The sequence below is a fragment of the Taurulus bubalis genome (genome assembly GCF_910589615.1).
Source record: "Taurulus bubalis genome assembly, chromosome: 19".
Classification (NCBI taxonomy): Eukaryota; Metazoa; Chordata; class Actinopteri; order Perciformes; family Cottidae; genus Taurulus; species Taurulus bubalis.
This window is the reverse complement of record NC_136607.1, coordinates 15,519,550-15,631,944: the sequence shown is the minus strand read 5'-3', so window position 1 is coordinate 15,631,944 and position 112,395 is coordinate 15,519,550. Positions and strand designations below refer to the sequence as shown.

General features: G+C 40.5%; 7 protein-coding genes across 7 annotated transcripts; 4 read left to right on the top strand and 3 right to left on the bottom strand.

Moving 5' to 3' along the window:
* Window positions 1-6,213: 6,213 nt before the first annotated feature.
* Window positions 6,214-12,636, bottom strand: amacr (alpha-methylacyl-CoA racemase; the record flags this gene model as incomplete). Its single annotated transcript, XM_079235710.1, has 5 exons — window positions 6,214-7,414; window positions 8,361-8,547; window positions 11,321-11,481; window positions 12,116-12,259; window positions 12,390-12,636. 5 exons carry the CDS (start codon window positions 12,634-12,636, stop codon window positions 7,005-7,007), a joined length of 1,149 nt encoding a protein of 382 aa, XP_079091836.1. The 3' UTR covers window positions 6,214-7,004.
* A 19,221-nt stretch (window positions 12,637-31,857) lies between these two features.
* LOC306751599 (lysosome membrane protein 2-like) lies at window positions 31,858-48,037 on the top strand (the record flags this gene model as incomplete). Its single annotated transcript, XM_079235196.1, has 13 exons — window positions 31,858-31,980; window positions 38,533-38,690; window positions 39,731-39,878; window positions 40,067-40,258; window positions 40,445-40,536; window positions 41,124-41,243; window positions 44,161-44,339; window positions 46,356-46,474; window positions 46,734-46,807; window positions 46,911-46,962; window positions 47,259-47,411; window positions 47,573-47,614; window positions 47,933-48,037. 13 exons carry the CDS (start codon window positions 31,858-31,860, stop codon window positions 48,035-48,037), a joined length of 1,557 nt encoding a protein of 518 aa, XP_079091322.1.
* Window positions 48,038-50,957: 2,920 nt separating this feature from the next.
* nup54 (nucleoporin 54) lies at window positions 50,958-59,355 on the top strand (the record flags this gene model as incomplete). The annotated part of the gene is made up of 14 exons (XM_079234688.1): window positions 50,958-51,000; window positions 51,426-51,536; window positions 52,339-52,422; window positions 53,149-53,235; window positions 53,861-54,019; window positions 54,587-54,807; window positions 54,902-55,089; window positions 55,223-55,419; window positions 55,520-55,574; window positions 56,021-56,114; window positions 56,674-56,781; window positions 56,975-57,094; window positions 58,093-58,203; window positions 58,790-59,355. 14 exons carry the CDS (start codon window positions 50,958-50,960, stop codon window positions 58,916-58,918), a joined length of 1,707 nt encoding a protein of 568 aa, XP_079090814.1. The 3' UTR covers window positions 58,919-59,355.
* A 1,684-nt stretch (window positions 59,356-61,039) lies between these two features.
* Window positions 61,040-66,938, bottom strand: ppef2b (protein phosphatase with EF-hand domain 2b; the record flags this gene model as incomplete). Its single annotated transcript, XM_079235628.1, has 17 exons — window positions 61,040-61,224; window positions 61,347-61,434; window positions 61,595-61,758; window positions 61,847-61,953; window positions 62,053-62,195; window positions 62,401-62,586; window positions 62,708-63,049; window positions 63,177-63,326; window positions 64,284-64,320; window positions 64,517-64,683; window positions 64,758-64,804; window positions 64,938-65,052; window positions 65,162-65,337; window positions 65,458-65,512; window positions 66,378-66,505; window positions 66,746-66,763; window positions 66,887-66,938. 17 exons carry the CDS (start codon window positions 66,936-66,938, stop codon window positions 61,040-61,042), a joined length of 2,160 nt encoding a protein of 719 aa, XP_079091754.1.
* A 4,520-nt stretch (window positions 66,939-71,458) lies between these two features.
* LOC306751426 (growth/differentiation factor 6-B-like) lies at window positions 71,459-73,318 on the top strand (the record flags this gene model as incomplete). Its single annotated transcript, XM_079234992.1, has 5 exons — window positions 71,459-71,580; window positions 72,058-72,215; window positions 72,309-72,401; window positions 72,485-72,615; window positions 73,181-73,318. 5 exons carry the CDS (start codon window positions 71,459-71,461, stop codon window positions 73,316-73,318), a joined length of 642 nt encoding a protein of 213 aa, XP_079091118.1.
* Window positions 73,319-75,028: 1,710 nt separating this feature from the next.
* Window positions 75,029-96,433, top strand: LOC306751425 (AF4/FMR2 family member 4-like; the record flags this gene model as incomplete). Its single annotated transcript, XM_079234991.1, has 21 exons — window positions 75,029-75,260; window positions 75,427-75,783; window positions 79,905-79,959; window positions 83,113-83,233; window positions 83,332-83,916; window positions 85,965-86,006; window positions 86,991-87,077; window positions 87,871-87,904; window positions 88,679-88,733; window positions 89,047-89,194; window positions 89,325-90,356; window positions 90,437-90,525; window positions 90,664-90,892; window positions 91,071-91,165; window positions 91,524-91,587; window positions 91,695-91,831; window positions 91,949-92,020; window positions 92,768-92,861; window positions 93,007-93,044; window positions 93,130-93,368; window positions 94,090-96,433. 21 exons carry the CDS (start codon window positions 75,029-75,031, stop codon window positions 94,212-94,214), a joined length of 3,930 nt encoding a protein of 1,309 aa, XP_079091117.1. The 3' UTR covers window positions 94,215-96,433.
* Window positions 96,434-100,895: 4,462 nt separating this feature from the next.
* On the bottom strand, window positions 100,896-110,867 carry LOC306751424 (macrophage mannose receptor 1; the record flags this gene model as incomplete). Its single annotated transcript, XM_079234990.1, has 31 exons — window positions 100,896-100,908; window positions 101,026-101,100; window positions 101,264-101,334; window positions 101,418-101,587; window positions 102,025-102,249; window positions 102,329-102,506; window positions 102,586-102,791; window positions 102,871-103,025; window positions 103,896-104,011; window positions 104,122-104,235; window positions 104,346-104,500; window positions 104,713-104,886; window positions 105,014-105,019; window positions 105,730-105,874; window positions 105,974-106,131; window positions 106,269-106,403; window positions 106,486-106,632; window positions 106,733-106,870; window positions 106,987-107,019; window positions 107,127-107,237; window positions 107,352-107,471; window positions 107,722-107,889; window positions 107,993-108,040; window positions 108,130-108,274; window positions 108,456-108,538; window positions 108,675-108,833; window positions 108,915-109,016; window positions 109,110-109,229; window positions 109,603-109,685; window positions 110,381-110,516; window positions 110,855-110,867. The coding sequence occupies 31 exons, from the start codon at window positions 110,865-110,867 to the stop codon at window positions 100,896-100,898; spliced, it is 3,702 nt and encodes a 1,233-aa protein (XP_079091116.1).
* Window positions 110,868-112,395: the final 1,528 nt, after the last annotated feature.

Here is a 112,395-nt window from a genome sequence, read left to right as displayed (position 1 = left end):
ACATGTGAAGGTCTGCCTCCTGGTCTGAGAACAGCAGAGTGTCATTGAACAACACAGGGAGAGGGGAGGAGAGAAAGAAGTGGGTGTATTTAGGGGATTACTGAATGTTTCAAGTTCTGTAGTAAAGATCCGGAGCAGTTCATGTGAGTTTGTGTGTGGAATGACATGGGAGCGCGTGTGTGTGTGTGTGTGTGTGTGTGTGTGTGTGTGTGTGTGTGTGTGTGTGTGTGTGTGTGTGTGTGTGGTAAAGAGGGTCCTTTACTCTGTTGTTTTCACAGTCAGATCAGAGAGTGGTAATTATTTATGGTTTCATCCACAATTAAATTAAATGTTAAAGCCATGCGAGATGTGCGGCTGATGAAAATGATCTGCCAGCCCACAACTTTGATCCACACTGACTAATCTCATTAACTATTGGATGGATTACTTATGCATGCTAATTACCTTTTCTATAGGGCCTCTATGATGTTGACATTTGTGGCTTTGAGTGAAATATCTTGACAACTAGCACCAATATCAGGTCAAAACACCTACAAAACGGATGAGATTTCCATCAGCCTCGGCTTTACTGTGTGTTTAGTCCTAATTAGCTAAAGCTAGCATGCTAACACAGGGACGGTGCACATGGTAGACATTATAGCTGTGAAACATCAGCACGTTTGCATTGTTGATGTGATTAACAATTACAAATTTGAAAAACTGAAAATGATGGAGATGGCCCACTCCAGTCTTCGTGATCAAAAAGATTCTATTAAAATGGGAAAGTGACTAGAGATGAAAAAGACAAGAACTAATTTTCATTATAGATTGAATAGTGGCATTTGGAAGAAATTATAAAAGGGTATTTCATAATGTGTGTGACGGCCTTTATGTGTGTTTGAATACCTTTTCTTCATTCTCATGGGGTTTGTTAAAGGGATCTCAGTCTTGCACAGATCCGACTCCTCAGGCTGCCAGGCAACCCACATCAATAAATTACATTTCTTTGGAATCAGAGAAGAGAGATGATACAAAGAAACAAACTAAATAAGAACTAAATCACATCTTGTACAATAAAATATTGCCACGCTTGCTGGAGCTGTGTTCATAATTCCTCTCAAAGTCGGCGTGCTGATCTGTGACTAACTTGCTGCTCTCAAGCTGAGGTGAAGCCATCGGGATGACATGATGCTTTGACCTTGAATTTCCTCCCCTGTTCAAACTGCTCGTCCCTCTAAATCACAAGAATATTATTAGGACTCAAACCGGTACGCCGCAGTCTGTGATTAATAAGCGACTTGGAACCCTTTTGACTCACATCTTTGTCATGTTTCAATAATGAAACATCTTTCTTTCCAGTGTGGTGACCTGTTCTTCTTGCAGGGGTTTGGTCCCACTGTGCTGAATGATAATTGTTCTTAATCAGTATTCCTATAAAACCACTGCATTCATCTTGGAGTACAAATCAGCGCTAAGCAGCATGACAGGACCGCCTGGAGTGAGGTGCCGCTTCACACTGGTCCAACTTGCAACGTGTGATTGGCTGTAAACCATCAAATCACAAGTGAGCTAGAGGAAAAACCACCATGTACAGACATATACAGGCAGATACAGAAAACCCACTGACGTACTCCAGCATGTAGTATAAGTACATTGGTTATTATACAATTATGAGGTGTGTGTACTTTACTTTGATTTCATGCTTTATATGTTTTACCACACTACATTTCTGTGGGAAATATTGTACTTTTTACTCCAATATATTTATTTGACAGCTGGAGTTACTTCTTAGTTTAAGATATAACATCAAAAAACAAAACAACAACATATAAAATCGCCTTAAATTCAACACAGTTTTAAAGATTAAACCAGCAATTTCCAACCTTATAGACTTGTGATCTTGTACGAAACAGCAGTGAAAAGACCAAATGAATTGATCTGACTAACAATATTGCTCTGTGTCATAGACCTCCATTGTTAGTTTGTTTTAGTGTGGCCTGGGGCCTTATTCATAAAGCTTCCTCGTACAATTGTTGCATCTCATGATGACATTCTAAGAAAAATCTTTGAATTATGACATTCAAAGAACATTTCCTTCCGGTTAGGAAAAGATCCTGCTAACTATAAAAAAATATTCACAAAGCATTTTAGCAAGAGAGCACCTCGGGTGAATTGTTAAGAGGAGGAAGAGGAGGAGGACTTCTAAGAGGCTGAAGAGTTTCTTAAGCAGAGGAGCAAATGGTGGAAAGTCAAAGGGGTTGGACAAATATTCTCCATAGGCTGATTGACAGGGAGTTAATGAGTTTGTGGTCCATCTCATTAGAGATGCACTCACATCTCCCAACCAATTTTATAATGAAAATAATCAAAATTTGGCACCTGGAAAAGGGTTCGCTGGTTTATTGATTTAAATGCCGACCATGCCGAAATGCTGAGCCATTTCCCCCGTTAATATCAGATGGATTAGGTACTAAAAGTACCAGCAAAATACAGAATATTACCAGCTTTATCCTTTAACATGTATATTATTGTGAATAATAATACATTATTATTATTTTTACACCATGACACACAGTAAATGCTGCACAAATCTCCTGTCTTTGCCACAACACAAAGAGCTGAGGAAGGACTCCTCCCTGTCAGGAGAGGCGTGTGATATATCTATCACAGGCAATGGATGAGCCACTAGTTGGAGAATGCTTTACATCATGCAACCACAAACTCTGGAGATTACATACCATCTCTCTCTCTCTCCATGTTGATTTTGAGAAAATAAAGTAGCAACCTGAAAGTAATTAGACATTTAACGCTTTGTAAGGCATAAATAGTCTTCACTTTAGATTAGGTCACAGAACATAAACTAACGAGTAGTAACTACTTGAATTAATCATGAATTGGAGCTTTTTTTTATTATTTACTAACACTTTACAAATGATCTTATTAATCATCTATAAGTCCTTAATACTTCATTTACAAAATGGGCAATCCATCCATCCATCCATCCATCCATTATCAGCCGCTTATCCGGGGTCGGGTCGCGGTGGCAGCAGGTTCAGCAGGCCGACCCAGGCTTCCCTCTCACCCGCAACACTTTCCAGCTCATTCTGGGGGATCCCGAGGCGTTCCAAGGCCAGCCGGGAGATATAATCCCTCCAGCGTGTCCTCGGTCTTCCCCGGGGTCTCCTACCAGTTGGACGTGCCTGGAAAACCTCTAATGGGAGGCGTCCAGGAGGCATCCTGACTAGATGCCCGAACCACCTCAGCTGACTCCTTTCGACACGAAGGAGCAGCGACTCGAAAATGGGCAATCCATCATTTATAAAGTATGAAAAACAAAGCTTGTTAATCAAGAATGAAACATTTATAACGGTGTTTATGAATTGCATATTAATGGATTACTAATAAGTGTTCATGTTGGAATAATGCTTTATAAATGATGAATTCAGTGTTTATTCATGCTTTACTAATGCTAAATAGTGTGTACTTTTTAAAAAGTGCTACCGATGTCTCCTTAAAGATTCAGGAAAGCTAAACCAGTCTGTTTATTTTTGTTCTGCCTACAAAGTAAAAGCAAAGTAAAAAACAAACAAAAAACGGCAAATTGCCTCCATAATTAGTGTGCATGGAACTGATCTAAATTAAAGCAGAAGATCCAATTTTCCACTAACATGTCAGCTCATAAAGCAGCAGCTGCTTCCTGAAAGCATTCAAGGATATCTCCACATCGGAGCTGCTGGGAATCAAAGCCTGAAAGACATCTCGACATTCTCCCTGTTCAATTAAGAAGTTTTCAAGTAGTCCGTTCATTCATCCTTCACATCATTTATAACAGAGAACAAACCTCAGAATTGCACTCTAATAACTGACATGTTTGTTTAAGTTACCACTTAGATTTAAGTGATTTGAATGCTTTTGTGAATAGTACGGTTCATTTTGAAATCTGACTGACTAAAGATCCAAATTCACTTTAATGGGTTCAAAGGAGAAATAATTGCTGTTTGATCCAAACACACAGTAGCTGACATAACCCATGATGTGAAATAATACAATGCAATTACACAGTATATGGTACAATAAAACAATATGGCAGAATGTTCAGAGGCTAATTTAAAATACCAATTAAACACTGTAAAAAAATGACACTCAATTGAGATAGCCAAGCCTTCACCGTCTACCTGACCTTCAAGATGAGCTGTAAAGGTCTGAAAGTAGAAGTCAAAACATTTGAAGTGCACTCTGGGAATAATATATTATGATTTCAGAGAAAAAATAGAATCCCTATCCCCATTAGGATAGCAGGTCATTATAATGACAGTGGCATTTCCATGTGAAAAGTCAGATGCATTACTGTGAGACGTCATGGTCCCCACAGGGGGGATTTTAAGAACTTTTAAAAACTTGTGACATTCAGCTTCAGCTGTACTTTAAGTTCAGCGCTAGAGAGAAAATGTCAGCATGCTAACACACCAAACTAAGATGTTGCACATCATACCGCCTGAACATCAGCATGCTGTCGTTTATGCCTCACATAGCTTCTAAAGAGGCTGTTAGGAGATATCCTGAGAATGTGTTTTGAAATGTTTGAGTAACCATACCCCCAATATTTGTTTAACTACATATCTGTCATTGATGGGGCAGAATTACAATTATTTGGGAGGATCTCTGTTCAAAATCGGTCTCTAAAATAAAAAAATAAATAAAAAGACTATGGATAAAAGAAAAAATATTTTTTTTTAAGTTTCAAGAGAACATCTCTGAATTGCACTGTAATTAGAAAACTGGCCTGGCCAGATAAACATACATCTCCCCTCCTCACAAACCACTTGGACTAATGGATGAGTATGAAATCACAAGGGGTACAGCAGCACTTAAGGCTCATTAAGTGATGGTACATGATAGCCCCAAGGGAGGGAGACTGAAACTGAAGAGAGAAAGATGAGACCAAAAAGGTACTTTTGTGTTTCCTGATCACGAGGCAGAAAATCGTATTATTAAAAACACACAAAAAAACAGCCATGATTCATCACGTCTGAGATCGCACACATTGACACACGTGTGGGCGTATTGCTAAACAGGGCACGTGTGCTGCTAGATGATATGGCTTTTGAAGGCTGCGGAAAATTATAACACTTATTTGACTATTTTTGTGAAATTTTGTAGACAAAATTATTATCGACTAATTGAGAAAAGAAACGGCAGATAATGAAAAATGTATCCGTTCGTAGCAGCCCTGTAGTACAGAGTAGTCTTTGCCACTGAAATAATCATACAACTCTGGGAAATAAATGTGATAAAACTGAAGTGCCTTGTTATGCAATCTATGGCTTCATTAGCCAAATTATTCTCTTTGCAGTAAGTGTTTAATTTCCATAATGATTTTCAAAAGCACCACTCCACAATGTACTCAAGTCCAACAATTATAATACGTGGCTACACTTTGGAGCTTAAAATCTTCAAACTATTTTCCTACTAGTTCCCTGCTTTGTGTTTGCAGAACACCTGTCGCACAATTGAGATATAATTGTCCAAAATTCACCTTTCAAATATGTCAAACTGTGTTTGAAGGCCGCACTAATCTCATGCTAAATGCTTACAGACAGTTGTCCTGCGTTTGGCCCGGCACAGTGAGAGTCAGATGTTTGGAGTCACACCACAGACATTCCTCACATAGCTGCATGCCCTCAGGTTTTATCCTACAACCACTTATGAGATAACACATTCAAGAAGTCAGAGTAGGAACTGTGCTATATGAAGGGAAAACCTCTGTTGACGCACATCTGCACACTGTACGGACAATAGTCTGTAAAAGGTCATTATAAAAAGGTCAAATATAGATTTTTATTTCCACACACAAAGTTTTGAGTTAACTGACCTTCTAAATCTTTGCAGATTTTAGCCATTGCTGATTCAAACTTGAAGCCAAAAATAAAACATGTTCAAAAATAAAATCTAATTATGACATTTAATGCTCATTTTCGAGCCACATTTGAGTTTCCTGATGAGTAAGTTCTTGTCTCGAATTTCTTCACAGCTTAAAACAAATTGGCTCATGACAAAATGCACAATGGAATAAACGTATCATCGGCTCTACATTGTATTACCTAAAATCCATAAGCTTATTGTTTAGCTGAAAAGTCATTCCAACATTCAGTTTCCGCTGCCTGTTTCGAGTCATTTCTCCTTCAGATCACATGCTCATAGTAGGACAACATTCACATGTCACGCATTTGCATTTTATTGTGATTATTTTACAAAATTGTTATACAGACAGGTTTATATTTCCATGTACTTCTTGTGGCGATAACTAATGTAGTATTTCAATAACCTTAACTTAAGAAAAAGGTGCAAACACTAGAAAAATATTTTAAGTATAGACATACTGCAATTCATTTACATTAATGAAAATCATTCATTATCATTAGGCGTCCCTCCACCAAGTGCCGGAGCGTTTAATCATTTCAAAACAATCATTTAAGCCAGTGGCGGCACCGCAGGCTGCAGTGAAGCGACGGAACGACGATTGCAGCGGTGACCCCGACTGACTAAATTACAATGCACAAAATACTACTGATAAGTAAACAAATTAAAAATGCATTTTGTACTTATCTTGTATTCATTCTTTTCTGCTCATGTAATGACTTCCACCACTCCAGGTGCTCACTGTTTATCATGAAAAGGGATGCAATACACAAAAATAACTAATGAAGTGCTGCATATCTTAAATTGCCTTTCGATATACACAAGCATCTGCAACCTGTTTGTATTCAACGTGGACCACAACACCTGCGTTGCGTTTCCACTTCTTTTGTCTCTGAAGCATGGAATTCCACTGTGAGTGTTTATAAACTTCTGTATGTATTCACAATTTGGTTTAAATTAATATTTAATGATGAATTTCATTTGATATTGATTTTATAGAAACAAACAAGTGTTTGTGCTCATACTATAAGTGGGAGAGAGGAGGAAGGGCGGACCTTAATATGAGTCTTTTGGCAAAATCAAAATCACTGATATAATTTATATCTCTACAACTTTGCTTTGGTGGCATTGCCCTCTACGACCCCTGCTGTCAACATCCGGTCTATGTCTGCTGATGTGAACCCATACTCATTCAGGACCTCGACTGTGTGTTCTCCAATAACGGGGTCGGAGGCCAGGCAAGGCTCTGCGGGAGTCCGAGAGAGAAGCGGGGCCGGCCGGGGGCTTTCCTCCCCGCTGGGGTCCGTCACAAAGGAGGCTCTTTCCTGGTTGTGTGGGTGTGAGCTCACCTCGTCGAAGGACAACACCGGTGTAACACAAGCATCAGTCCCGTCAAAGATCCTTGACCAATCCGCCTGGGTTTTAGAAGCAAAGCTCTCTGTGAAGATCCGTCTCAGCTCTGGCCAATCAGTGAAGCTCATCTGAGGAGGCAACGCTCCAGCGTCCAACTCTAAACCTATAGGGGGAATATATTAATATATATATATATATATTAATTATATCCATTAATATATATATATATATATTAATTATATCCATTAATATATATATATATTAATTATATCCATTAATATATATCCATTAATATATATCCATTAATATATATATATATATATATATATATATATATATATATATATATATATATATATATATATATATATATATATATATATATATATATATATATATATATATATATATATATATAACCCATCAGAGAAACATGTGTAAACAGCTACATGATTGTTGTTATTTTTCACCAATCATGACTGTTATTTTATAACCCAGCATAACTGCATCTGCTGGGTTATAATCTAATATATTCATTTTAAATGCTCTTGGTTCACATTACTTTTTTTTTTAATATATATATATATATATATATATATATATATATATATATATATATATATATATATATATATATATATATATATATATATATATATATATATATATATACACACACACACACACACACATTTGTCACTACCGAGTTCCCTTTATTTAAAAGTCTTCAGGCGGTCAGCACAAGATAATTAAAACGTAGACTAACCCAAGGATACATTTTCATTATGTTCAATGACAACATCTTTTAAATTCACTTCAACTCAACCGCCACAATGTTTCTGTAGCTATCCTTTACATGTAGGCGTAGTTAATATATAAATGTTTGTTTTGTCTTGAATTATCGGAATTACTTTATTTTAGCAAAACACTACTGAAGCATTTCTTATTGATTTCTGTCACATGTACTCTAAAAAGGCAAGAGGTCTCATTATTTATATTGTGATGGAAGTTTTATACGTGCAAAAAACAAATACATTAAAATGAAAAACCGCGTCCAAGGACTATAGTGATAGAATATTATAATACAATATTATTTGCACACTACGAACCCTTAAGTAGCTGTGTGTAGAACTGTGGTTCTATGGCTCCCACAGCCATGTATTTCCCATCCGCGGTCTCGTAGGTATCGTAGAAGGGCGCTCCGCTGTCCAACATGTTTTCTCCTCTAGGACGCTCCCACATGCCGATGCTACGAGATTTCCATGCAAAGGATCCTACATAGGCGGCTCCTTCTACCTGAGGATGGAGAGATAACAGAAGGTCAAAAGGGTCAATATCTTTTATCTCTATTGCATGCATAATTATTCTAATCCTAAGTACATTTTAAGAGACGGATACATGAATATAAAGCACCAAGCCTTTGCTTAAAATAGGAGCATACATGTTTCGGGTTCAGTAATTAATTGGCAAACAATCCCATACAATTTAGGATATAGCTTTTTCATAGTGTAGCAGACACTGAAGATGATATCAGCAGCATCTCTCCAGTATGCAGCCCTGTTTCTCAAGAAGAAAATGCACAAAGCAGTGGAAATGCCATGCTATTGCAGTACTTAAACTGCACAATGGGTATTACACTGACATTTACTGTATAAACCACCAGCTAAAGCCAAAGCTATTACCGCTGCTTTAAATGAATAAAAAGAAAGCAAGCTATCTCCAACTGAAATTGTTGAGATTGGAATCAGTCACCTTCAAAAGTGTCATGCTACAGCACATGAAAGAGGTTGCAGAAGAAAAATGGCCATTGTCCCGGCTTTTACTGCTGATTGCAATCAAAAGGGGGTTTAAAGTACTTTCAGTAGTAACACAATGTAGACACACTTTTCTTCAACAACTCAACTGTCTTGAACCAAATGGCTGAAAACAGCGGCCCGCTGTGGCTCAAAGCAACGCGGTGAGAGTGGTGAGATTGGGCCAAAGCAGTTAAGTTGTCTCACACCTAAACAACAAGCTGAAAATCAATATACAGCACCGTGAAGCCGAGGGGAGCTTTAGATTTGGGTGATTATTTTCTGTTGGCTAATCCTAGCCCTTCTTCAAATATTGAAACTTGATGGCTGAATGAGTAATAATATGAGATCGTCGGCAGGCTTTTAACGGAATAAGCTTGATTGGTGCCGTTTGATGTTTAAAGCAAGTTTCAGGGGAAATAAGAGGAAATGTCAAATACAATCGCAGTTATGTGCTGTAGAATGCATACAGGGCAAACACTTGGTTCTGGGTAAAAATATTTAAAATAATCATAATATAAGTCACATGGATCTTTGGGAAATGGTTGACGAGCAATTATGCTGCAAAGACTACAGCCGTATGTCGCAAGCTGTTACAGACAGTTACTGTGTGGGCGGCGGCTCTGCAGATGGACTGGACTGCAACAGAGCAGCGGAGTGAAAAACACTTTTCATAGTCGTAGGTATACAGCAGTGATGTAAAAACAACATCAAAAATGAGGGGGAGTATGTATAACATACAAAAAGCATGTCCAGATAAGAAAACGCAGGAACCAAGTCGAGTGGAATAATGATAATGTCGTCATCTTTTAGGTAAGCTCGACACTTTAGAAGTGGAATTTGATAACAAAGACACTTAACAGACATTGTTAAAATTGCTTCAAATTGTTTCAAATTTGCCCAATCTTATTCAAATCTGTCTCCCCCCATCATGATAACTTCAAAGATCCAGATGCTAAAATGTATTTGTTACTAATCATAAAGTGTATCACCTTATTCTCCTTTATACAATGTGGATTCAAAACGTAAGGGAACATTATGAGATGAAGGTAAAGACCTGTATCATAACTGGATAAATATCACAACAACTGTAAACTGGATAAAGAACAAATTGCACTGCCTTGAATGAGATGAAGTTAAAATGAATAATACAAATACAAATAAATAACTCTTTAAGAAAGTACACACAGCATCCCCTGAATCCTGCACTGTAGCAGACACCCGTATATTAGAAAAAACATTATTTTGAATAAAATTTAAAAAATAAAATACATTTTAGTGTGCTATACACATCAAGTTGTGTATTTTAGACTTTTCATGAGGATTTCTACAGTTGCAATACTCAAAAAGATTTACAAATCTACCCCCAGTTCATTAGAGCTCGGTAACTTTCCTGCTTCATTACAGCCAGTGGATATGAGGCGCAGCAGGATTCAGACACTTTGATGTGCTTTTCAAACAACTTCACTCAGGGCGGTCCGACTGATCACTTATCCCAATAAAAGTTGAACATGACACAAAAGTTTGCCACGATGCGGTGCCTCGTTATCTGGAAGTGTGCTGCATTCTAATACAGCACAGTGCAGGTACTAGTGTCTGTGTAAAGCGTCTCCATTGTTATTGCTTGAGCTCGTTCTTTGTGAACAATCGTGAAAGAATATTAAATGTGTCCTGTATTGACTTGAATGTCAACCACACGTTCTGCAGAGCAGATGCCGTAATGCAGTAGTTCTCAAACTGTGGTATTACAGGTGGGGCGTGGGGGAACTTCACATAGTTTTATGTCCGTGTACTTTGTAATTTTGTACTAAATCATTAATAAATACATGGTGAAATGCCTGTACTTTCGGTTGAAACGTTAATGTTAAGCCGGTTACAGGTTACACACTTGCGCATGCGTCTTTTCTGCGGTTGCCTCTCTCAAAACAGAAAACAGATCTAAGATCAAAAATGAGTTATTTTTTGCACAGACAGAACTTGATTTGCAATGTTCTAACAAAGTGATTGTACATTTTATTAGTTTTTGTCTGATGGAGCGATCTGGTTTACTTGAAAGTGATTGCAATTTTCTTCATTCAATTATTTGAAAAAGCACAGATGGAGGAGTCACAAAAAGTAATTTCAATCAAAATTCAGCATATCAGCATGGACCATTTTGTTACAATTGTTTGGGGGCATGAACATTTTTCTTCCTCCAAAGTGGGGGGTGACAAAAAAAGAGAACCACTGCCGTAATGCCAGAGTACACGTTACCTGCAGTCTGACTCCGTGCTTACCATGCTGGCATCAATGATCTGTCCTTTCCCGGACTTTGTCCTCTCCAGCAGAGCCAGAACGATCCCCAGAGCACAGCTAAGACCACCTCCTGCAAAGTCTGCAATCAGGTTCAACGGAGCGTAGGGCTTCTCTCCGCTCCGACCCAGCCGGGATAAAAGGCCTGTGACAGAAATGAGGAGACACAAGCTTCACACAAAATGTCATATGCCAAGTATCTATTGGGTAGTACATGTACGCATGCATCAGATTGTCTCGTCGGAGTAATTGATATGTCACAGTTCATCAACGGGTGGTATTCATTTGCTGGATATACTATGCCATTGTATTGGAATAGTTGTTCTTTTCCTTGCAGGTATCCAAAGTCCTAGGTTTTCTAAACTAAGCACACCTGGTTGGCAAATATGCTGGAAAATGAAATCATGGGAAAGAATAATATGTGAATAATGTCTGTCGAGTTCGAACTCGACAGACATTATTCACATCTAACGTGATGTTGATGTCTATGTTTCGATGTTACGGACAGTGCTGCATCGATCTTACCCACTGAAGGTTCACCGACCTTGGTTGTTTGGCTTAAAAAAAAAAAAAAGGTGTAATTGATTGAAACGGTTGACTTTGTGCACACGCAGTCCTCTGAAGTAGTTACAGACTGAAACTCAGAGTGCAATATTTTCTATACACGCTTCCAAGGTCATGAAAAGATAGGCTCCGGCGGCTTTAAAGAAACACGGCAATGTAAGTTGTAGAAAAATTCAATTTAAAAAGCATTAACAGTTGTGTGTGCGTTTGATGACCTGACATGGCGATGTAGTTGATGTCATGCCCTGCTGCGGTGGCGTAACAGCCACTCTGTCCGTACCCCGTCAGCCGAGCGTAGATCAGACGAGGGTTCTCCTTCAACAGCTCCTGTGGACCGAGGCCCAGCTTCTCCATCACACCTGGTCAGAAACAAAAGAAATAAAAAGCGTTATCCGCGTCTGCTCACGTTGCTTTGCATTCAGGGTGAACATTGTGGCGACCCCCTGGCTTGTATCACGACCTAAGGGGCCTCAATAGCTGTGGTCTGACCTTGACGGTAGGGCTCAAGGACGACGTCAGACTGGACGCAGAGCTTCCTGAGCAAGGTTACGCCCTCCGACGTCTTCAGGTTGATGGCCACGGATCGTTTCCCCCGGGCTTGTGTATCTAGAGACATGGCGACCTTGGTCCGGTCCACGCGGATCACCTTGGCTCCGAAGTCTGCCAGGATCATGCCGCAGAATGGTGCTGGAGCCAGGCCCGCCAGCTCGATAACTCTTACTCCAGCCAGAGCCATGATGAGAGGACTACAGGGAAGATTAGGCCAATCAATGCAACACCAGCAGGAGAGGGAGTGAAGGGGGCTCACATCCGATTATGTGATCTCAGTGGGAATGGCACAACTTATTGGTATTACTAGTGGCAAGAAAAACCTTTTACAAATCACATTCTGGCTGCAATAAAAACTATTGTTTTCAATATTGATGCATGCCACTTTACCTGAGCCCAAGGTGACATCTTAAATGTATTTGATTTACTCTCAACAGAGACTAAGAAAAACAGCAAACATTGACACTTCAGAGGCTTGAACCACTGAATTTGGGCATTTTTGCTTTGACAAATGTGTTTGTTAAATGTTAATATGGTGCTTTTAAATTGTGAATATGGGGAAAGAACATTTTCATAGTTTCAAACCGGTGGCCTGCACAGAGTTACAACACCTCACCTGCCTGTATTTATTAGACCATGTCTTTTTTTCATGCATGACCCATAAATAACCACCACTTTTCTTTACGAGACAGCAAATTAGACCTGAAACAGTTGGTTGATCGATAGATCTGTAATCTACAAATATTTTGATAATCGATTAATCGTTCAGGCATTTTTTAAAGAGAATTTTTTAAAGAGTCACACACAAAAAACTCTGATTACAATCAAGGATTTACTGATTCATAAACTGAATTTAAGACATTTGAAGATTATACTGCAAAATTGCAAAGGGCACCTCTTGCTATTTCTATTTCTAGAGATTTCCTAGACTGATTGATAGATAATGAAAATAATGGATAACTGCAGCAGTAGAGCACACTGCTCAAGAACTATGACTCACTTTTTCTTTGGAAAGTTTAAAACAGTCTGCTTTAATACAGAAAACAAATGGTAACTACTGCACAGGCCCCTGAGAGGTGGTATATATTCACAGTACTTTCATACATGAGTCTTTCCTTCATGCTGTCAATGACATTAAGACATTACTTTAGACTCTGAAACTGAGTCAAAATACAAACCCAACCCTCTTTCCAAGGTCCAAAGTGACATCTGCAGAGCTTATGTACTTTAGTTACTCAAAAATAACACATTTCTATAAATAGGTCCCAGCAAAGTTTATACCCAATACTTGCATGAAAGTACTTTGCACAAACCGTTTCAATGACAGCAACGGATAAATCACAAAATGTAACTTCTGCAGTTACTATACCTTTGCTTCCAAGTCGGGTCCAGGTCACACAGCTGATCGCTCCAGATCACAGACCTGCAGAGGACGGCAGGTCACGTGATACACGGTGAACAGATGTGTGTGATTCGGCTAATATTTGTGTGGGGTCACAGTTAAACCGGCCAGTGGGGTTCGGCTGTCGGTGCACGCTGGTCTTATATCTCAGCGAACTCTGTTTACACACTGCTTCCTTTTCCTTGTGACGTCAGCGCGTGCCTTAGCGCCATGGTCGCAAGATTTCTGGGAAATGAAGTTGTTTTATCATTTCACTTGGATATACATTTTACATTTTTGCAAGAAATCTGTTTTAAAAAATAAAAACATATATATATATATATATATATATATATATATATATATATATATATATATACATATATATATATATATGTATATATATATATATATATATATATATATATATATATATATATATATATATATATATGTATACATTTTGTGATTGTGATCTATGTTACATGTGTATGGTGCATGTAGGATAACAAGTGCTGCAGCTACTTTTGCAAAGTGATTTGAATCCGTTGTTTGAATGAGCAGGCCTCCCTAACTCTGTGAGCATGGGCTTCTCATTGAAAAGGAAACCACATGCAAAGTACAAATGTACAAGACCATGCGCCCCCGTACTCCCTGCGGCCACCTCCATATTAAAACTGCAAATCTAGATCAGAGAGAGAGAAAAAAAATCCATTATGCACATTAGCCAAAAAGCGTGTGGGGTGCAGTGGCATTCCTCCATTAGAAGCCTCTTCTCGTAGCACACACACACACACACACACACACACACACACACACACACACACACACACACACACACACACACACACACACACACACACACACACTCTTTTATGTGATCAGAAATGATCTTTGCTTTAGCTCCAAATGGCCTGAGACCAAAACCCTGGTGCCACTCTCTCTATATTTCTCTCTTACTCAGTATTTTCTGACTAAGTACAACATTTGAATACCATCCATGTTTACAAGACATCAAAAACAACATCATAAACAAGAAATAAGACGTGGATAAAATAATCAATTATTAAATGAAAGTAGCACTGTCTTCATAAATGTTCAGTTACTTAAAAATGAAAGGAGCGTTTCACTGATCAGAGCAATAAAGCTTATTTTTTACAATTTTAATTTGAAAATATAAGTGATATCAAAGGGTTCTAAAAGAAGAATTTGTATTTGTACATGTGCATGGTGAATGTTTAAAAGGTATAATTTAGAAAATAAATTGTAAAATGTGTGAAAAAAAAAACTTGGGTACACTGTAGATAAAATAAGCAATCAAGTAACAAATATGTTCAATGAAATGAAACGCATTTTGAGCTATTCTAAATTACACTGTGAAGCGATACACAATAATGTTGGAGAATCCTGCGGGTAAGGAGTGTGGATGGATGGAATTATTTCAATGTATTTCCTTATGGTGCATCAGCAAATGAAAGATAAATGAGCTTGACACTCTGTGTGCAATTGCCTCTTAAAATGCTGTTACTGCTGCAGAAACAACCGATCATTACCTCACAGGAGCCTGTGGGTGTTACAGGAAACTACATTCCTTTTTCTCCAAGAGTCGCTTTAGTGCAATTTAACGTTCAATTAAATGTCTGCTCACCTATGTTGTTTAAAATCATGTCTTCCAGCCTTTTATGCAGTTTGATTCATATATTCATCTGTGAGAAAAAGCTGTGTTTATGATTCATCTTTTTAATTGCGGTTGAAAGTTGAATGTTCTTCCATATAAGTCGTATGACATTTCAATGTATTGCATGTTGATGTGTCTTGTTCATGCATTGGTAAACTGATGATGAGAATAACTGCTAAGTTTCATATTGAAGTGCATATCATATCAGATAAAACTTTCATTTATTTTCTTCCATTATGAAAAACAAAAGTGGGCTGAGGAAAATGTTTATATTTCCTTTCATTTCTCACAATGAAAAAAATGAAGCTATAGCGTAAGTTCAGTCGGAAAGACCATACTCTTGCATGCCTAAGCCCATAATTTATTTCTCATACATCTGCCAATCACGTCTCACGCATGCTCACACATTATTACCTGCTGTCATTTCTCGGCTGTCAATCACAGCTATATAAGTCAGCGGGTCTCCTCTATCCAATCAGCGCAACGAAAAACAATTACACCGTTGGCCTATCATCTTGCTGTCACTTTTAAGTATGATTGTCTCGCTCCCTTCAGTTCATTCATGTTGCTGTTAAGCGCCCCTCCACCTCCCCATCTCCGCCCAGTCTTCGCAGATCCATCATCTTCATCAACTCATCATTTTATCAGCCTCATCAGCGCCAAACACCACAAGTCTGGACTCCACGGGGGGATTTATCTTGTTGCTGATCTATTGAGGGCAGACAGCCCTCAATTACAATTTCCCTGTAGAGTCCAAGCACCAAAGTCTCTGTCAAGATCATCACATATCACCTGTTAATAATAAACAGTGATCTATTCTTTATCTGACTGGTCTCTCTTGATTGAACCAACTGGTCTGACAACTGGTCTGCAAAGACGTGCACAAAGAGGAGGCTTCTGTTGTGAAAGTCACTTACATTCAGCAACTATATCCTCAGATCAATTATCATTAAACGTGCAAAAACTCTCACTCAAATAATGCCATCTGTAACTTGTCTAAGACCGAAGATGAACTAAGCTTCAAATGAGCAAAACAGGACCAGCTTTGGATATGTATCATCATTTGATTCACCTTTAGATGCCATCTTGTAAATGTACCTATTTCCCCTGTTGGATCTTGCAAATGGAGGCAGATGAATGAGCGCTACAGTGCAATTATGCTGCTGCTGCTGGGCAGGGACATAATCTCTTGTATAATAAATCTGTCCTTATTAAACCTTGTTACAAAACCAGTCCTTATCATAATTGTACCTCTTATATGATATTAGAACCCACCATTATGCACAGCTTCAAACAAATACTCCATTTACTTAGAGTGAGATTGTTTGCCACCCATGGCCTCCCTTCTTCTATATTCAACTGAGCCAGCGGCTGCTAACAGCAGGAGCAGTGGAGGGCAACAGAGCTGACAGAGCAAACAGTGTTTACCTCAGGGGGAACCGGAGGACGACTCAAGATTACATATTTTAACATTCGGTCTAATTGCAATTTGGATACAGTCACACGCTGTGCTGGCTCGTGTAATAGTCACTGCCTTTCTTTGAGGATCCGGTTCTTTATTAATATAGTGAGAGGACATCAGGAAGACCTGGAAAACTATTTACACTGTCATTGCTTCTATTTATAAACCAGTGGGGTCAGACTTCACTTAAAGGTATGAATCAATGCCTTTGAAAGTCAAAGTCAAAAGTCAAAGTCAGTTTTATTGTCAATTTTGTGCAATGTGCAAACATGCAGAAGATCGAAAATATGTTTCTCTTCTGTCCAACATATAGAGAATTGTGCAATAGTAATAATAATAAAGTGCAAAAAACTGTTTAAAAGTAAAAAAACAACAACATATAGACAACATAAATTAGGAACTATTAAGACTGTGAAGGACTATAAATAAATGACTGTGACTCCTTAGCAGCATCCAGACATGCGAGTCTAGAGAAGAGGACAGAGTGGGACGGTGGGGAGAGAGTTCAGCTTCCTGACAGCCTTGTGGATGAAGCTGTTGGACAGCCTGGTGGTGCGAGCTCAGAGGCTCCGGTATCTCCTACCAGAGGGCAGGAGGCTGAAGAGACCGTGTGAGGGGTGGCAGGGGTCGCTCACAATCAAGGTCACCTTGCGGGTGAGGGGAAGGCCTTGTATTCTACAATGCTTCCCCCTTAAACTTGATAAAATAGTAAACATATAGGGCTGAAACAATGATTTGCATCCACCTTGCACAAAACAGTAGAAGTGATTAGTTATAGAAGATGAAGCAAAAGTAATTTATCCAGTGGGTAAATTACTTTTGCTTCATCAGGGCCAGCAGTGTCCCTTTTCCACAAGTCAAAGCATGCAAGTGTTCCAGGGCGGCAGAACCCAAGGGATCCTAACAGCTCTGGTTTGTTCTAGATTTAAACTTTGTTTGGATGTATAAACCACTAAAGCACAGCATCAACCGACATTAGCCTTTGTTTTATTACCTGACCTGGTGACCCTGTCTTGAAGAGGGTCAAAATATAGTTTTTAGACCTTTATTATTTCCTTTATTTTTTACATATATGTGCAAAATGACAGCACATCAGGGTCCAGGCAGTGGAAACTAGTGCAAACTATACATTTATGTCTAGCAGGTGAGTGTGTGGCAGCAGGGAAAGGCGCTAAAAGCAAATAATCCAAGAAACAGATCAGGGATTTCTTGAAAAAGTGAAGATACCAAAAGTTGGTTAGTAAGAGGGAACATAATGTTCTGAGGATCAAATACACACAAGGAGTTCAAATCCATGGATGAGGTAAGTGTGAGGTGGCTGGAGACGGGGGTGAAGTTGCCTGGGGAACTAGACAAATCTGGGTTTTATTTTTCTTAAGCACATAATTTGCGATTTGTTCTGACCATGCCGGGCTATTGTCGAGTAGCAGACTGAGCAAAAATAAAATGGACATTGTATATTTAGCATATCGATGGCATTGCTGGAATACATGAAAGTAAAGGTTGATTTGTGTATTTTCCTTGGTACTATAAGTGTAATTTGATCATTTGTAAAAAAGAACTGTCCAAAATTAACTCTTAATTGATTGACTAGGATTTTAACACAGTAAAAAAACAAACACAAATGACAAATCTAAAACATCACCATCTCCTTTCAGAAGTTCTTAAAAAAAATAAGTGATACATTTTTTTGCATCCAGCACAGTTCTTGTGACTTGAATGTTGGCTCGTGATAACTTAATTGGTGTTCAATTTTATTTGAGAAAAAGAGGCGTAACCAATGCAGGAAAGCCACATTATTGAAAACAATATTGTCATATTGAGTGGTTATTTTTAACCCTGTGGACTCACCACCTGCGGGGGGAAGCATCGGGGTCAGATGCTATGCAGACCGGGCGGCGGGCCAGGCAGGAGACCTGGGCGAGCCGATCGCCTGCAGCATAGACTAGCTCTAGGGACGTTGAACGTCACCTCGCTAGCGGGGAAAGAGCCGGAGCTGGTGCAGGAGGTGGAGCGGTACCAGCTAGATATAGTTGGGCTCGCCTCCACGCACAGCATGGGCTCTGGAACCAAGCTCCTGGAGAGGGGTTGGACTTTGTCCTTTTCTGGAGTTGCCCTGGGTGAGAGGCGCCGGGCGGGAGTGGGGATACTCACGAGCCCCCGGCTGAGCGCCGCTATGTTGGAGTTTTCCCCGGAGAACGAGAGGGTCGCCTCCCTGCGCCTACGGGTTGCGGGGAGTAAGGCTCTGACTGTTGTTTGTGCTTATGCACCGAACAGCATTTCGGAGTATCCGGCCTTCTTGGAGTCGGTGGGAGGGGTCCTGGAAAGGGCACCGCCTGCCGACTCCATAGTTCTCCTGGGAGACTTCAACGCTCACGTGGGCAATGACAGAGAAACCTGGCGAGGCTTGATTGGGAGGAACGGCTTGCCCGATCTGAACCCGAACGGTGTTTTGTTGTTGGACTTCTGTGCTAGCCACAGTTTGTCCATAACGAACACCATGTTCGGGCATAAGGCGGCTCATAGGTGTACCTGGTACCAGAACACCTTAGGCCGGAGATCAATGATCGACTTTGTAGTCGTATCATCTGATCTGCGGCCGTATGTCTTGGACACTCGGGTGAAGAGAGGAGCAGAGCTGTCAACTGATCACCACCTGGTGGTGAGTTGGATCAGATGGCGGGGGAGTCGGCTAGAGAGACCTGGCAAGCCCAAACGTGTAGTGAGGGTGAACTGGGTACGTCTGGCAGAGGATCCTGTCCGGGAGGTCCCCAACTCCCACCTCCGGACGAGCCTCTCACACATCCCGAGGGAGGCTGGGGACATGGAATCCGAGTGGACCATGTTCAAAGCCTCTATTGTGGACGCGGCCGCTAGGAGCTGTGGCCAGAAGGTCATCGGTGCCTGTCGTGGCGGCACTCGAGAACCCGGTGGTGGACACCGGGGGTGAGGGAAGCCGTCAAGCTGAAGAAGGAGGCCTTTCAGGCCTGGTTGGCCCAGGGGTCTCCTGAAGCAGCTGACAGGTACCAGCAGGCCAGAAGGGCTGCAGCTGTGGTTGTCGCGGATGCTAAAACCCGGGCATGGGAGGAGTTTGGGGAGGCCATGGAGAAGGACTTTCGGTTGGCCTCAAGGAGGTTCTGGCAAACCATCCGGCGGCTCAGAAAGGGAAAGCAGGGCCTACCCCAGGCTGTTCTCAGCGGGGGGCGGGGGGAGAACTGCTGACCCGGACTGTGGATATCGTCGGGCGGTGGAAAGAGCACTTTGAGGAACTCCTAAACCCGGCCAACATGTCCCCTGGAGAGGGGGCAGTGCCTGAAGTCCTTGGGGTGGATGCACCTACATCCCTGGCAGAGGTCACTAAGGTAGTCAAAAAGCTCCTTGGTGGCAAGGCGCCGGGGATGGATGAGATCCGCCCTGAGATGCTGAAAGCGCTGGACACTGTTGGGCTGTCTTGGCTGACACGCCTTTACAGTGTCGCATGGGGGTCGGGAACAGTGCCCATGGACTGGCAGACCGGGGTGGTGGTTCCCATCTTCAAGAAGGGGGACCGGAGAGTGTGCTTGAACTATCGTGGTATCACACTGCTCAGCCTCCCGGGAAAAGCTTATGCCAGGGTGCTGGAAGGGAGGCTCCGACCGATTGTCGAACCTCAGATTCAAGACGAACAGTGCGGATTCCGTCCCGGCCGTGGAACAGTGGACCAGCTCTTTACCCTCGCAAGACTACTGGAGGGGTCCTGGGAGTTTGCCCAACCAGTCTACATGTACTTTGTAGACCTGGAGAAAGCTTTCGACCGGGTCCCTCGGGGGTTTTTGTGGGTTGTGCTGCGGGAGTATGGGGTGCCGGACCCGTTGGCACGGGTCATCCGGTCTCTGTACGCCTGCAGTAGGAGCTGTGTTCGTATCCTCGGTATTGAGTCAGACACGTTCCCGGTGGGTGTTGGCCTCCGCCAGGGCTGCCCTTTATCACCGGTCCTGTTCGTGACTTTCATGGACAGGATATCTAGGCGCAGCCAGGGGGCGTAGAGGATCCGGTTCGGGAGTCTCGGGATCGCCTCTCTGCTGTTCGCAGATGATGTGGTCCTGTTTGCCTCCTCGGACCGTGACCTCCAGCATTCACTGGGGCGTTTTGCAGCCGAGTGTGAAGCGGCAGGGATGAGAGTTAGCAGCTCCAAATCTGAGGCCATGGTGCTCTGCCGGAAACCGGTGGATTGCTCCCTCCAAGTGGGGACAGAGTGCTACCCCAAGCGAAGGAGGTCAAGTATCTCGGGGTCTTGTTCACGAGTGAGGGTAAGGTGGAGCGGGAGATCGACAGGCGGATCGGTGCGGCTGCAGCTGTAAAACAGGCGCTGTACCGGTCCGTCTTGGTAAAGAGGGAGCTGAGCCGGAAGGCGAAGCTCTCCATTTACTGGTCGGTCTACGTTCCAACCCTCACGTATGGTCACGAACTCTGGGTCGTGACCGAAAGAACGAGATCTCGGATACAAGCAGCCGAAATGAGCTTTCTCTGTAGGGTGGCCGGGCTCAGCCTTAGAGATAGGGTAAGGAGCTCGGACATCAGGGGGGAGCTTGGAGTCGAGTCGAAAGGAGTCAGCTGAGGTGGTTCTGGCATCTAGTCAGGATGCCTCCTGGACGCCTCCCATTAGAGGTTTTCCAGGCACGTCCAACTGGTAGGAGGCCCCGGGGAAGACCAAGGACACGCTGGAGGGATTATATCTCCCGGCTGGCCTTGGAACGCCTCGGGGTCCCCCAGAATGAGCTGGAAAGTGTTGCGGGTGAGAGAGAAGCCTGGGTCGGCCTGCTGAACCTGCTGCCACCGCGACCCGACCCCGGATAAGTGGTTGAAAATGGATGGATGGATGGATGGATATTGAGTGAGATAAAAGTGCATTTTCCACAGTTGGATGCACGTAACAAGATCTTGTCACTAGTAGAGCGTTCATGGTGAAAGCAGTCTTGGATTTGAAAAAGTCTGGTGCAAACACACACACACACATACACACACAAACACACAGAGAGAGAGAGAGTGGGAAGCAAAGACTAATAGCTCCAGTATACGTCTCTCCTGCAGTGGTGGAGTTTGGGCTCCCTGACAACAGCACGAAAACATCTCTGACACAATACATTTTCTCTGACAGCTCCAGCCAAAAGCAGCAGGAGCAGCACAACTAGTATGTTTGTAAACAAAATCGGAGTGGATACAAATGAAAGCGGCCTCTGTCAAGTTAGAGGCTGAAGGTTAAGTTCAGCTAATTGGATCAGCTAAAGTGGACGGGAGGCTGCAGAGCGCTGCTGCCCTCTTTTGGATCCGTAACAAATAGTGTTTACGATGAGTTGGAACAATCTCAAAGAACTGCACAGATCAGTGTTTCTTTCTGGGGAAGACAAGTTGGAGCAACCGCTAAAGCTGCAATGTGCTTTAGTGACAGCGGTGTGGTTCATTGTCAAAAATGATCTCTGTTATTATACCTCGAGGTGTGCAGATCAACTTCAAAGCTCACTGTGAAATGTGTCTGTGGTGTGATATTGAAAAAATGATTAGGCCTTGGAGAAGACTTTGATGAAATGGTCCATGTAGTAAAAGAGGAATGAGGGCTGACGTTGGCATTTATCAGGTAGCTTAACAAGTCACACCTTCACATTCATTCATTATGCTAAACAGTCTATGTGATTCAGTGTTTTTTTTACTCCCAAATATTTATATACACTTTCAACAAATGTAATTTGTGATACACTTAAATGCAAGCAGCTGCTGTCTGGTTATAATGCCATTATTCTCCTTTTTGACCATTAGTGGGCGTCACTTCATCAGTTTATGAGTCACTCCCGAGTGAATCTGTTCCCACAAAAGAAAGGTTGTGTGTGTGTTAATTGTAGCCTGGTGTTTCTATGTGAATAGAATATGCTAATTTATATATTAAGGGCCTACATGTCTGTCTACCACTGTGTCTGTGAGCCCAGAAAGCAATTTATCCTACAATATCTTTGATTTGAGCAAGTCTCTTTTGGACATATATGGAGTATACGTTAAAAATAAGGATTGACAGGTTGTTCAAAGATTAGTTGAATCTGTCAAAAACACAGCAGTCCATTCATCTTGAGGAAAGAAAGCACTTGTAAAGCAAAGTCGACATGGCAATACCTCTCTAACGCGAGACACGGAGAGAGAGAGAGAGAGAGAGAGAGAGAGAGAGAGAGAGAGAGAGAGATTAATAAATAATAAATCAGTATTCTTTGATTTTGAAATAGTATAGCCTTATGTTGTTGTTATTAAGCTATTCTGAGGCTATCGCCAAGATCTGCTCTCATGGTCCTGCAAACTTGAATAATGCAACTTAGGCCACATGGTGATTTATTTATGCACAACAAGGAGATCGATTGAAAGCACGTGACATTATGTAGACTGCATGTGTGGTGTCTGGTGTGGTTTAGGTGTGTGGTTGAAATTGTGTGTCATTTATTATTGTATTGCTGATGTCTAAGAGGAGCGGGTCACTTGCTTGTCCTCCTTGCAGCTTTCTCCTCCAAACAACTTCCCAGCGTGTCCTTCCTTGTCAAGTCCAAACACATTGCTCAGACAGATTTGACGGATTTGTGTGAGATGACAAACAGCAACAGAAAAAGCAGGAAAAAAATGCACCGATTGATCAGCCACCCGCCAAAACAAGGAGAACCTTTGTTTTTAGCCTGGGCCATCTGTCCATGACCATCCTCCAGGTGCTTGTTCGGCCTGGGCCGCTATATTAGCTGCCGAAGACTGAACAAGGCTCAGACCAGATGTTGACCTGTTAGCAGGGTCAAACTTTCTTGAATGTCGGCCCCACAGTGTGACCACCTGAGGTTATTCCTCAAACAATTGCTGACTTTGAAGTCATTTCTGAAAGGAATAAAAAAAGAAAAGAAAAAACATTCTTATTGAGTCTAAAATGCAGATGATAAGCTTAATGAGTAAATATCACAGGATAGCTGAAAAGATATGAACTATATATGTGTGAAACATTTAAAATGATTGACATAATTCATATTATTAGCATGTGATCTGGCTTCATTGAACTGCATGCAAAGGCTGAGAGTGTACGTGGTAAACAGGAGAATGGCTGCTAGTTGGCCCTTTGAAGAGGTACTGCATACTTAAACATGTTTTTGAGCATGTGATGAAACACATCAATGCTGGTGTTAATATTGGGGCAATATTTCCATATCTACTGTTTTAAATTAGCCCTGAACCTTTCAGTGTTGCCAATATTGACATAAGAGTTGATCGATTAATCTATGTCCTAAAATGTACATTAGGTTACCCTACTAGAATACCCTACTGAGCGACTCCTGCCTCACATATCCCTGCATAACCCTCTCCTCCTTAATTGGGAAGCATGGCTGCAAACGAGCAAAGAGAGAGAACAAAATCCCCTCAGGTCCGACTTTAATTTCTCTTAAAGTTCAAACTTGCTAATTAAATAACAAAATTAATTTAAAACATGTATACTGCTTAACTTGTCTACCCACATTTGCATGCTGTACATATATTCTCAAATACTATTTCATCACAAGGGAAAAGAGAAAAGCAGGTGTGCTTCCTGTCCAACTGATTTCTCCATCAACTATCAAATTATCAAGCTGATTGGGATTGTCTTTCCATAGGATATATATTTAGTGGAAATAAAAACTGTAAAATAATGATAAATCAATTATGTAATGGTTCCCGCTCAACAGCAAAAGGAATCTATATATCATCACTGTGGGGGTCTGCATTGTAAATGTGTCTCTATTTAATACATTACAAAACAAAAACACTTCAAATGTAGCTCACGTTACACATTATCATAATATGTGGAATGAGAAAATATGAGGAAATGAATGCCATTTGAAATACAGTTGTATGGATTGGTCCAGGTTTCCAAATATCCTGACTGACATGGCAGAAAGGTTCCCATTTGTCACACTGCCAAAACAAACACTTTCTGCCATTTATCTTTAACTACAGCAATCATCATATATTTTGAAATCAACAGAAGATGGTTTGTAATCAACCCAGGATGTGTTGCAAAAAGTCTGTATTACATGAATCTGTCTCTGTACCTGTAAGAAAAACAACACCTTAAAACCAAAGTTGGCCAGATTTCAAACCCGATAAAACACATTTTGTGAAGCTATTCATTTAAATCTGGAGAATTAATAAAACATTTTGCAGATGCATTCAGAGAATTTGAATTGAATTGTTACTGCAGGATCACATTTCTAGAAACAAAACATTATATTAACCCGAAGATGCATCTGAAACACCCTGTGTATTATATGTGTGTGTCTTCCCATGGTTTCCTGATTGTTTATTGCCTTCACCTGTTCTCGTTTCAGACTCCTCCCTCCTCGTGTGATTGCAAAGCCCCGGCCTCATGGCCTTAGGAGCCCAGGATGTGTTACAAAAAAGTCTGTATTACATGAATCTGTCTCTGTACCTGTAAGAAAAACAACACCATAAAACCAAAGTTGGCCAGATTTCAAACACGATAAAACACATTTTGTGAAGCTATTCATCTAAATCTCGAGAATAAATAAAACATTTTGCAGATGTATTCAGAGAATTTGAATTGAATTGTTACTGCAGGATCACATTTCTAGAAACACAACATTATATTAACCTGAAGATGCATCGGAAACACCCATATTTTATGTGTGTCTTCCCAGTGTTTCCTGATTGTTTATTGCCTTCACCTGACTCCTCCCTCCTCCTGTGATTGTAAAGCCCCGCCCTCATTGTTTCCACCTGTGCCTCATTGCCTGCCTTCCCCTGTGTATTTAATCTCTCCCTCGTCAGTTGGGAGATGGTCTCCTTTGTTGCACCGCTGTGGTTGCGTCACTGTCAAGCTAGTTTTTGAAGTGTTGGCACTTGTTTTACTTTTGTTTTTTTGCTTTTTCCTCACCTGGACTTCTGTCTGCTGCTCCTCAGTTTTGGCCCTCCCACCCCTGGCTCGTGACAGCATCAACACACAATCCAACTTCATTTTTTGTTTCTGCTTAATTGTGGTTCGAAATTGCTTTCGTTGCAGTGAGACCTCAGGAAAATTGGCAATACAACTGTATTAAACTAAAATGTATATTTTACCAATACCTGTTCATTACAAATAATATCAGTATGATTAAGTAACATTATCAAGTCACAACACAACATATTAAACATACAATCACCAAATATTTGATATCTAATAAGATAAGATAGTGGTAATATGTTATTGTTCATAGAAAGTTAAACTGGCAAGTTGTACTGTACACAGAGCACTGTTATAAATATTGTTGTTGCTCTGATAGTTATTTTTAGTAGTTCTATTACATCAGCAGATGATAAAGGTGATAAACGTTAGTTATTGTTTGGTGCAAACAGAAAACAACTAGTCATACGTAAAAAAAAGAACAGGCCCGGAAAAATAATTAATTGGAAACCCAGACAGCGTCTAACAATGCTGCCAGCTGTTTCCAATATTCCCCCGGGCCAAGTACAGACAAAGATCATCGGATACAATTCAGTCAATGAATATGGTGCAAAAAAATAAATCTAATTCTCAGAATGAACACGAAAGTAACGCATCAATAAAAATCATTAATAATATGTTGCCCCAATTTTGTATTAAAAAAAACCAGAATCTCCATCAAAGGGTCACATATAGGCCCCTCCAACGTTTCCACTCCTGTATCCTCAAACTGTGTGAAAAAACATTGGGAAGTGAGATAAACATACCGTGGCCAAGAACATGATACATCCTGTGCAATGGACGATCAGTGGTGTCAAAGTTGAACTAAGGAGACGTGAGGAACAATAATAGCATATAATTTTTTTATTTTAAGGAATGAGGCACAACTGCATGTGATTTAGAGTTACACTCTGATGGCTCTTCATTGGGATTATATTTTCTATTTAATCCATACTGCTATTTGCTTTGTGATGCATGCATTGTAATACATCACTCTGCTTGTCAGATTCTTGGACAGTAGCTTGGAAATTACAGTCGAGCAGTTTGTATTAAAGATAAACAATGTTGAAATAAACTTGAGAAGTCACGGACTCCCCCTCATATCTACACAATTCCCTGTCCTGTCCAGGGCTGATAATGACAGGAATTGGATGGATTTTCCCTGCAAGCGGGGGGTGAGACCACCGAGACCTTGAAGGCCGATAAAGACGGATTCAAGATGTTTTGACTGTCACGCTAAGTTCTCCCACAGTCGAACTAGGTGGAGGAGTACTCATGATGGCGTGTGAGCAAATACAATAGAGACAAATGGGTTCAAGCATTACACCTAAAAAAATAACATCTCCATTTTTCCTTTTAATGCTCCTTTAATCAGTTGGACCTCCACTTGAATGCTGAAATATCTCCACAACACAAATGAAGAAACAAAAACACTAATAAAATTTTGCTGCAAGTTGAAAGTTGCGAGGGTTGTAGACTTGTGACAATGAACCATACTGTACATCGTCAACACAACAGTCAAAGAGGGATGAACCCTCCCCCGGGAAAAAAATATTCTTATGCCTCAACAGTGGTGCCCAACTGTCAACTGTCCTTTGGGCTTAACAGGTCCAGCCCCTGTGAGAGTCATGCCAAGTGTCTGTGTGTACACAACTAAACCTCAAGTGAGAAACAATAATAAGCCAGGTGCACTTTGCATTATGGAAAACTGAAGCAAGACATTGTATTAATCAGATTGATTTACTGATGATTCAAAATGCCAAGGGCTCTCTTGTTGCAACTCACCTGTGATATTGCTCTCTTCGGATGAGAACAGGACATGTTTTTCTGAGCATGTTCATGTGAGAAAAAAAATATATCCACTGTCAGGGATGTTCACTCATTCTGTATGAAAACCACATATTTGATGGTTATTGTGGGTGATTGTTATCTTCGTATGTGTTTTTTCAGCCTGCCATTAGCTTACGCTGACTGATCAGCCAAGATATCCACAACAAAGAAGCATGATATCTAATATTTTTAACGAAGGTATGAGCTGGTTAATGGTGTTAAATGTATGGCTATGATTAAATTAATATAAGCGGTGGTCAAATTGACGGATGACATTTTGATATGTCTTTTATCCAAATATCTTATATAAAAACTACTTTCATTGCGAAGTAAGATAAATACATTCAGAGTAGGGAGAAAAACATTTACGTACTCAATCGCCTTCAAAAGCCAGAGACAGCATTTGGTTGAAACCAGGATTGAAAGAGGTCAAAACACTTGTTGTCTACAGAACAAGCCAACTTGACCTTTCTTCAGGGTCATAAAAGCCTCAACCCGAAACGTCTAGCTCAGACCTGTTCCTTTCTCAATGCATCTTGGAAGTAGGTGAAGTTGAGCTAGAAATCCGTACTCTGCTTCTACAGTAAACCAGGATTTTTAAACGGCAATAGAGGGCAAAAGCTACAGTGCAGGGGTTGAATATTTCACACTTTGAGTGCAGCAACAGGGCTGTGATATTTCTTCATGGTTTGCTACTGAACACGTGCAACAACCGCAACCATCTGCTCAGAGGACCTGAGTGATCCAGGGAGGAAAACAGGGGCAGAGGAGTTCAAGGATATAAGAAGATGTCAACTCACTGAATGCCCTCAACCATAAATCATTTAGATAAACTCCTAACGTGAGAGCCTATGACGTGAGGTCAGTGAAGGAAAGGAGCCTATGACAGGTGGATGCAAGTTGAGAAAAATTGAGAAAATAAACATTTGGAAGAAAAACTCATGGGGTTGTGGTGCAACTTCCAGTCTGAATTTGTTTTTACTCTTTAATTATGATTATTTGTTCTACATTTCCACATGCTCATATGGCAAACAGATGACACACCGTGCCTAATCAGTAATCCGGGCAATTTTTTGCAGATTGTTCCTCCCTCTTAACCCTGGGATGTGGTGCTGCATTGCATTGATCTTCACACATTCTGTTGAACTTGAGTTATTGGGATGCACGTACCAAAGCATGGTGTCCCATTGCATCATTTACAGGGTAAAGTTCATGATTATGTTTCAGCGTGTGAGCGTTATCTCACTGTAATCAGACCCCTCAATAAATCAAGCAAAACTATTTATTTAACTAATTTCCAATAACGTCTGTCTTTCGTCTGGGGTAAAACTGTATATGCATTATCTCCGTCATTGTTTCCTCAAACAATGGCAATCAAGCAACAAAGGAGCCACATCCTATTCTGATCGAGTGCACTACTGATTGCATTTTCCTGTTATGTTTAACAAGCGCTTGATGTTTATAGATAGCTGTTTCTAGTACTTTGGGGGCTAACGTAGCCTATACGACGCACGCAACGGGGGGGACAGTGTGACACAATGGATATATTTCTTCCAGCCTACTTATAGAAAATGTGGACAGCAGATGAAAAGAGCTCTTGGTTTTGTTCTTCAATAGGGCGATTCTTTGTAGTTCCAGTGTATTATGTCTGTGTTTGCATTTGCACCTGTTTACAGCTGCATTACTTGCATTCTCAAAGCTACTAAGACAAAATGCAAGGAAGTAGTACTGCTACTACAAAGGCATGTGACCGTCAAGGCTGTATAAAGGGAATGAGGAAATGCTTCAATGTGCCCTCAACTGCTCAGTGGTAAAACAAACTATTGCAGCCCTCAGGCTACTGACACTGTATGAATGTAGGACGGGGCAGTCAAAATGTGCTCAGCAAATATTCCTCCCAGATCAATAGAGGCCACGTCAAACATTAACTTTGTGTAGAGTCTTCAGTGCAACAGTAGTGTCTATTTTCACAATATACAAAGAAATATATATGCAAAGAAAGGACATGAGTATAACAATGCTTTGGTTGTGGCGTGATTTCTGATTATAGTGTTTCTTCCAAGTACAGAATATGATATGAATGGTTGTTAAATAGTTAGTTACATTTTTTTCAAGACTCACTTTTGAAAAAGTTTTGGTCACTGTAATCATTCTGAATCTGCAGTTCCTCTAAGCTGTATGATGTCTTACAGCAGCTGTGGCCCCATACCTTTTGTGTTCACGCTGATCACTCTCATATTGCGTCGTTATCGGCAGCAGCAGGCAGCTATAAATAGCCGGTTATTTCAGAAAGGAGTTGGTGGGGACCAAAAACTGAACTAAAAGAGAGAGCATATTTGACGTTACATTCATCAGGTGGACGCAGTTTCGTAACTGCTTTGACGTGTAAATAAGCAACTGTTTGCTAACAAGATTTCTACTTAAAAAATAATGTTATTGCAGGTGTAAAGTAAAGCCAATATTGAGTCTTCAGTAGTCTCAGTTAACCAAATCAAGGGGATATTTTTCAAAGTTTCAATTCTTGTAGTATAAAACTCCAGATTTGTCCTTAAGCGGCTTTTGGCTGCAAACCGATCCCAGTGTGTCAGAGTTGAGGGCACCATGTCTGATATGTCGTGTGCTTTCACCTTTATACATTCTGTGTACACCAACAAATGCAGAAGTGCCAAAGGTTTGAATCAGTCATTGTGAGCCTATTATAGAGGCTTGACAGTCACAGTCCCGTGGTTCATAGTTTTGTCCAGGGATGTGATAACTGCCTCTTCAAACTTAAAGCAACCAATCAAAACTAAGTCCTCTGTTGTTAGCAATGCATTCAGACGGGTATTTAGGGACATGATGACTGCACTTCCTAATATTGGGTTGGGGAACTCTCGACACATGACAAGAATAGGACTGCTGTATTAGCAGATCTAGCCTCAGATCAGTGTATCTAATAAACTGGCAACCGAGTGCATATTGTATTGCACATGAATGTATATGTTCTATTTTGTATATGTTTACGTTTTTTTGTATGTGTTCATGTATCTGTATGTGTTTTGTTTTGCCTGCTGCAAGAAAAAAACATCATTGAGGACAACAAAGTTCAAGCTAAAAAATGAACAAGGGCTTAAGATACCTTTTTAAATATACATTTTAATTACAGAACACATGATCAGTAAGATTGTTACAGAGATATATATATATATATATATATATATATATATATATATCTCTGTAACAATCTTACTGATCATTATGTGTGTTTCATGTGTTATATATATATATATATATATATATATATATATATATATATATATATATATATATATATATATATATATATATCAAATTAGATCAAATTAAATATTGTGATATTGCAACTTTTACTTTCAGCGAATGGTTTGACTACTTATCCACCACTGTGTAAGTCGGACTGGCAGTAATGGTTTGATAGTGGTTTTGGCACGAAGTCGCAACTGGAGGTGTTGCGTTTGTACTAAATGGGGCTTTGCACCATCCGATTTCCGGAGTTGTAAAGCGTCATAGCGTTCATCATAGCGTTATACTTGGGCCAGGCGGGGGCGCGTTTACGGCGCATGCACTCACATGCGCATGCACTCACTCAGACAGCACGCGCGATCATCTCGCCGGCGGGGGCACAAAAGTGGCACGACCAATCAGCGTTCTCCTCGCGCGGAGGGAGTGAGATACTTTTACAACCCGCTACAAATACTGAGTTGCACAGTTCTTTTTTTTATTGAATGCGCCTTTTGATCGCCGCTCCAGGCTAATTCAGAGCACCTCGTGGCTCTCAAAGTGAACCGCTTCATTCTTAACTACAAGTGAACAGACTTCCCCTCTGCTTTTTTTTTTGTAACTTGGAAACTCGCGAGGACAAACGCAACATTTGAACAACCGTTACTTAGAGTGGGCAACTCTTGTGTCAACACAACAAAGTGAGGAAGCAGCGAGGAAAGGCTGGGCTTGAGCTCTTATATGCCAGCTTGTGCTTGCAGGACATCTTTCTATAAGTTGTAGAGGAAAAAGTGCGCAATTTAGCGGACATTTAACGTCTCCATCCACTCTAAAGAGTCACGCGCACCTGCCAACATGACGCGAAGACCCTGTGCGATTTACGCGGTCGGGATCATCTGCGCCTCCCTGCTTTTCGTTGGGATTGGTTTAATTGTGGGTCAAGTCTTCCGCACGTTTATGCTCAACCGCCTCAAAAAGGTAACAACACATTTTTCATCCTCAGCAGTATTATAATGTTGTTCTTGCTTTAAAATGCATTGCTGTGAAAACGATGGGATCATGTTCATAACGCAATTACAAACCCTCTTCTGTTTGCAAACTCTTCGAAGATTAAAGTGCATGACTCTGTTTGCCCCTTATCTTTGGTGCAGACCACCAACAGTCATTATATTACAGAATTATGAGATCTCATAATTAGGTTTCACAAAGGATATGTATGTTTACACATTCAGGGTTCTTACAGTCATGGAAAACCTGGAAAAGTCATGGAGTTTTAAAATGCTTATTTCCAGGCCTGGAAAAGTCCTTGAAAAAAAAAAAAAAATCCCCAAAGTTTTGGAAAAGTCATCGGAATTTGTTATATTCATATGTTCATGACGTTCATTTATGCTGAGTTTGAAATAATTAATATGCTTTTAAAAGAAAGACACTCATAATATAAGCAGGCATACATACAGGCATCTACATAAATGTTTATTATTTTAATCAAACTATTCTCTCATTCATTAGTGTCATTTAAGGTATACTGTATGCTTTGGAATTCTCATTGTTAGTTTAAATACTACATTTTCTCACTTTTGCATGTATACACCCAGATTTCACAACATGTTTGGTCATGGAAATTTGGTTTAAAGTCATGGAAAAGTTATGGAAATCCATTGGCAAATGTGTGGTTTTGGGCTATACAAAATACATTGACTTGAATTGAACACCAGAGAACATGTATACAATTGAAATGCATTCATTGTGATTCAAAATGTGCACACTTTAAACTAAAGTTTGGTGCGTAATCTGCTGGTGTTTTTTTGATGATCCGTCATTGGAGTTCAGTATATGTTGTGACTTTCATTTGTGGACAGTGATGGGCTGTTTGTTGCCGCCCAGAAGGACTGGCTCTAATGAGCAGCTCCAACTCCTTGGGGTGGAGGAGGGAGGATGGGTTGTTATGGGATCAGTAGCCTGCACTGTGCAATCAACACTTTAGTTAGATTGTTACATTTATTTTCCATTAGCATCCACTGTGTTGACAACTTTTACCAGGAAGATGTTCCCAGCAGATGCCCCACTCCTTTGTGTTTTCCTTTACTTGACATAATGACATGCGATGGTTCAAAGGCAAATTCCACGGCTAAGAATAAGTAAGGGCTGAGTCGGTATGCTTGTTCATGTTGTTGGTTGGTATTTATGTCACAAGAAAAAGCTGAGTCTGCTGCTGAGAGCAAAATCAGCACATGTTAGAATTCAATCAAGCTGGTTTATGCACATTAGGATTTGGGAAAGCCTCACTCAGGGAGGTGCCTAACATTCCTGTCTTAATCATTAGAGATGGGAACGACAACATGAGCTGAGTTCTGCAAAATAAATGTGAGAGGTTAAGATGTTGCTGTTCATGACTTTAAAGCATCTATTAGGAATAAATAATGAATATTGAAAAAAGAGCTGCAGGGTAGGATTATATTATTTTTAATTCATTGTTTAGTCTATGAAATGTTAGAAAGTAGTGGAAGATGAATATTAGGGCAGGTGACATCTGTAAATGACTTGTTTTGTCTGACCAACTGTTCTAAAGATATTCATTTACAATATAAAGTACTCACATTAAAGAAAGTTATACCATCACATTTGTTTTGTAATTTTTGCTTGAAAAGTGACTCACATAATTCACAGATTATCAAAACAGTTTAATTAATTGCTGTCGATTAACATTCATTTATCGATCCATTTTTATTTGTATAGATGTTTGAATTGTGCACGTTATAAGCTTACTTGAAATGTGAAGACATGTGACTTTGTGCATAACACCTCTCTTTAATAGAGAGCTCGATGCACACTCGCCACCTCATCTGACAACACGTACACAGGATACAGAAACATGATGAAGTGAAAGTAGTGGGCGGAAGGGCGGTGGATGAGTCTTTATCATGATCTTTAAAACTGTTGGGAAATATATATTTAAACTTAAGTAAACATCGGTATTCTCGTGCCCTTAACACTCAGTTCAACTCTGTAAAGACTTCTTAGCTGTTTGATCTCCAATCCCAGAGGCTGAGAACTCAATGGACCACAAACACAAACACTCTGGTTCTCAATCACTAAACACAAACATCTGTTGTCGCTCTGTTTGGTTGCATCAGTCGCACGCTTGAAACCTTTCAGCTCATTTCTGCTGTAAACACTTGGCTGGAGTACTGCTGGGGACCCAACGCTGTGCAGTGTTGAATTTGGTGCATTTGTCACGTTCAATATGATCACACTTTGAATAAACAAGCAGATAGCAGCAGGGCGGGGCTTCAGTTGAACTGAGTCCAGCATCTGTCGTTTGCGGTGGGCTTTTTCAGACCGCGGCTCATTGACTGCAGTTCACTTGACTGGATGGATAGAGCCTGCTAACGCTGCATGCTGGGTAAAGTTACACCTAAACGGCATCACTGCGACTAGAATTGTGTTTGTCTGCCATACTAAAGTTACAACTTCATGCCATATTATAACGCTACCGCCAGCAAAATACACACGTAAAATACATACTCTACTTGAGTCGAAACAAACGACTCATATGCCAATTTGGAAATGAATACACTTGCCAAGTGTATTTGACCGGTGTTTCTGATCAAGACGCACCAATATGGATATCAGTCTGATACCGACTCAAATAGCTGGATCGAGTATCGGTGAAAATTATTTTGATGAATTACAATTCAGTAAATGTATATCTATGTATTTGTTAATTACCTTTAGTTGAACAAATAATGATCCCAGTCACTTGGACACAGTGAGGTATACAGCTTATTGATGCATTGGTGCATCCTTAGTTTCTGACTGCTAACCGGTCTTGTGAAATTTTTTCTTTCTGTGAACCAGACTGCGTGTCACTGGTGTTTCTGTTTGCGACGCAACTACATCGTGGTAAGTGTATCGCCGAGGACCCAAGGAAGCGCAGTGTCGAGTGTGAGATGGCTTTTATGAGCGGCGCTACACTAGTACCCTTTTCATTATTGTAAGTTTATGTTCAAAGATTTGTTTGGGATTTCCACTGTTAGTGATGAGTGCTGGTTCTAAGCATTCCCAGGAGGTTCACTTTACTTTGATAACATTGTGCCATGAAGCCCACATTCATTGTTATCAAATGGCACACCTTAAACCTTATTTTCATATCAAACCTGTTTCTCCATAGCATGTATCAGATGGCTTTTATCAGAGGCTTAGTGTTGACTTTAGAGGTCGTATCCATGAGGCTGTCTAACGCTCGGAGTTGGTCCTATTGCTGGAAACTGTCATATTTAAACGACATGACAGTTTCATCTACTCTTATCGAGGTTTCTAGGACAAATAGCTGCAAGAAGTGGATAAAAGAGAGCAGACCCTAAATACCCAACAACAGGAAGTTAATCATCGGATACAGATAATATTGTGCAGGGATGGTGTTTATTTTGTACACGGATGTGTTCACATTTTTAAGTCAACGGATGAATTAATGCCATTTCACAATTTCTAAATAATCAAAATAATTTCCTCCAGCAGGAGTACTGTTGAAGCCGACATTAAAAGAATAAATAGACAAAATGGACATGTTTAATATTTACTTTAAGGCGTGTCGGTTACTGATAAAATATACCGCTTCCTCAATGTCTTTGGTCTTGTCGCAGTCTGGTGGGGCTCTACAAGTGTTTTTATTCCTAGTCAATATCTCTTTATGAAGATACTTTTATGGACCCTTCAGGAAAGCCCGAGTGCAAGCTGCTGCCTTGGCACAAACTAAAGCTTGTCCAGAGTAAGTTTTAAGTTTGTGTGTAAGGATCTATTTAATATTTAAGAGATAATACATGCTGGCTTTAGGGGTGCAATGTTTGGCCATTGCTGCAGAGACCACATTGATGATCCTGGAATGGACTTCACATGTCTAAGGGGTTGCAAACTAGACCGAGTTTAACCTTTTGAAGATGAACGCTGCCTCTCGTGTTTGAAAAAGTGTTGGTATTATTAGCCGTTTTATTGATTGTTCCATAGTTGTAGACATGCTGAGAGATAAAGAGAGATACATTACCTAAGCATTGACTTGGCAAAAGTAGTTTTCCGCCTCTTAAGAGTATCAAATACATGAACGGACAGACGTGAAAGATGTGTGGGTGCAACACATGCATAGCGCTCCCATGAAGACACACATGGCTATTTACTAGCTTGGCAGTATGATTTATTTCAGCTGTATCAAGTTACCCCCTTACCCCAGTTACACCAGTGTGAAGGCCCTCATTCCACGGGTAACCTCCCAGCAGCAGACTGTGTGTGCTAAGCCGTATTCACACTGCTCGCTTTATTGGGAAACCGACTGGGTGGGCAGCCCTTCAGCTTTACTTTGAGTCAAACGGGGTCAGTATGCAATGACCTGCTGATGAGGTAATAGTGAAAAATGACTCAACCCTGAATTGTAATTTTGTAATTTAACATCGGCTAGACGAGACACAGCGCCAAGGGGGCCCCTTGCTGGTAGTCTGCTGGGTGTCCTTCAAAGTTTTAGCTTTGACACTTTTTAGCAATGCAGATGCCAAGGGAAGAAGGGGAAATGTTAAACACATCGTACCACTTCACCAACTTTCATTGATGTGACGTTTCTGCGGTTTGTGGGTGACCACAGTATTGGTGAAGGGAAATTTTGACATGACTGCGAAACAAAAGTCATCAAAAATAATTTGGAATCATGCCCAAGGGACAGTGTTTCCAAAATCCATGAAGCTCACGGCCAGCGGTTGTATAAGCTATCTGGCTCTGGACCAAACTTTACAAATACCAACACTAAAGTCTAAAGCTATGCTAGCTACGGCACAGCAGTGCTCACAGCTAAATACTGCTGTCAGCATGCCAACATGCTCCAAATGACGATCTTAACGTGCTGATTTTTTTTTTTACGGTTCTCGTTTTTTACCATCTTAATCCAACAGGTTAGCATGCTAACATTTGCTAAATAGCACTAAACACGAAGTACAACTGAGGCTGATAGGGTTGTCACATTTTTATTCATAAAGTTAAGTATTGGACAAACTGGAATGTTGACCAAATGATTGTGCGAGATGAAAAGGGATTATCCTCTGGGCACCATGGATATCTGAGTTAAACTGCCTTACTTTGCATTTCCCTTTGCAAACCAGAGATCTGGTTGGTGGACCCTATGAGTTCTGGTCAATGTGAAACTCAATGGGCCTCGCTGTAATATGACTTTGATGGATTTATCAGCAGCAGGGCAGGACTACTGTTCAGCTGGTAGGGCTTTGTTAGGCGTCGTGAGACAAACCCATTTAGAGTATGCAAACCTTGCACACCACGGCTGCTTAATGAATAGCTTCTTGCTGTGCCCAGTGTTATTCACGTCTATGTATTTGCCTGTCTCGACATCAAAGCACCAGCAGTGCGTGTATTTGTGTATTCACCTGCTACATGTGTTTTCAAATAGGGAGTGGTGTAAGAGTAGCGGTGGTATGTACTGAGATAAGAGGGTCTCTCTGTTCCTGTTTTTCATGCTGTATTTCGTGTAGCATGCTGGGAGGGTTACCATATTGATTGTTTGAAGCATGAAAGGACGCCATAGAAAGGCCGTGCTCCCCTTCCTCTATCTAAGGTGACAGCTTTATTGTACTTGGCTACTCAGCTAAACTTTTGTCTCTGAACCAGTAGATAGGACCCCAAAGGAAAAGAGGGGGGGAGGGGCTTGGAGCCCCCTGAAATAATGGGACTCGTTAGCGTGCTTTTGGGCTTATTTCATACTAAATTACTGCTCTAAACTTTAACACAAAGCCGACACAATTAGGCCAAGGTGAGATTTGCTCTTGATGTGTTGTCAGAAGAAATACTTTTCCTCTTGCCCATTTCCTTCTTCTCTCATTCCACCGTGTTTTCCCATTCCTCAAAAAGATCCCTGCGGTGAAGCGGGTTATCCTTGTCCTCCGGCCGACGATGTCTGCCGTGAGAAATGATCTGGCGTCCTGTGAAGAGAAACAGGATAGTAAAGCTTTTCCATGTCCTGCACCTCCAAGGCCAGGCCTGAGGAATGCAGCTCAGATCATTAAGGTCGCAACAAGCGGGCATCCAGCGCTCTGCATCACATGACGTGTCGGCGGCTCTCCCCGAGAGTGCCCGTTGTCATTGGCAACCGCTGACAATGGAGCTGAGGCAGGGTCTCCCTTAATACCATTCATGTGTGTTGTTGCCTGACGCTCAGACAGCGGCTGCCCCCACCCCCAAGACCCCACCAAGGATGTTTTTGTTCTCTGAGTTGTTTAGTTTTTTACTACAGACAGAAAGATACAGGAAACTCTGAATCCAAAGCATGTGTTCACTACTGCAAAAACTTTTGAATACATCAAATGTATCATGAGTTGGAAGCCACATGAGAAGAAAAACACTTCGGCTTACAAAAAAACTCCATCAAGCAGTAGCATGTTTTGTATTATATGTGTCGTCAGTGTTTTGAAACAAACGATTCCTCCTCTGAATTTATGATGTTTCTCCTCAAACTGAGATCTATACTTTTTGTCTCCACAGGAGATTGTTTTGGTTGAGGGCAGCCGTGTCTTTGAGTCATGGAAAAGCCCTCCCCCTCCAGTCTACATGGAGTATTTTTTCTTCAACTTCACCAATGAGGATGCGTTCCTCGAAGGGGCCAAGCCAGAGCTCAAGCAGGTCGGACCCTACACATACAGGTAGGCTGCCACAAAGAAAGTCTTCAAAATATGACATATTGACAAGTATGTTGTCATTGTTGTGTGCCTGACGCTTGACATCACAGCAATATTAGATTCCTTTGTCCAAAACACCAGAATATGGACATTAACACAGCATTATGACTAGTGTGTTCACCGTATGCCAAATGAATCAAAGCACAGAAGGACAAATTGCCTCCTCAGCCTCCATATTACCGGTTGCTGATGAGCTATGTAGCATTTTAAAAGAATATATATATATTTTTTTTTTTTGGCACAGTGCTCACTACACATAAAACGCACCATGGCTACATTACATCACTTCCAAAATCGCATCACCATCTGTTTTAACCGAATACTCTCTTATCTAGCTAAAAACACACTGCCAAGCATGTTTATACGTATATTCACGTCACCTGCCTCTCCTCTGCTCAGCTCTGTGTCTATGTGTAAAGAGGCTAAGAAACACGAGAGCAGAGGACATTAATGATTGTGTGAAATCTTAGCTCTGCCGCTGCGGAATGAGGGAACACTGCATATGTTTTTTTAAATACATGCAGATCAAGACAACCCATTTAAAATCTATATAAACTTCTGTTTACATTGATTTGAGTTTATTGGCTTTGTGGGTCCATGTTTTCTGCTGTCTCCAAATTTGGACTGCATCACAGTCTAGGCTTCTTCTGGTTCTGTTGAAATGTGCCCGTTATTTGCTCAGCACCTATGTCAACTGAAAAAGGGACACCAACTTCTGCTTCTCTGCTTCCTCTGTTCTTGTCTATCACATCACTATTTGTATTGCATATTAAGCGTAAAAATAAATAATCCAGACAGGTTAAATTCCTGGGCTGTCACTCTGTCACCCAAAAGATCAGATGGTGGTGTATTTACTTGTATGCCAGTTCATGTCATGTGAGTCCCTAAATAAATATCAAGGTTCCAGGTGTGTTGAAAAAAAGAAGTTGTGTGATGAAATGCAAATGCAATGCAAAGCTTTTTGACTTGTTAACTGGTCTGTTTTTGTTGTTATGTTTGCCCAGGGAGTACAGGTATAAGGACAATGTGAGCATGCTGGAAAATGACAAGCTGGTGTCTGCATACACCTATAAGAGTTTTGTGTTCCTGAGAGAGAAGTCTGTGGGTGACCCAGCTGTGGATAGCATCAACACTGTCAACATCCCAGCTTGGGTGAGTCATGAACTAAAGGTCTTAGACAAGAAAATCAAAGTGGGGGAAAGTTGAGTGTGTTTTCTGTAATTGACCTCTGCACTTTGCTTATTGTTCCCTCAATTCCACCTCAATGCCGACCACCACCCTCAACCTCATCCTGCTTTCTTATCCATCTCTTTGCCCCGCTCCTCATATCCTGTCTCCAGGCTATAATGAACAAGGTGAAAGGGAGTTTCTTCAAGAGGACCATGGTGAACATGTGGACCAAAACTGTCGGAGCCGGTCTCTTCACCACTCGCACCGTGGATGAACTGCTGTGGGGGTACGAAGATCCCCTGATGGTCCGCGCGTCGTCCTCCAGTCCTGAAGTGGGGAAGGTCTTTGGTCTCATGTACAAGGCATGTACAGCTCGACAAATAATAAAAGCTAGATTTGTTCATGGCTAAATGAAAAGGGAAGATCTAATAATTTGTTTTGGATGTATTACGTATCATGAAATCCAGTCAATCTGAAAACTCTGTATTTTTGAGTATTTTTAAATACTTGAACACGTTTTTATGACTTAAATCTTTGGATCTATTTAGAAAAATGAAAGTCACTCCGGGGAATTTGTCTACCACACTGGGAAGGAGAACTCCATGGACTATGGCCGTGTCAAAACATGGAACGGCGAAAGGTAGCACTGTTGCAGACCCCCCTACCCCCACACACACACACACACACACTCCCTCTCTGTCTTCATCCACCGTCATGATACCTCATTTGGCAAACTTTGTATTTCAAAAGTTTCTCAAATCTACTGCTTTTTGCCAACAATATGGCCGCGCTGTCTGTCTACGTGTTTGCCTGGCCGGTTTCCCACATTACAGAGCAGAGGACAGGACATCATGGCACCCTGAATGCTTTAAGGCCTTTTTACTGACCTTTCTTATCCCATTTTATTGCCTCAGTTTGCAGTCTCTAATTACGCTTCCTACTCTGGGGAAAACCACTCTTTCTAACTGTGATTCTCTGATAAAAAACTTGTTTGTTCATCAAAACATGTTTTTGGAATGCACAGCTATTAAGATGGAGATAATAATGGTGTTGACTTTGAAAGAAGGCTTTTTGAAAACATATCCACCCCAGAATAATTAAAATATTGTGCTGCCTCAAAACCATTTTTGGTCACTTTGCATATACCCGTTTTCATTGCATAGATATTCTCTGAATGCATTTTTGAAAATGATATGCTCATGCTCGTGACAATATTTTGTGTTGCAGCCAGCTGACCTTCTGGACGTCTAACCAAAGCAACAGCATCAATGGATCAGATGGAAGTGCTTTCCATCCCATGCTAAACAAGAACGAACGCATTCACGTGTTTACTCCAGACCTCTGCAGGTACAGTACACCATCACAGTTTTGAAGTTACAAAAATGTGAGCCACTTGAAGTATGTCAATCATTCAAAATGCCAAACTTTACAGCAGTAGTAAATGAGATTTCAGCCCGGTACAAAAAAAATACAGCTTTGGTATCTGAAGCTAAATTCCCCGTTCATGACAACTGTACGGGGGGTGACTTTTTATACAACTCACCTGTTTGAATTACAGCTTGAAGTTACATAAATAAGGGTGTGGCTGCTTTGAGACACAGGCGTGTGCCGCTTCAGGTCGCTAGCTCTGCTGCGTCACCCTGGCCAGCCTCAGCCTCAGCTCCACCAACCATCCAACTCTTTGCCCATGAGCTAGGCTGCCAAGATGGTGGTACCTGTGGGCGACGTCCATATTTGATATACTCTCGGAGTAAGACGCAGGCTTTCAAAATGTTCTCAGGCCTTGGATATCATGGATTGTTATCGTAACATCCCGATCTCTTGCAAACAGCACCGTAGGTGCCATCTGTTTTCCTACGCTAGGCTTTACTGCCCTTGCTGCGTGTGCATTTTGAAAGATTAACATGCATGTCAGTTCTCAGGAAACACTTGGTGGAAAGGCCAGCATGAAGAGGAATGTTGGTCTGGAGTGTAATGGGTTTGGAAGTTGGGTAAGTGAGGAAGAGGAAGGAAAGTCGTGGGAGTGACAATGAAAAGGCCTTCAAGCATTTCATGGTTGTTGACCAGTATTACATTTGTGTTATCCTCAGCATTGGGAAATAACATTTGTTTCGGTTCTTGACCAGCCGGAACAAATTTATTCAGTTCGTCTTACTTCTCGTAAATGTCTGCTAAGACTAATTATTGTAAAGAACACACATTTCAGGGGCATTTCACAATCAGGATGCAATTGAAAGCTTGCCGAATGTTAAAATGAGAATGGCTTCTTCACACAGTGACTCACTAACAAGAAGCTCTTTGAAGTTTTTTAATTTCGCAAATGCAGCGCCTTAACGCCTTAACGCCTTAATGCCGTAACATCTTCTTCACTGATGGAACTGCGTCTTTGCTCTTGTTGATGACGAGAACTTTTAATTAAGAAAATAGCCGTGGCCGGGGAAAAAAATCATGATGCTTTAGTCATCCTCCCCTTTGTTGAGTGTGGAAATACTCTGTTGGAGTGGCACGGCTTTACCGTTGACTCTAATTGGATGTGTGTCAAAAGAAAAACTCTCCCAAATGTTTTCCCTTTCCCCTACTTACTCGTCGCCTGGTGGCTTCATCACAGCTGTCTGTGCTATTGTGGGTAAAGGGAAAGCTCCCTCCCTGTTTCCTGTACACTTGTCTATAACTTGAAGAGGAAATGTTCCATTAGTTATATGTGTTAATCGTAAGTGTTTTCAGCCTGAAGCCCCTGTAAGCATAGATCAACACCACTTTGTCGAAAAACACATGTTTAGTTAAATGACATCTGGGACTGATCTGAAGGATAAAAAAAGTGCAAGAATTCCCATCTGTGACCTTCCAGGGTAGTGACCCTTTGGTCCAGTAACTGACAGCTTAGCACACAAAACACTCAGGATTTTGATAAATTTCTAACAGGTGTCATTGTTCAAATACCGACTTTGCCTTTTGCAATACGCTAATCTTTCCTCCAACTATGGTCCTTCATTTAAAATTCTAATATTCACAAAACGAAAAAAGAAGTCAAATAAAACACAAAAGACACATTTTCAACCCAACATGGCACCCTGGATATGCAGAAAATATCAAATTAAATTAAAAAAGTATGACACAGGTTAGAAAAGTTAACAAAAGTGAATACGTTCATATAACTTAAAAAAGAAATAAAGTTAGATTGCTTGAAAAGTAAGTGAAAGTTGTAACATGCAGATTGAATTAATATTATTATACAAATGGTAGATTTTTACTAAAATACTAAGTACAATCCCCCCTCATCTCTCCTCTTATCATTCCCTTTCAACGTTTTTACGCCTACAGTACAATCTCACACTATCTCATAAAAGTGTGGCCCCCACAGGGATTTAGATTTAAAAGACCCATATTTAGCTCTGAAATTAATTCAGGCTTTCACAGTCTCTCAGGCCCTTCAGTACAAGGCAGGGGCTTTCACAGTCCCATCCTAGTGAGGAAACACGTAAGGCTTTTTACTTGGCTTCTCTCACAAAGGTCAAGGGAAAGGTCTGTACAGTATTGTTGCACGATTGGTGGGCTGAGTAACAAAGGGCCTCATCCTCCAGGCCAGTTGGCAGACACTGTATGGACTCCTTTGTTCTCACTGAGAATCGTCTGGATTCCCTTGAAAGAACAGAACTGCGGATACATAGTACAAGGATGAACTGCTGAAAGTAATGCAATTCTCTCCGCAGCTGTAAAAACACAACAAACAATCAAATATATTGAAAAAATGAAAAATTTCTCCACTCCCGGTTCAAAAAGAAGGTTAACAGCAGACATGTTTCGAATGAGACTCTCAACAGGATTTCAGCAATATGATAATGTCACTATAAATCATCCATTTGATTATTTCTTTTTATTGATTTATTCTGTGCAGAAAACAGACAAAATGGCATTTGTTTACTCCAGACTTCTGTACTGTTTTCACCGCTAAGGTTCCCTATCAGCTCCTGTGAGGAATTACTGCAATATTCACTTTATATTCCTATTACATGAATAGTGTTTCTTCAGTTGCACTTTTGAAAGAGTTTAACAGCAGTTTTGATCATGACATTAACTAATATAATTGTTCTAGTCTTACGTAATAATGCTAATATTCAGGCTGTAAAAAGAGTGATGTTAAAAGTTTGAGCAATAAAATGATACGTTGGTGGTGAACAAAGATGGAGAGAAAGAAGATATGATCATTAGGAAAACTGATTTTATTTGATCGTATATCCTGCCGTGTTCTTGCTTTACTCTGCAGGTCGATCCACATGGAGTTTGAGAAAGATGTGGAGGTGAAAGGAATCCCAGCGTACCGCTTCACACCACCACGCTCTGTTTTTGCCAGCAAGGAGGAGAACCCGGCTAACGCGGGTTTCTGCGTCAGCCCAAACGAGTGCCTGGGAACCGGCCTTCTGAAAGTCAGTCCCTGTCGCAAAGGTAAAAGTCTTTTTGTTGCCTACACTTTGCCTCTCCTTTCAAAGTGTGTTTCTTTCTGCGCCTCTATTCTCTTCCCCTCTGTTACACTCTGACCTGGGCCTTTAGAGCAAACTCATACTTCTTCTTTGAAAGGGAAGATATTAGCTTTTTCTTCATGCTTTTCTTCCCAGCCCACTTCATTTTTTTTTCATACCAGTCAAGTAAGTCCTCCTTTTATGTCCCCTCCTCCTGTCACCAGTACTAATACTCTCTAAATGACCCATGTGACACAGTCCTCTCAACACCTCAGGCGCCATCTGACCTTGACTGGCCCAGTAGCTCAGGGGGCGGTAAGCCCGGTCACCTGATGCTGGCCTTGAATAGGAGTTGGTTTAGTGCCTGTGTTCAGAGACCATTTCAAAAAAACTGAAATTGTAACCTTCTAGGAGAAAGAACAAGTGTTTTAACATGGTTTATTCATACAGCTTTGAGGCATTTATTACTTTCTATTCATTTCTGTAAAAATATGCAGATACTTTGCAACTTGTGTCAGAGAGATAGCTTCTGTGAGGTCATACGTTTACAAAAAGCAGATTGATTTGATACAGTATGTGCACAAAGAAAAAAACGACACGATGGTCTTTGCTGTGAAGGATAAGTGTCTGCAAGACGATTTTCATAACCTACTGAGATGAAAGCCGTTCACATAAATGTTAAGCATGATCAATACCCAATACAAAAAAAAGCACTTTGAGGTCATGGGACACATTTAGCCTCGCCAGCAACAGGCATTTGAAAGAGTGCGCAAGGGGTTAAGATTAGGGTCAGATGTTGAGGAATGAACACAGAGATTAAGTGGCACTCATACGTATACCAACACAAATATGTGTGTGTGTGTGTGTGTGGGCTATAATGACCTTGTGGGTAGTCACGGGAACAGCCTCTCAGGTGACTTCATGTTGCCAAACACAAGGGCAGGAAAACTGTCACCTCTGCCCCACTTCATCAGCACCTCGCACCCTGCAGCCGTATGACTTTGTTGTTGCTGGCGAGACTCACACTGAATGACTTTGTCTCGCATCGCAAAGGTGGAACCGCTACATGAGCGCACGCTTCTTACTCTATGACCGAGGCTATATTGTATGAGCTCCTGTTTACAACATGAGGAAGGAACTCACCAAGAGTAACATGAGTCTTTATCTTGATTTTGGATACAGCCCATAATTTTGTTTCGACAAGCGGGTGTTGTTCCATTTGTGTACCTATTGTTTGTTTGTTTTCTTTGGGAGACTGACCCTGAGTAACATGCTGCATGTCCCGCGGCGGAGGTCAGATTTTTATCTCGGCTCCTTTTCTTGAGGACGCTTCCCAAATGGTTATGATTTTGTGATTAGATCATACATCAAACAGCATGACATGTTTTATTTGATAAGAATGTTGTTTGGTTTTCTGTGCTGCTTTTTTTAGATTTTGCTCTCAACCTCAGGAACCACGAGAGGCTTTTTACAACCCTCATGTGGTTGTAAAGACACATTATGTTATTATTATTATTAACAATAAGAGCATATTAAAGAAACTACATACTTGTTTTATCACGTTTTCTCACCTGACATTAGATGTGCTTGCTGGACTAATCAGCATATTTATTTGAAAATAATGATATTCCTATTTAACTAACTCCTTTAAGATGCACATGTTTATGTATTAAGGTCATTTGAATGTTGCCTGTGTGTTATGTGATGATGTGTATGTTGACGTAAAATATCATCATTAATGAATTGGAGTAAAACCTTGCCATGGAGACGTGTAGCCGCTCAAGCCCCTTGATCATAATCATGTTTAAAGTCTCATTAAACCCTAATTTAAGATTGGGCAACACTGTCACAGAAGATGAGGCGCACGATTTGTCCGAATTTACATTTTCCACTTAACAAAGCGGTGAAAGGATACCCATTCGTTTAAGAGGAGAGAGATATAAGTCGTTGATTGTTGCTTTGCTCAGCTCAATGTCGTCTTCCTTTTGTTCTCCTCCCGTAGGCGCACCAGTGGTCGCCTCCTTCCCTCATTTTTACCTGGCTGACAATAAGTACGTGGCTGCCTTTGGTGGGATATCCCCGAAAAGAGAGCATCACCAAACATTCCTCGACCTTAACCCGGTGAGCACCGAGGCCACAGCTCGTCAGCCTCACGTCCAGGATGGAAATATGTAGGAGCAAAACATTTAGTTCAACGTGGGTGAAGGAAAAGCCTCGCTACATAAAGACGTACTGCAATACCCCCTAGTGGCATATATGTAGTAGTACAGGAGAAGAACAACACCGCCTCACTACTGCTAAAACAGTGTCAGATCTCATCTCTGGTGATATAATGCTTTACTTTATTAACACTATAATGTTTCATTGTTTTTGTTTGCAGACCACTGGAGTGATTGTACGTGCAAACAAGAGAGCACAGATAAACATCTTGATCAACAGAACCTATGGATTCCCGTGAGCATCTGCATAAACACACGCTACTGGTCTAGAGTATCGGTGTATGTGCGTCTGCGCTGTATTTAATGGCTTCACGCTCTTTTCCTTTTGTTCACAACAGGAAAACTAGAGTGCTGAATGAGACAATCTTTCCCATCATGTTCATCAATGAGGTAAGAAACAGGAATGAAGTGCCGACACTTGCATCACGAGTCAGTGGATTATCATTGAGTTGTTATATTATAAACAAAGTTTATGTTTTTCCTGTGTTTCTTGATTCCCAAATGAATATGTAGCATTTAAAAAAGAACCCGCTTTGTTTTATGTAAAGGGAGCCTAATTTAAAACAACACGAATCAGGGCTAAACCACTAAATAGTATAATATACTAGACGCTAAACCAGTCATTAGTAATACATGCATAAATGTCCATCCATAATGTATATTTCCCGTTGTCTTCTAATACGCAGAGCGTGGTGATTGACGATGCTTCTGCGGCGAGAGTACACAAGCTGCTGCTTATTGTCACTCTCGTGTCCAACTTCCCGCTCTTCATTGTGGGACTGGGCGCCATTATGCTCGCCGTCCTCATCGTCCTCCTGATCCGAGCCCGCAAACAGAAGGTCTGACAACTCTTCTTCCTTGTTTTTGTTCTAACAGCTTACAATTTGCTTGCTTTGTCCCGATAAGTAACTGTGTTAATTTGTGTGCGTTAATCATTCAGTTGCTTAACCGGACACTAATTGCACCGTGCATGTGTTTGTTATCGTGTGTCTCTGTGCAGAATGAAGTAAAGCGCACTGTGTTTACCAAGCCGCTCTATGCTGTAAGTCTGTAATGGTCATTCTGCTGCTTTGTTTGATATTCATATGCTGTGTTTGCTTTATTCAATCTTGTGTTTTACTATATTAGCACTTATTGTCCATGCGCATCTTTAATCTCATTTGTTGGATGACTTTCAGTAAACACATTGTCTGGTTTTAACACATTAACATAAGTCAGTAATACTAAATGCCTATTTAAGTCATGTAAGAATGACACTGGCAATGTGAGATGAAACCTTTTTGGATTAGATTCACGACAAGATGACTTTTTAAATGTGTTTATTTTATTTTATTTTTTTTTATCCTCAATCTCCCTCTAGAGCTCCACCGAAGAGGACACGTCTTACTCTCCAGTTAGTGACAAGGAAAAGGAAGAAAATGGGACCTATCTCAATTTGACACAGAAAACTGACCCACAGGCTTGAGGAGGGGAGGGGATGAGACGGGGGCTGCGTACATCGACAAGCCTCCGAATTTAAAATAGGGATTTAGGTTTTCAGGAGAGGGATAGGAAATAATCAATTTCTTTTATGAATGGAAATCTTTAGGGGTGTGGGGTTGAAGAATTGAGGAGGGGGAAAAGTTTCTCAAATTCGCAATTCATTTTAGCTATAAGTCCAGTGTACAGTATGTGCTGTATTCCCAGAACACGATTGACATTTCTTTGAAAAAGCTGTGCGCCAAAGGGCTCCTTTCTGCTGTTTGGTGAAATCAGTTGCTGAAAGCTGTGGTCCTCTCATGAGTAGAGATGGAGACTTCCCTTTTGAGGTGGCCTTTAACAAACAAAACACACCTTTTTAAACCTTCTGTGGGGAATACATTTAATTTTAGTGCTGTGGCCTCAACTCATTCTCTCATACCGGGGTAATGAAGTCCAATAACTGTGAGTTTTTTTAAAGATAGTATACGCCACTCTCAGGGGGCCTTTCGCTAAATACTATCAAACATTATTAAAGAAAGAGGAACGAAGCACTCTTCTCTTTGTGAAGACATTTAAATCAATTCAGTATTACTCTGTGTCATTTGCATTTCATCCTAAACTAAATGTTATTAAACATTTACTTGGCTCTTTATTGTTTTCTACTCGTGCACTGTATTTAGAGGGATATCTGTGGACATCATTAGCACCGCACCATAGAAACCGTCAGAGTATATTTTTGTATATATACAAAAGGTGTGTTGAACTGTTTACATTCCTCTCGGTGTATGATGGGAATGAATATAAGACAAAACACTGAATATTTTGGATATTTTCATTTTTGTAAAATAATCCAAGTCCTTTCTCATTTGTTGTAAATGTTAATGTAGAAATGTTTGAGTGCAAAGTTAGAGCTTCACACTTCTAGCGTCTTCTAGTGCCATAATGACACCTTTTATCAGCCATTTAAAGCCAAGTATGGCAGGATTTTATGGTTGAAACAATAATTCATGCAGTACTGAATTTGTATGTTGACATATTTTGCCCTGTATAACTGCTTATATTTACTAACCACCATATCAAAATGTAATTCAACTTATTATCATTTCAAAATGTGCTTTTCTGATGCAATCCTTGAAGGCCTTAATAACATTGTTGGTGCTGAATACGACACCCAACACACCTTATTTGGTTCAATATTTGTGAAAGTTCATGTCAGGTGTGCGGCCACTGCAATGAACAAATCATGAAGATTCAATATGAAGAATTACTATAGCTGTGCCTTTTTAAAAGAATCAATGTTACTGCAATTGTTTTGTCTTTGTCATATTTTATGAAGAGAAAAAAACACCTTGTCACACCAACAAATCTACTCTCATGTGCATATATCTTTCTTCTAAATACCAAACAACACTGAGGATGAAACTGCTAGACGTTTGTATAGTTTTGTCTATAGGGTCAAACTTTTTCAATCAAAGCTGGGGACGTTATCGCATTTCAGGTGCCATTTAATGTAGTATAGTGAATGCTGCAGAATGACTTTATTTGAACTGTGTTGAGCCCAGTACTGCTCTTATTCGTAGTTGTAACATTTTAAGGATGAATGAGTTACACATACCACCTTATCATTACATGCACTGTCATAATCAGCAATAAATATATCAGACAATAGCGAGAAAGCTGTAACAAGTTTCATTTCGAGATTTCTGCATCTTCTTTTGAATTGACTTTGTGTTTGATGTATACTTTAATGAGTCATGTACAGTAAGAAAAGCTAATGAAAATAGAATAAATTAACGTAGAGTGCATCATGTAGTTTCATCGTAAATAGGTGAATGAATGAATAAAGATGCAAAATAAAATACAGTATTACATAATACTAGAATTGTGGTTAAAAAAGGATCAATTATTTTGTTGCGTTGGTGAAACCAAAACACAGGAAGAACCATGTACACTGGGTTACTTTGTGCCGTACTTTGAGAACAGATTGTACTTTCTGAAATGGTCGTTACTGCTATAACCACTTATTCTTCTAATTGTCAAATGCTTTGAAACACTGACTGTTACTACTGTTTTTATTGTGCACACAAAAATAAAAGTAGTTCCAGTAAATGTGTCTTTACATCATTTATGCCTTTTTCGACAGTGTTCGGTTTGAAAGAAAGTTTTTAATTTCGGAATTTAGAATTCTCAACTTTGTTTTGGACATTACAAAAATGTAATCTTCACCAGAGGAAGTGGGTAAATTATATGCACTAAAAGTATAAACATCTGAGTGAAGGAAAGAAGCAAAGTCATGCTCTGAACAACCATCATGCTGTATGAGTCTGGATAGATTTTGAATGCTTCAAGAAAGAACACACAGATGTCTCCAGTATTGGCATCGGCCTACTTTGTGTCTTTCCATACAAGTAAAGCATTGGGGCTGCGTGGTTAGGCTCTGTAATGAGATGTGCAGGATGGAACATGAGAGGAAATAGTCATATTACAACTTAGATTTGGACACACAGGGCTTAACAGTACACTACAAACAATAGGAAAACATGATACAGGCAAATAAGACTATTGTGGGCAAGAGGAAACAGTGGAACTTGTTGTACACTGGCAGAAATATGAGAAAGAAAGAAGACAGCGTATTGAAAACCTTGGGAAGGAAAATGTATGGTTTAATATAACAGATATTCTGCAAAAGAACTCAAGCAGTAAGTGCTGTCAAGTATTATTTCAGTATCTGAGAATTACTGGTATTATTAAGAGAATATGCCCCGTGATTTTTTTTGTTTTAATAATACAAATACTGGACATCCTGATTCCCACTCCATACCAGTTGGTGGCGGTAATGCACTAATTATTATTTTGCCAACCGCCAATAAACCTGCCTCGAGGACAAGAAGAAGAAGAACCGCCTGCATCTGAAAACAGTCAACATGGCGTTCAGTTTTGGCGGCGCCACGAGTAACCCAGCAGCAAGTAAGGACATTTTAAATCTAGTTTAGCAGTATTTTAATGAGTCTACACGCATGCCACTTTTATATTGTTACGTTTGTGTGTGTACGTTAGCGAGAAACGGTCAACTGAAGCCCTCCGAGCTCCCGTCCAGTTAGCAGTCATGACGACGGGATCGTCTAACGTTCCCCGGGCCAAGCTAACGCCAAATACTTTCCTATGTGATTTATAACTCTCTTTAATGTTAAAGTGTGGCGTCAACGTAACGTCACTGTACGTCTATCTTGTAGCTAACGCCAATGCATAACGTGAACGTCACTCCTCAACGTTAACTTATCTTTACGGTAAAAAAAAGAAGAACTTGCAGCGTGTTGAATCCTCTGTAACGTTACTATAACGTTGCTATCACGACACCCAACACTCACAGCCCTATTTATGTTCATGTGAAGGCACTTCCGGGTTTTCTTTCGGTTCATTTGGTGCCAAACCCACCGCATCAACGGCAGCGTTTGGCTTTGGCCCTGCAGCCACCACCACCACCGCCGCATCCGGATTCGGCAGTAAGTCCAGAGAGAGATGAGAACCTCTCCTCCTCTTCCTCCTCCTCTTCCTCTCCTCACCTGTGACCCCCAGTGATCACATGCTGCTCGACTGTGTTGTTGGTCAATGTTATTGTACATTTAGATTGATGGGGAAGCAAGCAGTGGTACACTATTAATACAGTGATGATGTACGGGTATTAGTATGTGTACAGGTATGTTGCACAGAGTTGGGCATCATTATGATCCTTTTAGTCAGTCATCATATAATAAATTGTGTGGAGTAGCAAACAAACACATTTTTATTTGTCTGGATATTTGGGCATCACTTCAAAGCGTCACATGTTTTAGTGTTAAGATAATAGCATATTGATGTAAGCCAATTATTGTTAAAATCAGATGTGTGTAAGCTTTCTAAAATAATTGTGGGGTGACTCTTGTGTTTTTCTAGGATATGTGTACATAACTCAGTCTGTGGGCACCACAAGGCGTGAATGAAAACACAGAAAATGATCTGTTCTTGTCTGAAAGCTTGCATGTCTTCTTGGCTATTATTGGTCGTCACATTAAATCAGAAAGATGATAAGAATGATCCCCCTGACTGTATTATCAGATAAAGAGTTCCTTTTATTAAAAACACATGTAAACTGTATGAAGAGGAGCTGCTTTCTGTATTTCGCATTAGTGCTTTTATTTTTTAACTCTCAAAGAAAAGGTTTTGCATATCATTTGTGACTTTTCTTCTAGGTATTCTTATTGTTTTATCCAATTCTAGGTGCCAGATTATCTGACTGCCTATTTTGTGTCTGCTTTTTCGTTGTAGCTCTCTCAGCCCCCGGTTTTGGGGCAGCCACCACAACTGCTGCCGCACCAGCCACAGGATTCAGTTTTGGCTCCACCAACACTGGTAAAAGCCATATTTTATGGTCAAACCACTGTTATTTTGTTGTTGTTGTCTGGTCTCTTTTGAAGGTACATTTTTACAAGTAATAAGCCCATACATGCCTGACCTTTTGCCATTTAACTCCTCCATGTCCTTCTCTCTTTCTCACTGCCTGCCTCCGCTGGCTGCAGGATTTGGGGGGCTGGGAGCTGGAAGCACCACGGCTGGTGGGTTTAGTTTTGGGGGGTTTGGTTTAAATGCCAACCCAGCAGCAGTCAGCTTGAATGTGGGGTGCTTTGGTACAGCAACCACCACTGGCACTGTTTTCAATTTTGCTAATAGCCTGACTAGCACAGGTAGATGACCTTTGTAATTGATTAATCAGTACAGTCTGTGTCTGTAAACACATTTTAACATCTATGTGGTGCAGTGATTTCTTTTTTCTTTTTTGTGTGGTCTTTTTCCTCATTAAGTGTCATGCATCGTTGTTTCCATTTGCACAAAGAGATAAAATGTTGAATTCTGCACTCATCTTATTTGATTCCTGTAGAAAGACTTACATTTTTACCTTGCATAAGAGCAATGGTAGATGGAATACAAATTCAGTTTCCCTTTTTGTTAGCGTAAAAGCTTTGTCATGTTTTTTTATCTTCTGCAATTAGTCAGCAATTTCATTCTGTATTTCTTTCTTGCATTCATTTTTTGGTCGCCTCCTTTATTTAATTTGCCATGATTTGCTTTATTTCTCAGGCACGTTTGGCGGCTTTGGGGCAACTACAACAACTGCCGCTGCACCAGGGTCCACATTTAGCTTTGCTGCTCCCGCCAACACCGCAGGTCAGCAGTGCTGCTCTTCACAAAAATGATACAACTTTTTTGTGTAATTTATGTGTATGTGCAGGACATATAATATGCATGTACAGATTTGTTGTTAAAAGAGGGCATCTTACAGGTTTACCCCTCTGAAGCAACAGTCATCAAAGGCAGGTTTTGTCAGCTGTACTTGCATTATGATTTTTTTTTTTTTAATTTTACAAAACGTATATCTTGACTCTTCTGTGATGCAAGTGTTTTTTTTACAAAAGTGTAAATACCATTACTGTTCTGTGACCTCAGCTCGGGATCCTGTTGGGTGTTTCACTCATTATTTTCATGTTTAATGTTTAGATGCACAGCTATTTGTGGCATGGAAAACATAACTATAAATTTGGGCTGAGTCCTGCAAGAAGCCTAATTTAGATCAAGGTTGATAATTTAATATCACAATGTTTTAGAGGGAAATTATAACTGGTATATAACAAAAAGTTGATTACTAGGTAATCTGATATTAGTTGGTTTGGTTTCAGATTTCTACACAGTGCTGCACTGTCTTTGTGTTGGCATACCAACGAATACTCTACACTGGCATTCAGTAGCATTAATGTACATATTTTCTCACTGTTTGCACAATCCTCTGTTTTAGGAGGCCTGTTTGGTAACACGCAGAACAAAGGTTTTGGGTTCTCATCTGGCCTTGGCGCTGGGACCGCTGCTGGGGCAACAGGATTCGGAACTGGGTTAGGAACAGCTGGCCTCGGTGGGTTTGGAGGCTTTAATATCCAGCCAGCTCAGCAGCAGACAGGTGAGATCCCGTATTTCCAAATAACAGTTTTAGTGTTTCCATGTGAAGATTATAAAGCTATGACCCAAACAAGACAGCCATTGCAGAACATTAAAGCTGTTATACGTATATTGTTTTGGTAAATTAAATTAAATCCTGAATTTTAGTCAGCCTGTCCTAGATGTTGAGTGCCAGTAAAGTATTCAATGGAAACAGCATGTTTGTATTTCCTAATACCAAAATCAAGCCTAAGTATCATAGCAGGATCAATAAGTTTTTTTGCAGGTTTTCTTGCACAGCAAGCTCTCCACAACAACTATTGACTGTGCTGTACACCTATGATCACTGCAGAGGGCGACAGCAAGCAGAATATTGCAGATTTCATCTTTAACATCAACAGTCCAACAGTGTGCAGCTGAAGCAGAAATATAAAACTGTGCAATTAGAATGTATCAAGTTGGGGAAATTGTTTGACTTTCATCATATTATGAAATGACATTCATTAGGACAGTAGTTTTCCCTCAGAAACATGCACATAAAGAGAGAGACAATCTGACGTGTCCTTTTACCTCTCCTTACACCTACTAGGAAGCTTGTTCGGCCCGCAGGCCCAGCAACAGGCTCAGCCAACCCAGCTTTACCAGCAGGTCACTGCTCTGTCAGCTCCCACCTTGTTAGGAGATGAGCGGGACTCCATTTTAGCCAAATGGAACCAGTTGCAGGCTTACTGGGGCACTGGGAAGGGCTACTACAGCAACAACCACCAACCGGTTGACTTCACCCAGGAGAACCCATTCTGCAGGTTCAAGGTAATGGTTGATATTTCATTAGAGTGTGTGCCATGGATGTGCCTTTTTTTATTTTAATATCAACTGGTAGTTTTGTGTTTTTTTTGTTTCCTAGGCAGTGGGCTACAGCTGCGTCCCAGTGAGTAAGGATGAGGATGGTTTTGTGGTCTTGCTTTTTAATAGAAAGGAAGCTGATGTGCGAGCTGTGCAGCAACAACTGGTGGAGTCCCTCCACAAGGTTCTGGGAAGCAACCAGACTCTCACTGTCAATGTGGACGGCGTCAAAGCCCTGCCCAATGACCAGTAAGTCAGTCGGTACTGCAACGTCCACGGTTCCCTCATTACTTTCAGAAGAGATTTTTAGCTTATAGAATCAGACTAGGTATTAAATTGATTATAAACAAATGTGGGGACTTGTTCCTGTCTTCTCTTTCAGGACAGAGGTGGTCGTTTACGTGGTGGAGCGTTCTCCTAATGGCACCTCCAAGCGGATCCCCGCCACCACACTATTCAGTTATCTGGAGCAGGCCAACGTCAAGGCGCAGCTCTCGCAGATTGGAGTGGTCATGTCTGTCGCACGCACGGAGCTGTCTCCAGCGCAGCTCAAACAGCTGCTGCAAAATGCACCTGCAGGTAAACGAGCGCATGCATGTTTTGTGTCGTCCTCTCGCTGAATTCAACGGATGGTTTTTGGTGTGTGATTTACTTCTGAGTGTTGTCTCTTCTCACTCAGGAGTGGACCCCATCATTTGGGAGCAGGCTAAGGTGGACAACCCTGACCCAGAGAAGTAAGTTGGTCAAGAACATCTGTCAGACTTCCCCATAAAGGCTGATGTATGAATAATGTGGGTGGGTGGTGGAGAGTAGGTAAAGAGACTTGTAGATGCTTGAGATTCTCCATTTAGATTCTTCCCCAACTTTGTAGCATTAAACATTTTGGGTAACATCACTTCCTGGGTCAATTATATGATCTCAACCACATCTTAGACTCTATATAGTACCCTTAAGCCATATTCCATATAAGTGATATATGTAGTGGTTAAGTTGAGTGTAACCCCTTTTTTGTTTTCTCAACTGGGTTATAAGTGCTTTTTCCCCCCATGATGCTTAAAGATGGCTCTGCTAGATTTCTGATCAATGCCCATTTTACTGGCTTGTTGTTAAAAACTACATCTTAACCTAATGTGGTACAGTGTGTTTCCATTAAGGTGTATGACTTAATGCTTTTCTCCAGATTAATACCCGTGCCCATGGTGGGTTTTAAGGAGCTTTTTCGCAGGCTGCAAATCCAGGAGCAGATGACCAAACAGCACCAGACCAGAGTGGATGTAAGTGAAAACACTGTCTGTTCCCGCCAGTCTTAGTTCTCTAAAAGACATGGGCACCGTGCCTTCTGATTATCAACAAAGGAATTTTGAAACAGATTTTGAGGCCTCAAGGACAGAGTACACAGATGTCCTATTCAACCAGCTGCCAAAAGGTTGTTTACAGCTGAAATGACTATTACATAATACAGCTGCAAGTGTTGTCAGGATTTAGGGATGTTTTAAAATCAATTTGGTTTATAGCTTACAATACATAAAGGGAGAAATACTCCTCAAATGTACAGTCTGTGGTTTATATTTGAGGATATTAACACCCTCCTAAATTGGGTCTTTTAAAAGCAAAAAAATGCAACATTAAACATATGTAAAATGATGCATCAATTGTTCTATCTTATTATTTTGTTGAGCAAAATTTCAAGAAGCCCAAACTTTTTTGCATAGTTCAACAGGGTAGGGATTGTTTTCTAAAAATATAACTGGAAATCGGTGGGAAAATGCGTGATATGTTAACAATTTCTCTCCCTCTTTTCTCTCCCACCCACACGCACTTGTTGACATGCAGATTATATCCAGTGACATCAGTGACCTCCAGAAGAACCAGGCAACCACAGTGGCCAAGATCGCCCAGTACAAGAGGAAGCTGATGGATCTCTCTCACAGGGTGCTGCAGGTAGCTGCCTCGTCGTTGTGTCTTCGTTCAGTTATATTGTGTTGTAGGTTGAAATGACTTTTGATGAATCCCTGCTCCGCATTTGATGGAGTTTGAATGAATGCCCTGGCACTGTCTGTCTTTCCCTGCTTTATCGTTTCTACCCCAGTATTTCTCACATTTATCTCCTCCTATGTCTCTATTTTCCTGGCAGGTGCTAATCAAGCAGGAGATTCAGAGGAAAAGTGGGTATGCTATCCAAGTGGATGAGGAGCATCTCAGAGTGCAGCTGGACACCACTCACTCTGAACTGAATGCCCCCACACAGTTCAAGGCAAGTGTCTAAACTGTAGCAGTTTCAAATGCAATCTGACAGTGCTCATTCATACATCCTAATACAGTGGTTCTCAACTGGTCTGCTGGCTGTGGACCCATCACTCCTTAATGACACCCAACTTCTCAAATGTATTTATTGAAAAGATGGTGGATTTTGAACCTGAGATGGTTCAGAATATCACAGTATGCCAACACAAAAAAAACAAGTTTCATGATGAACCAAAACAACGAGCTGGTGGCGACGCTAGAGAGGGAACTTTTCCCTTTTACACTCTATTAGCTGCATTTAAATAAAAAAAACAAAGTGCATCTTTATGACACGATGTATTAACATATACATAACAATTCAGTAACTTCAGCCTTTTTTTTTTTTTACAGACTCAACCGTGCTTTCATCCACAAACATGAAATAAAAAAAAGTAATATAAAAAAAAACATTTTCTTTTTTTTCCCAGGCAAAAGCGGGTTGCGACCCACCAGTTGAGAATCACTGTGCTAATAGACTTGAAATCCGGGTTATAGGAACTTTTTTATTCTGTTTATGTTTCTCTAAGACCAGTTGGTAGATCACTAATATGTTTTTCAGAAAAGGACAAATCTGCTGGCATTGCACTCCTTAAGTTAAACGTGCTGTGGATGTTTCTTGTTGACAAACAAAAATATATGTTTATGTGAAGTGTTACTTCGCAAAGTACCTTTTTTGCTTGTCACATTATTCCACTGTAGATCAATGGAATAATGTGACACCGTTGGCAGCGATGTGTATTGCATCACCCATTAAACAAACAAAACTGGGACCAACTCTTCAAATAATGGCTCAATTTTGCTACTCAAGGTCAAACTCCACAGGTGCCTTTTTTAATCTTCATTGTGTTCTGACTATTTGAGAATACACTACACACAGTTTGTGTTTTTGGCTGCAGTTGAAGTAGAGATCAAACCACCAGTTGAGACAAAGTTTTTATTTTACAGTGTATTTCTTGTCTTTTCTTCCAGGGCCGTTTGAATGAATTAATGTCCCAAATCCGGATGCAGAATCACTTTGGAGCTGTAAAATCAGAAGAGCGCTACAGTGTTGATGCAGATATTCTCAGGGAAATCAAACAGGTGAGTTGACGCATTCACACAGTGCATCTTATTTAAACATCTGTGCCCTGTCATTTTGTGCCTTCTCTAAACCAGACTACTTTTATAAGGGTCGCCAAATCATTTTTACAGAATTTCTCCCATTGCATTTCTGTCGTTGTCTTTGATATCTGCAGCGCACCTTTGAGCCACATGAGGGAGACGATGAATGTTTGTATTGTTCTGATAATTGTAGCCAACTTAAAACATTTAATCTAATATGAAAGTCTGTCCTACGTTTTGTTGGTTTTAATGAGGGAAATGAACAAGAGCCATTTGAAGGCATTTATGTTGTCTCATTTATAAACATGTTTATATGTTTACAATAACATACATTTACATATTCAAGATAATACGAAGTGATGTATAAATGGTGAGGGATGTTCACTCTTCTCCCAATTTATAGATGAGGCCTATTGTGAATTAGTTCACAATGGTTTGACTTTCTTTACAAGTAGGTCCCCGGGGAATGTGGGAATAACTGCTCTAGACCACGACGAGTCTTTGAAGAGTATTTGTCAAGGTTTTGTGCAATAACTGAAACATTTTCCTTCTCTGTCGCTTTCAGCACTTGAAACAGCAGCAGGACGGTTTAAGTCATTTGATCAGCGTCATCAAAGATGACTTGGAAGACATCAAACTCGTAGAGCACGGACTGAGTGACAGTGGACACACGAGAGGAGGCGCCCTGAGCTGAGTCTACCTCACCAACACACACATACATATTGTGCTCTGACTCACAATATCAATCCTCTGAAAAGTGGCCTGCCCATCACCAAGAAGAGTCGACTTGTCCTTGTTGTCGTGGTATTGGATTCGTCTTGACGCAATCTTTACCTTTAGCTTTGATCAAAGGAGGGCATCTGAATTTGGAGTCTCTTGGTCCCTATTTTAACCGGACTTTGCCGCACTACCAACAAAATAATGACTCTGCTTAATCTGTGCTTTCCGAACTAATACAAAGAGCTTAATGGAATGACTCAACATCACCTAATAATAGCTGGCTTCCCCTTTTGTTAAAGCAGATTATGGGAATGAGACTATGATTGTGGCTGGCATGTAAACAAATTGTAGGATTGAGTGTGTGCACTGTTTGAATACATTGTAAATACATCTTTGTATTTCTTTTTTTATGCTGTTGTCAGAATGTTAATAAATTTCATTTAAATTGAAAACAAGTTGACTACATCACTTTCCTTGCAAACGTAGTGTAAGTAGTTTCGTTATTTTTTTAGAGTTTGCTGTGTTTTTCTGTCTGAACAATGCAACTTTCTCACCCGTCTATCTGCATCGCGTTTTCGATCCAAAGAGGTTGAATACAGTTGCATTGTTTTGGTACTTATATCTCACGTCACCAGTGTTTACCTTCAGACAAGCCTTTTCCAGCATCTCATCAAAGTAGGGCTTGAGTTGATAGGATTCATGTCCTGGATTCGGACTGATTGGCAGTTGAACTGATTAAGCAGCTTCCAAAAAGATTATATCCCCTCGTGGAGGAGAGTCACCGATATCCCAAGGGTCTGGATTACACAGCACGGGTAGAAGAAAAGGCCACTGGAAGTAGTGACTGATGACTGTAGTCACTAGTTTTGTAGAAAAAGATGCTGCCACGCAAAACCTAGGCAGATAAAATAATGCATAATTGTTGTACTTTCAAGAAGTAAATACTTGATGTACGACAAAATAAAAACATACACAGCAATGGTTGAATACCTTATAATGCATCTTTACTTATTTTTCTATGGGAGCCTTCTACAGTGCTAGGAGCCCCTCAACAAGCAGAAATCACTAATGGATTGATAAAACGCTGAAGTTTTAGCTTTCACAGACTGTTGAATGCACCTCCATAGATAATCTTTAGCGCTTCAGGTAGTGCTGCATTCTCATTGATCAAATTCAACCAAGCGCCTTGATTTCTAGAATCCCTGTGGACCACAAATTCATGAGTTTGTCAGTATATCCAGGTCCACAGTCCTGTCTTTGTCTAGTATTCAGTACTAACTCTAGAGAGGTTTCTTTGTCTTTGTATAACACACTTTTCATTCTCTCTCCTCATACATTGTTGGTTTAAAAAAAAAAAAAAGAGATAGATGCAGAGGAATCAGAGATATCATCTTTTTTTAATTCCAATTCTTCCTTTTATTGACAGTTTGTTCTGTGTGTGTGTGTGTGTGTGTGTGTGTCTGTGTGTGTGTGTGTGTGTGTGTGTGTGTGTGTGTGTGTGTGTGTGTGTGTGTGTGTGTTTTTTTTCTTTTTGCTGGAAGTGGCCGACGTAGCCTTGAGCTGCTCGCCTCAAGGGGAGCTGAGGAGAGGGCTACAGAGGTCTTCTTTTAACTCCATACCTCCACACAAATTGCCAAACTAATCTCCAACACTGCCTCAAGTTCCCTCTGGAGCCACAAAAGGTTTCATACAACTTATTTCATTAATGTCGTACTTCTCCCCGAGATCTGTAAATACTTTAATGTGTAAAATCGGAGGGGATCCCTTTAACTTCTTACACTCAACATGAAAGGCAAAGACAACTTCCAATGTGTTTGATGTTTTTTATGCATAACTAAGCAGGTTGATCATTAAGTTACACATATAAATCCTCAAGATACATCAACATCTTAAATAGACTTGAATAAAAAAAGAGCGAATAATGTAAGGTAGAAAAATATCTAGCTTGATCTGCACAGTTCAAATGGAGGAAATACTCCGAAACTGTTTCTTTTCCACAGACACGTATTCAGGGCAACAAGTCTATCCCAACCTGCTCTGGGTGTTTTCTAAGCAACAGGTCAGCCAGTACAGCCACAGCTCCCAGGCCAGGCTCTCAGGTATGTGCAGAGATGTCCACTAGCCGGAACGCCTCCATGAACTCATTGATATCGATGCTCCCGTCCTTGTTGAAGTCGATGCTCTCGGCCAGGTCTGCGATGGCCTTGTCACTGATCTCCGTCTTAAGATGAGAGCTCAGGAGTTTCCAGGTCTGACGAAACTCCTCGAAAGAGATCAAACCTAGAAAAGAAGCCGGGAGTGCAGGATGTTGTAGCATAGATATTTCAGTCACCAGCATAACTAAGCAGGCGAGAAAGACCTTGATCTAGTGTCTGCAATCCAAGTGAAAGCTTCCTACTGACCTGAGTTATCTGTGTCTATGATTCGGAAGATGGTTTCCAGGTTGGAGTGGTTTTTGTACATTGTTTCCAGAATGCTGTTATCTGAGATCTGAAAGGGACAAATCAATCAAGATTTTGCAGCTGTGTGTGTGTGTGTGTGTGTGTGTGTGTGTGTGTGTGTGTGTGTGTGTGTGTGTGTGTGTGTGTGTGTGTGTGTGTGTGTGTCAGTGTCAGTGTCAGAGATGGACGTTAGACACTGGTTGGCTGACCTCCAGTTTGGGCTCAGTGATGGAGAGCTCCCTTATCCACAGCTGGTAGTCCACCATGCCGTACTGGGTGCTGCTGACAAGCTGCGGGCGCAACACCCTCCAGGGCAGACCCAGTTGCAGTACTCTCTCTGTGGCGCTGGCCCAGTGCCTTAGAGAGATCATCCCTGAGACAGAAACATACAGTCTGATACACGATACGCCTTTTCCTTTGTATATCCGAGTGTTTTAAAATCCCTCACTGCTGCTCAGTACCTTTGTTGTTAGGATCAAACTCCTGGAAGGCACTGATGAGATCAGACTTATGTACAAACAGTTGTTCCCTCAGAGCTCGCAGAGCCGATCTCTCTGTCCAGCCGACACTGGCGAAGAACAGGTGGAGAAAAGTATTTTCTTTCTACCTCTGCTCTAAAAAAAAATAATCTTTGAATCACCTGAAAATATACTGATAGTATTTGTACCTTTGTCTCAGGGTGAGCTCTCTGCATGTCCTGCTGGCCTGATACTGAATGAAGTGGGGAACCAGATCGGGTCCCATTCTGATGTAAGCTCCTCTGTTGCTGCCCACCTCGTAGTAATTAGACGCTGAGAATATCGTCAGCACCTGAATGCAACAGAAGACCGTACATTTGCTAAGACTCATGGATTACTAATTGCTGTCTGATTAAATGCTGAAATGAAACGGCTACTTCTGTTGTCACTTTTTTTTCCTTTTTTCTCTCCTGTTTTTCATCTCCTGTCATAAGCTAAAAGTTTCCACGGTAAGTATTCCACCTTAGACTCTACACCATGTGTAACTTTGTGCTCACCCTGCGGTTGTGGCAGAACTCGTAGCCGTCCTGTTTGCACTCATGGGAGCGGATGAGGAGCTGGAGGTTGTGTCTCCCCAGCACTTCCTCAGTGACGTCTGGCCCCCAGTAGCAGCCTCCGCCTCGCACCTCATTGGGAACGCAGCCATTTTGGGGCATTGGGTCACTCCATAACACATCTACTATCTGGGTGGTCAAATCAATCATAGTGAAATAGTTTGCAAGGTCAACAACCATGAACATGTGTGCATTGTGGGGCATTTCCTCATGTACATACTCAATGGTCAACATCCTTCCTGTCGCTTACTTGTTTCCACTCATCCACGTCTGTATCTGTTATTTCTCCAGACTCCGGGTCTGACTCGGACTTCTTCCGTTCTCCATAGGACTTGTCGAATCCAGCCAGCCTGCGCCTCCTTTTCAGTTCCTCTTCCACCGACCAGTTGGGTTGACTGCTCATGGGCGCGTTGTTGAGCGAACACCGTGGGAGTACGTGCCTGTGGGCTGCCGCCTCCCCGTTGTAAGTCAGGGAACACACCCGCCGCCGGCCTTCCACTGGTCCACCGGCCTCCCCGTTGTTCATTGTCTGAGTCTTACCGCCGTTGACCGCATGATGGGTCGCCTTAGGAGGCCTGAGCGCCGACACATACTGCGCACATTCATAAATACACAGATAAATTACACTTAATAGGATGATCGTGATGATATTTCTGGATTTGCAGTCTGTAAAACGCCTCAAAAACACAGGTTTTATTGACACTGAAGGCTTCCCTTACTTTGTGCCTGTCCATTCTGTCGATCACGTTGAGGTCTGTCGTGTCAGAGATCCCGCCGTGCACAATCAGCACCTTATTTTCAATCACTGTGGCCAGAGGCAGCCAGCTGAAAATCTTCTGGAGGAGCTTTAGGATCGTTTTGCCGTGCACCTGCAGACCAAGTCAAGGTTACGGTGACTTACACGCAGTTCTTATCCATTTTGGCAGTTTTCAGCCATGCATGCACGGGTCGGTCTACAACTTTGCTCCAGACTGAAATATCTCAACAACTATTGGATGGACTGCCATGGAATATTTTGTAGAGACATTCATGTTCCTCGGATGATGAATCCTACTGACTCTGGTGATCCCCTGACTTTTCTAGTACCACCATGATGTTCACATTTGTGATTTTTGACTTTCCTACCCTGCCTATAGCACTCAGACGTTACCGTTTATTCTGCTTTTTTACTGTAAAAAAACATGCGTGTGAACATACTTGGCCAGTAGCCTGAGTCTTATTCTGATGAACACATAACACCACAACCCCTAAGCTCTGAGTCAGACTTGGTGTTTCAAAGTCCTGCTAGCAGACAAACGAGGTGAAAATAGAAGTGCACATGGTTTTACTTCACTATTTCCATGTCATGCCTCTTTACATTTCCAACTCACTGCATTTCAGAGGAAAATATGGTAGTTTTTTTTTACTTCATTACATTTATTTGACAGCGTTAGTTCCTAGTAACAGCGCAGATCATGATTGTACATACAACACATATAATGAGCTTTTCAAATATATTGCATTGCAAAAGGTTTAACAAGATAAAACAATTAAGTAACACCTCGACCAGCTAAAATATTCAAATGTCACATGCATCAGTAATGATGCCAATACTAATGTAATATGTCGCAGTTAAACATAAACAGGATTAGTTTGCCAAATTTGTAATATCTTTGGTACACTTTGTTGATAGTATTACTTTTTTAAGTCATATTTTGAAAGCAGACCTTGTAATGGAGTATTTTGTATATTGTGAGATAAGACAGGAATACTTCCATCACTGAGTTAAAATCTGTCTGAGAGCACTATAATAATTAGATTAATGCAAAATACACATGAGAACCCACCCTATATTTTCCCCAAACTTCTTTAGTGAAACCATATCTGGAAAAAAACCACAAAAGCAACAACTAGATTAGTGTACACATCAGCTGCAGGTTGAATATAATCAGAATACCAATTGCATAAAGCCATATACAGTATGAGCATATTGTGATGAACTACAACAACATAAATAATAAGGAAACAGATAGCACAAGCCACTAAATTGAGTTTAAGAAGAGGAAGTCGGTGTACAGACCTCAGGTTAACAATGTGGTCCTCGTGGTTCCCTCTGTTGAGATGGACATCATTGGGATAGACCAGCAGGAACCCAAACAGAATGAGCAGGATTTCTAAGGAGTTTTTACCCCGATCCACAAAGTCTCCATTGAAGACATACGGCTTCTCGGAGGACGGCAAACCGTTCTGTAAAGATGAAGTTGTTAATTAAAATGAACATACCTGTCAATATGACAATATGATTTCCATGTTGTGAATACCTTATAGAATATTAACAGCAGGTCCTCAAGCTGCCCGTGTAAATCTCCTGGTAAAGGGATACATAGTGTATTAATATTGTATGTGAGTGCACCCTGCATGTTTCAAGGGCAATAAAGAAGAATGTGAGACAAAAAAAATCAGAGTGAAATGTGTCCAGGGAAAGGCCTGCTGTTGCATACCGCATATGGTAATCTGCTTGGTGTGGCAGGCAGAGATGTGACTGATGTTTGGAAGAATTCTGAGAAGTCGCCAAGTTTCTCCAAGAAGCTGCAGAACATATCGAGCATGAAGCTGCTACTGGGGAAAAGACAAGTATGAACAAACTGACCGCTGAGGAAAAAGGCAGCCACTAGGTACTTCTGTCTGCTCTGAGTATCTGCACTTTATGTGCCTGTGTACTTACTTGTTGGTGCTTGAAGGCCTCCACCAGCTTTGACACCCCACAGAAGGTCATGGGGAAGGTCAGATGGGGGCCAATGTAGCTATCGCTTACTTCAATGCTCTTGTGGCAAAAATATCTCTCCCACTCTGTGTCACGACAGATTTCATTCTTACGAAAGATGTGAGATATCAGGTTTCCTATGTCAAAGGAAGGGAAGTGGATTTGCGTGGTAAGGGAAAGCTCAGGTTGAGCTCAGTTTAGCGCAGTAATCTAATGAAACGCACAGGTCAGTGCATTAAACTGAGAGTCGGTCTTACTTTCACTGCTGGCTGGGGTGAAGTGGTCCATCAAGAAGCCAAAAAAATTGTAGAGCTACAGGAAGGATGAATAGAATTTGAAAAATTGTAATTAATGGGCAGTGTCAAAGAAAAAAGTAATGACTTTAAATATGCCAGCAGCTCTCTGCTGTTTTTTTTAATAATGTTTGATAATGTTTACTATAATTTTGTTGTTGTATGAAGACAACATTTTGTTATAAGCATTTAACACAAAGTACAGCTGAGGCTGATGAGAATGTGATTAGTTTTGCTGATATTTGGTCATAAACCAAAGTATTAGACAAACATAATTTTGTACCGAATGATAGTGCTTGATGTCAAGGAAAATATCAAGGAAACACACAATTTGTAACAATTCATCCTCTGGGTACCATGAATGTCCCTTTTTAAACATCACAGCATCCATATTGTAGTGATTGAGACATTTCAATGAAATCCAAAAATATCAACCGAGTGTATAATATATATATATATATATATACATATATATATATATATATATACATATATATGTATATATATATATATATATATATATATATATATATATATATATATATATGTTTATATGTCTTTTTATTCTATTTAATGTTTTGTACTATCTGGACCTTGAGTCTGAAATAAAGTTTGATTGGTTGATTGATTGGTTGATTGATAGAGGAAAAAGTCACAGGATTACCGAAGTTATGAAGATGCCATTCATACCATAGAGACCATGAATGTCCTCATTTTAGCGCTACAGGACAAGTCAGGGGATCACCAAAGTCAGGAGGTTTCATCCTCTGGGGGCCGTGAATATCTGGTCTCAACGTCATGCAAATACCTCCAATAGTTGTGGGGATATTTCTCAATGACCGACAGACGGACATTGAACTGTATTCTAAACTGCGCTCGCTCACCTTGATCTGGTCTTGCTCTCCTGCGTACTCAATAGACTGGAAGATATTCCACGTGCACCTGCGTCTCATCTCTAGACGGGCAACGTACTGCCGGTACCAGCGCTGGATCAACAGAGCCGCTCTGATGGCTAAAGATTAGGAGGGGAGAAGCAGGCACTTGGTCATGAATATGATGAGGTAACCTCTCTCTTTTACTACCAATACATTCATTCACTTTGTCACATCCAGAATGGATGACTTACCGGTGGCAGCTTCACAGAGCGTGCAGAAATTGAGTGGAGAACGTTAACAAATGCTGTTAGCTGAGACTTTTTTTGAACAGATCCCATAAAGTATAAAGAATGTGTTGGAATGAAAGAGATATTTACCCGGAACTGAGATGGTCACTAAAAATGTAAAAAAAAAAAAAAAAAAAAAGCAATTACACACATTAAATTATTGCAACAAAAAGGAACATTTCGTTGAAAAACTTTGACTATGAACAAGAACGATTTAGATAAAGGCCGCACCTCTGTCACATTTCTTCAGCTGTGGTTCAGATTTCCCCATGCCACATCCCATGACCCTTTGCTGTTTTCACTGCCAAGACAAGGATACATTCATGAGTGTTTTGCAACCTGGGAATAATGCAATACTATATTTCTATGCACAGTATAACACATTTTCTATTCATTTACATACAATTTTCTTAATTTATCAACAGCATAAATAAATATAAAGAACTGGATTTGCCCAAAAGAAGCTTACCCGGCCTCGTTCCCCTTATTTCATCACTTCCCCTCACTTCTTTTGTTCTTTTGTGACTTTTCTATTTCTCAGACACAGCAGCACAGGTCCAAGTGGCTGCAATGTTGTAGTTGGATGTCCCCTCTGTTCAGCTCCACTCTCATCCATCACTAACACACACTGGCAAAAGGCTTGTGAGTGTCTTGGACAAGCCTCGTGATCACTTAAACAAAACAAGATGCGAGTGGATTAGGATTAAACCTTACTACGGCTGGCATCTACGCTGAATAAACGGATGAAGGCTCTGATAAAGGGCAGCCTCGGTTTTGAAAGGAGTGTTGGCCTCGGCTCAGAACATGTGTCATCGTTGTGACTCATATGACAACAATGGCGTCATTATTATCTCCATTAAAAGTAAATTGGCTCAACTAACATGTCAAGTAACACATTATAATATACAGAAATACAGATAGAGGACAAACTGTATATTTGAAACATCATAAATCATCTACTGCATGAACATTTCATCCTATTTATGGAAGATTGGGATCTGCTGATCATGTATAAATCAAAGCATTGATACCACCACATATTTATTGCCATATGGGTAGGAAGACACCAAGAAAAATCTGATATTTGTGGAACAAGTATTTGGTGAAGACAAGCAATTAGAAAAGTTCAATACAAGACATAAATATTGTCCCTATCTTTTTGTAATAACTCACTATCTTAATGGCCGATGACAGCTGTGGAAGCAGGTGTTCGGGTTGTAGGTAGACAACTATGCAGCGAGCTAAATGCATTTCTAATTAAGGGGGAAGACTGCAAGTTGCCTTTGGGGATTTTACTGGAAACTTTGAAAACAGGTGTTGTAAAACGAGTGGACAATTGGATTGCATTACAATGTTACACTATGTGTTCTATCTATGTGCAGTCATGCATTGTGAACTATATCTCTGTCGTTAGATTTCCCACAAGGGATTTTCTGTTAATGTAGCTTCTCTATCTTGCTACGTTAAATCCTGCTACATTTTTGAAAAACGTCTCTGTGTGTTTGGAAATGCCTTTCAGGAAATGTCCTTTGTGTTGTATGCTTGTGGAACGTCTTCATCTTGCATCCTCCTCAGTCTTTCATCTGCTTATAAAGGCTCTTTGTGATCCTGGCCGGGAGCAGCTGGCGATGGTGTGACTCCCAGCGGCACAACAACAAGGAAGTGGTGGGAGACGTCTGAAACTCAAGGCCTCTCATTCATGCATGGTTGTAGGATGTTAAGAGCTGCAGTATCCCGCAGCGACCGCAGGTACGTGTGTGTGTGTGTGTGTGTGTGTGTGTGTGTGTACATATTTAGTGTGATTAAAGATAAAAGAGGAATATAAATACATAAATAAAGATCATAACATTTAAGAAATAAAGGGGGTTGGCGTAAAACGTTTGTATTCTACATCATGTACTGAAGGAACAAGTGCACATAAGCAAATATATCTTTCTGTGATATTGCAGGTCTGTAGATAAGCACTTTCATATATACTCAAACACACAATATCTGCCTTTGTATAGTTTGCATCATTTGTATCTGAGGTCCATGTCCGACTCTCAACTGTTTATGTGTTTTTAATAGTTTTTGGAAAACAAGGGAAATATTAGCTAATGCTTTTTAGCAGAATTATTAAATTCTTGGTTTTGGTCTTTTGATGTGATTTGTTGACAGGACATGGTTAGATGGGTATATGTTTGTGCTTGTCGTAACAATCAGCACTGAAATGCTGCTGCCTTTTGATCTGCCCTTTATGAAAGTTTTCCAGCACCGAGAAGCTGAGACCTGAGGATCGTCACTGTGTTGTCGAGGCCTGCAGAACATATTTGTGTTCTCATGCCCTGGTTGATTGTTCCCAAGTGCACAAAGTGCTTTAGGGTTCAGAATGATTTGACAGTGAAGGAAGAGTTCATAAAAAGTCCAATCTGACCCCATTACCAGTTTATTTCTCCTCTTAAAAGTGATCTTATATAATGCAGCATAATCAGCTCTTGATAGGTATCGGCCGATTAATCGTCATCCAAACTATCGTTATAATATTATATTTTAAATGCTCTAGCAGTAAACTCCTCGTATTCATTTCCTTTAGTTCAGTTAAAGTAGCAAAACCACTGAAAATACTCCTTAATACTCCTTAATACACCTTAAGTATCAAAGGTAAAAGTACTCAAATAGAAAACTGATATATTAATCTATATTACTACATTGTTAATACTGATGCATAAGCAGCTTGGTTGAAATGGAATTACTTTATACAACACTTTGTTGGTATTTTGGCCGATCTGAGAGGTTGTGATAAAAGATTTTTTATATTTTTCTAGATTTACTTATTTTTATATTTATTCTCTTATAGTTATAATACATATTATAATAATATAATAAAAATTGTGGGAATCTCTTATGGCCATGTACTTAAATACAGTACTTGAATGAGTTTCTTCCTACCACTGTGAGCTGAGATGGAAATATCACATACAGTACACTTGCATGAATGAATGAATATATAGTTTATTAATCCCCAAGGGGAAATGTGTTGTCGGAGTAGCAATTTACAGACACAAAATAAAATATAAAAACAACGGGGATACAATGATAGCCAGTTTTCTGCAGGTCTGCATCCCATATTAAGCATTGCCAAGTCTGGTATCAGCTCATACCCAGACTTCCTGTGGCACTGATGATGGATTATGATTTTGTTATAAACTTCAGCAGATAAACTGTTTATTTTTGTCCTCATGGGAACGTTTTCTGTGACCCAGTTTAGGCCTCTGTCGGACTCTGAGAAGAGGACAGCGACCATTCCTTGCATGCCTCTGACCCTCGCTGGCTCACACAATTGTCAAAGCTGCAAAACAGCTCCGGCCCCTCGGATATCAACATCACCTGCAGCACCCATTATTGCTTTGTGTTACATTTCAATCCCTCCAGATCCCATCCCTGAATGACAACTGCAGAGGAATGATACTGTTATTATGTTTATCAGCAGGGATTTCTGCCTTTGCCCAGCCAAAAAGTGGGAGTTGAAAAAGAAACTCATACCTTCACATGTGCAGAATTGAATAGGCAGCTTGCATTTTAAGGTCACGTTGCCTATTATTGAAAACACGTTTTAAAAACTCATCGTATTCTTCCCATGCTTGTCTGGATTTGCTGAGAAAAATCTTCTGCTGTTCCAGGTGTTATGGTGGCACGTGCACTTTCTGAATGTGGGTTCTGTACGAACACACCTTAAAAAGCCACTCCCTGCCACTTGATCGCTCATTACAAACTCATGCTGTGCAGCCAGATATTGTTCTGTTAAGTGTCCAAAAATATAAAATAGGTTGAGATGAATCCTGGAGTAATTTTTTTATTTGATGGAAGAGTGTGGCACACAAGCTATTTGGCTCAGTATAATCTTCATTAAGATGATGCAGAATATACACACAGTTTTCATTTTTTTAGGTACACGTGTACTGACTAAAGCGATTAAATACAGCAGTTCTGTCATACAGTTGACTTTTATGATGCTTACAATGTTTAGTTTAGGTTGACAGTAATTTTTCTTTTTCTTTTGTTGCATATTTCATTTTGTTTGTAATTTTGTAAAATTGTAATATTATATAGGTGGAGGCTTCGAAAAAGCCCAATTGGCTTTTTGCCTCTTCCTGCACTGTGATATTAATTTATCTCTGTTATTTTTGTTTATCTAAAAAAAAAAAAATGTTTGAATTGTGCAAAATAACAATAAATAAACAATGTTAAGAAAACTGAACATGAAGGGAATGTGTATCATAGAAACACAATAATTCTGTAATTTTTTTTTGATAAGTTTGGTTCCCTGGAATTGAGGCACACAGACACACACACACACACACACACACACACACACACACACACACACACACACACACACGTATGATTCATCTGTGGATCTCTTGTGAGGTGAGTCCTGATTTTCACCTCTGTTAAAACTAATCACCGCTTGAAACAGACATGTCGTAATGTAATGTACCTTTCTATTTATGTTGCCTCCCTCCCACCGCTTATTCCTGTCTGTTTATCTAGAGTCTATACGCCTCTCTTATTATCCTCCTTGCACTCTTTCACACACAACCCTGGACAAGACAATGTTAAATATCCCAAGGTCAAGCTAGGGTACAAGAAGATAAAAAGCCAGGTTCCCAGGCCGTGACAAACAATAGCTAGTAGAGCATCCTTGTCTGGTCACTCCTATCTCCTCCTCCAACCAGAAGCACAGAACCAACCACAGCGTTAGACCGCCGCAAGTCTGACTCCGAAAGCAGTTGATCTATAGATTGACCGTCCAGCTCACGCACCATGTCCTTTACGTTTGTTGTCATGATGATTCTTCTGGGCTCTTCGGCGGTGATTGCGTTTGTGTTGCAGCCATCCAAGGAAGAACCTGCGGCCTCTGCTAACTCTCCTGTTTCCCACCACAGGTCAGTTTCAAACCTTCTTTACCGATTTTCTGCTTTTCGTTAGCCGTGACCTGCTGTTCTCAAAAGGGTCCAAAGAATTTTGAAACATGGCACAGGGGTTATTATATCTGAGAATAGCCTTTTTTTTTAACATGAGTTACAGGGATATTTAAAATGCTGGGTAGGATTCAGAGTCACTGTGACCATTTGTTTTTTCTAAGAATTTTGTGCGGAGATCCAACACACTGTTCTGTTTAAGTTTCAGCGGGGAACTCAATTATTCTTCAACCCAACTTTTCTCTCTCTTGGCTTAGCTAAACGCTTGTAAAGCTCTTCCCACAGTTCATTGAGGGTATTGAGAGCAGCTACTAACAAATGCACTTTTTGGGTCTTGATTTGTGTTAACCGATTTTTTCAGAGTTTTCTTTTATTTCTGTGTGTTTCTGTGTATTAATAGTACGCACTATGTAAATAACCTGAGTGACATATGATGTTCAGGTGCCAGGCTGAGTCATTGCAGTCCATCAGGAAGGGTCTCCTCGGGGCTTTCAACTTGCAGGCTGAGCCACAGCTGCCTGCTGGTGGGCTGGATGGCGTCAGAGAGCAATGGAGGACCACCACCAGCACCCTCGGTCACAGAGCCAAGGACACAGCAAGTAAGTGGAACACAAAATTCAAAGAATCTGCTGTAGAGCCCGCATTGTTTCCAGTCTTTTCAGAATGTCTTTTTTTTCTCCATGTCCTTCCAGTTCCAGCGGCCTCTGGCAACTCTGTGTCACCTAATGTTGGGAACAGTACGAGCCTGAAGTGCTGTTCCGTGGCCTCTGAGATCTTCATGAAAGGTATGCAACAATGTGTGAGCTTGCACATTGACAAAGGAAGAAATATAAAAATGTACTATAATATCTACTCTTGTGTTTGCAAGATCTGGGATGGGACAACTGGGTTATCCATCCTGCCAGCCTTACCATTGTTCAGTGTGCACTCTGCCACCCCAAAGGAAACACTGTGCAGTGTCCATCACCCAACGCCAACGACCAGGATGCTGACTCACAGGTCGGTCACACAAGACACACAAGACATTTGAATAGTGAAGTGATTGTCTGCAAACCCCAATTAGCTTACATTGCACTGATTTACATGTATTGTACTTTCCTTCTTCTCTTACAACTTAAGTAGAGTTGTTGAGTCTTTGTACTCAGTTCATTTCCACCACTAGGCCTGAGTTTCAGTGTCGTGGCACTACAAACGGCACATAGTTTACCGTGTGTTTGTTTGGCAGGTGAAACCGCTACCAATAGATTAGTCTGTTTTCTCCTTCTGCCAACACAAATGTACCAAATACAAGCTTAGAAATTCCCCAAAGTTGGACAATCAGAAATGAATGCGTTCGCAGATATGTGTGCGAGTTCTAGCATAACATTTTGAAAGGCCACATTCATTATTATTATTATAATTTCTTTTTTTTTATCTCATTGGCATTGAATACAATTATTTATCCACACTTTTTCTTCCATAACTGTGTGTGCACAGTAATGAACCTCCACTATAGCATGTTTCGAATGTTTGCATTTTCAGTTTGTATTAACGGCTCCCTACGCCTCTCTTTGATCCTCTTCAGGTACCATGTTGCGAGCCCCTCACCCAAGAAACGGTGCCAGTCCTCTACGCGGATGAATTCAGCACCCTTGTCATTTCCTCTGTGCAGCTGACACGCAGCTGCGGTTGTGGCAACCTCCAGCCGCCCAGCAGAGAGTAAAGTTTGTTTTATAGTCCTGAGTATGTGAGCCACCTGGTGAAAATGTGGATAATACATCACATGCAGGCCTATCTTCTCTCACTATACTTATCTTAGACCTTTACAGTGTGTATTCCACACGGAGCGTGGGAACCAAAGCAAATTCTCTCTCAGAACTCAGTTTTGCATTCCTGTTTCTCTGTTCTAAACAGGACGTGCCAGCCAAACACAAAACTGATCAATTACAATTTAAGTGGACTATAATTGATGATGCTATCTCAATGACACGTTATTCATCTCAAAATACAATCTACATTTGCATGCTGTTATGTTTAAAACAACTAGGTTTTTGATGGAGTTTATACATGCATTTCTGTAGATAAATAGTGTTTCTCTTGCACCAAGAGCTGGAAGTGAAATGCATCTGACACATGTAGTAAGTGCAAGTTTATCTTTAAATGAATCTCATGAGTACAGAGTGCTATTTAAAGCTACTAACCGTTACTCAGTGTTCCCTTTCAAAAATGTGAGACTGTGCAGAGCCAAATTCTTGCAAAGGTCGGATTTCTCCTCTTGCATCTGTAAAACAACTATTTCTTCTTATGGGCAAGAAGTCCATTCAATCCCAAAAGGTAAACTGAGTTCAAATAAAAAAAATGATTGGGATATGATTGCCATGTTGATGGACAAAACTTTTTTGCAGGGAGAGTAATAGGAGAAGATTGTGTTATTCAACTAAACTCACTGCACCTAAAAAAAAAAAAAACGTGCTGTGCTTTTCCATGAACAGCCATTGGCTGATAAAGGCCCTGCAAACCTAAAAAAATTGTAACTGTAAAAAAATAAATAATAATAGTACGTTCTCTTGACATACTTCAAATATCACATTTTAGTGTTTTGATGTGATGTTTTACTTTGGCCAGAAAAGTTATTTAATTAAAGATCAAAGCCTGGCTGACTATATACTGACATTTGATTTCCATAATATGTGCTTTTATATGCATTTTTAACAGCAGCGTTCTTATTTCTTATTGTTTTCCCTTACAGGTCTCTTTGAAAATTTCTCATGATTAGTTTTAGTTTTGTCATTTTGTTATATGACTTTACAAAGTTACCTCACCATTCACTTTTTCACAAATACTTTACTACTTATCAGAGTGATCTATCACCTCAAATCAGTCAATACATTACGATTAAATGTTTTTTGTGTGCTTTTGACATTGCTAATCATTTGTATCAACTTCCTGATTTCTCGCCCACAAATTATTTGAATAAAGATGATTAAAATGAACAGTTTTTTGCCCTCATTTGTTTTTCTTTGCAACATTTATATTGCACCATGATTCTTGAATATTATTTTATCCCTTTCTTATCCTTTTTTATGATTGCATGCCTGCCAGACATGTCTAGTCTAGGAGGGAGGAAAATAGCAGAGGAAGATATTTTGGCACTGCATTCCAGGAAATTGGACGCTGGTCAGGGGAAGAGCAACATATTGCGCACTTCTGAGCAGACTTCTCCGTTTTCAGTTGCTCTGCATGTGTTTGTTCTCAGGGCTGTTATAAATCTTTTCTTTGCTGCAGTGGAACCTTAACCTATGATTGTCAAGTTGAGTGAGCAAAATATTGATCCTGGTCTACAGTTAAGCAACTACTCTGCAAGAGGACGGCAAGATCTGGGCCAATAGCTCAACATTGCCAACAATTTGATGTTCTACTGACACTGGACAGAATGTCAGGATTTTTCAATGCGTGGGTGTCTTTTGGTATATTCTACCCCCTTCTGCTGGCGGCTGTAGGGGCAGCTGAATGTTCAGAGAAGGAAAAGTTGATCAACCCGAGGTCTCACAAGGTGTTGACGACACACCTAACGAGCTGTTTGTTGGATTGCACTTTTATGACTTTCCACAAGAAATTGGAACTTCGGGACAATCATAATATACGGCTTCAAGATTCCAAGGAAGGTAAGGAGCCTTTTCATCTCTAGGATGGTTCACTCTTTGTTAAAACATAATAATACTTGAACTGAATGTTAAGAAATGATCAGTGACTTATCTCCTCCAATACTGTTTAATTTTGCATATAAAATCTGCTGTGTATTGGCCTTCACAAAATAATTCATCTTCATAGGAAACCTCGGGGAGTACTGTTGGCCTACGGAGCTCCAGTGCTCCATCGGAGACAGGTTTCTGCATGCCTACGTGGTGTTGCCTGTGAATGTAACTGCCGTTGGACATGAGCAGCTAGAAGTCAAAGCCACTGACCAGACTGCCACCACACTGCTCGCACACGACAACCCCACCACGATTGCAGACATCTGTGGCCTCCGATACGACGTCACGCCACACTTCAGCACGGAGAGGACGGAGACGTTGTTCTGCATACAGGTGGTCGCCCAGGATGATGTCCTAGGGGACAGGGTTCTTCGATGTCCTCCCCTTCTGGTCACCTTCTGGCAGAGGGCACAAGTTCAGGCCAACCAAGAAGGCAAATGAAATCTCAGTGATGGAAGAAGTACTCATATCTTTTACTTAAGTGAAGGTACTAATCCTATAGTGATCAAAAACTCGGTTACAAATAAAAGTCCTTAAAATGTTACGTAAGTGAAATAATCAGAAACAATGGAAAATATTAAAGGCAGGGTGGGTAATATAGAGCTAGATAAAAATAAATAAAAATGAATGCAGCGAGCAGCATTTACTCCAAAAGTCGTTAAATTTAATTAGAGAGTCGTCGAGTCAAATGAAAGATGGCTTAATCCTGAAAATTGTTGCCAATTGATCATCTCGGATCTGTACCAAAGCATCATATTTTACAAACTCTGCAGATGTTTTTTATTCAAAACTCTTAACAAAACAAGTAACAATAGCGGTCAAATAATTGTGGTGGAGTACAAGTACCTCAAATATGTGTCGTACAGTAGTTGCAGTACATTTATTTAGTATACATTCCCATTGTATAATCCATAAGCATCACTGACCATCAATATTTTACTTGTTTAACGTTAAGATTGTTACCATACTTAAAACCTCATCTGTATGAGACAATCTTGCTTGCATTATTACCATAACCCGTAACTGTACCAATAGCAACTGTCTTCTCGAGTTGAACTTTCCCCTTTAAGTTCTTCTGTGTGATAAATTTAAATTGTATTTGACAAAATACATTTTTATTGACTGTATTTACTTGTTGCAATCATTGATTAGCTTATATATCTCTGTTGAGCAGGATATTGTGAAATTGATACCGTATGCATATCTTTTCTTTGTCAACATTAGTTATCTCATGATATGGTTTTCTGTTTTATAACGATTTTTTTAGAATTTAGAATAAATGATCTGTCTTTAGGTTTGATTTATGTGACTTTAAATATTATGTTTTAGTTGTGAAGGTATTTGATGGCATTGGATCATACAAGCAGATGCGGGTAACTTAACATGTATGAATTAAGCTTTGTTAAGCACAAAGAGATGTTTATGGAAAATCAGAAATACCTTTACTGGCCAATGCGCGCACAAACGAGCAACTTAACTTTTCTGTTTTTTGCATCTCTCTCAATGTGCACAGAAATAGAAATAATAGAGACAGGGGGAAACAAAGCTGGTTAGATAAACATTGAGAATAGACAGGACTGTTATATACACAATTAATGAAAAAAAGATGTAAATATTAATAATATATAACACATATAACAAGCACCGACAACAAGATAAGGAATAAAATGTTGATGTACAAGCCAAATGCTCTGTAAGTTGAAAATAATACAAATTGTGCAAATAAGTACATTTTGAATGGATATATAGATGTGTGAACATGGAAAGATGCCTTTATGCTGCATATGTATTGTGTAGGATTTATTTTGACAATGACAGATGATATGGAAATACTCAAAAGAAATTATGCATTATAAACTGTAAAAGTACGATCTACAATGGCAGCACTGGATATTTCATTGTTGGAGGATTATTGATGGTGTATGACTGGTGTTAAGTGTTCAAATCTGTATGACATCATCAGTGCTCTGCTGGTTTAAAGACAACCAAAGTGATGCAAAAGTTCTCTGTGAAATGAAGGATGTAAATATGATATGTTAATGAGTATATGTGTTAATGACAATAAATCTTTTTTTCCCCCTTTTTCAGTCACATGTTTATTGTGCTTATGTTTTTGACTATTGAGAAACATTCAATAATATGATTGCGACCTTAAGTAGAACAGCAACCTACTATTGTTAACCCAATTCCCATTACAAATAATGGAGAGTAGAATAAGTTTACACTTACATGTGCTGCTTCGGTAAATGCACATACATTTATCAAGAAGGAGTTCACCTGCTCTTGGCTGTGTGTTGGTTGTCTGTTCTACTCACAAGAAACAATGTAGTGACACCTACTGGTTATCATTTAGAAATAACAAAAGCATCAGACTGCAGTCCTGCACAGCCTCAGCCTCTGGATGGCAGGCTTGTCCCAGAGCAGTAGTGTGTGTTTCTCTGCGTGTCATGCAAAAAGCAAAGTGAAACATCAACTAAGATCTTTGTGTTCTTCAAACACAACAGAAATGCTGTGTGTCATTGACCAATCACGGCCCTCGATCAGTTTTCTGAAATTTACTAACTTAAACCCCTCTGATTTTTGCAGCTTCTTTGGCAGTGCATTAAGTGTATGCTATATATACTGCACTAAATACTGTGTGTTCAATGTCTAAATTCACATATTGGAAATTGTTTCAAGAAAAAGACACCAAAGTAATGCTCTTTTTAATTTAGGTTAGTTAGTGTTAAATAGGTATATTGTTGTATATTATGCATGTCATGATCATAGGCCCTAATCTTGAACTACAATCTTAAAAGTCGAATGTTCAGCTTGTTCAGCAGTCCCGAGGCTCCGGTTAGGTCTAAATGAAGTAAGATGATGTTGGTGTGCCGTGCGGGCAGACAGCCAGTAGCATAACATAACTACCCAGGGTGAGTGTCCAATAACAGGCCTTCCTGCACAGCCTGCACTTCAGGCCTGCATTAAATCATACACGTGCCGGTGTCAGTGCTCCTAGAGCAGCAGTGTCTGCTCGTTTATTTTATGACGCACTCCTTCAGCACGTTCATCCTACATGTTTGGTTGAAATGTGTTAAATGATTTGTGTGTTGTTGTTGTTGTTGTTGGTGGTTTTTTTTTACAGCAGCAGGCTAAGCTCTGAAACCTACATTACAACCACTGCCAGTTTTGGGCTCTGTGTCATCAAATCTGAACTCATGCACCAAAACTAGCACCAAGGTGACATAGTGAGTCAGAGTTCATGATCTACTTCAGTGTTTCTGGACATGCGAGTGCATCCTTGCCAGAGGTCCTTCTTTTTAGCTGTGAACAAGGTAAGAAAATAAATCATGGACATTGTGTGTACTTGGTCTAATTTGTGTTTGGCCAAATCCTAAAAGTAAACGTGCTTTGTGCTGTATTTATCACACAGTTGCATATATATCCACTATTCCTGTTTACATTGAATTCATAATTAAATGGCACATAAACTAAGAGCAGACTATTTTCTTATTAGTACATATTTGTTCTTTTAGATAATCCTGTCACATGCTGCATCTTAATGTTACCATTCACCATTAAATGCCAAGTGACCACTGTGCTTTTCAAAGCAGGACAGGAGATTGCCCGACCTAAAGTCATGAAATATATCAATACAAATAGTCTACAAAATTTTAAAAAATCCCAAAGTCCCAAAATAAACTGAAAGAAAGGTAATTCTGCCAGGTCATCATAATGGACTACCAGCAAAAATGTGCTTTAAATAAAGGTACTAATTCTTTCAGTTATAGGAATTGAAAACAGACAACCAAATCTTGCTTAAAACAAAGCATCTAATTTCATTAAGGTTTAATAGCTTTTTAATGAACTATAAACTACTTTTTTTAATTGGTCGTCTATATATATCTACAGTATGTGTGCATGATTAAACATCTCTGCTATTGTAATGCATGAAACACATTTTTATTTATGAAATCTCCCCTTTTGTTGTATTGTATCTTCTTTTATTCGTCTTAGAAATTACTTTATTTTTCTTTAGCTGTCAACAAGTCACTTGAAATGAAGATAATCTGTGAACACGGGCTTTGACCCGGCTTTTAAAACTTTAAACGAGGACACATACACAGCAGTCTGTTGAACAAACACATCTAATGACAGATGACTGTACCATGTCTCTCACGCAGGGGGAATAGTGTAAAGTTTGGATAAACTGTCGCGTTGAGGTCAAAGCGGTGCATAATACAGCTGTTAATGGACTCTTTTGTTATATCTACTTTGTATTTACTCGTATAATAGCAACACAACTGCTTTAGCGACATGTTCTGACAAGCTTGTACTGCATTGAGTATATAAAACTAAGCTTGGTCCCCGGATGGCTGAATAGAGTAGAACAATCCAGTAGAGAGAGAGAGAGAGAGGGGTAGAGCGAGGGGAGAGAGAGAGAGTGGACGACCCAAACACGGACGGTTAGCAGACAACTATCAAACAACGACGGCCTGACAGCCATTTAATCAACTATTTAGAAGGGGAAAAAATGTGACGAAGTGAGAAGAACACCTTTCCGGGGACTGTCAGAAGCACATGACAACTTCGGCCGCTGTGAAAGGCGCGACATGGCATCTCAGTCGAGGTAGGCAGGAGAGACCCGCAGCTAGCTGCTAGCTTCGCAGCCTGACAGGGTAACTGCCGTTAATTAGCTCGTGTCGGTTTAGCCGAGCTCACGGGTCGCGCGCTTGGCCGCAAGTAAAAGTTTTAATTTGAAACTCTGTGAAAGTATCGGAGAGAAAGGCGGTGTTATTATGCATTATTTTAGCTTTCACAAGCAGTTCGAAGAAGAGGTGGAATCAGCTGGAAAGAGGAGGCTGGTTGTGTGTTTAAAAAAAAAAAAAATTCCCCATTTTTTTTTTTTTTTTTTTTTTAACCAGCTGGTTAAAGGGAGCTGCTTTGTTTATGCAATCCGTTTTATGTGAATGACCGTTTAGCTACGTGGTTAGTTTTAAGGTAAACGTTTACTAAAACGTGAATTTCTGCAAAACCTCATCCGTGGCGTTTTGAGTAACTTAGATTTCGGATAACTAGTTTGACAACAATAGAAAACTGGGCTGACTTTTCTCTGTGGCATGTGTGTGTGTGTGTGTGTGTGTATATATATATATATATATATATATAACTAGTGTTTTGCTTATCAACTTTTCGGCACAATAATGCTCATCTTCATTCTTATTTACTAACACAATAATGTGGCATCAACTGTCTTGCAGGCTGTTAAAGTAATTACAGTTTCAGATTAATTTAATCTGCTTGATAGCCAGAAGGGTAGGAACTAAAGCTCTATTGCAGACTAATTAAAAAACTGATTGTTAAAGTTTTAAAGGCAAATAAATGTAGGATATAGGCTATAGCTTTAGGTTGTTACTTTGGGTTGCTCATGCATTTCATGTGATATGATGGAAAGAGCAGAGGAACATAGAGATTTAGTCTCTGCTTTCAAACAAATACTATCGGTGTGTTGTCAGAGCAGATGTACTGTACCAACATATGATCAAACTAATTTACGTAAATTAAAACATTCATCTGGTAAGTATGCTCTGGCAGCAATATTGTGCGCAAAGTTTGTGTTCCTTTTTCAGAAAGGTGTCATCAGTTTTAGAAAGTAGAGCATCATTAACACAGCTTATTAATTTATATATATATATATATATATATATATATATATATATATATATATATATATTATATCGTCTTGCACTTGCTAGTTTATATAGGGGCTGTTATCTAAGGATACTTTGTATTATCAATTCATTTATCACTAATATTTTAGTGAATGAAAGTCCATCAGATAAAAAGGCTGTCTTCAAATGACTTATTTTATCCAATGATCAGTCAATGATTGGTAGTTTTAGGGACAGTGCACCCCAATATATTTTTGCTGTGAGTTGCCTATTTTCTGAGAGATTGGCCGTAGAATTTCAGGGGACTATATGGAACTCTGCTGCACTCAAAGTGCCAAAAATAATAATACATTTGAAAAACTCATTACCATTAAAACTCTTACCAGAAATCCTGACCCGGTTGTGACCTGGAGGTGGAAACTTAAAACATAGAAACATAGTTCCAACATGAAAGTATTCATGCAGAGGGTTGATTCCTATTTTAGGTTTATTCAAATGTTTACGAGATGGCTTGATTGACTGGTCATGTTGTGAAGTGGGGTTACTTTTTGCTTTTGCACGCTCTAATATGCGTCCTCAGATTTTGTGCTTTTTTCTTGCGTTGCTTTGAATATCACTGTGTAGTAGCCAGTTGTGTTTCTCTGAATCTGAATGATGTGCTTTCCTGAACAAGCAAACTTATTTTTTCACTGATGGAATATATTGTACTACTTTGGTCTCCCAGGGTTTGATGCTTCTCTCCTGTTCGGGTTTGACTGTTTCAGTACCAGCACTGCTTTCTTTTGGGGGTTATTCTGTGATGTAGACGGGTTGTCTTCTGACCTTTTTTATTCTGCCATTAAGGTTTCTGCCATTTGTCATCTATGATTGGTGAATCCGTGCACTTAAAACTCTCTCATTCACCTCGGTGAAAGATTCTAAACAAAGAGTACAGGGTACAACAAATTATAATGAGTTTTAAAGATGGGATAATTGCCCATCAAAAATAATTGATATTGGTCCAAACAGATTAGGGTTGAGCTTGTCTGTTTAAATATTTGTGTATGTGAGTAATTATTAAATGAGAGGTTAACCTGATAATAAAAAAAAGTAGTACAGTTACTAGACAGCCTAATCAATAATTCTACCCCGGATATTGCAAACAGTAGCAGTTTCTAAGTACCTCTGTAAATTGTGTGCTTGTTACATCATCCATATGTACAATCAACAACATGTATGCTTCATGTTTATTCAAAAGACGAATGTGTAATTTAATACATGCACAATATGTTGCTTTATCCCTGGGGAGTACTGCGACTGGGCAGTAACAGTCTGTGTTGTACTGGTAGTTTGGCCAGTTTCTCTGCTCCATTAATGAGTAAGTGCTCATCTGTTTGGCTTAGTCCCAAATCTGTGCTGCTCCACTTGTTGCCATGGAAGCATCCCATTGGGCATGCTGCCAGTGAGGATGATCAACACTGTATTTTGGGACGAAATGTGGATAAGTGTTAAGTTCACTTTTAATATATTTAAAGTTTCTAAACGGGGCCTGATCCATGTGGCCTGAGTTGTTCCACATCCACAATGCAATTTTACTATAGTGAAAGCTATTTTGGTCGTTGGTATCATATCTGCACTGTTAATATCTATATGAAGTCTGCATGGGTTACATGTAATCCTTCGGGGCTAGAGAGAACAGATGTGAATCTTGTGGTGAATCCTCATGGCGTCTGTGAGTCTAATTACACTTGTCTGTTGATAAGATGGGCACTGTCTTCTCCCATTAGACCCTGCTGCTCTGCCCCTTGGGTAGATAAGTCTGGGATAAGATGCCAGAAATTTGCGCTCAAAATTTTCTAGTTTCTTTAGCCAAAACTGATCTTATCATTGAGGATCAGTCACATGAATTGTTTTGGGGTTTAATAGTATATACACCTGACATATAACACTCAGAGCTGTATACAAAAAGCAAGCTGTATTGAGAAATGGAGCATGTCACCAATTTCCCTTTTTGATATTTAAGACACCTACTACGTCTTTTAACAGGGTCATATTTAGTGTTGCAGTTCGAATTATGCACTTGTAAATGCAATGCTGAATGAAGATATGTCTTTCTTTGTAATGTTCTACAGTATATACAATGAAGAAAGGAACCGTCTTCGCCTCCGTGCATGGGAACAGAGGAACCAAGATACGAGCCAAGCCAAAGAACTCATCTCTGAGAATGTGCCGCTCTTTGGGGTACCATACAAGGTAAACCTCTACATATCATGAGTTGCATGCTATAATGACGACACAGGAAGGAAAAGAATAGTTTTGTAAAATTAAGTGTTTACCTCTTCTTTTTGCAGACAAACAAAGGGGATGAGCTTTCCAATCGAATTCAGAAGATGCTTGGCAGTTATGAAGATGTGAATGATCCATATCCCTTTGCTATTGAGCCTTTGCCCATTCCCGTAACCTTATCACAGTTAGATCAGGGTCCGCCAAACACAGATAAACCAACCAAGCCTCCATTCCATAACCAAATTCATTATGTGTCCGAAAGTCAGAAAGCCCCATCTAGTAACGGTTACTCCTCTCAGCCCGTGAGGACGTCCGCTGCCTCTTCTCCTAACCATCATGGACATTCATCCACTTTCTCAAATGTCTCCACTTTTAACCTAAAACAGTCCCCCAACGACACGCCTCTGTCCCAAGCAAACAAGGGTAATGCACTACCTTCCCAGACCTTCCCTTCACTCCTGTCGTCAAAGCAGCCCAGCGTAGTCATGACTAAGAAGCCAACAGCGTATGTGCGGCCCATGGATGGTCAGGACCAGGTGGTCAGCGAGTCACCTGAGCTGAAGTCTTCACCAGAGCCATATGTACCTCTACCGGAGTTAATCAACAAATCTGATCTAGGCAAAACGAAGATACTGCCACCATTTTTGGAGGTGAGTACATTGTATGTGTATTTTTACGCTTTGTTTTTTGTACGGATCAAACAAACAAACAAACAAGATATAATGTGTTAATTAATGAGCTTTAGAGGTGGATTTCTTATCACTAGACAGAAGAGCTCTTTTCCAGTCTTTATGCAACGCTAAACTATCCGTCTTTGGGCTTTAATTTGGCATTCAGCATTCTGATTGGTATGGACTTTATGTAACTCAGTTTAAACACACGTATTCACTTACGTTAAAAGCAATAGATGTAGTAACAGTGTTGAAATCCTGACGCCATCTCCAGACCAGCCGCAGCCATCAATGGGCCTCAGTTTGTGAGGCTGAAGACTGTAAACCCTCACTAGTCATGGGAACCTGGATGGTCCAGCTTTCCTTTGGCTCTGTATGCTATCATTTGTTGAACACTAGAGCACTGCTATATTAACATGTAGGATATCAAGTACAGTATTGTGAAGATACTCTAGTATCTGCTTTTTTGGTTTTGCTTGTAGTATATTTTGCCCTTTAGATATAAATATCACTGAGTCTATTGTTTGGTGCTTCCAGGGACTACTTATTAATTCCCAGAACGATTGTTTGGGCTATGAATTTATTGTGAAACTCGAGGATTGTGCGCCTGCTGATATCAGGGTGTTCTCTGAAACCTCTCTATAGTTTTGATATTCTTCCCTGCCTGATCAGGTGTGTGCGTGTGCATGTACGTATGTGTGACCTCAGCTGCCTCTGATAACTTCACCCCTGGGCTCAGCGGCAGAACAATAAATGAGCTTTGTCACCAACTTACATAACTGCTCTGGGGGCCCGTTCGCTCTAGCCTTATCTCAAACACTGTCCATTCAGAAGGAAGGACTGAGAGACAGGCCTGAAAACAAACTGAAAGGCAGCCTGTTGACCCATTCATTCACACACAGTATTTATCTGATGTTAAGGTCGGCCCACGTTGCGTCACTCATCTAGTGATTGAGACGTTAGTGGTGATGTAGTATAGGACTGCATTATATTCATAGATGTTTGTAATATTTTGTTCTCCCCCATAAAGCAGAAAGTAATATGTTCATTCATAGGGTGCAGGATTTCTAAGTTGGTCTCTTGTCTTTTCTTTATTGGCAGCAAAGTTTTTTTCAGTTCCTATAGATCAAAGTGTTTTTTGTTTGGTGTTTAAAATGCATCAAATACAAAGCGAATTACAATGTTGTTATATTTCCTTTATGTATTTACTTTGTCAATATTAAATGGAAAGACATATGTCAAAAGGACAATTCATGAACATTTTGTATGTAATAACGGATTAATTCAGTTATTCCATACAAAAGGTTAATGGACTTTTTTACATTAATTTTTAGTGCAATATTAAAAAAGAAAATGTGGACACTTCATTTTGGTATGGACAATGTCGCCATCTCAAGAGAAAAAGCCTCCCTGCAACTCTTCATAAAAATGTCAACTTTGCATTTAGTATTGGGAGGTCTCTGCTGCTCTCTGCTGGACAACACTTAAAAATGCAATACAGGTCTTCACTTAGTGTTCTGTGATGTGCTTTGATTTTAATGTGGAAAATTGATAATCAATGAAACAATTCAGTTATTAAAGAAAATGGCTAATTATTAACCTTCGTAAAACACATGTATAAATTAAGAGAAAATACATAAAACGATGTGTATTATACTAAACTTTTCTTGAGTTTTATTTAAGTTTCGGTATTCCTACAGATGATTTGCCATAATGTAAGTTTCAAGATAAATGACAGCTCTTGTATTACATTTGCCAATGCCCCTAGATATGACTATGCGGTTGAGATGTAATTACATTCACTGCATGCAGTACTTTGACAACCAGGAATGAATAATCCGAGATGAAAATGGGGGATAAAAACAGATTTAATGGGGATTTTATTTATTTTTAACTTAAAATATAAATGGATTGCTCTGTAAAGTTGTAGCCCTTAACAAATCGTTCTATATTTGTTCTTCAGGTTATAATTGAATAACGAATTTTGACTATCTTTTTGGAAATAATTATTCCTTTCCTTTCTACAGACGAGGTCAAATGAAGTTCTGTGTGTCCAGGATATCTTGAGGGTGAGTCCAGATGTTTGCATTCTTCTTTACAGCTGGCTTTTGTCACAATAATGGGAATATAACAAGGGATTACATACATTTTACATTTTGACTTCAAAACTTGTTAGTTTAGACAAAAATACATGGTTACTGACTCGTATATGTAGCCCACCCACGTGCATTCATATAGAGGCCTACATTTGAACAACAACTCAAGCATTTAAGTCTACTTGTACTTAAATATGTTCTATATCCTGGATGTCTGTAGAACAGTGTATTTTTTTCTGCTTTTACCATTCGTTAAATGCAATGCACAGGGACATTTTTACTCCTGCATCATTGATTCATTTTACACAAAATATTATAAATCTTGAACTAGATTACCTTTTTAGAATGTTATAAATGTCAAGAAACACTGTAATTCAGTTTACTAGTCACATAAACAATAATTATGCTAGGTACTTAATGATATAAATAGGAGTAGATGTTAAGGTAGGTTAAGTGATATTTAGAAAAACAAAACAGATATTTGATAGTTAGATTAATAACAATTAAACAAATTTTGTTTTCCTGTTGACAAAAAACATTGAACAAACGGCCTCACAGACATTTTGTATTGCACAAAAAGCAGATGTTCGGACTGCTGTAGTTAGTAGCTTTGCATAAGAATACACATTTGGCAAATTGTGAAAAAATATTCTTTGGAAATAAAATAGTTTTATATGAATTTTCTTGACTTGATTGAACTGGTTGACTCTTGCTGCTCTTTCTTTTCCCGTTCCTCATTTACAATATTTACAACCTATGCAATGTAAAGTTCTCACTTGGCTCCTTGTCTTTGAGTTGCAAAGAGAGAAACTATCATGTGCTGTCACCAAATCCAAAATGGATAGCAGGAGTACACCTGCATGGATTGTTTTTTGTATATAGTGGGATGCCTGTTTTGTAATTGGGCCAAGTCTGTAGGCTCCTAGCACATCACACTCTTTTTAATCCTCTCAACAGGAAATGACCCACTCGTGGCCCCCTCTCCTGACAGCTATACATACACCGAGCCCAGAAGAACCCTCCAAGTCCCTGTTCCAAGCCAAGGTAAAATCTGACTTGATGTTATGCTCACTGCAGCTGTCCATGTGTATATAAAAAGAGGGATCTTGCTTGCAGTAATCCTGCATCCTTCCTTCGTTACCATCTTTCGATGAAGCCCACATATTGAGGATTCCTAGTGACGCACAAAAAATTACTTCCAACGTTCAACTAAAGGTAGTCTACGTTAGCTAAATCAAGTGGGAACCTCATCAGTGCAAACATCTCTCTCTGATTTACCAAATTCAGGGTTTATCTCTGTGGTGTGGTGGATAGATACTCAATGCTGGTTGGCTTTGATGCCAGAACCAGTATGTTAGAAAAACTGCAGCTGTCCTTATATTTAGACAATTCCCCAAACGCATTCATTCTCCCCAAAGGATGAACCCTTTCCTTGTGCGTGCTTAATGAGCTTTCACCTGAGGTAAAATTGTCAGCTATACACAAGAAATGGACTCGCCTATGGCTGAACTGTGGGTATTGATTTTCACCCACCATCAAACCAAATTTTCTAATTTGCACAGGCTATCTCCATAATGTAAGATTAACAAATCCCTATGCAATTTAATGAATATCTTCATATTTAGAAGGAATAAACCCTTTTGAATATAATGACCCCAGAGCCTTTTATCTCACACCACTCTTGGGTGAAATGTTTTATCGCTTCACTAATGCGTTTGGTCTAAGATGAGGGAAAAAAAGTCAGTACTGATTAGATAGATAGATCCAAATGTACAAATCTTAATCAAACAAATGTGTGACCCAGGTAAAAGCTTGCTTGTGTTTTGTGTCTTTACAGGAAGCAGAGCACGTCTCTTCATGTCCAGGAAAAAGTGAGTAATGAGGAAATAAAGCAAAGTACAAGGATAAACATGATAATAAATATAAATTATATTACTCCTTCATTGAAAATCGTATACAATCTTATACAAAATAAAATCTTATACAATCTTATAGAAAAGAGGAGCGATCTGTCGCTGGTAGCTGGTTCTCATCCATCACTTCTGCTCATTCCTTTCTCCCTTGTGTTATCGTGTCTATTCTTTGACTTGTAAGTGCTTCTGGCTTTAGAAAATCTGTCAGCACTACTGTTGCCTGGTTGTTGAAGCATCAGAAAATAAGTTTACAAAAGGGTGCAGTATTTTGCCAACATATACTACATATACTTACTAAATACTTGTATAATGCACTTAAATACAAAAACACCTATTTGTTAATGTATTGGCCATCATAAATGTAAATTATAGCAACAATTCAGGACTTTAATTAAGAGTAGCAACAGTCATATAATCTTTGCTTCTGGAGATGAAGCTGTAAATCAAACTTATTGGTTTCCTTTTTACGAAAATTAAGCATTTGATTGTTTGTTGAAAGCGATTGTAAGTATAAGTTGTAAACGGCCTTTGGGACGTCTTTAGCATCACTTTTAACTGCAGGTTAGTTTTTTAAAGTTGGGTCTTTCTGTTTAATAAATGGTAATCTGTGAAGTTATAGCTAGTTAATCAGAACAGTAGTTCAAACATGCATGGGAGCACAATCCACATTTGTGTAAGTATTGTTTTCACAATTACATGAACATGCATTAATGCCTTTGCCATTTCTATCAGAAAACTATGAGACTTCTCCTGCAGATCCATCCCAGCTCATCGAGCAAAGCTCAACGTAAGTGATTTGGCTTTTTCTTGTTGTAATGTAAATTGACATTGAAATCTACAAATTTGAGAAACCATTGAAAAATATGACAAAAACAATCAGTAGCTTAATTATTTATACCTTTTTGAATTAAGCAACTAATTGATAATTCTCAAATATATCTCAAATTTTCAGAGAAAAAAGATGTGTAGAGTTATTGAATTGCAAGTAAAAAACAAACAAATCATTTCTCAAACATGGTCATGTGGGCCACTGTGTTTATTTCATTATAACTATTAAACTTCTATGTAATATCATTGTGTGTGTCTGTTTGTGGGCGCAGTAGTTCATTTGAAGCGGCACATTCCAGAGTGGTAGAGTCCGCCAGCTCCAGCGATTCAGAGAGTAGCTCAAGATCGGAGTCGGAGAGTGAAGGCACCATCGAGGAGCCACCTCAACTCCCTGTGAGTGCCTCCAACGTCAAAACCGAGGTAATTTTCTGCTTGTCCACTTTTGTACATATCGTTCATATTAAATAAAGGACACATAACATGCATTCTCTGAACTGTTTGCTCCCCATTTTCTAAAATCACAATATTTGTGTCCTTTTTTCTTTTTTAGCTTGATGCTCCAGCAGTGACCCATGGTGATTGGCAGTTGGGGAACTGGATTCGGTCCAGCCAGCCGAACGCCGGCACTGAGAGTCAAAGCGGTGCACATGCCTCCGAGAGCCCTGCTCACAAACAGGCACCGCCCACTCAAAGCTTCAAGCTCTCACCCAGCGTAGAGGTCGCCGAGCCCACCAGAGAGTCCAAACCTCAGCTTTCAACTCACCAGAGAGAATTCACTGATCGGGTTGCAAAGCTCCAGCAGCACAGCGAAAGCCCTCGGGACAACTATAACCATCAAAGTAGCCAAAAATCCCCCTTTGGTGGTAGCAGTTCCAGGAAACTATTGAACAAGCACTCGTCAATACCAGAGAAGGCAAGTTGCCCAGATCGCACTGAAGCATTGATCAGTGTGAAGTGTGAGGAAGTTGTCTCCACGCAAGACAAAGAGCCCTGTTTCACAGATAGACCCAAGGTAAAGACGAAAACAGGCCATAGCAAGAAAAGGAAGGATAAAAGTGACACTAAAAGTGACACTAAAAGAGACGGTAAAAGGACTTCTAAATGCACGTCACTTGACAAACGGAAGGTTGGAGAAGAGCCTGAAATCACAGTGGTCCTGTGTGGTCATTGTCCATCATGTGGTGTGCAATATCCTATGCCCTGCTCCTGCCTCACCCAAAGTCATGCTCAGCCTGACCTGCTGTCTCCAATACGACTACTTAGAATCAATAGTAGCAAAGAAAAGTCTGAGCCCATCTGCCAGAGGGGGACAAAGATTCCTCACAAAACAACGCACAAGAACTCAGAGAAGACTGGACAGATAGCCAAGAGTTCTCGTGACCCCCAAAGGCCTTCTAGATCTCTGCTGGTGAAGATTGATCTGAGACTCCTCTCAAGAGTCCCCCCGACCCCAGGAAACCAGCAGGAGTTCCCCAATATTGCAAAGAGATCAGCAGTGGTGATAGAGCAAGATGGAGGGAACAGGGATGCTTCTACCACACACAAACTCGCCAAAACCAGCACAAAGAGTATACCTCAAAATGTGAGATATAGAGGTCTGTTCTAGTTGGCATACATGTACATAATAATCTTTATAACAATATGTGATTTGCTGTCTTCTAGGTTGAGGTAGTCAATGCAACTCTTCCCAAGAAGAAACAGAGGCTGGAAAACAAGAATACCTCATCAAATTGTGCTTCTGTCAAACTGGAGTAGGTCCCCTAAATCAGAGGCATCCCGTATTTTTTTTATTTTTACCAGGGATAACATCAACGTTTTTAAAATGAAGTGTTCTTTTTGTTTTGGGAGTGTGTCAGATCTCAACAGCTCTCCAATGTTGTTACTTACAGACGTTCCTGCAATTCAAAAGATGACCGAGAGCAAAAGAAGGCAAAGAAAAACCCTGTTCCTTTGCAGCAGCCTCTGACGCCCAAAGACCCTGCTAAAGGCCCAAAGGTGCACAAACGCAGTTTTGGGGAAACCCAGGAGCCCAGTAAGGAGGCTGTAAAGCGCAAAGAGTCTAGCACAAAGCACAAGAAGAGCAGTGGAAAGCACACAGAACACCCACACGTTGAAAAGGTAAAAACATACCAAGCTTATATATGTATGCATGTGCATTGCTTTTTTCACAGGACAAGCTTCTGACATTTCCCCTACTTTTAGTGATTGTAATCAGTGAAAAAGGCTTAGTAATTAATTATTACATGAAAAGGAAAACCATTCAAATTGTAACCAAATGTCTGCATTGCAATCCTAGCAGAAGCCACCAAAGAGCAGCTTCGACGTCCCATCATCTTCACAGACCACCAGGGAATCTTTGAGCAACAGGCCCTTGTTCAGATTAGAGAACAGGTAAAATCAGTTTTTAATTTGTTATGTCCCCAAAAAGATTGTCTGTGTCCGAACCTATTTGGATTGTGTCAATTTTTTCCCGTGGAAAAAGAAAATTCACCCAACAGAGACTTTGTTATAAGCTCTTACTCACAGACATTGTTGGTTTTAGCATTGTATCAAGATCTTGCTAAACTTTAAAAACCACAGAAAGTGCTTGAATTATTTTCAAAGTATGACCAAATGAGCCTCACACTCATCATTTAAGACACATTTTACACACTGAGATGCTTTATAAATATGATGATGATTTACAAACTTATTTTGTACCAGCAATGACAATTTCTGTAATGCTTTCACATATGTATTTCTCCTGTAGGCAGTATCCAGTGAAGCATTACATAAAGGAGGCCAAAAAACTGAAGCACAAAGCCGATGCAGAGGTAGGTTCTTCCTTTTGTTTGTGTTTAGATAATTTACTAAAATGACTGCAGTAATACAAGTAACAAGTAGGCCAGAACCTGTATTTATTTTTGCTTTCTTTCTGTAGTCCGATAAGCTCAGTAAAGCTTTCAACTACTTGGATGCGGCCATGTACTTTGTTGAAAGTGGCATTGCCATGGAAAAAGATCCACACATTTCAATGTCTTCCTACACTATGTTTGCAGAGACAGTGGAACTGCTCAAGTACGAACCCACTTTTATCATTATTTACACGTTACATTTCAAGCTGTAACATGAACGTTTTTGCTTCAGAACTGAATTCATGCATTAGTTTTACCGCCACATTCTCCACTCTCTCAGGTTTGTACTGAAACTTAAAAATTCAGTGGACGTCTCTGCTTCACCTTCAGAAAAGGACTTTTTATCTTTGTGGTAAGGGGTAGATTATACTTCATGTGCTGTTTCTCCACAAACCTGACTGTCTCATGAGATTACATTACAGATTTATATTTTGTCTCTTCTGAAGCTTTATGTTATTCTTGAACCTGCCACCATCTGTTTTGGTCTTTGTCTAAAGATAAGAGATTTAGAGACTTGGATTTAATTGGAATTCTCATTTGTTCTCATTCATTAATGTCAGAGGGACGTTTATTTTAACTCCATTTTAATTCTGTACAATGTAGGATGGAACAATTGATAAGACGAGAGCAATTTGTTGTGCAGGAACTCTGCAAGTTAGTGTGGATGCATACGAAAAAGTTGGGGTATAGTTAGTATGTTGAAAAGAGTCGGCTTGGGCACCACGTGTGCTGCTAAAGTGCAGAAGTATGTTTAAAGTAGTCAAGTGTCTAATCTTGAAAATTTTCCAAAGATTTGATAAAATAGGGTCACTGATAAATTCATCGTATGGTGTGCCATTAAATATTTTAGTATAGTATTTCATAAAAAGTCAGTACAGAATGCTTTAAAAAGTTATGATGTAGTATGTCATTGTACTTTGTATTAAAAGTCAAAAACTAGGTTTAAAAAACATCATAGTATGCCATCAAAAATGTCCGACGGTCATAGATATAACATGTCATAGTATAGTTCTTCATAAAAAAATGATCTGTTCTTTGTTTTGTCCAATGAATCATGCACATTCTGAATGCTTTAATAACACGTGATTGTGTCTCGCAGTCTGAAGTGCCAGTCTCTGCTGCAGATGGCCATGTTTCGCCACAAACAAAAAACTGCACTCAAGTATTCAAAGACCCTCACTGATCACTTCAGTGTAAGTATTAATGCACTGCCTTCACTCCTGATTGCCAGTGTAATTGTTATGCAATTATTTAGGTAATTCCTAATTAACATATTTGATTTAGTAGTTTTAAAGAGAACCTATTTTGTTTTGCTAATTAAATGTGGACCTCTTTCAGAACTCCTCAACTCCCAATCCCTCTGTAGTAACATTAAAGTAAGTCATTTAGTTTGCACTTACATTCATTCACTCACTGTTTGGGCAATGGGCATATTGTTGTAAAAAGTCTCCATCTCTTTAGAGTGACAGACACCCCGTCCTACACCCCCAACATGCCGTCTCCAGCCAACACATCCAGCAGCTCCGGTCCCGGCTCCAACCTCAGTGTCAGTGGGTTGGTTTCTGACTCTGTCGGTAGCACTGTGCTAATTCCCCAGGCCATTGGACAAGTGGCATTCACCTACGTCAACATCACAATGTTATTCTTGAGCGCTCACGACATCTGGGAGCAGGCGGAGGAGCTCGCACAAAGAGGCAGCGGTAAGAACGGATGAAAAAGAGACGCTGTTGTCGTACCTTTTTTAAGCTACGGGCAGAACGCGACACGGACCTGAAAGGCTCTGATGTTTGTAGTGACACCGCCTTGAAATAAAATCATGGATGATGATTATAGCATTTGTCGTGAAGTACGGTAAAACTAGGAAATTAAGTAAATGAAATCTCAAAAAGCAATTACTATTATTAACATACAATCACAAACGTAAGTTTTCAGGAAAGATTTAGAAGAGCAACCTGAGCATACTGTTACTCAAACAGTCTGGAGCTTTTATCTAAAAGCAAGAGGACCTTCTCTAGACCTGCTAAATAAAAGGAGTGACGTAATCTTGGTTAAATGTCTCAGCTGAACTAAACATGACACTATTTCAGTCAAATTTTCTCAAAAGACAGCTCTGACTCTAAACCTACATTACTGCCTTTTTCTATTTATTAAAACAATTTTTAACTATTAAATAAGACGCCTCGCAGTCTAGATGGCATGAGGCCAGAGGGGGTCATTTTGATAATAATGCTAATGTTTGGACATCCAGTAATTACTTTCAGCTGTGACATAGCCGGTACCATCATTGTATGTAATGTGTCCTGTAAAAATAAATATCTGTAAAAGATGGATTAACCCAACAAGTGTCCTGCTGTCCGTGTTGATGTACTGCTAATGATTGTTTTTGATGTATAACGCTTTCAATATTTCTGTACGTTTCAGGTATGCTGACAGAGCTGGACACAGTTATAGGCCCGTTGAGCCTCACGTCCAGTATGAGCTCCATGGTCGGTTACACGAGACAGGGCGTCCACTGGCTGAGGCTGGACAGCCAAAAGGTAAAGTGACCAACAGGCTGCTGAATACCTGCAAACCCTTCAGGCCGCCTGGCTGTACCTTTACTTCACCTCGGTGTGCTACGCTCTGATACCGATCTGGACTGTCCCTCAGGCTTGTGCCAGTTTTCTCTTCTTCACATACTCATCTCGTGGAGAAGAGAGACAAACCTCTCACGTGACGTGTGTTCTTGAGGGCGCCACACCGAACATTGTTATTTATTGTTTCCCTCACGTCCACTTCGGTGTCTCTCACTTTCTCTCTTGCACTTTTATGACATAGGTTTCATCTGCTGTAATCCACATCTTTCATGTCTTGTTAGTCAGTCATTGTGTTAGAATCTTTTGTGAGTCACAACTCTACATTCAGGATGGCCGCGCATGAAATATAACCTAAAGTGCCATTTGGTGGCACCAGAATCCTCTGCTGCCTTATCATGTGGTTGTTGCTAGTTCTGGCACAGATTTTATTTGTTATTATAACTTTTGTTATTAATAATATACTATAAGGCACCATACTCATTGTTCAAATGTATCATGATTGTTTTATTTAATTTCTCTTAAAGAGAGATTAAATGTCCCTGTGCAGTCCGAAAGATCTGTTTTTGATTTGGAGTCAGGGATTTTGTATTTTTTCCTAAATTTAGCATTTTATTCCTCCAACAAATCAGTGAGGATGCATGACGTCATTACTTATAACATTTGTACTGGTAACGCGGTCTGATCCCGACAGATAAAATATGGGGGTATTGTTGCAAAAGGGACAATCTTTTTCAGTTTTTCAAAGAATGTTGCCATGTTTACGCAGCTCTGGTTGGATCGAAACGCGCCACAATAATAATAAAAAAATACGGCATACTGTTGATTTAGATGTTGGCCCTCCCAGAACTGAATACACGTAGGTTGAATTATGAATAGCCTATTGAGTGTTACTCATAACAAAGAAAAATGATGGTGATTTTCAGGGGAGACTAGCTAGGTTCAGTCTTTGATGAATAAAAACATAATTGCATATCGGGTGTAACTGTAGAATCGGTGAAATTTTAAGTCATTACCGTTTCTTCGTGGTCATCTTGACTCTCGTCTGCGTCGTAACGGTAAATACCTGAGAGCTGAGCGACTTCGGTCTCTGATGTCACGCGGTTTTGTTGACATAGCGGTTGAAGCGGGGGGATTAGTTCTTCAGACCAAAGAACATTCGATTTTATCGTCATCCTGTTTAACAAAAAAAAAGGGGCGGAGATCATTTTACACCCCTGACTTTCCTCGGGTATCGAGGTGGATGTAGTCGTTGACATTGGCCGTGTTCGTCAGTTTGAGTTACCGTTCAAGTAAAGCGGGACCAGCACAGTCTTTCACATGAAACTACAGTAGTTTTCCCTTTTTTAGTTTCTGCACCAGGAAGCTGCTTTCCTCCGTTTCCCACACTTTTGTTGAGTTGCATTGTTTCCTGAATGTGTGGGAGTAGAATAAAAGGCCAAACTATATCTAAATAAATGCACTTTTGAGTAATTGTAGTTCATTTCAGAGGTTCCGGGGAACAGCAGGACTGTGCTCGTCTTTTCTCTTGTTCCTTGTAACTTTGAGTCAAAGCAATAAAGCATCAGTTTTGTTGGTTCAAACTTTTTAGTGAGGTGTTGATGTAGTTATTGCAGTTTCACAGGGGATACAACAATAATCAGTATGAAATAGTGATGTGGGAAAAGAAACATTGCTTTAGATTATCTTCGACATGAGTACCATTGTGATTGAAACGTTTCGCTTGTTGATTCAGTCGCTGTGCATTTGCACGATAAAAGGGCTAAACGAGGATCACAAGAGTGTTCCCGACTTTATTTTCCTCGCATATGATAAAGTGATATTTTTTCAAGTAAGGAGCGAGCACACTGGTGCCATGGCATTTGGGATTATTTTTCTGTACCAATCAGGCTTCTGTAGAAATAATCTTTAATGTTTTCGCACCGCAAACGTCTGCACGGCACACAAGGCCATTCATAAATAGTTCAACTTCAACTGTTGTCTTTTGCAACTTGCGGCTTTCTTTCCATCAATCCTGGATTGCTGGTGCTTCCTTTATGAATTACTCTGCAACAAGTTTACACTTCTTGACAAATAATTATTTACTGGAAAAATGTTCAGAAACATGTTGAAGGATGCTTTTTTTTCCTTTTGTGAAATATGTAAAGAATTTGTGTTGCAGTGTACAAAGATGAATAAACACTGGAAATTAATGTTTTGTTGTTTATTGTATTTTTTTCTCTCAAAGGAAACAAGAATTACACAATTTGGTGTTGAAGGTCATTAAATAACTGAACAGTGAATTACATATACAACTTTTTTAAACTGCTATTGCACATGTATTGGTGTATAACAATATATACTATACAATAGAGTTGAATCTTAAAGCACTCTGGAGACTTTATCATTATCACTGATTTATTAAAAAAGAAAATTCAATGTACTGTACAAAACTTGAGTGACGATTTATGTGTCTGATTCTTCTGCGAAATTGGGGTTGCTGAAAGCCGGCTGCAACAGAAGAACGACACAATTTAGCATTTCCATAGAAACATAAACTTGTGTTCACACCCGACCATAACAAGATATCGATAACTTACCACATCAACGAGAGTGGTTGTTCTGGTCGGCAGACTCAGGCTGCTCAGTTTATATCCCCGGACACTGAAGATGTAGAACAGCAGTCCAGCGATCAAGCTGACGATCACGATGGCTGCAAAGACTGCGCCGACTATCACCCCACTATCTGTATGCACAAATACACCATGTGTCAGCACGCTGTTTACATCTTAATAGCCTGTAAAGCTGCTCAACATTCAAATAACACTTACTGTTGACACCTGGACTATCAGTGGGGAAAATTGGCTGACCGCCATCATCTGTTGTATAGTCTGAAAAATCAGGTTTCACACAGAAGCTGTTAATCTGCTACTGTTTATTTTCCAATTTGAATCTTTTCTATCTCCTAAAAGCTCTGAAAACTGAAATGAGCCTGAAGTCCAATATTCCAATGTCAAAAATAATAATACAAAATTAAAAACCGATTCCTTACACTGGCGGTGGCGGCATGCGAAGCCTCTCTTCTGCAGGCAGTTGTTGTCATTCCAGCGCCCGTCCGGGTACATCTCCACACAGCTCTCCTCGCCCACTTCCCCGGGCTGTAGGGCTGCATTGGGCTCACCGGGAGCCCAGTTTAGGAAGCCCAAAGACGTCCCATCTGTCCAGCCCCAGCCAACTAGAGAATCATACATACAAATATACCATTAAAGACTACTTTCCCCCCGCCCCAAGTAGTCCTTAAAATAAAAACAAAAAGACATGGGTAACATTGTTCCTTTTCCCATTTCTACACTCACAGTTGTGGTCCCTGGTCAGTCCGATCCATACGTTGTGATATTTGGTGTAGTTGAGGTTCCTGATGAACTCAACCTCCGCTCTGCTGTGCAGGGACGCCAGACTTGCCTTGACCGTCTGGCAGTAGTGGAGGGAGTCCATCCAAGAGAAACCCTGCTTGCCGTTGTACACGTAGTAACAGTAGCGGCCGTAGGGAATCCAGGATGGCAGACATTTCCCATCACCAGGGGCGGGAGTCGGTGGCAGTTTCTCTGAGACACAAATTAAGTTACATCATCAACACTTTAGGTTTTATACCTTTTTTAAATTAGGCTTATTTTGTGAGAAAAGGAAGAATAAAGTCGGTTGCATTTGTGTTAGAAACCTGAGGAGATCTTGCAGACGTAGGGCTTAGCTTGGTCACACTTTGTGTCGTTCCAGGTCCCGTGGAACGCACGCGAAGCGTGCATACTAACGCAGCCCTCGTCCTCAATGTTGCTGGGCTCTCCAGGCCCCCACTGAGTGAAGAAAACTGGCCAGCCATCGGTCCACGTGTAGGAGCCATCTTCCTGCGTTACAAGAAAATATTAGCTTGGGTCAGTTCACTCAAAATTACAAATATTTTCCCACAAAAAATAACTGTCCCCTCTTAACTTTTTGACACGCTTACATTTCATTAAGTGTAACGCCCGGTGAAATCAAATTATTCGCAATTTCACGAAAAAAAGGTAAAGATGATTCAAATAAATGCAATTTTGCGCAGCAGAATTTACTTCTCTGATGATATATTAATCAAATAAAACCCATCAGATTTATCTTGTGACCCTTTGGAAGGTCTATGCTGGGAACCACTGGACTAAACTACCCAACTGTAAGTAGCTACAACAGTTAAGTCCAACATGCACATTGATGAATCAGTATGAACAATCTAACAATGTAATGTATATTAATATATTAGTCACCTGGGTACTTTTTCATTTTATACTTTTATGTGCATTTACTGATTTTCCTTCTGTACTTTTACTAAAGTAGGATTTGAATGCAAGACTTTTACATGTGATTAAGTATCTTTACATTTTTGTCTTAATATATTTACGAAGAGTTACTGGGTTGTTTGGTGTGACCTCACACTTGATAGGTCGGATAAATCTGAAACCAAGTTTTCTGGGATTTTAAAGTATTTTCTTAAATTTCCCCCTCCCTAACGGCACCTTGCGCCTGAGTCCGATCCAGGCGTCGGCTTTGCCCTGCACGACCACTCCAGCGACGAAGGCCTGGTCATAGCTCATGTCGATGCTGGCCAGGTCGCCTCCCTCCTGCTCACAGGCCGTCTGAGCCGCGTCCCACGTCGCCGGCACCTCCACCAGCTTGTAGCAGTTCAGGTACCAGGAGATGTATCCCTCCGGACACGGGCTCTTGGTCGGGGGCGGAGGGTTGATGCTGCTCGCTGGTGTGGAAGCAGATGAAGCAATGTCGGTAAGTAAGGCCTGAACAGGGATTCAGCTGCGATATGTTTGACATGTTTTTTTCCCTGTAATTCCCGTGACTAAAAGGAAATTAAAGTTATTTCAGCAGAAAGAAAAACAATTGGAACGTTTACTGACATTTCTTCCTCGAGCAGACAAAGCTCTGATCTTTTTGACAGCCGTCATCGTTCCACCTGCCGCTCATCAGGTGTCCGTGAGCCATCGCCACGCAGTGCTCCTGTTGAGAAAGACGAGAGAGCTTCAAGCTATCGCAACAGAAACGAGATATTTACCCCCCCCCACCCCCCCAGGGCGACTGTTATATAACACTGTAAATTATAGGTTGTTTTATGGATTTTTTTAAATAAAAGCCCCAAACTGCTGTAATTGGATGTATTGAACGCCTTAAGTAATATACAAGTGAAATATATGGTTTGGTACATGAGAAAATTCAAATAGCCCAAATGGGTCCCAATGAGATCTCACCTGAATTTTCTGAACTAAAACCCTCTCTAACTTTGTTCTGTTTCACTTTATCAAAGTCCACCTTTGCAGAGAGAATGTTCACACATTGTGCTATGATTTGGGAGAGGTTTACACCTTACTGCTGCATCATTTCAAATAAATAATCATCCTGAAAGTGCTTTTTTTCTAGGTGGACTTGAAACCTTTTAATTTTTTTCTGTGTGTCATCTTCATTTACTCTTAACCAGTAACATATATACTGATATTTACACATCTGAACAACATCTCACATGTGTAGCCTTCTATTATAACACCATTATTCAAATAGCCCTAGTGGTTGTAGAGATACACCCTTTTTAGTTTGGGTATGCAATTTTCGAGCAGAGGCCTAAAAATAGGTTGGTTTTGATGTCGTTTTTAGTCCCGCCTGCTAGAGTAAAACAGGTTCACAATATCTTCCACCTGCTTCGCTCTAATTATGAATAACTCTGTAGAGGTAAAGTATCCTCACTGCTCCTCCTGCATTGTTGGGCTCCTTTTCGTTCCAGTTGGTGTACAGCACAGGGCTGAACCCGTCGCTCCAAGCGTACTGATTCTCTTGCAAGCGATCCGACAGGCCGATCCACGCGGGAAGCTCCAGGTCCCTCAGGTAACTGGAGACAAAGTCTGGAGGAGAGGAGATGATCTAAATATAGAGAGTAGTCTTTTTGACCTGCACTGTGAACTTCTCATAGATTCAGCTTACCGTTCTCGTACTGGTTGTCAATAACGGCCAGGTCTCCTCCCTGTTTTCTGCACCAGCTCTGAGCATAAGTCCAGTTTGCTTTAATGTCATTTTTCTTCCCTTTGAACATGAAGCACTTGTCCTTGAAACGCATCCAATCTGCAGAGAAGGAAGGTAAATAGGTTATATAATAGTTCATAGATAATTATAGGGTTGTATAATTAGTTACAGCTTGAATGGTGTATGTAAAATAAACTACTTTTAATGCAATAACGAAATGACAATGTATAAAAAGCAATGGGTAAGAAGGGACAGGAAGCTTCAAACAAAACCCAATATTTTTGTGTGTCTCGCTATCTGGACAGGACTTCAGTCCCGGGAATTAAAGACCCGAGGAATCAAAACACTGAACCACATTGATGCAATGAAAAAAACATTTAAAAAGAGTAAAATAAGTAAAATTCTCACAGTCTGTCAAAGTATAAAAAATATCTACGTTTAAAATGTATTAATACAAAATAAAAAAAGAACACATCATTTAGTATCTTTTATGTTTGTATTCAACGTGTGCATGTGCTACCTGCAGGGCAGTTGCCCTCCCAGGGCTGTGTGGGTGGAGGAGGAGTGTGGTGATCTCCAGGGAACTTCTTACAGACGTAACCTGCACCAGCCCGACCACAATTGGCGTCATTCCATCCACCTTAAGGAGCCGGAGTTCATGGTAAATATCACCAACGAACAGTCCAATCAGTGAACAGTTCAGCACAATAAATAAAATGGAATTGTAATACCTTGATGTCTGTTCATCTGAACACACTGTTCCTCCCCATTGGCGTTGTTGGGCTCACCTGGACCCCAGTGAGTGTATGTCACCGGGGTGAAGTCCACCCACCTGTGCAGGTAAAACATCATAAAACATCTGGAGCAGGATCTACATTGTGCCGTTGCAGTGATTTGGACAGTAAAATACACATCTACTGTACAGACTTCTAATTTTGGGGAGATTTTTTTCCTTCAAAGTCACCTCAACACCAATCAGTTAAAAACACACATACTTGTATTGTCCACCCGCAATGCCAAACATCATCATTCCAATCCAAGCTGCAGCAATCTGGCCCGTCCCCACCTGGAAAATCAGTACAAGGTGTCACAAATCATAATTCAATGGAACATATTACAACACATTCTGCTGAAGAAGAAGAGCCGTACCATGGTGTTAACGTATGCCTGTTCGTATTTGTTGTGGATGGAGACGAGCGAGGCCTTTTCATGGTAGCAGCGAGTCATCGCTGTGTGGAAGTCCACTATGTCGGTGTCGTTGTGGTAGTAGCAGATTTCGTTGACCTTCCTCCAGCCAGGGTTAGTGCCACAATCAGGAGCTGAGGGGTTCAGATATGAGAAAACGAACATGGAGATGATCTGCTCATTACAAAAAAAAAGTGAGGCATTTGACGTGAGTCAAAGTGCATTATTACTTTATTTTGTTCACTGTAAACTGTAATGATCATTTTAGCCTAAAATCTAGTCGGAGCTCTGTCTGCTCAGCGTGTGGATCTTTAAAAAAAATAAAAATAAAGTAACAGCACCACAACTATTTCCACCTCCGTTGCTGTTTTTCACTATACAATATAAATTAATCAGCCACCCACTGAAATCTGAAAACACATCTCTTCGAGAGAAATATTGACATACATGCTGTAACAAAGGTTTCAAACAATCAAGTGGAATTGAAAAAAATTGCCCTCAGCTCTAAGACATTAGGGAAACAAAAACTTGGTCATGCAGGTAGGACAGGTGCATTGTGGGAACAGTTTACCTGGGAGTGGAGGCGGGGGCACTGGGGGCAGGACGGGCGTCGTTCCTTTACTAATCATGCATATCCAGTCCTGGTGAGCGTCACAGTTGAGATCGTTCCACGCCGAGTGGGTCCCGTTGGTGCTGCTCACCATCTCGACGCATTCCTCGCGGCCCTCGTGGTTGTTGGGCTCCCCGTGACCCCAGTTGGTGTGCGAGAGAGGTGTACCATCGGTCCAAGAATAGCCTACAGGGATGGGAATGATTGTGAGGATTTTTTTGTGTGGCCCCAATTATCTCCCACCAGGGTCACACATTATCCTCACCTCCTTCCAAAGGGTTGTGCTTGAGGCCGATCCACTTGCTGGTGCCTTTGCTGTAAAGAGCCAGGAACTCTTCCTCCTCCTGGGTGTGGATGCTGACTAGATTAGCTCGTCTGGAGACACAGTCCTCGTGTGCTGCTCCCCAGCTCTTCTTCATGGACCAGTCCACATTGTGGAAGAGCTGTAATAAATCAGTGCATGAAAATCGACCACCAACCTAAGAATCGTGGTTTTAGCTGTTTAATCGGCTTCCATTATACCCGGTAACAGTATCTGAAGTGAGGCAGAGCTGTCCACCCAGTAACACAGCCCCCTGCAGGCGGGGGAGTCGGGGCCTTGGTGGGTGGGGTGATGTCCGGCCTGGGTTTCTCACAGACGAAGGAGTGTTTCTCTAAGCACTGCTGGTCATCCCAGAAGCCACCAATCGGACCCGTTGTCATGGCCACACAAGTACCGTCCCCGCTATCTAGAGACGAAAAGGACAAATTGTGTCGATACCGTATTTTGCTGTCCAGCTGATATCGGGGTAAGCTTTAGGTGTGTACCTGGCTGGTCTTTGTTCCAGTGAGTGAAGGTGAGGGGCAAGTCGTTGTCCCAGATGTAGTCCACCCCTCCGGTGGTTGCCCCTCGGGCACGCAGGCCAATCCACCACAAGCCGGTCTTCCCCGACAGTGACACTGTGAAATGTGCCTGCTCATAACTGTAGAGGGGCGCAGAGACACGATTGAATCAAAAACTCGAGCCGGCCAGGTCGTTACATTATGATGACGGAACCTTTAAGATGCTAAATCTGCCACTTTTATAAATGCATCTACGGTAGGCTTTTTTTTCCCCAAGATATACAGTTCAGATATTTGGCAGAATATTCTCTGAGGAGAAACTGAAGAGCAACATCTGCAACAAGACTGTTACAACTTTGTCTGCAAATAAAAAGAAGAAACCGACTACATTAATCAAAAGGTGAGCAATACACATTAATGCACACATTATGATTTAAAAGTAAGAGTTTTCCCTTTAGAGCAGGTGTCAAACAAATTTTCACACCGGGCCACATCAGCATTATGGTTGCCTCCAAAGGGCCGATTGTAACTAACACTGTATAAACTACTCCCTAACATATTGTTAAATAACAGTTTTTGCATTTGATTATTGTTTATTCAAGTGTAAAAATATTGTACATGCATTTATGTAAATGTAAAAATATAAGTAAGCAAATGTCTCTGTTATAACAACATACATCCATATTTAGGGTTAAGAAAACCACATTACTCCATCAAAGATCAAACTTTAAAAAAAGAGAATAAAGACAAAGATCAAACGCACGTTATTACATTAACTTTGTTCAAAGCTTTTTTGTCACAGTTGAGAAGGACATAACTGGTCCAACAACTAATTGTGAGCTGTCAGAACATGGGAGAAAGTGTGGTCTGGACCTGCTCTCACATCCCTTTATGTGACATGGGGCACACCTTGGACAACTATGTTTTTCTTGAAGGCTAAATTTAGCGGCTTGAGTTTGACACCTGTGCTTTAGAGGATGATAAAGGAATGGAGATAGGTTGTCACTCACATGTCTCCGATATGCAGCAAGAAGCCATCCTGCTCTTTACAGAAATCTTTCGCATCCGACCAGCTCCTGGTGCTCTCTTCCATCCAGTAGCAGGAGTAGCCGTATGCATCCCAGCCCTGACACACACCACAGTCTCGTTACACAACGTACACATTCTTTCAACAGGCATCATAACTTAAAAAAAAAGAACAGAAAAATAAAGTGTATGGTTAGATGTTTGGCCTACCTGAGGACATCCGTACACAGTGGGCTTTACAGAGGGCACTGGATAATGATCTTTGGGCATTTTGCATATGTAGGTATTGAGCTCTGTACAGGACACATCGTTCCAGCGTCCAGTCTGAAACAGAAATGAAATGAACAATCAAAGAATGAATAAGGATACACTTTGTATTTGTAGTCTAAAATGTATGGTACAAGTGTGTGAGACTGTTTCTCCATTCTTCTCACCTGGTGTAACATCTCAACGCAGTCTTCAGTGAAGCCGTCGTGGTTGTTGGGTTCCCCTGGAGCCCAGTAAGTGAAGGTCACGATGTGTTCGTCAGACCAGGTGAACATGCCAGTCACAAACAGGTCATTCAGACCAGTCCACACGTCATTGGTGGCTGTAAGACAACCCCAAAAAAATGAAATATCCATTAGATTTCTTCATGTGCTTCCTTTTTATTTTCTCTCTCTGTGGGCAGCCTACCAATGGCCACATGCTGACTATGTCCAAATTTAACCAACACCCGTACATTTTTGATATGGGAGTGGATAAGATTATTTTGTTTAATCATTAAACTAGCTTTCATCCCCTTTTTTCCTAAATTCATACCCAGGTACATGTAGCTTTCCAGCCAGCTCTGCTCCGTCATCGACTGGATGGATACCAGTTCAGCACCCAGAATCCTGCAGGTGTCCTGGGCATCATGCCAGGTCTTTTTGTCTTCAAAAGGTTTGTAGCAGAAGTCTCCAAACTCATACCAGTCCAGCCCAGAACACCGTAGCTCTGTAGCACAGAATTTAGAGTCAATGCAATCACCATGAATGGAAAAATACACAAAAACACACACAATGTTCACTTTTTTTATGTATAAAAGAGGAAAGAAAATTAAGGGATTGTAAATGCAACTCACCCCCATCTGCAAAAGTGTAAGACACGGCATAGTTTCCATCATATCTGTAGAAAAATAAACGTGTTGTTGAATTTTCCCACCAGGACTGCACAGCACAAAGAACGGTTTGGCTTGAACCCCGGCGACTTACTGTAACGAGGTGATGCCGTTCCTGGTGGAGCCGGGATAGAAGTTCTGTCCCGCAACTTTCAACAAAGTACAGTCTCCTCCATTCTCGTTTAATACCACTCCAGCATGGATAGCTGCTGCACAGATGTTTGAGTCCTGTTAGAGCAGAGAGAGAAGTAAAGAATTAAATCCTTCCTCAACACTGAACAGAAGTTGCGATACAGAGAGGACAATACGCTCGCATACCCCACGATATACTGAAGTGCCGTACACTCTGTGATAAGAATTGGCACAGCGTGCTGGACAATGGACCCTGAAAGTGACATGATAATCAGTTGCTTCTGTGTGGATGATGTATGGAAATATCACAACAAATGCTGTTATCGTGCAGAACACAAAAAAACATCACTATTTTTAAAAATGTCACTCACGTCATTTTCTCGTTGGCAAAGTTGAAGTTGGGAGTATTGGCGCATGTGATTGCATCTGTTGAAACCATTTTGAATTATTGACCATCAGTGTTTATTTATCACAGTGGACCGATAATAAAACATATTTTCGGGGAATTTGGATGTAGACTTGTAACACTAGCAAATTGGTTTTCTTACAGTCCGGTGAGCATCCTAACACCTCGAAGCGAAGGCCTGCCTGGCCGCTGAACTCCAGTGGGAGGATGCGGACGTAATTCGCTGACACGGGGCTCCCCAGCAGCTGAGTTACTGGACTGTCTCGGTCCGTTGAGCCGAGGAAAAACTGGAAATGATGGAAATCACAGTTTGCTTTTGAACCAGGAAGGCTCTTGACTTCTCTGTAATGTTCACGTTCGTCAGGCGGCCGTCTGTGATTACTTACCTGCCCGTCAGCCGTGTAGTCAGTCCAGCTGGTTCCGTCCATACTGTTCTGGATCTTGAATTTGGTCAGCCAGTGGTCGTTTTGAGGACAACCCTGGACTACTATTCCTGTTACTTTTCTGGTCTGGCCGAGGTTTACCTGGATCCAGCTTGAGGTGGCTGGAGGAGAGCACATTCGATGTAGTATGAGGATAATGTGCGGATTCCAGTTCAACGTCAAGATGCAACTCAGTCTTCAGCTTTAACCATCTATTAAAATATGATTTCATACGTGTGACCGCTGGGTTGGTACGTACGCGTTCCTGAAGGCATCCAGCAGGAATTTCCATTCAAACGGGCTTTGTTGGGAGTGAAGTCACCACTGGAGGAAGAAGCGGTGAGCTGAGTGTCCGTGATATTCCCCGCCTCGACTCCCAAGCCGTGCAGACACACTGCGAGCAGCCAAATCGCAAAACATTAGTATTTCCTCATACTTAAACTACTTTAATGAATCAAAGAAGAGGAAGAGCCCACCTTTTTGTTCACAGCTGTAGACGATCTCAAGATATTTGGAGATTGTGGGACAGGGGTCCACGTCCACATGGGCGTACGCAAAGCAGAAGGCGTGGTTGTCACACAGCTTTCTATACGTAGCTAGGACACCTTCAACATTGCAGCTTCCTACAAAACAGAGATTTCCTTTTGGTTAAACATTGATCAATACTTGCTTTTTCCATTTGATATGATTTACAGAAAACAACCAGTCAGAAGGCAACTATACCACCTTCTGATCCACCCAGGTGTGGACAGACGTCATCGCTCTTTCGTCCGTAGAAAGCCGACTGGATGTTAATTACACTTTCACTTGGACAGTGAAGGACAGCAGAGGAGTCCTGGCACACCAACGCCGTCATGAAACCTGCAGCAGGAGGAATTCGCACATCAAGTTTTTACACGATGACAAATTCATGTTGTTTTCTGATCAAAGCGTATTTTTTGTTGTTTAAGAAGTGACTGATCCAGAGGTATTGTTACCATCATGAGGTGGAGGAGGCTCAGGAGTGTTTCCTGAAAGGAAACGTGAGTGTAGTGTCACAAACATGTATCGACACTCGAAATATCTGTTTGCAAGTGTCAACAACAACAACAACAACAATTAAAGCAACATATCTCACCTCTCCGTTTGCAGATGTAACCTCTTTTGTGCTTGCAGTTGTCGTCATTCCAGTAGCCGTTGTTAATTAGTATCGACAGGCAGTCTTCACCTTCATAGTTGTCTGGGTTACCTGTGAAGAAAGGGAATTCAGTTGTCTTTGTCTCTGTCATTTTGTAGGACAATAATCCTTAAATGTTTTGTTTCTCACAGAAATTGTGCAGAATACATTTGGCTTCAAATTAACCTGCATTCCAGCGAATGTATCTGAAAGGAGAGCCATTTGTCCACTCCCAACCGCCCTCAGTGACGGAGTCATGGCCACCCATCCACAGAGAGATACCTGTCGGACTCAACTGGATCACACCTGAGAGAAAACCACAACGCTTAGTATTAGATACAACAACGTTTATTTCTACCAGAGAGAATTTGGAGAATTTACGGCCCCGCTAACGTGGTTGTCAACAAATAATAACAAATATCCATTTCCTTTTGTACGAGTCAAATTTGTATTTCTACGACCAAACTGCTACCCCAAAGTAAAGCGACACGTAAACAATGATCTAAATACATTAAATAAGTGCAAAAGCAAAAGAGTAAAATGTAAAAAGTCATACCTTGAATGAAGGCCTGTTCGAAGGGATCGTTGATACTGATGAGGTCTCCTCCCTGGTTGACACAGTCGGCTCGAGCCTCGGCCCACGGCCTCATCGACAGGTAGTTGAACAGGTAGCAGTAGTCGTTAAAGGGGTCAGACATCCAAGAACCGCATTTCACATTCCATCCTGTGACAAAAGCAACAGTCAATATATGCACATATCAAGATACACCCATCATCAGCTTCAGATCATGCGTGAAGTGTGCTGATCAGTGTAGTATCAAGTGAACCTGGTCCAGATGTTGGAGGCTGCGGAGGAGGAGGTCCTTGTCCCTTGGCTATGAAGGGACAAGACAAACAGGAGCTATAAAATACAGTCTGTTTTCAACACAAGAGACACTTAAATGAAATGTACAGCGTATCGGACCTTTTTTGCAGATGAACTCCTTTGTGGCGTCGCAGAAGTCATCGTTGAGCATCCCCGCTTCATGGTGATTCATCCCTCTGAGGTTCACACAGTCCTCGTTCCCCTGCCAGTTGTCTGGCTGGTTGGGCGACCATGGGAGCAAGTCCTGAGATCCAAAGAGTCATGATGAAACATTGAGGACAGACGAAGTTCTTCACAAGAGGGATGTCCCATGAGTTTCAAATGCTTGTGGTTATGATTGTTCAAGAGGATTTTATTTCTTGGTTTCAAAATGACATATTACAGTTATGTGCTTCACAGAATATGTCCATGGTTTCATCACTTACTGCAGGAGTTCCATCGCTGTATTTAAACTGGTTTTCATTTTCGATATCATTTAAACCCACCCAGGCTTCCCCTGGCATGTGAGCTGCAGATAAAAAACAAGAACATCAAGCTAATTTTAATTTCAAAACAACAAATTTATATTCACAGCATTCATATAATTTCTCTGTGGATTATTTCACGATTATGGGATGAACCAGAGTGCTTTCTTAGCGGCTCACCAGTTATGAAACTGAGCTCTTCCTCTGAGTGGAAGCTGGCGAGGTGGGCCTGCTCTTTGGTACAGTGAGCCTCAGCATCGTGCCAATTTTTCACCGACTCGGTCTCAAATTGATAACAGAAGTCCCCGTACAACAAATATCCAGCGCCACAGAAGGAATCTGAAACAAAAAACATGTAACGGTTATCAACATATCTTTAGCCAGACACTATGTGAAGAGGAAGCATGAAGTCTGACTGACCGGGAGCTGAAGTAGGTTTGGGGTTCTGTCCACCCGTCATCTCACAAATGAAACCCAAGCTCTTGAAGCAGCTAGTTGTTTCCCATTTCCCCTCATAATTTCCTGGAAGAGAACATAAACTGACGTTGGTCTTGCAATGCCAGCCTCAACTGAAGACATATATTAGGGCTAGAATGGTGAGAGTGCTATTTCTACCTGTGTAGATTTGTCCACAGTCCCAGGTGCTAGCAGTGTTTTTGGGCCAACCAGGACCATAGTTGGAAAAGGTTATTGGGGATTTATCCACCCATTTGAAGTCCCCGTCCTGGTCCTTATCTGGTGACATCACAAACCGGAAGACGAATGAAAAAGGGCCATTTCACAAATCACATTCATCGCAAAGACGGGAGATCTTTGTAGTACTTAATAATAACTACACACTATTTAGCATTAGTAAAGCATGAGGAGACACTTAATTCATCATTAATAAAGCATTGCTCCAACATGAACACTCATTAGTAACTCATTAGTATGCAATTCATAAACACAGTTGTAAATGTTTTATTCTTGATTAATAAGCTTGACTATTATGCGTTTCATGATTGGGTTTTCATACTTTATAAATCATGGATTAGGTCTTTACTCATGCTTTACTAATGCTAAATAGTGTGTCGTTATTATACCGAGATCTTTTTGGTGAGTAGAGTACCTGATAAACCGATCCAGATGTCAGGGACGTCCACTTGGTGAAAGTCCGGAAGGATCGAGTTTATAAAGAACTGTTCTTCTTGACTGCACATGAGGAACGGGACGGAAAAAGACAGACGGGGTAAGATTCCTACTGCTCTCCTGTAGTCCCGCTCAGCTACTCAGTTTTTTAGCCAATTGTTTTGGTTTCCTGCCCACAGCAGGCAGCAGTTTTGAATGAAAAAGCTGTGATAATGGTTCTGTATGCGACCTACCCAGCAACAAACAAGGTAAACAAAGTTTGCTGGCAAATTTAGTCGAGCATTGAGCAACTAAAGAGACAGATATTTCTCTCAGGAGTTAGTAGAGACAAAAAATAGAGCTAAGAGAGTGAATATTGGATATAAAATATATAATGTATAATGGACATTGTTCTGTGTTTTCTTGATGTGTTTATAGGCAACTGGCTAAAACAGTCACCAGAGCAACCTTCATAAGGCATAAATATATTAACGTTGAGTTGTTTGTTTGTTCTGCTGCACAAGTGGGCAAAATCAAACAATGTAAAATTGTAACTTTTGTATTAACACCATGACTGGCAAAAATATAATCTAGTCATGAATACAGCAAACTCTGTCTTTAAAATTGCTACATAGTCGGCATGAAATGTGCTACATTAATAAAGACTATTATTAAGTCTGTTGCTGCAAAATCTCTAAGCAAGGACACTTTGAATTTGTGCCATTTCTTCTTTTAAAAGTGACATTGTTTTGCTCTAAAAGCCAATGCTTCCTTCCTACCTGTTAATAATCAGCAGGTGGGCCCCCTCATCGGAGCACTTGGTGACGGCCTCGTACCAGGTGGTCAGCAGCAGGATGTTACTGACCGACCAGTAACAACTGCCAGTGAAGCTCAGCCAGCCAGGAGGGCAGATGGCTGGAGGAGAGTATTAGAGGAAGAGCAGGATAATGTTCAAGGTAAAAGCAAAAAAAAAAAATCCTTATTGAATTATTGTTTCATGATGAAACTAAGAGATATAATCTTCGCATATTTCCAAAACAATCCATCTTACTGTTCAGTGGTCGTTTACACATGTAAGGACGCTCATATCGGCACACATGGGATTTCCATTTCCCAAATTCCCCCGATGAGTCTTTGATGATTGCAGAACATGAGCCGTCCTGTGGGTCACTGTTGGAGAACTTGTGTTTGAACCTTGATTGCACAAATCAATATTTCAATTTAAATGACGTGTTAAAAATGCGACATCTTACCCTGACGGTTCATCGGCAGCCCAGTTGTTGTACCCCAGAGGGAGCGCGTCACACCAGGTGTAAACAGTGTTTCCTGCTTCAACTTGACATGAAATTTTGTTGCATTTCTGGAGGAAGAAAGCTCATCCTCACATACTCAATATTCATATACAATACTACACGATAAAAAGCCATGTCAGCTTTTTTTTTTTAATGCCACACTATGTTTCCTCTCACCAGTGTGGAAAGCCCAATCCAGAGGTCAATCCATGATGGGTCCAGTGACCCCGTGATAAACTGCTCCTCTTCTGATGAGATAATGGACGCCAGGTCTCCTCCCTCCTGCACACAGTCATGTCTCGCTCCCGCCCAACTCTTCCTGCTCTCTGCTTTCAGCTTGTAGCAGTTGGAGTTGAACTGTGTCCAGCCGTTTAATGAGTCACACTGTGGGCCAGGATTTGCTAAAGAGGAGAAAAGAAAACATGTGACCCCATGATCCAGAGGGACCGCACAGTATCTGGTGTGAACAATTCCTTTATTGAGATTTGGTCAACTTTTCATGAAGATAATTACAAATATTGCGGGTTTTGAATGAATTCAGGACTCAGAAATGAAAACAAGTATTGTTCCACTAGGAGTTAAACATCATTTTTGTTTCTCACGCTGGGGAAAAACAGGTATTAGCGCCACAAAACGAGATTAACATCTAAAACGATACGGACAATAGTTGCTAGACTTACGGTTGGGCTGCTTGCAGATATATTTTCTCGCAACACCGCAGGTCTCATCATTCCACTGTCCAGAACTTGATCCTAATACCTGACCACAGTCCTCACCGGGTTCTTCGCCCCAGTTATCAGGCTGGCCTGGCAACCAGTATCTGAAACAGGAGAGAAGTGGACATTTTAAGTGCTTTTAGATTTACATATGAATGAACTGAATGTTTTTTCTGATACTGCAACAGAATTACATACTGTATGTATGGTATGAAAGCATTTCCATCACTCCACTCCCAGACTCCCTCTGCGCCGACGTCATTCAGGCCTATCCAGTAGATCTCTGTGCCGATTTGTGTACTTAACCAAAACTAGAAATGACAGACGAAATACATTAACCCGGTGTGTAAATTCGTTTTTTTTTTAATTTTGTTTCTGGAGGCCTGTTTTGTGCGTGTCGTCTCACTCTCTCATGAATGTCCAGAACGCTCATCAGGTTGGCGTTCTGCTCCAAACAAAACGCATTCGCCTCCAGCCATGGCTTTACATCCGTTGAAAAGAAGTAACATCTATTCTCATCCTCCCTCCAGCCTGTCTGACACTGGCTGCGGGCTGAAACACAGCAAACTGTTAGTGTGCACATATTTGATGAAAGAAGATGAAGAAACAAATTGCAAGATTGCTTTAAAGATTTTGTTAAAGAATTTTTGTTAAGTGTTAAATTATGCGCATTTGTAGAATGTTTGCTTTATAAAGCAAATGTAATGATGTAATAACATATTTAAGTCAGCAGGAATAGTAGAATAAGCATACTATGATTACTTTTTATGTTTAATAAGTAAAAAG